The 144179-nt window shown below is 34.1% G+C and overlaps 2 long non-coding RNA genes and 2 pseudogenes across 4 annotated transcripts in view; 3 read left to right on the top strand and 1 right to left on the bottom strand.

The window, feature by feature from the left end:
- Nucleotides 1-2300, top strand: part of LOC120178773 — a 3453-nt gene extending 1153 nt beyond the window's left edge. The window contains exons 3-9 of one of the 3 annotated variants that reach the window (XR_005521540.1): nucleotides 105-174; nucleotides 279-499; nucleotides 920-1055; nucleotides 1139-1229; nucleotides 1423-1621; nucleotides 1779-1850; nucleotides 2088-2300. This is a non-coding gene — a long non-coding RNA (uncharacterized LOC120178773). The remainder of the gene's footprint in view (nucleotides 1-104; nucleotides 175-278; nucleotides 500-919; nucleotides 1056-1138; nucleotides 1230-1422; nucleotides 1622-1778; nucleotides 1851-2087) is intronic. The other 2 variants (XR_005521539.1, XR_005521538.1) reach the window with 2 other exon arrangements.
- Nucleotides 2301-46762: 44462 nt separating this feature from the next.
- LOC120178799 lies at nucleotides 46763-68649 on the top strand. Its single transcript, XR_005521544.1, has 4 exons — nucleotides 46763-46820; nucleotides 46914-47038; nucleotides 60682-60688; nucleotides 68637-68649. It is a non-coding gene; the product is annotated as an uncharacterized LOC120178799 (long non-coding RNA).
- A 9284-nt stretch (nucleotides 68650-77933) lies between these two features.
- On the bottom strand, nucleotides 77934-81840 carry LOC120178785 (annotated as a pseudogene).
- A 52682-nt stretch (nucleotides 81841-134522) lies between these two features.
- On the top strand, nucleotides 134523-143137 carry LOC120178796 (annotated as a pseudogene).
- Nucleotides 143138-144179: the final 1042 nt, after the last annotated feature.

The following is a 144179-nucleotide window of genomic DNA, read 5'->3' as shown; positions in this document are numbered from 1 at the left end:
TTTAAATTTAATAATAGTTTTCTCTTTTGTTGTAGTTCTTTTATTCCATATTAAATTCTTTATGTTACATAAGGAAGTGGATGACTTTTTTCTTTAATGATCAGGAGAACGTGAAGACAAAGCATCCTCAATTGTTATATGAATCGAAGTTATACAGAATCCTGCAGGGAGGAAGTAATGATACTTACAGTTTCTTTTTTCTTCTTAGACAATATAGCTCTTGTTTCAACCTTTATTCGTTCTTTGTATTTCATATCACTTATCCTTTTTCTTGGCAGCCAGGATTCTAAATATAAGATGGTTTGGAGTAGAGGGAGATTATAATGTTATGGTTATGGATTTGCTTGGACCTTACACTGTAAATATTGTGGCATCATTTCAGACTAGCTGTTACATATCAGGAATTGCTCTTTTTGGTGATTCTTTGGTTGTTCTAGCCTATATTCTTGGTGAAGAAGATGGAGAAAAGGAATTTAGTTGCACAATACCTTCAAGACAGGTATGCGTCCTTTACAGTTCTGAAAAGCTAACTTCCTTGTCATGGTGTACACCCCCTATTTTGAGGCTTTTGTGCTATCATTAGTGCATTATCTGTTTCTGTTCCTGCAAGTTTACCAATTTATCTTTATGATGTGACTCCATTCTTGACAGAAGCCACGACAATGGTTACTGTAACTACTCTACATTGTTGCTCTGCTTTGAACTTTTAGGTTGTACTTATATTAAGAAATCTAATTTGGAATTCTTTTTCAATAGGCTGCTTATGCTTCTATATACGTTCTATTGATCCTGAGTTTAATAGTTGGTGGAGTGGATTGTAGAATCGAATGCATTAGCTAATAATGTTTTCTCAGGAGTTTGATAAACCGCTGTTGTTATAAACTTATAATTCTCATTGCCTATGCATAATCTACTGTAGCAGGGAAATGCACAGAGACCAGAGGTTCGCATTGTGTCTTGGAACAATGATGAATTAGAAACTGATGCCCTACCAGTACATGGCTTTGAGCACTATAAAGCAATGGATTATTCATTGGCACATGCTCCCTTCTCAGGTTGATATCTCCGTTCTTGAAGTTATTGGTTATTAGACAGAATTTCAGTGAAAAGTTATAGTGCTCTTCTCATATGAATGTAGGCAGCAGTTATGCCGGTGGATAGTGGGCTGCCGGTGATGAACCAATATACTATATTGTATCACCAAAGGATGTTGTCATAGCGAAACCTAGGTTACTTCCGATTCTTTATATTTTTCTTTCTTCTTGAAGATTAACTTGTCTTTCATTGAGAAAATAGTAGAGTAGGAAAAGATATCTCCGTTGCTTGTTGTCTGAACCTATTCAGGATGATGCCTTAAATTTTCGTTTATTTACTTTATTAACAATGAATTTTAATACCAGAAATACTATGTGTATGGTGCAGGTTGTCCCGTTGATGATTGTAGATTGTAAACAAGCAAATAATTTGTTGCTTCAAAATCGGGAGTTAATTACACCATCTGAAGTTGTTTCACAGCTTCTGAATACTAGAAAAAGTGTGATACGACAGCCTTTTCTTAGGAACATACCCAACAGTGCACGCAAAGCTTGTTGATTTTCAAAAAGAACTTGTAAACTTGCAGGTCCTGAAATAATTAACCTTCTATTTTCCTTATGAAGTTAACTTCTTTGTATGGTACTAACACAGTTCTAGAGTTTATGCTTGTGAGTTGTTTGACTGATTTGTAATCTTTTGTATTCATCTAAGATGGTGTTATTTAATCAGTTTATTGAATGTAGGTTGTGGAGAATAATCCCAAATACTGGGAAGTTATGTCATCAACACTTGTTGTGGGTTGGCTAGATATTGTGGTATGTGTCTGACAGACTAATGTGGTTTTATAGCTTAATAAAATTATGAAAGCTTGGATGTTTCTGGACAATTATTAAGATCTATCTCTATATTTTGCTTATCATCATGAAGGTTGCCCATGCCATAGAGTTGTTGACTGCTGGGACTGATCATGCAGAAATGTGTTGTTAACTTTTTTAACGTAAGATATAATGGATTTTCATATAAACTGATGATTTATTTGGATATGAAACTAGAGATCGGGTTTGCATTGCCATGGATGAGGCCTTTTCAAGTGGCATGCCAATTGGAGTAAGACCTCATGAAGCAAAATATCTGTGCAAGAAATGACAGGACGATACTAGCTCTACATCATTGTTTTCCCATATAAACTGGATTTATCTCTTTGAATTTAAGCGCCTCATTGTGACGAAGAGTTTTGAAGAATGTGTAAGATTAGAAACAAAATATCTTAGATATTATTGTTTATTATAGTTAATAATGTTGAACTACATTATATTTTACGTTAATGTAAACTTTGATTTATTATTATGGATTTCATTTTTCTTGTTATGGATTTTAAGTTTGTTGTTATGGATGTCAAGTTTATTGGAAAATGCTATAGGTTAAATTTGGGTAATAAAAGAGTAGAAAACAACATTTAACAAATTAGTTTTAATTTGCAAAATCAATTTCTTATATAGAGGTAATTAGCGGCGTTTGTATCTTAAAACGCCGCTATAGATATGACATTTTGCGGCGTTTGTTATAAAAAACGTCGCTATATACCAGATCTTTTACGGTGTTTGTGGGAAAAACGCCGCTAAATCTCAAGACCTATTGCGGCGTTTGTGGGAAAAACGCCGCTAAATCTCAAAATCTATTGCGGCATTTGTGGGAAAAACGCCGCTAAATCTCAAAACCTATTGCGGCATTTGTGGGAAAAATGCCGCTAAATATCAACACTTATTGCGGCGTTTGTTGGAAAAATACTGCAAATATCAACACCTATTGCGGCGTTTTTGTTACCAAACGCCGCGAACTTTAGCGACGCTATTTGCAGCGGCGCTTTTTGCGGCGTTTGTCATAGCGCCGCAGGTTTTTTTGCGGCGCTTAAAAACGCTGCTATAGGTAAAAAAAAACGCCGCAAATGTATAGTTTTACTGTAGTGTGCATTGCTTTCGAGTTTAATATCTTTCGCTGTGAAGTTGAAATTGACTCTGAATGAAACTGGTTTTTCATTGTTGTGTCATAGATGACTCCTTCGTCGTGAAGTTGGGTCAATATTTTGCGTATGATATCCTTCGTCGTGAAGTTGAAATCGTGGATGGCTCATTCGCTGTGAAGTTGAGTTTTGAGTCAGATATCCTCCTTTGTGAAGTTGAAATCCAATCTCGAGTTGCAGTGCTTCGCCAAAATAGCTTTGGGTTGGATATCCTTCGTTATGAAGTTGAAATCCAATCTTGTATAAGTTGCGTCGTTTCGAGTTTGATATCTTTCGTTGTGAATTTGAAATGTAGCTTGAACTCTAAACTGGAAAGTTGTTTGTTGACAAACAACTTTTCTCGACTTAAGTTGTGCTATAAATTTCCTCTAAATGAAGGATGGCCCCCCTTCGCGGGTCTAAGCCGATCATAATTCTTTAAATGACTCCCCTTCACGGGAAGTCCAAGTGGTAAATTCTGTCAGCCGGATATCATTCGTCGTGGAGTTGAAGTCTGACTTGAAGATGTTAACTGAAAGCTAGCCACTTGTCGTTGAGTTAAGCTGAACTGAATACGTTCTAAATTGGCTCTCGAACCCGTCTGAAGTTGATTCTAAGATATGTCGATCTTTCAATTGGTCAAATTGGTTGAGGTGTAGCTCCTCATTGTTGAGTTAAGAAACCACCATCAATCTTTTTTTGAAGGTGCTTTTGAATCAAGTATATTTCATCTTGAAGTTGAAACTTGACTCTAAATCTGCAAAAAAATTATGTATACGAAAAATGATAAATGTGATGCTCTTAAGTATGTCTAAGATGTATGCAACATGAATTAGTTCTATTTTATCTCCTGGGTGGAGCCTTATTTTTGTCTGCTGGTCTTGTCCTTGGAATCGACAATGCCCTATTTTGTTCTCGGGTTGTTGTCACAAGTTGATCACTTGGACTATTTGCTTTCAAGAATGTGAAATGTCCCATTATTCTGGCATCATTTACTCTTTCTTTAATAGAGGCAAAATGAGCCTCAACAGCTTCAATGACCTTTCACATTTGAGACTGTCCTGTTTGAAATTTTTTCTCATTTCTTTTATTTTAGGAAAAAAAGAATATAAGAAAATGAGAATTTTGTAAAACATTTCCCCTTAATTCAGGCTCACAATCAAATCAAATCATAAACATGGGTTCATAGAAAATCAAAAGAATCAATAGCTCTTTAATGCTTTTAGAGTTATAGCTCTTTGAGAAATATCCAAATTGGTGAGTTGGCTTCAATTTGGCCTCCTATTTTCTAAGGTTTCGGCCACCAATATGTCATTTTTTCTCGGTCCTGTTGAACATTGTAACATGCCCCTCTTGCTTGGCTTGGTATTTTAATCGGATGCGGACAAAATGACGCAACTAGCATAATCAACTACTAGATCTTCTATTACGGTTCTCTGAAATCTTCCATTTGTTCAAGCTTCGTAGACTCCTCTAATAAAGGCAGTGTAGAAATATCGGTCTAAAAATGAAATTTCTGAGTGCTCGTGTGAAATTGACTATAACTGGTGTTCCTTAACTTCCTTAGTGCATCTTTACCGAAACTCCTTATTTAAATAAATTTGATTTAATTTTCCATTGTTTGGCTAGCTGAAACTTATCCATAAAGCTGGGACATTTAACCAATTGCTCTAGAGGGACCGCTCAAGATTATAATCACCTTTATCAGGCTAGTTGAATCTTATCCCTAAAGCCGGGGTACTTAACTAATTGCTCTAGAGGGATAACTCAAGCTTTATTGTATAGATATTATAATCACCTTTATCAGGCTAACTGAATCTTATCCATAAAGCTGGGCGTTTAACCAATTTCTCTAGAGGGACAACTCAAGCTTTATTGTATACATATAATATTATAATCTGGGTATACGGATCCATTTTCTTAAGTTTGTCAAGAAGTATCTGTTATAATCCAGGTGTTGTTGAAAGTCAAGCAATCTCATCTTTAGAGTTCAATTTCCAAGCAACTGACCTAAACTAGATTCACCTACTCGACTATTACATTTTTGAAGATCATCATCATCATTGAACGTCCTCAACAAAAGTATAGTAATGTCATACACAAGATATGCCCCTTGTTGTCTGCTCCTATGCATACCTAATACCAAGCCTATTGTTTATTCCCTTTGAAAGGAGAAGGCTATATCGGTCCCTGCAAGAGAAAGGTATGTTGTTCAAGTGTGTCTTATGGGGTAAAATCAAGGGTTATTATTTTACCAATTTTTAATCATGTTGCTTTGTCAAAGATCTATAACTTCGATCATTTACAAAGTTTTTTAATTCAGTTGATATTCAAAGAATTTAAATTTGATTCGATGCTCAACATAAATTCATTTAAATATCCTTGCAAAAACAAATATGAGAAAGTTCAAAAAACAAGTTACAAAAAGATACATGAGAAAGTTCAAAAAACAAGTTCGAACAGGATGCTGCAAAATGGAATAAAGCCTCATTAGGATGCCCCATTGTTTCTAGAATGTTGAGTGTCTAATTGGATTAGGACCTTTATCTACACTTTCTACCCATTTCTCAATCGCTTCACTTGCCAGGGCTCTTTTTGATGTACCCTCAAACGCACAAATTTATCCTTCCTCTTGAGCAGCTTCTTGGTAAAATCCCACTTCCATAATATTCATCAGCTTTTCCTTTCCTAGTTGGAAATTGGGCCCAAATTTAGATCCAAAACGATGTTCCTTGGTGGTGATAGTTTTGGTCGGATCCTGAACGCATATTACAGCTGTGATTGTCGTAATATTTGTTAGGCCTTATAAGCTACCCAAAACCCCCTTGCCTTCAAGAAATCTGATATAGGTGTTTAAGGTGTCTTCAAGGCTACATCTGCCTCATTCATTCTTAAACTAACGGGCCTACCTCGGATTACATTCATGGAAGCTCTTTTTCTTGGATTTCATTTCCTATCCTCTTGCACCTTATGTTCTTCACAGGAATTGCCTATATTAATCTCTAGTGAAGCAACGACTTCCAAGTTTTAGACCTTAACCCCTTTCTCTTATACTTTGCACCCTTGAATTGCTTGCTCTAGAGGATCCTGAAGGTTGCTAAGAACCTTAATTGAACAATATGAGGTTTCATTCTGGTTTATCCAAGGAATCTCATTATAGGTCAACTTCTCATTCAGAGACCACTGTGGATGGACATATCCCGATGTAACAAATCCGACTGTGAGCATTTTTTAATGTAGTTTTTCAAGCGAAACATGGAAGGGAGGGAACCGAAAACCCTGCACTTTCTTTTTCTTCTCATCTAATCCCCATAACGAGAGACTACTTGATGATGGCTTTATAGATAAAAACTTGATTGTCTTTATTGTATGATTGTAAAGGGTTAGGACCTCTAATCATGAGAGATTGATCCTACTTATCTTTCTTGGTCAACATTTGGTCCTCTTCTATGCACCTCTTCTTTGAGTAAAGCTTATCTCTCACAATGGAAACTTTGTCCCTCATTAGTTCTCTATTCATTGTAGGCCTAGTGGAACCTTCTACAACCACAGTTGATTTTTGGAGCTGGCCTGAAATATCCGGCTCCTTAACAGGTCCTCGATTTTCAGTTTCAACACTAGCATTCATAGACTCATCTAAAACGGGATCCACTAGTGGCTTATCTCTATGGATCACAACATTTACCATGTCTATTAATTTGGTCATTTGTTCTCTTGATTCATTCTGAAACCTTTTTTCTTGATCAATCATCTCTTGTTGGGTCTTTACGAGTTGCTCTTGACTTTTCTCAATCCTACCAACACGCGCTAGTATCTCATTCATTGATTTGGATCGTTTTACAGACACGCTTCAGGTAACTTCAATTTGCTTTCAAAGCTTCTCTTTTAATTGCATTTTCTTTGAACGAGTGTGTTCAATGCTCAGTATGTCCAATGCTCGGTGTGTCCAGTGTTTATTCCTTTTTTATGAGACATCTCTTGTTAGTTAATGTGGATGTAATGAAATAATAATAATGCGAAGTATGCATGAATGCATGAAGTTTCGAGGCACTGATCCAAAAACATGTATGTTGGGTTTAAATGTATATTATAACTAAGTCTTCTAGACCTTGAACGACTTCTAACAGGTTGACTAGTCTTCTGTCTTCCTCTGTCGTCGACTAAACACCTTGCCGGGCCACTCTGGCTTCTTTCGCCAAGTCTTGCAGGTGTTGAACTGCTCGAATGACCGCATTTCTAGCTTTCAATCTCCGCTGAGCCTGCTCCCAATGAAAGCGCCATGGGAAACCTCCATCAAAGGGAACTATCTGAAGCTCACTTGCTTGCCTCTTGAATTCGTCAACAATGGCCTCCAATTTCAACTATTGTTTTATCATATTGTTCTTGTTGTCTTTGAAGGAACTCTCCAGGTCAGTAACCTTTTTCTCGTCTTGCCCCTACAACCTCTGCCAACCCATTTTTGAAAACTTGACTTTTGATGTACTTGATTGTAGGCACCGATGTCTTATTGATTGAATGTGACACATAGTTTCCTTGCAGATTGTCCTCCTTTTCTTTCTGAGTATTTTCTGACCATAGCTGGAGCATTTTTCATCTCTTGTATTATAACCTCTTTGTCCATTAATGCAAACTATTTACATATAACGAACACGTTTTTATGGATCAACATATCTTTTGAATAATGTAAATGATAAAATATAAAATAAAAGAGAACAAAAATGAAAGGAAATATTTAGTGAGGTAAGGATAATAATCAAAATGATAATGAAAATAAAAAAGTCCTACCCCACATGATATCTACCCAACATGCTTTAATTCTTACCCATACATGTTTTCTACCCTGCATGCTAATTTTAAGCAAATCCTAATCGCATATTTGTCTAGTTCACATGCTTTGAACAGAAAGTAAAATAGGAGATAATTCAAGCATCCTAGGTTTTGAAATAGAGTTTCGGGTGGGCTCTAATTCCCTGCAATCTCCCGGTTTAGGTTCTAAAGAAGGTACCCGAGTTCTCCTCACCGGTGCCCCCTTGGGCTTGCCAGACCCTTAGTTCTAAGCCCATTACAAGCTTATGTGGACTAAGTTAAACTCGAGAGGATACATTCCCTTATGTCCACACGGAGAATAAATTCACATGAGGACATAAGGTATATAAATTCCGAAGTTTACTTGCTAGGCCCGTATGGAGAATAAATTCTCACGAAGGCGTCGCTTTCACCCCCACTTAAAAAGGGTTCGGAGCACGAGTATAGAGCCAGAGATGAAAACTTTTCCAAAACTGTGAAATCATTGAAAAACGTCAGTACAACTATTTACTTGAAAATAATCAAAGGTAAGTAATAATGATCGAAAATTTATCTTAAAATTTAACTTACAATTTTTATTTAAAAAAAGACAACTGTAAATTAGCTTTAGTCTGACTCACTTACCTGGTCCCTAGCAGAGTCGCCAAGCTGTCGCAATCGTCTTTCGGGTGGGCTCAGAACTAGGCTTCGACTTGAAAAAACGTTAGAGCCGCTATCAATCATTTAAAAACAATATTTAGGTTGATCGGACACCATCTTACATGGTCTGCGTTTAACCAGAAATATGTCAGATTCGGGAGTCGGTTACAGTCAATGAAGGATTAGCACCCTTGAACTGCCATCTTGGTACAATTTTAATTTGTCGGTTGTCTTAAATACGAAAATTAAAATTTAAAAACTCAATTCAAACTAATTACCTTTGATCGATTGAAAGTATCCCTAAAAATTAAATTAATGTTAAAAGATAAATTAAAATAAAACAAACAACAAAGATGTAAAAAAATAGATTTATTAAAAGGGATAATAAAATAATAATGAAAACAAAATAAAATAAAGAGTAAAAAAATCCGAATGAAATGATTAAATTGAAATGAACTAAACATAAAAGGCTAAATTGACATTAATTATGGGTTGCAAGAAGAAAAATAAGAAGTTAAAAGGTTAATTTGCAAAATATAAAAAAAAAATTAACAGGGATGAAATTGAATAAATTCAAAATTCAAGGGTAAATTCACAACAACTGACCAAAACGAATTACATTTCAAACTTACAGGGACTGCAGAAATAATTTAACTATTGGGTAATTACACAGTGGTCTTTCAGTTATAAATACCCCAAACCCAAAAAAATAACATTTTCAACCATTTCCAAAAAAAAATCCCAAAAACCTCTTAAACACTCTTCATTCCCCTCAACCACCCGGTGGCCGGAAAAACCAAACTACCTTAAAACGTTCTCCCCGAACCAATGATTACAAATCCAAAGCCTGATCATCCTAAATCACACTGAATTGGCATAATTATAAACCAAAAGGTTTCAAGTTTTACCTTTTCGTCGTTTCTTCACCGTTTCCCGATTACCGTTAGTTTGGTTGTTTCCTTATGGTTGTGTGTTTTTTTTAAGCTTTCTTGCTTTGTATTTTCAATAGTTTTGCTTGATCTTTTCTGGTGACTTTCATGCGCTTGTTGTGTTGTTTTTTTAGTATATTGTTTGAGTATTTTGGCTCCGATTGCTTGTTGATGTCTCCCTTGTGGTTTGATCTTGTGTTTTCGGCTGCTTGATGTTTACCGATCGTTGGTTCTCTTGCTTGGCCTCACGGGGGGCTTTTTATAGCCCCTATTTTGGCCATTTTGGGTCCCAAACGGGACATGATTCGTGGGCTATTTGTGTGGTTGTGGGTTAACCGAAAACCCCGGGATGGTGCAATCCCGGGTTCTTCGGTCGAATGTCTCGGTTGGTCGTTTCGTGAAATGTTTTAAAAACTATATATTATATATTTTCAAAAATGTTTTCAAAACTATATATTATATATTTTTTTCAAAAATGTTTTCAAAACTATATATTATATAAGTTTCCAAAATGTTTTCAAAAACTATATATTATATAAGTTTTCAGAAATGATTTCAAAACTATATATTATATATGTGTTCAAAAACTATATATTATATATTTTCAAAATGTTTTCAAAAACTATATATATTATATATATATATATATATATTCAAAAAATTTCAAAAACTATATGTTATATATGTTTTTAAAATGTTTTCAAAAACTATATATTATATATATATTTCAAAAACCAATTTTGTTTCAGAAAAAACTATATGTTTTAAAAAAATAAAATAAAAAATCTTTTAAAAACTATACGATATTATTATTTATATAAAAAAAGCTCCGGACGAAAATGAGTGTGTACAGTTTTTTTATTAAAGCATTTTGATTATTTTACGTTTTATTTCGCGGGGGGAGACTCATTTTGAAGTATTAACCGTTTATTAATTAACGAGTCCATGCATGGAGAGATCTTTTTGCCTAAAAATAAAACGTTGATGGCCAATATGCTTAAAAATAAATATGAGTCAAAATGACTATTTGATCAATTTTTAAGAATTTTTTTATCATTTATAAAGTTCAGGATCGATTAACTTAGGCTTACCTATTTTCAAAAATCGGAGCAGAGCAAAGTATAGGGGATGATGAATACTTTCAGCCATTCATATTTATATGTGCCTAACTATGTAGCATATATCTTAATCCTATTCTCAGTAAACTTCTAAAAATACCTATGTAAAACTTTATGAGCAAAATAGGTCTAATTCAACTTATATTAGGAGATAGATAAGGTTTATGATTATGCATCTATAGGTTAGAAGCATGAATCCAATATTTTAACACCCCACACCCATGCACATTAGCTATGAATCATATACAAACAACACAAATAACATGGACAAATTTTCTCATCTAGGGTAGTGGAAAAAGATTTTCCCGTATAAGGCTTCCATTGCATTATTTTCTGAACTAGGGTAATTGCTACAGTTTTAAAGGGAAGACGCCAAGAACATCAAGTGATTTCAATTAAGTAGAAGACGCATGGACCACAATGTGTCTTTCCCATTGTCAACCATTTTGTATTTACTCTACATTTTCATGCATATTGTTTGGGAAAGGTGAAGGGTGAAGAGTGAAGACGCATGACAATCCATGCATCTTCCATCAAAAAATTGAAGTCGTATGGTGTTCATGACGTCTTCCATTTGACAGTGTAACAATAACTCTAGATCAAAAAAACAATATGGTGAGCAGTGACAAAACCAGAAAAAATTCAATAGCAGGGCCAAAATAAATATTTACCTAACATAACTCGTGGATTATATTATTATTGGGTTAACTGGACTGATGATCCCTTTTCTTTTGGCATATCTTATTTTGGTCAACGAATTTGAAAAAGCTACATTTTGGTCACCTACATTATCGATTTGTTATATTATGGTAATTGGTCGTTAACTCTCGTTAGTTTTCTTATGTGATATGTTAGTAAAAATGATTTAATTTTAATTTTTCCTTATATTTTAGATTAATACTAATTGAACCTAAAATTTAGATAACATATTAATTTAATCCCTAAACTATAGATAAAATATTTTATATATAATTTATGGGTTATATTAATATTTTATCTAAATTTTTGGGTTAAACTAGTATTTTATCTAAAAGTTAAGGGTTAAATTAAAATTTAACCATTTTTACTAACATGTCATATAGTAAACTAACCAGAATCAACACTCCAATGATTAAAATAAGATAGATAAAAACGTCAGTTACTATAATATAACTTTTTAAAATCACTAACCAAATTCAAACAGTCCAAAAACTAAAGGGACCACTACTATTATTTACTCTTTTTTATTTTAATTATATCTAACTTTTTGGGGGCATAGATTGGGCCATGGCCTAGGTTTTCCCACTGTCCAATGGTGAGAGCCTTATACGAGAAAATCTTTTTCCCATTGTCATACATGAGCAATTTAAAAAAAAAAACAGTCGTTGGATTTTATTATTATTAAACATCATACGTTACAAAAACAAGGCATTAAAACAGCCAGAAAGAAATTCCAATGGCAAATACCAAAATGGAAAAACAATCGGGGAAACATAATAGAGGAGAAAAACACAGGAACCTCTGAAACTACCCATAAACAAGAAACAAAACCCAGAAACGAAATGGTGATGAATCCTTTCTCCATCAGATCGTTGCATGCAACAATAAAAGTGAGCAAAAGAGAGAAATAAGGTACTCCAAAAGATGACGAAATTACCCTTCTCAAAAAAATTTCCAAACAAATAAATTTCCTTAAGGTGGATCCAAATACCGACGATCAATCGCTGCTAATTTGACGATATACAATGGGGCTTCTTCCACCCAAAAATGGTCAGTAGTCTCACTTACCCCCTTCTTAGCCAGTGAATAAGCAACTTGATTTGCTTGCCTTAGGGTATAATGGGCGAGGCATATTTCAAAAGCCTTCATTTTTTTCTTTTATGTTAAAGATGAAAGGTTGAAGCTCAGAGAGATTAGGTGTAACACCCATCTCTCGTATACCTTTTCAGTACACGAGATACATATATCACATCACTTTAAAAGCATTTCCTTATTTGAATATCTGTAAAATTTTGTTTCTTTTGTTTATAAAACATTTTAATTTAGTGTTAATAAACATTCATTAAACTTACGTAGGTAAATAAAAAGTATGTTCAAACATTTCATCATTCTCCATCATGGTAAATCAAATACTTTTCAGAGCGTTTTTGCTAAGTCTATTACATGCCAACTAATTACATTAAAAGTAGACATGGATGTCGTATAGTTACTAATGAGGCGACCCTTGCTTGGTGATGTCAGATTATCCCCTTACTCCGCTTCTATAATAACCTACGCGTGAAATAAACACACGTTAAGTATTTACTTAGTGAGGCAGAAATACTAGTACAATGATATCAATACATCATTATTTCATATCGATCAAATACTAATTCATTACTTTCAAGTCATTATATTTTCGTTAAGATGTACACGTGGTGCCAATACGGTCATTCATAAACATATTATGAATTTTGTGGGTTGCAAACACAGTGCCTAAATGATTGTTCATCAACATATGATGAATTCTGTGGGTTGCAAACATAGTGCCAAAACGGTTGTTCGTCAACTTATGATGAATTCCATGGGTTGCACACATAGTGCCAAAACGGTTGTTCATCAGTTATGATGAATTACGTCGGTTGCACACATAGTGCAAAAACGATTGTTCATAAACTTATGATGAATTTCGTGCGTTGCACATATAATGGCTAAAGTATACAAAGTATTAATATATAATTGTAACATATACTTTTAACACAAATATTTATAACTTTTACTGTACATAATAAATGCACTAACCTGGTATGCCTTGTTCGTATGCTTTAAGGATGTTCAACTATTTAGCAAATTTGTCTTTGCCCTTGTTATGGCTTAACTCTGGAGCTTGGTTACGATCTACACAAGCATCCATTAAAGAAACATATCATAGCAAATGTTAGAATATTCCCTAACATTTATAGTTAAACAATACTCACATGTACTATTATTAAATTTTCTATAACAATCTCAACATATCTCAAAATTTCTGGTTCAATAGTATCGATACCCCTACCATGGTATCGATACTTCTATATTGTGGTACCGATACTCCCCTTCAGTATCGATACCATTTCTACATTCTGAATCCATGGTATCAGTATCTGCCTTTAGTACCAATACTTCTATATTATGGTACTAATACTCTATTACGATATCGATACCATTTCTGCATTATGTAAATCAATGGTATCGATGCCTTCCTTATGGTATCGATACCCACCTAAGTATCGATACTGATTGAATCAGTATCCATACTTTTCAGTTGATTTCTTCCAATTTAAGCCTATATTATCGATACTGTTCTTCCAGTACCGATACCCTTACCTAAATTTTCCATTTTCAGCCCGATATTTACCTACATTTGGCCAATTTCCTTTATTTTTACCTCCAACAATACTATCAAACTCTTTTTTACTTATCCCAACTAACTTTACTTCATTTAGCTATAACATCTACAATCTCTAAGGAACTCTTCAATCCAAGAATCATACCACTTTTTCTAACATCCCATCCAATGCTTATATTTTATTATTTACTTTATTGACAAGTCAAATATACTAGTAAACATCAATAAAAACTCATATCTTAACAAATCATTCAAAAACCCATTTTCCTAAATCTCAAATATTTCATCCATCTCTTAGTTTTAATCTTGTTTAACCCTTCCTTAAGTCTCTATATTACTCCATGATTCAAAAACTAACCAAAAACAAAAAGAAAAACTAGCCAAATGAAACCTTACCTTTGGCTGTGGAGGAGAGCTCTTCCACAGGAAAGAAGAAGAAAAAATATAGCTTTTGGTTAAATTACTTTCCCCCTTTTTCCTTTACATTAAAACCTTATTAAAATTTAATTTTAAATTCATTTCCCCTTAAAGGACCAAAATGCCCTCTTTATTCATCTATTGTTACAATTTAATCTAAAACACTATTCTAAATCATTTTCTCATTCTTGTCATATTTGAAATAAATCCTCAAATTCTTAAATATTTTCAATAAATTCCCTGACAACATATTTTGGGGTATTATAATTCTCCCCCTTAAGAGAATTCGTCACCGAATTTAAAGTAGTATCTAAAACGAAGAGGTGTGGAAATTATTTCCTCATGTCATCCTCTCTTTCCCAAGTGGCTTCTTCTACCTTATGATTCTGTCAGAGCACTTTAACTACTGGAATACTCTTGTTATGCAATTCATTGTTTTCTTTTTTCCAAGATACGAATTGGTTCTTCCTATAAGATAAATCTGGTCGAAGTTCTATCTCTTCAGGAGTGATAACATGAGATGATCTGATATGTACCTTCTAAGCATCGATACGTGAAATACATTGTGAATCTTGTCCATATCCGGAGGCTAAGCTAATTGATAAGCTACGGGTCCAACCCTTTTTAAGATCTTATAAGGTCTAATGTATCTCAGACTCAACTTTCCTTTACGTCCAAATCTTATAACTTTCTTCCAATGCGACACTTTTAGAAATACTTTTCCTCCCACTTGAATTTCAATTTCTTTTCTTTTTAAATCTGTATAAGACTTCTAGCGATCGGAGGCTATCTTTAGATTGCTCTGAATAATTTCACTTTTTCCTTCATTGCTTTTATCAAATCTGGGCCAACTAGGTCTCGATCTTTTAGTTCAAACCAATTTAATGGTGTTCGATATTTCCTTCCATACAAAGCTTCATACGGGGCTATCTTAATACTCAATTGGTAGCTATTGTTATAAGCAAATTTCGCTAAAGGCAAATACCTTTCCCATGATCCTGTAAATTCAATCACTCAGGCCCTTAGCATATCCTCTAATATCTGAATAGTTCATTCTGACATGCCATCTGTATGCAGATAAAAAACTTTGTTAAAGTTTAATCGAGTACCCAATGCATCATGAAAATACTTCTAGAATCTTGAAGTAAACCTTGGGTCTCGATCGGACACTATAGATATAGGTACTCCATGAAGTCTAACTATCTCTTTTATATACAACTCCGCAAACTTATCCATCGAGTAATCTACTCGAACTGGGATAAAATGAGTCGTCTTGGTCAATCTATCCACAATTACCCATATTGAGTCCTTTTTACCTGGTGACAATGGTAGCCTCAAAACAAAATCGATTGTAACTCGCTCCCACTTCCACTCGGGAATGGATATAGTTTGTAGTAATCCATAAGACACTTGGTGTGTCAGCTTTCACTTGCTAACATGCCAAACATTTTGCAACAAACTCTTATACAACTCTTTTCATACCAGGCCACCAATAACGACTCTTTAAATCGTGGTACATCTTATTCTCACCTGGATGCATCGTAAAAGGACTATAGTGTACCTCGTAAATAATATCTTTCTTCAATTCATCATTATCAGGAATGCAAAGTCTTCCACGATAATATAAACATCCATCGACCCTCATTTTAAAGTCTTTGGCATCATCTTTTTCGACTTGCGCCATTCTCGCCAAGCATTTCTCATCTAGACCTTGCAGCTCTTTTACCCGATCCAATAGCATCGACTTTCACATTAGTTCAGCAATCAAGGCACCATCTTCTTTTAAGGATATACGCGCATCTAAAGCCCGTAGCGCTGCAAAAGTCTTTCGAATAAGTGCATCAGCTACTACATTAGCTTTTCCTGGATGATACTTGATGATCAAATCATAATCTTTTAAAAGCTCAATCCATATTCTCTGTCTCAAATTTAGCTATTTTTAAGTCAACAAGTACTTTAGACTCTTGTGATCCGTGTAAACATGGAAATGCTCACCGTACAGATAATGGCGCCAATTTTTCAAAGCAAACACTACAACTGCCAATTCCAAATCACATGTCGGGTAATTTCTCTAATGATTCTTCAGTTGTCTTGAGGCATAAGCCACAACTTTCCTTTCTTACATCAGCACACATCCCAGTCCATTATGGGATGCATCACTGAAAATGACAAAATCTTTGCCTGACTCAAGTTGCACAAGAACTGGGTCCTTTGTTACTATTCTCTTTAGCATTTCAAAACTTTCTTGGTATTTTACCGTCCAAACAAAAGGCATATCTTTTCATAACAACATAGTTAGCGAAAAAGCTAACATTGAGAAGTTCTTCACAAACCACCTATAATAACCAACAAGCCCCAAGAAACTCTGAACCTTCGTAACATTCTTTGGGGGTTACCAATCTACTAAGGTTTGTATCTTTTTGGGATCTACTCTTATGCCTTCCACAGAGACTATATGACCAAGGAAAGCAATCTCAGTTAACCAAAATTCTCATTTGGACAGTTTCATATATAACTTCTTTTCACGCAGTATCTGAAGAACCACTCGAAGATGAGCATCATGTTCCTTTCTGGACTTGGAGTACACTAATATATCATCTATAAATACCACCATGAATTGATCCAAGTAAGGTTGGAATACTCTCTTCATTAAGTCCATAAATGTTACCGGAGCGTTAGTCAACCCAAATGGCATTACCACGAATTCGTAGTGTATGTATCGAGTCTGAAAAGCCATCTTCAAAATATCATCCTTCTCGATCTTTAATTGATGGTACCCTGACCTCAAATATATCTTAGAGAACACTGATGCACCTTTCGATTGATCAAACAAGTCATCAATCATCGGAAGGGAATACTTTTTCTTTATCGTTACTTTATTTAATTTACGATAGTCAATACATAACTGCATATACACGCCATTCTTTTTCACAAATAGAATAGGTGCTCCCCAAGGAGAAACACTGGTTCTGATAAATCCTTTATCAAGTAGCTCTTGCAAATAGGCTTTTAATTCCCTTAACTCCATTGGAGCCATTCGATATGGAGCCATAGAAACTGGTTTGGTACCTGAATAAACCTCAATCCTTAATTCCACTTCACGGTATGGAGGTAAACCTGGTATTTCCTTCAAAAAAACCTTTGGAAACTCCTTAACCGTTGGAATATCGTTTAATCTCACTCCAACCACTCTAGTGTCTATCACATTAGCTAGAAAAGCTATGCATAACTTTGACATCACTTTCTTTGCAGTTATGGTCGATATCACATTGAATGATGATTTCGCTTTTTCACCTATCACTATTATTTCGGAACCTTCCGCATCCTTTAAGAATAATCGCTTCTTGCAACAATCTACCCATCCATTATGTGGAGACAACGAATCCATGCCCAAAATGATTACGAATTCATCAAAAGGTAACTCCATCAAGTTTGCCGAGAACACCACCCCTTGAATCTTAATTGGACATTTTCTATATACCTGAGATACGCTTGCACTATGACCCATAGGGTTTACCGTAATCATTTCACTAGAACTTGGTTATAAAGGAATTCCTCTAGTTCTAACCAACTTTGTACTAATATAAGAGTGCGTAGAAACAGGGTCAACTAGAACGAAGACATGCTCATCAAAAAAATGGAATGTACTTGTTATGATATTCGAATCATCCCAATCCTCACTACTCTTTATATTATAAATCTGGGCCACTCCTCGAGTCTCATGTCATTGACTGACCTTAGATTGACCGCTTGATCTCCCTCTTCCTCTGCTTCTACTAGGTGTTGCTACTGATATCTCAGTTTGCACTGATCTATCTTCGGATCTCTGTGGACAGTTCTGAGTATAGTGACCCGTTTCTCCACAAAGAAAACAAGCGCCAGAGAGCACTCTACATACTCCTCAGTGAAATTTACCACATGTCTGACATGGATTACTTCTTTCTCCATAAGCTCTACCCGAGCTAGCATTAACATATTGTGATTGTTTAAATTTCTGAGAAGCGATAGTAGAACTATCTCTGTCAGTATATCGGGAACTCGAGCCCTTACCTCTCTTAGCATGATGGGAAGTTGAAGGCATTCCACTCTTTTTCCAGTCTGCATATTCTGCTCCGCGGCTAAAGTATTCTCTTGAGCTCTTTCAATAGCCTTAGCTCGGTGTATAACTTCCTACAGGCTAGGCAAGTTTAATGTCAACATAATTTCTTTTAACTTAGGCCTTAAACCCTCAATGAGCCAATCAAGTCAGGCTTTATCATTAGGAACTACCTCTGTAGCATAACGACTAAGCTTGTTGTATTCAGTCTCATACTCATGAACTGCTCTATCTCCTTGTTTCAAATTAAGAAACATCAGCAGCATTGATCTCATAAACTTCTCCCCGATGTGTTCTTCAACTCATCTTTAAATAATTGCCAGTTCACTAGTTCAGGTGATGTATACATCGTCGTATTTGACCACCACACCTGAGCTGATCCTCGAGTAATGATACAGCTACGTCCAACTTTTCATTATTTGAGCATTGTAGACTTTCCAACATCACCATAACATTGTTTAACCATAAGTCAGCGTCAATCGGACATTCACCTTCTTCTTCCCGAATTTAGGAGCTCCCAAACTTCGTAACTCTTTTGGGATTAACATTCTCGGTGCTGGAGGAGCAGGGGAGGTGGAGGAGGTTGGAACCATCTCAAGATAGCATCGAGAGCTTGCATAAAAGCTCCAAACTCCAGAACATGCATACCCTGAGGTGTCGATGCGTTGGCATTCTCGGATGGAATTGGATGTTCACTATTCTCTTCGTAGCTTTTATCACCCGATCCATTACTATTCTCTTCCTTGGCTTCTCTTCTCGAATTTGTAGAATTCGACATCTAATATAATATACATAAAAAATAATACTGACATTAGTAAGGAGAGACATCGATCATATTCTATTTATACCCTATCAGTAACCTTGACATCTTAGTGGCATGTAAACCCTTTTTACATTAAAATATACTTGGTTTCAAACGAGAATCGGCTAAACCTGTAGCTCTGATACCAATAAATGTAACACACATCTCTTGTATATCTTTCCGTACATGAGATACAAATGTTACGTCAATTTAAAAGCATTTCCTTATTTGAATATCTGTAAAATTTGTTTTTTTTATAAAACATTTTAATTTAGTGTTAATAAAACATTCATTAAACTTTCGTAGGTAAATAAAAAGTAATGTTCAAACATTTCATCATTTTACATCATGGTAAATTAAATACTTTTCAAAGCATTCTTGCTAAGTCTATTACATGCCAACTAATTACATCAAAAGAAGACATGGATGTCGTACAGTTACTAATGAGGCAACCCTTGCTTAGTGATATCAGATTATCTCCTTACTCTGCTTGTATAATGACATATGCGTGAAATAAACACACGTTAAGTATTTACATAGTGAGGCAAGAATGCTCGTACAATGATATCAATACACCATTATTTCATATCGATCAAATACTAATTCATTACTTTCAAGTCATTACTTTTTGTTAAGATGCACACTGGTGCCAATACGGTCATTCATAAACATATTATGATTTATGTGGGTTGCACACATAGTGGCTAAATGGTTTTCATCAATATATGATGAATTTCATGGGTTGCACACATAGTGCCAAAACGGTTGTTCATCAACTTATGATGAATTCTGTGGGTTGCACATATAGTGACAAAATGGTTGTTCATCACTTATGATGAATTTCGTGGGTTTCACACATAGTACCAAAACTGTTGTTCAGCAATTTATGATGAATTCCGTGGGTTGCACACATAGTGCCAAAACAGTTGTTCATCAACTTATGATGAATTCCGTGGGTTGCACATATAGTGGCTAAAATATACATATTACTGATATACAATTGTAACATATACTTTTAACACAGACATTTATAACTCTTATTGTACATAATAAATGCACTCACCTGGTATGCCTCATTCATATGCTTTAAGGATGTTCAACTATTTAGCAACTTTGTCTTTTCCCTTGTTTGGCTTGACTCTGGAGCTTGGTTACGATCTACACAAGCATCCATTAAAGACACATACCATACAAAATGTTAGTATATTCCCTAACATTTATACTTAAATAATACTCACAAGTACTATTATTATATTTTCTATAACAATCTCAGCCTATCTTAAAATTTCTGGCTTAATAGTATCGATACTTATACCATGGTATCGATACTTCTATAATATGGTACCGATACTCCCCTTTAGTATCGATTCCATTTCTACATTCTGAATCCATGGTATCGGTATCTATCTCTTAGTATCGATACTTCTAAACTATGGTACTCATACTCTATTACGGTATCGATACCATTTCTACATTCTGTAAATCAATAGTATCGATACCTTCCTCATGGTATTGATACCCACCTAAGTATCGACACTGATGCAATCAGTATCGATATTATTCAACTGATTTCTTCCAATTTAATCATATAGTATCGATACTGTTCTTCCAGTACCGATACCTTACCCAGATTTTCCATTTTTAGCCCGATATTTACCCATATTTGGCCAATTTCCCTTATTTTTACCTCCAACAATACTATCAAACTCTTCTTTACTTATCCTAACTAACTTTACTTCATTTAGCTACTTATAACATCTACAATCTCTAAGGAACTCTTCAATCCAAGAATCATACCACTTTTTCTAACATCTCATCCAATGCTTCTATTCTCTTATTTACTTCATTGACAAGTCAAATATACTTGTAAACATCAATAAAAACCCATATCTTAACAAATCATTCAAAAACCCATTTTCCTAAATCTCAAATATTTCATCAATCTCTTAGTTTTATTCTTGTTTAACCCTTCCTTAAGCCTCTATATTACTCCATGATTCAAAAACCAACCAAAAACGAAAGGAAAAACTAGCTAAATGAAACCTTACCTTTGACTATGGAGGAGAGCTAACTTACTTTCCTTTTTTTTCCCTTTACTTTAATACCTTATTAAAATTGAATTTTCAATTCATTTCCCCTTAAAGGACCAAAATGCCCTCTTTATTCATCTATTGTTACAATTTAGTCTAAAACACTATTCCAAATCATTTTCTCATTCTTTTGTCGTATTTCAAATAAATCCTCAAATCCTTAAATCTTTTCAATAAAGTCCCTGACCTGATATTTGGGGTATTACATTAGGACCCGATGAATTGATGCTCTTGACTAAGGATAAGGCACCTCCATCAACCAAGACCCGATGAAAACCCAATTCAACGACAAACTTGATGCCATGCAGGAATGCCAAATCTTCTGCAGCGAACGTTGAGCTAACTATGTAAGAAACTCTGCAGCTTGCTCTCATAATTTGACCCTATGCATCCCGAATCACACTACTAGTACAAACTTTTTCTAATTGGTGCATGAAACTTGCATCAACATTTACCTTCACAAGCTCTACTAGTGGGGGAGTCCAAACAACATCCTTCGACGGGGGCTGATGAAGGAGAGGGTCGAACAAAGAATTCAGCTCAGAAATATAGCCAATGATGAAGGTAAATTAATATATTCCTAGAATGCCATATCGCCAAAATGCCAATTGTGAATTGTCATTTTTTGGTATTGTTTACATGTTGCATGACCCATATAAACTAGTCTACAAAACGTACATGTTCCCCAACACTTTGTAAAGTAAAACCCAATCCATTCCAAACTTGACGAGCATAAAGACAATCACAGCATGTGTGAAGTATAGTTTCAATCACTTGGGGGCATCTGGGGTAGAATTTATTCTGAGCAATTCGTTTGGTATTAAGATTTTAAACATATGCACATAGTTATGAAAACATTTCCATAATAATATGCGTACCTTGCTAGGGCAATCTAAACCCCATAGTTGATAAAGCACCTGTTTCGAATCTTGATCCAAAACCATTGTTATGTTGCTTAACATTTTGTAGCCACTTCTCATAGTATATAAGCATGTATTTTCGCCACTCCAAACACGATCACTAGTAGTCACAGAGGAAAGATGGGTCCGTAAGATATTAATCATATCCTTAGTGTTAAAAACATATTCCAATAGTCTAATCTTTCACGATTTGTCACCCGATTTATCAAATCAGCCGCCACTGACAAACCATCCACCGGTTCAATAATTATTTTTTCTTTTGACTTTGACAAGGAAGTCAGAAATTGTTCCAAATGGACACCATATTACCAGTCCCGATTCTCCAGCAGGATCCATCTCTAACAAACCCCTTGAACTCCAAATGCTTCTCTAAATCAACGAAGGATTATTCCTCAAATTTACTTGGGAAAAACATAGTGGATGGATAGTATTTAGAGCAAAAGGTCCTTTTTAAAGAGTCGGGATTCTGAGAAAGCCACCACCCTTGTTTAGCAAGTAAAGCTATATTAAACTTTCCCATGTCTCGGAACCCCATCCCTCCCTCGTCTTTCGTATTGCAAAAACTTGACTAAGTACACCAATGAATCCCCCGCTTTGAGTTATTATGAAACCACCTAAAATAGGCCATCAAGGCTTCTAATTTCTTACAAAATGATATAGGGAGAAGGAAACACAAAATAGCAAAAAGAGGAAGGACTAAAGAATTGACTTGATGAATACCTCATTTCCTCCCATGGAGGGACACCTCGTGCACCAATTGTTAATCTTTACCTCGAATCTATCAATGAGACTAGAAAAAGCCTACCTCTTGTTTCTTCCCACTATAGCAGGATACCCAAATATTTTTCATAACAATTTTATTGCTCCCCAGGATTTGGCAAACATCCCTTCTGTTGTAGTCAAGCACGTTTGAGCTAAAGAAGATCCCATATTTCTCATAATTAATAATTTTCCTAGAGCAGTTCGCGTACCATGCCAAAATATTTTTGATAGTCGAGTCCCCATTAGCTGTTGCTTCTTCGAAGATGAGACAATCATCTGCAAAAAGGAGGTGCGTAAGGCAGGGACAGCACGAGTAATGCAGATGCCTCTCAAAATGGAATTAAACACTGCACTATGCAAAAGAGTTGATAAGCCTTCTATACAGATAAGGAACATATATGGGCTAAGGGGGTCGCCTTGTCTCAAACCCCGAGTCGGCTTAAAACTTTCACTAGGTCTACCATTAATTCCAATTGCATAAGTAGCTGAATTCAGACAGATCATCATCCAATTAATCCAAGTATGAAAAAAGCCCATATGTTGTAGCATGTCTTTAAGGAAATGTCACTCAACACGGTCATATACTTTACTTATATCGAGTTTTAAAGCAAACGAACCCACACGGCCATGGCGGCGATTCTTGAAAGAATGTAAAACTTCATAAGCTAGAATAATGTTGTCTGAAATCAGCCTCCCCAGAAAAAACACTTTGTGCCTCATCGATGCAAGAATGAAGAATCGACTGCAGCCTGTTAGCTAGAAATTTCGAAAGAATTTTATAATGGACATTACATAGGCTTATAGGTCGGAACTGAGACATACTGTTGAGATTGTTCACCTTTGGAATAAGCATAATATGAGTAGTGTTCACCATGTCTAGATGAGCTTCTCTCTTTAAGACTTTGGCATAAAAATCAGTAACCTCACCCCCTTTGATATGCCAGAACGTTTGATAAAAAACAGCCCCAAGGCCATCAGGTCCACTAGCTTGAGCAAATTTCTCAAATAACATGGGTACATGATCAAACATTGTTGACACAACGATTTACATAAATATCTTTTGATGAATACGTTACAAACCAAATATTTATTCTGTTAAATCATACCGAAAAAGAGTAGTAAATCTATCACAAATCTAGTTAATAAATTCCTAAAACTTTGGGTGCCTTTTGATGATGAAAGTGAAAGAAGTCCTTAAAACTTCAAACCCCTTAAGGCAAAGCACATCATAAGAAAGAAGCTACGCATTGTTTCAGGATCAGAGATAGATATTTTTGTAATCACCTTAGTTTAATAAAAAAAATATTGTATTTTGAACACATAAAATGATAAAAATTTAATGAAATCTTTTTAAAGAAATAAAAAATTATAAGTTAACTAAATGATAAATTATATTTCAAATTATATTTTAACCTCTGTACTAAAAATAGCAAATTGATTCATGTACATTTTGAAAAGAGTATAATGATTTTTCTATTGAAAGTTTCATCCATTTTTACCATTGATTGTTTATATGACAATTCAAAAAAAAAGTAAAAATAACATTTTAGTTCTCTACATTTATAATTTTTTTAATCAATTAGAACTTAACCATTAAAACAGCATAAAAATTAAATAAATAAATTTTTTATTAAAAAAATATAAAAAGTAATTACAACTTGATCTAACATCAATGACTTTAATATATTTTTAAACTACTTTATATTTAAAAATAACTATAATTTGGAGTAACAATTTAGTTCGATTATTTATATACAAATTCAGTAGTATTATTTCTATTTTTAAAATTATATATATATATATATATAGGGGAAATGAGAAGATATTTGTTGGAAAAAAATAAAGAGTTAATATCAACCTTTTGATTTCATCTCATCCAACGATCTTAAAAAATGTAAAACTAAAAGAATTTTACACAATACAAATGGATCTTAACCCATATAAATATATATTACATTTTAAATACTAACAAAAATTAAACTAAATATAATAAATAATAAAATCTATCCAAGCCCAATATTTAACTTATCCGAATAATTGACATTTTTAATAAAAATACTGTTACATAATACTTTAAATTGGTTTGCAATAATTCAAAAGTAAATGTTTATTCATAAATTACAAAAGAGTTAAATAATATTTTAAATTTAATATAAATATAAATATGATCGAAATCAAAACTAACACAAATGTATTTTATTCTATTCAATTAAAGTAAACTTATATGTAACTAAACGTTGCAATTAATATAAATGCAATATATTTATGCACAAAAATATAAAATGAACATGGATATTGTTGCTTGGGTAAGTTTACTATATTATGATATGCAAAGTGGGCAAGTATACATGTCGAACAAGTAATAAAGTGATGCGTGAGATCGTCTCCATAGGGATTGAAGGGAAATTAAGTAAATGCACCTAAATAATGTATATAAATGGTATGAACAAGGTGAGATGAATGTTGTAACCAAATAAGAAGAATGAGAAATGTTGTAACAAAAAGGTAAAGTAAAAGAATGTTGTGGCAAAATTGTGTTGAGAACTGGGTTATTAGATAAGATTACGATACGAAATTTCACACGTGCAAAACTCTCAAGAAGGATAAAAGGTTGGGTTTATTGTGGACTCCTATGTTTTTTCTTCAAGAAATGGCTACCACCTTTTAGTAATGCGTTACTCGACGGAGTTTACTAAGGTGTTTTTAAGCTATTTCTAGTAAGAAATTGATAGTGGAAATACGGAAGCAATATATCTCTATGTAAACCCTAGCAATTTACTATATATGAATCTCTACTCCTTTTAGTCATTGAGACTCTATCCTTATCTCTAAGGCAAGTTAGGCTTTTTCTTCTCAACTCAACCCTATTGCTCACATAGATTTAACCTTAACTCTCTCTCGACCATTAAGCATCATACAAAGATTAAGACTATCTCTCGAAAGATCTTGCAAATCTAAACAATGAAACAATGAACAAGGCAAGTATTTAAAAATGGAAAACACTAAATCATTCATTCAAACAAAAACATCATTATCCACAATAAACCCAAGCCAAATAAAGTTATTTCATGGTTGGATAATTATCATCCAACATCATTCGTTTCATTAGAACCCAACAAATATGATAAAGAGTTAAAGAGAAACTAAAAGAGGAAGAAAACTCCCCGTAAGCTGTCATGAACGCCTCTAGCTCACTAGCTTCTCTCAAAAGGCCTAGCTTGTTATCCCCTTGGAGCTTTAGAAATGGAGGACACCACGAAGAAAGAGAGAAGAAGGAAGCATAAGGAGTGGTTACCTTTCCCTTTTCTCTTTTTTATCTCACACTTTACATTCTACCTTTAATGTGGGTGTCCTTAGCTTTATATAGTGGGGCTTCTAGGGTTTTGTGCCCTAATTTCTTGTATGTAATAGGGAAAAGATTCCTTTCACGTGTAGGGTACAACTGGCCTTGTGGGGGTTCACATGAATAGCAATAATAAATATCTTCTTTTGTTCTTTTGTGTGCCTGGGAATGCTGTCAAAAATGCTCCAACATTTTTCCAGTTTTCCTCCTTTTCTCTAAACATGCACAAGTCATCTCCAAAACATCTTTTTTCCCTCACCATTAATTAAAAAAATTAAGCACAAATAAGAAAACTCCACCACATGTATGAATTATATATCTAAATGCAACTAAATGAACTTGAGAACGAATAATAACTTAAGTAAAAAGGTATGAAATAAACTCTTTTGTAGGGTTTACACCCCCAAACTTAAGCTATTGGTTGTTCTCAAGAAATGAATAATAATTAACAGTAATAATGCTATGAAGAAGTTTAACATACATACAGACTATGGCAAAGTTTCAGTCCTCAGAAATAATTGGATTCAACATGCTAGACATATCGAGACTTTAAGAACTTTTCCGTAGGATTAAGTTCTTTGTATGTATGTGAATAATTACACCCAATCTATGTTTAACAAAGTTAGAAAAATTCTAAACATCTTCTCTATTCTACCTTAATAATTGTTTAACCTTTAAGCACAAGTTTACTCCCATTACCTTAAAAATTCACTACTACGAGAGAGGAGTTAACCTATCACACCTACTTTCATAAACTTGAAAATGAAGTGGAGCAAACACCCCATCCCATAGCCTATTGAGCATAGTCATCCCGTGATTATTTTTATTCATTCATATATTATTTCTGCCATTTATTCAAGGGATTTTCCAGGCAAACAATGTAAAACGGAGTGTCCCTCTACAGTTTATGCCGCAACATTTATTTATAATTTAAAATATTCAATAAACTCAAGGAAGTTTAAATTAAGCCTTTTATGCTTTCATTTATCAATTATGTTCAAATATCAATTCATACTAAGGCATGCAAGAGTTCTTTCATAAAAGGTTTTTAAAATTCTTAAGCATAGAAACATGTAATCATATATAAATTAATCACAAAGAATCAAGTCCTAAAGTCAATTCTACTAATCCCAATATTCATGCACATTCAATCACAATCATAAAAATTTTCATCATCGGACATCATCAACTTATTCAATAAATTGTCTTTAAATTAAACAAATACTATAACAAAATTTTGTTAACAATTAGAAATGCAAATGACAACTATGAACACTACCTCCCCAAACTTGGAGAAGGAATTGTCCTCAATGCATGAAAAAAACTAAACTAAATGCAATGAAATACAATGCAAGTTACATTTGCTAAGTCTACTTTGGTTGTAGTGGTGTTGTGTTGTGCGCCATATCCTTTACACGTTTCTTTCTTAACGAACAATAGGCTAGTCAGTATTGGCTGTAATAGGTGGTGGTGGTTATAGGACTCCTCGGGTAGAGAAGTCCAAATGTGACCGACAATCTTCTTCAAACGATGCCTGGTCAATGGTGTGGAGATTTATTGTGGCATTTTTACGGGTGGGGGAACATCATCAATAGTCTCATCATTCTCTATCTCAACAATAAGGGTTTCTTGCTCTTACTCTTGCTCTTGACTCGACGGTGCTTCCATCGGTGTGTTTCCCTTAACAGACTTCGATGGAGGGTAACTAGCAACAGATTCAGCATGGATAGGTTTCGTGAGGGGAAAATCGTTCGATGTCTGGGGTAACATTTCCTTGAAGAAAAAGGATAAAATCGTATCCCTCTCATTCACATAGGTGAAGAAGGTACTCACGTTGTTTTTCAGCTCCTCAAGTTATGCCTTCTTTCGTCAAGAGGAAGTGAGCATAGAGGCCAACCTTGCTGCAATAATTGTCCTTGCACCGCCTTCGAGCATTTCTTAAGGGGCATCTTCGTCGAATCCCATCGACTCTGTGATTTTATCCTTAGTCATACTGCTTTTCCCCGAGACTATTTCATCAAATGTATCCTTATAAATATTTGTTTTTACAAAGGACAGTGATTAAGTTTTAGAAGTTCAAAAGACATAACTTCCTTTTGAGGTACACGTAAACCTCATCAACTATTATCTTCCCAACATCTATTGGTCGACTCATGATTATAGAGTAAAGTAATAGCATGTGATTAAGGGAGACAATTGTGTGATGGGAAGTGGGCATCAATCTCATCTTCGGGAAGTGATTCCATAACTTGGCGTTAAGTTTAAGGAACTCCTTTTCTACAATCATTTTACTAGTGGTAGAATTGTCCAACTTAGATCCCTTGAAGCAAAGATATTGAAGTATTTCTTGGTAGGTCTGGGCATCGACAATCACAATGAATGAGGTGTATTAATCAACAACATTATTCAAATTGAATAACTTGTTGCTGGAAGCAGTAGTGAACTTAATCTATTCTCCTCACACAAAAACTCCAGATTGTGTAGGGCTAGTGAGATGGACATAGAACTCTCTCACCAATGTTACAGTAGCTGGTCCAAGATGCTCCACAAATTTCCTCCATTTTTTCTAAATTACCACTTCCATAACATCTTTTTTAAAACTTTTTTATCGTCGAGGGAAATATGAGGCCTTGTTCCCAATAAACTCATCGACCTTTGATGTGCTGGAATCATTCCCTTGCTGCCTTATTTTGTAAATTTTCTATTGGAATCTATTGGGGCCCTTGTGAAGAAGAAGTGCCACTGGTAACATTCATACATCGGTAACTTTTCTCAAGAGATTGAGGAAGAAGAAAGAGATGGTTTTTCAATGATAATAAAATAAAAAAAATGAGATAAAATGGTTTTGAGATTTAAAGGAAATAAAGTAAATAAAATAAAGGGGAAAACTAAACAGTAACTAGACTAATTAATGGGCTGACAGTTATGGCGTTTTGGGGAATAGTGGGATGTGATGAGAGTTAATGTAAAAAAAGTTTGAAAAGTGTAATGGTTGTGTGGGGTTTGAAATTTAAAAGCCTTTTTTTTCCTTTTCCAAGCCGCCCAAAATTTTGGGATTTGTGGGGTACCTTTTCCTCTTCCTTAATTTAAGTAAAAACAAAACCCTAAGCCAAAAAAGGAATATTTTCTTTCCTTGGAAACTTTTCCAGGTAGCACAAGATAAATAAAGATAAAATAAGGAAAAAAATTAAACACAAGGTAATAAACTAAAAGACAAAAGAAATTAAATATAATAAAAATAATTATTTATATAAACAGTAAAACATAAAAATGCTATAGTAAAAAGAAAATAAGCTAAAGGGATTCAAACTCTTATGCATCTTGAAGAAGTAGGGATGACTTGTCTTGAATGAATGGAGCACTAATGTTAGCCTTCAATCTCTAGCCGTTGACCTTAAAGGTTGTTCCATCATCAATATTCTTGATTTCCACAACTTCATGGTGGTAAACTTTGTGCACTTGGAAATAGCCAGACCACCTTGATTTGAGCTTCCTGGGAATCACTTGAGCTTTAATTGTAAAGGAGAATTGTTGGCCTTCATGAAAGTATTATGGCAAAAATCATTTGTCATGCCACCTCTTTGTTTTCTCCTTATATAACCTTGATTTCTCATAAGAATGGGCCTTGAATTTCTCCATCTTATTCAGTTCTAAAAATTTTCTCTCACCAGCTAACTAAGCATCCATGTTGAGTTTTTATGGCCCAATATGTCTTGTGTTCGAGCTCGACCGAGAGGTGACACGCCTTGTCATAAACAAGCTTGAAAGGTGACATTCCAAGGGGTGTCTTGAAAGTTATTCTATATGCACATCAAGATTCATCTAGACTTGGTGATCAGTCATTCCTCTTAGGGTTGACCACCTTCTCATATATTTGTTTAAACTCATGATTGGAGATCTCAACTTGGCCATTTGTCTAGGGGTGATATGTTGTGGTAATCTTGTGCCTTACCCCATATCTCTGAAGTGCTTTAGTAATTAATTTGTTGTCAAAGTGGGTTCTTTAATCACTTATGATGGATCTTAGGGCTCTAAATCTTATGAATATGTTCTTGTGGAGAAACATTATGATGGTCTTAGAGTCATTTCTAGGTGTGGCCACTGCTTTGACCCATTTGATACGTAGTCCACTGCATACAAAATATAAAGATCTCCAAATGATGAAGGAAATAGACCCATGAAGTTAATCCCCCATACATCGAAGAGATCCACCTCTAAGATGTTTTGTAATGGCATTTCATGCCTTTGAGAGATATTCACTGTTCAGTGGCATCAATTGCAAGACTTGTAAAAGTATTGAGCATTCTTAAAGAGTATAGGCCAATAAAACCCAGATTATAGGACATTTACAGTAGTCCTTGAACCTCTAAAGTGGCCTCTACATGAAGTTGAATATTAATAGAATAAGATCTCTTTTTGTTCCTCTTCAGGGACGCACCTTTGACTCATCTGATATGCACATTTCTTAAATAGGTAAGGTTCATCCCAATAGTAGAAATGGTCATCATGTTTGGATTTCTTCCTTCCTTGGCTATTTAAATCAGGAGGCAAAATACCACTAAAAAGAAAATTTACAATGTCAATATACCACGTAATTGTAGCAGCAAATAATAATTTCTCATCAGAGAATTCCATATTAATATTTATTGCCTCATCTTGTTCAACATTGTTCTATAGCCTAGAAAGATGGTCAATAACTTGACTTTTGGTGCCCTTTCTATCCTTAACCTCTAATTCAACTCTTATAAAAGAAGTATCCACCTAATAAGTCTAGGTTTCACATATTTTTTAGTCATTAAGTACTTAATATCTAAGTGATCGTTATGTATAATGACCTTTATACCTATCAAGAATGCTTTAAACTTATCAAATGAAAATACTATAACCGTCAATTCTTTTTCAGTGGTTGTGTGATTGATTTGTGCATTATTTAAAGTATGACTAGCATAGTAAATGACATGAAAGATTTTACCTAGTCCTACCGATGTACTACTTCCATAACGTAGTATCTTGCACCACACATAAGCTCAAATGATGATGTCCAATCAGGGATAACAATTGGTTTTTAGATAAGCTGATCCTTTAAGTACTTGAATACACTATAGCACTTTCATCAAATACAAAAAGTTGATTTTTCTGTAGCAAAATGTACAAGGGCTTTGAGATTTTGGAGAAGTCTTTTATAAATCTCCTATAGAAGCTTACATGTCCCAAGAAGCTTCGAATACCCTTTATTGTAGTGGGGGAAGGTAGCTTCTCAATCAACTCGACCTTTACTCAATATACCTTTATTCCTTATTGAGATATCTTATGTTCTAGAACAGTCCCCTCGGTTACCATGAGGTGATATTTTTCCCAGTTCAGTACCAAGTCTACCTTTTCACATCTCTTCAGCACTTTTTCCAGATTATCAAGGCATAAATCGAAGTCATCTTCAAAGACTTAAAAATTGTCCATGAAGATCTCTAAGAACTCTTCAACCAAGTATGAAAAGATGTCTAACATACATCTCTGAAATATAGCTGGAGCATTGCAAAATCAAAAAGGCATACTTCTAAAGACATAGGTACCATAGGGCCATGTGAAGGTTGTCTTTTCTTGGTACTCCAGTGCTATAGCAATCTGGTTGTATCCCGAGTATCTATCGAGGAAGTATTAAAAGGATTTTTCTGCCATTCGATTTAGTATTTGATAGATAAAAGAGAGTGGAAAATTGTTCTTTCTGGTAGCTTTGTTAAGCTTCCTATATTCTATGTAAATTCTTCCCCTGTGACGGTCCTTGTTGGTAAGAGTTCATGTCCTCGTTGTATACCACGATCACATATCCTTTCTTTATAACATAATGCACCAGGCTGACCCATAAGCTATGGAGACTTGGTAAATAATGCTAGTATCGAGCCACTTGATTATCTCTTTCATTGCCACTTTTTCTATGATTGGGTTGAGTACCTTTTGGGGTTCAATAGAATTATTGTGATATTCATCAAGTAAAATTTTATGTATGTAAATAGTAGGGCTTATTCTCCTCAAGTTAGCAACAATTTAACCTAAAACTTTCTTATGTTTACCTAAGATATGTATCAAGCTCCTCTCTTGTTCAGGTTTAGGACTAGATGAATTTATCACATGCAAAGTCTCATCACAACCCAAATAAACACATTTAAAGTGAGATGACAAGGGCTTTAATTCTAATGTGGGTGGGTTCTCAAGTGAGGATTTGGGGGGAATAAGTTCATCAAAATCTAGGGGTTCAAATTTCATACCTAGTCTAGCCACGAGCAAGCTAGACTATTGCACTTCTCTAGAAAATTCCTCGAGCTCCTTATTAACGTCTTCATCATGTTTCAAGTAATCTCCATTTGTAAAAAATTACTACAGTAAAATTATGTAGCTTTCTTATCTACCGTGGAGTCCACATATTGAAGGTATTGACATTAGGGATGGCAGATAGATACAATTTCATGGATTTCGCATTCCACCCACCCCAATTGGGGCAAGGATAAATATAAGTTTAGTGGGTAGTGGACGCATGTGGATGTAACCCATAGTGGGTAGTGGGTAGTGATGGGTTTAAGACCTTACCTGCTCCAGAACTGCCCGTCCACATCCACTCGCCCACTAATTACCGACATATAAATTTTGGACCATTATGAATTTAGGTATAATTTCATAAACAATTCTCTAAATCTTAAGATTTTATAGGACATGACTTATAATTTAACCAAATATTAAGGTATAAACTCAATTAATCCTTGGTTTATTTTATTATGCTTCTTAATGGATGTATTTATTTCATATTTTGTTGCTTATGTAATCTATGAGGTTTTAACTAGGCGGGTATGGGATGGATGATGGGAATCAAATTAGGTAGTGAATGTGGGGGTGGATTTGAGAATCTACCCGTGTGAGAGGGTATGGATTTAACAATTTTACCCGTCGTGGGTGGTGGGTAGGTGATAGATACGAAAATATTATGTAGGTATGGGGATGATGAATGAGGTATCCAAACTCATATTGCCTATTTTCCATCTCTAATTGAAAATCTTCATAATTATCAACATATTTAAGGGTGTTGAAGATATTAATGGTCACTCTCTGATTAGCCACTCGCATAGTAAATTTATATTCTTTTATATTTGATTATAATTCGGTTGGTGGCTAGAAACGTTAGCCCCAAATGATGGGTGTATTATTCTCAGCTTCACAATCAAAAATAAGAAAATCGACTGGGAATACGAACTTATCCCCTTTCACTACAACATCTTTGATCCTCCCTTTGGGACGAACGTGGGATTGATCGACTAATTGCAAGATAATTGTGGTAGGTTTCACATCTCTCATACCAAGCTTCACAAATATTAATTTAGCCATTAAATTCACACTTGCACTAAGATCTCAAAGTGCTTTCCCCACATATTTTTCACCGATAGAGCATGGGATAATAAAGCCACTTGGATCCTTTCTTTTAGATGGCAAATTGTTTAGAACAACAAAGCATTCAGTTACTATGGAAATAGTTTCAAGCTCTCCAACCTTTATTTTATTGGTGACAATATCTTTTAAGAACTTCGTATATGTAGACATTTGATCAATGGCTTCCAGAAATGAGACATTAATGTACTACTGATTTAAAACATCCACGAACTTTTTAAACTGAAGGTCTTGATTTTACTTCTTCAATCTCTTAAGGTATGGTGATGGGGGCTTGATCTCCTCTTTTGTTGGTGGGGGTTTATCTTTTGCTACAGAAATATTATGACTGTCTTCATTTGGTGCACTCATCGAACCCTTACCCTTGTTCTTCATCGAATGTGAGTCTTCTTGTACCAGAATCTTCGTACACAGTTTCAAGGCTGAGATCATCAAGTTTTTCCCCTAAAATTATTTTCTTTATTTAAATTGGCTCCACTCCTCAAGGTGGGTTCACTACACTGCTCCTAGGTACGAGTTTCAGTGACTTCAGTGTCACTAGGTAAATTGCCTTGTGGTCGACATATAAAACTTGGGCAATTTAACCCACTTATGTTTCCAAGGCTCTTAAAGAGGCATTGTGGATTTACAACAATTCTCATTGGATTTTAATAGATGTTGCATGGTCTTGAAATAGAGCCTTTGTGGTCATCATAAAGTCTTGAAAAGAAGTTTCTAAAGAGTTGGAGTTTGAAGAAGATGTTGAACCATTGTTCTTATTTTTCCACAACAAATTTTGCTGAAAACTTAGGGGTTCAATTATATTTTGTTGTCGATTCGATTTGCTTGCATTTTTTGCTCCTTGATTCCCCCAAGACAAATTAGAATGTTCTAGTAGGTGTTATTGTTGCTCATATTGAAGTTCCCCGTGTAGTGGCTAGACTCATGGGTTTCGGGGGAATTCCCTCACATGGTGATTTCCATTGCAAAAAAGACAAGAAGAGCTTAAAACCTTAACTTCCTTCACTTCACTAGGGCATTAAAGATTCTTTAACATGTTGTTATAGCCAATAATTAAGATGAAACAGAATTTTTAGTGTCCAACTCAAACATCTCTAATTATGGAATCCATGGTTCGTACACTTACAAAGGAGTCACTTGTATCTATCCCAACATTCGTACAAAGACTCCTCATCAGCTTAATGAAAGGAAGCAAAGCAATTTCAAAGTTGGGTGTTTATATTGGGTGGATCATACCACAATAAAAAGCTTTTGCATATGTCTATCCATGATTCCATTAAGCTAGAGGGTACTACACTAAGACACGATCTCACAAAGAGCATGGAAATAGCTTGAGCTTCAAACCTTGTTGTCGAAATGAGTCACAAATCTAAAAGAACTAAAAAATACTCCTTTGCATCCTCATGAGGTGCACTACCAAACTGTTAAATGGAATTCAACATGTTGATCACTGGTTTGAGCTCAAAGTGGGATGCCTGAATCTCGAGAGCTACAATCTTATGGTTTAGATCATCCAAGATGGGATATAAGTGATCTATAATAGCATGTGGATGAGGTATAACTCTTTTATTACGGATTGCTGCAGCATTTGGATCTACGAGATCTTCCACTTGATTTTAAACTCCGTACTTTATTATTTAAGCATTTCTTCTTTAACGAAAAAAGTCTTTAAATCTTAGGTTCAAAAGGTAATAATGGTTCTTCTGGTTTTCTTCGGATCATGCAACAACAAAACACCAAAAAAGATGAAAAAATAAAAAATAAATATATACAAAAAGAAGAAATAAAATAGTGTAATAACTAAACTTAAAGTCACCAATTGCCAATCCCCAATAACAGCGCCAAAAACTAGTTACATATGTAATGTGATTCGCAAACTGTGCAAGTATACAAATCAAACAAGTCATAAAGTGATGAGTAAGATCGTTCCACAGGGATTGGAGGGAAATTCAATTGAGTAAATGCACCTAAATTATGTACATAAATGGTATGAACAATGTGAGATGAATATTGTAACAAAATAAGAAAAGTGAGAAATTTTGCAACAAAAAGGTAAAATCAAAGAATTTTATGCCAAAATTATGCTGAGAACTAGGTTATAAGATCAAACTACGATACGAAACCTCAAGCGTGCAAAACTCTTAAGAAGGATAAAAGGCTAGGTCTATTGTGGACTCTTATGTCCGGTCTTCAAGAAATAGCTACCATCTTCCAATAATATGTTGCTCGATGGAGTTTACTAAAGTGTTTCTAAGTTATCTCTAGTAAGAAACTGATAGTGAAAATGCTAAACCAATACATCTATGTATAAATCCAAGCAAGTTACTATTTATGAAACTCTACTCCTTTTAGTCGTTAAAACTCTACTCTTATTTTTAAGGCGAGTTAGGGTTTTACTTCTCAGCTTAACCCCATTGTTCACGTAGATCTAAGCTTAACTCTCTCAACCATTAAGCAACACATAAAGATTAAAGTTATCTCTGAAAAGCTCTTACAAATCTAAACAATAAAAAGTGAACAAAACAAGTATTTAAAAAAGGAAAATGCTAAATCATTCATTAAAAAATCATCATCTATAATAAACCCAATCCAAATAAAGTTAGTTAATGGTTGGATAAATATCGCCCAACATTATTCATTTCATTACAACTCAACAAATATGATAAAAACGTAAAGAGTAACTAAATGAGTAAGAAAACTCTCAAGCCGTGAGTTGTTGTAAACTGCCTCTAGCTCGTTGGCTTCTCTAAAAGGCCTAGCTTGCTATCCCTTTAGAGCTTCGAAAATGCAGGACTCCATTAAGAATGGGAGAAGAAGGAAGAAGAAAAGTGATTGTGTTTTATTTTTCTCACTTTTATGTCACACTTTCCATTTGACCTATAATGTGGGTGTCCTTAGCTTTATATAATAGGGGCTTCAAGGATTTTGTGCCCTAATTCTTTGTGTGCCATAGGAAAAATATTCCATTCACGTGTGGGGTACAACTGGTCTTATGGGGATTCATGTAAACAGCAAAAAAAAATATTTTTTGTCCTTTTTTGCACCTGAGAGTGATGTCCAAAATGTTGCAACATTTTTGCATTTCTCCTCATTCACTCCAAACCTGCACTGATATGATCCCATTCAACAAAGACCCAAAAAATGCCCAAGTTAGCCTATTACACGTGCAAGGTCTAAGAAGTTCCAAGTTATCATGGAAAGACTGATTATTTCAAGCTTGGGACATGAAGAAGAAGAACCAAGGGAATAACACTTTACATTGCTTATGCATGAATTTGCATGAGAAATTAAAGTTTGCATAACATTCATTGCATGTAATAAAGCATGATGTTCATTTAAGCATGCATTGCATATAAGCATCTAGTTCATTTAAGGAAGTAGTTCATTTATGCATCTAGTTCATTAAATAAACTACTTCATTCATGCATTTAGTTCATTAATTAAACTAGTCCAATCATTAAACTAGTGCATTAATCAAACTAACTTTTAATTATCCCATGCATATTTACATGTTAAGATTGAATAAAGGTTACCTTTGTGTCTAGGTGCATTCACTTGGAAGGAAAGTTTAAACCAAGGAGGAGACCTTTCATATTCATCCTTGAGACAAACAATTGAAGTCTACTTTAATGCCTCAATTCAAAGCAATTCAATGTTGAATTCTTATCAACTTTTATGCTTGGTCGAATTCTACATGATGACAAGCTTTGAAGGACATCTTTAAGCACACATTCATCATAATTCAAGGCTAAAATTATCATTCATTTACAAGGGTTGTTCATATTCTACCTTGAAGCATTGTAATTAAGGCTAAATTTATCATCTTTGAAAACTATCCATGAGCTATCAATAGACAAGCATTGAAGGATGATTTAATTCACAAATTATCACATTCAAGTGTATAAATCAGCAAGGAATATGAAGAGACCAAGCTGATATGCATGGCAAGGATGTCTACAAGCATTCAAGCCCACATTCATTCACTCTTTTCATTCATATGAAGCAAGCTATGGAAGATGAAGAGTCACATTTCCTTTTGGATGAAATTAAGGCTAGATACATTCAAAATTTAGTCTAAATTCATCCAAATATAAGCTATATGGTTGGCCACACAAAGGAAGAAGAAGGATTACTCATTCAAGTGCATTTAGGAGATTGTTTCCATTTAATGGTTAAAACCTTATGTTCATTTGTAGATACAAAATTTGATTTATAAAAATAATTTGAGAGTTTTCTTTAATTCTAGTTCTTTTGATAGAACTCTATCAGCTTCAAGTCAATCTTGTAGTCTTCATCCATTCCACTTGCAAATAGTGTTGAATCCTAGTTCCTTTAACTAGTGGGTCACGTTCCATACATGACCATTTCGATTCCATCTTTTTATATTATTTTAACCTTACAATACTTGTCACGACATCACCACTTGCCACGGCAACGTCATTCATACTTCACCATATACTTTTATTATCATTAAACCACAACAACCATCAGTCTTCCATCACCTTCAAAAAACTTCATCAATCTTTTCATTATATTTTTTCAATTATTATTTCATATCATTTCATTTTTATGTTTATATTTACAAATGAAAATGTCCTAATCGGAGTGCTACAAAACCTACAGGCATCTCTAAAGTTGTCTCCATTCATAAACCAAGAGAAAAAATCAACGTAGAGGCAATTAAACAAGTTAACTCGAGAAAAAAAGAGAACAAAGTTACAACCGACATAGATTCGAGAAACGAGATCTCTTTAGAGACATGTAAGTTCGAAATTCCTTTACTTTGCACCACTGATGTAAAAATTATTCCTAGTGAAATAAAAGGTGGAAATGATTTTATATTCGAGAAAGAATCCAAAGGTAGAGTCCATACCCTAGTAATTTGTAAGGACATTGTCAAAACCAGCAGAAAAGATGGCTCGACAATTCATAAAGACATTGTCCAAACCAGTAAGTGCAATGCCTAACAATTCCAAATCATTCCCGAGATGATGGAGATGATGGAGAAATTGAGATGGATCAAGAAAAAATGAGAATGAATATGTTTCCATTATAGAAGAAGAAGAAGAAGAGTTAGAGCATGTTGGGGAAGGAGAGGCTCTCATCATCAAAAGGAGTCTAAGCATGCATTTTAATGATGGAAATGAACAACACGAGAATATCTTTGACACCCGCTACACAATAAGAGGAAAGGTATGCTTTTTCATTATAGACGGTGAAATTTGTACTAATGTTACTAGTACTCTAATGGTAGATAAGCTCGGATTAGCAACAACAAATCATCTACATTCCTACAAGTTGTAATGGTTCAATGATGGAGGTGAAATCAAGGTTACCAAGTACATCCTTGTTGCTTTCTCTATTGGAAAGTATAAGGATAAAGTTCTTTACAATGTTGTTATGATATACGTTGGCCATTTATTACTTTTGAGGCCATGGTAATTCGATAGGCGTGTTGTGCATGACGGATATACTAATCAGTATACATTTACCCATGTGGCGAAAAAGATCACCCTAGCCCCACTTTTACCGAAACAAGTTCACAAAGACCAAATTCATTTAAGAGAGAGTTTTGAAAGAACCAGAGAGAGAGAGACCAAAATTAAAGTAAAAGAAAAAGAGAGTGACAAAATTAAGCCAAAAAAGAGTGATCAAAATGAGGGGAAGAAAATCAACGTCTTTTCAAAAAAAAGAGTTGAGAAAGAGTATATTATTGAGAAAGGAAGCCCTTGTGCTTATGTACAAGGATAATTTCTTAAACACTAACCACCCTAATCAAGATTTGCCTTCTTTTGTTGTTTTTTATTACAGGAATTCAAAGAATTGTTTTTGGAGGATATTCAATTTGCATTGACATTCCTTAGGATCATCAAACATCCTCCATGGTTTGATGTCCCTATGAATTTTGTAATAAGCTTTTCTAAAGCTAACGTTGGCTTGATTTTTAGGGAAGTGGTTAGGCAATTTTTGGTTCCGAGGACAATCATAATGGGTTATAATGCCAAGTCCCTTAGTCATCTTTGAGAAGCTCAAAGGAGAAAATGAGGAACCAAATGATTGACGTACCACCTACAAACAGACTACTAAACTAGACATGTGAATCAAGGGATATCCATAAGATTAAAGAAATCATTCAGAAGCATCTAAACATGTGGGAATATTGCATGAATCAAATTGAGGTTTTTTGCAAGCAAACAATGTCATATGCAACTTAGCATTCCCTTTTTAGAGACATCAAATGTCGACCACCCGAAAAAAGATTTCGACATCATTTGTAGTTTGATATTTCTTTAAATTTTGTGATTACACTTTCAAAAGCTAACATGGATTTTATTTTCAGGGAAGATGTACAATCTCATAAAGAAAAGAGAAATCTTGTTTCACACCCAATTACCACATCATTATCACTTGTTTTGCATAGGAAAATGCGATGCAACAAGGAAAAGTTTGTGGGGAAGCCCCAACGAAATGTTCAAGGAAACATTGAAAAAGGACAATCCATTTTCCAAAACAAGAATGTATTTGGATTCATTTGAAAGAAAAGAAATTTATCGTTAAAAGAAAGTCAAGACTATTCCTTTCTATTAAGTTTTGATTTAGGGACAAATCACTTTAAAGATGAAGGGAATGATATGATCTTATTCAACAAAGACTAAGAAAAATGCCCAAGTGAGCCCATTACACATGCAAGGTCTAAGATGTTCCAAGCTGTCATGGAAAGTTTGATTATTTCAAGCTTGGGATGTGAAGAATAAGAACCAATGGAGGAACAATTTACTTTGCTTATGCATGAATTTGCATGAGAATTTAAAGTTTCCATAACATTAATTGCATGCAATAAAGCATGATATTCATTTAAGCATGCATTGCATTTAAGAACCTAGTTCATTTTGGGAAGTAGTTCATTTATGCATCTAGTTCATTAAATAAACTACTTCATTCATGCATTTAGTTCATTAATAAAGTTGGTTCATTAATTAAACTAGTTCAATCATTAAACTAATGCATTAATCAAACTAACTCTTAATTATCCCATGCATATTTACATGTTACCTTTGTGTCTAGGTCCATTCACGAGGAAGGGAAGCTTGAACCAAGGAAGAGACCTTTCATCTTCATCCATGAGACAAGCAATTGAAGTCTACCTTAATACCTCCATTCAAAGCAATTCAATGTTGAATTATTATCATCTCTTGAGGGTGGTCGAATTCTACATGATGACAAGCTTTGGACATCTTTAATTACACATTCATGAGAATTCAAGGCTGAAATTATCATTCATTTGCAAGGGATGTTCATATTCTACCTTGAAGCATTGCAATTAAGGTTAAATTTATCATCTTTGAAAACTATCTATGAGCTACCAATATACAAGCATTGAAGGCTGATTTAATCACAAATTATCACATTCAAGTGTATAAATCAGCAAGGAATATGAAGAGACCAAGCTGATTTGGACAACAAGGGTGTCTACATGCATTCAAGTCCACACTCATTCTTTCTTTTCATTCATATGAAGCAAGCTATGGAAGATGAATAGGCATCTTTCTTTTTGGACGAAATTAAGGCTAGATACATTGAAAATTTAGTCTAAATTCATCCAAATATAAGATGTATGGTCGGCCACACAAAGAAAGAAGAAAGGACAACTCATTCAAGTGCATTTAGGAGATTGTTTCCATTTAATGGTTAAAACCTTTCATATGGCCCCTATCACACTATAAATAGGCACCTTATGTTCATTTGTAGATACAAAATATGATTTATAAAAATATTTTGAGAGTTTTCTTTCATTCTAGTTCTTTTGATAGTACTCTATCGGCTTCAAGTCAATCTTGTAGCCTCCATCCATTCCACTTGCAAATATTGCTGGTTCCTAGTTCCTTTAACTAGTGGGTCATGTTCCATACCCTACCATTTCGATTCCATCTTTTATATTGTTGGTTCTTAGCTTCAAATAGATAATAGGTCACAATCTGTTTTAACCTTACAATACTTTCCACGACATCACCACTTGCCACGACAACGTCATTCATACTTCACCATTTACTTTCATTATCATTAAACCGCAACAACCATTACTCTTCCATCACCTTCAAAAAACTTACTCAATCTTTTCATTCCATCATTTCAATTATTATTTCATATCATTTCCTTCTTATGCTTATATTTATGTCATTTCAGAGTTTAAGTTATCACTACGAGGTTTCTTACTACAATCACGATCGGGCAACTATGTATATGGCTCGGGGCATCAAACCGGGATCATATTATGCAAAAATCATCACCAAAACACCTCATTTCCTTAATAGCAACACCATTAATTAAACAAATTAATCACAAACAAGAAAACTCCACCACATGCATGGATTATATATCTAAATGCAACTAAATGAACTTGAGAACGAATAATAAACTAAGTAAAAAGATATGAAATATACCATTTTTACAGGGTTAACAAATTTTATGCTAATAGTAATAAAAAAATAAAAAAAAAATTGTTCAACAGTTTAGTGTGTTTCGACTTCTAAGTTAAATCTACATCTACTAACATGGTATCTTCCAAAGAGTTTCTTAAAAACACTAGATTTACTAATCTTTAAAGACAATGTATAACCTTATAATAATTATCTATATTTACATTCCAAAACCTTGATTACATTCTTTCCAAAGAAGACATACAAACTTAACAAACAAAGAAAATCTTATTAGAAAAATATGTTTGCACAATTAAACACTCACCCAAAAATAATACTTTAGAAAAATAGACAATTAAACCTCACAAGTGTTTCCGCAAAGAAAGTATGACAAATAAAGCATTCTACAACTCTTTGATATTAATATTTAATTTCAGTCATATTTCTTGTTGTTCTTAAGATGCTTTGAGCTTACCATGCATATGCTCTCTTATGCTCTCTTGGTTGAATGTTATGAATTCTCTTGCATCCACCGGTGTAAGTACTCTGTGCAAAATCTTATGTTTTATAAGTACAAACAATAACTGATTTTAAATCTTCTATATAACTTAAATCATCTATTTAAAGGGGTTATGGTCCTCGAGAAATAGACACTCTCGTATTTACTCTTATCTCCGTCAGAGAGTTTAGGGAACTCTATCTTCTTGGAAGATTACAACCAAAGAAAGATTCAATGATTTTAACTTATCAATTAATTTAGGTACGCTTCTGCTAATCTAATATATATTTTATTCTTGATGGTTTGACATAATTAGATTATGATTTGATTCTACCATTAATGTCAGAATTGAATGGAATAACAAGACAATTCAATATTTCTACCGTAAGATTCATACATTAATTATTCATCAAATATTTTACCTTTCATGAATGAAGAACACAATACAAGCCATCACGTACTTTCATCTTTTTTTTCTGCTAGTCCTCTATATTCTTTTCTAATGATGTTTGAGGATTTTAATAATTTAAATATCAAGACATAAGGCCACTTTTACCATATAGTAGACTCAATTTATCATTTTCATCTTTATGATATTTTTGCATCAATTTAGTCATCAAAGTTACTCAATTAGATTAATGTTTAAAATATTTACTATTGTTTAGGGTTTTAAGTTAAGATGTAGGTATAGATGATGCAACTAAACAACTTTAAAGGCTAAATTGATGCAAAAATACAATAATAACGAAAATAATAAATTGTTTATATTACAGATACATAAGTGATCCTTAAACTTAAATATTAATAAAATTAATTACTAATCGTTAATATCGCCGTCGGAGTTTAAATATTTAATATCTTTTAAAAAATTATTTTGATACTATTAGATATTCTGATTTTATTCCTGTGAGGAAGGGAAGTGAAATGGATAAATTATCAAAAGAGAAACAAGATACGATCCAGCCATAATTATTTTTAATTTTGTTTGGTTTGGTTACGTAATAGGTATTAGGTAGTGAGAGTTAATAGGCCAATGCTTTAAAGGGGCCATGGAACCCACATGGTCTGCTCTCATTGTCAAATTATACACCCTTAAGATACTACTATGCCTAATAAAAATATTTTATGAATTTTTATACAAATAATTTTAATTTAACATTGAGAGTTTAAATTATTAAAAGAAAATATATCATAAAGACAATTTGGTAAATTTTATTTTTAAATAATTTTATATTCTTCACCCAACCACTATAATTTTATGTCGCTACCAAATAAATCAAATAGAATAATATAATATTTTCAACAATATACCAAGAAATACTACATTCTGATGATCATATTGTAATTATATAATTGGTAATAGCAGTGGAATAGCTAGGGATATTTAAAAGTCTACATGCATCAACCTTTTCAAAAGACACTACCTCTAAAAGCCTATCGCCATATAAAAACCCTTTAGCATCATCTAAACTAATACTCAATTGACTTACAGTTGCATATATTTACTACATAAATTATTAATTTTACACTATTTTTATATATAAACTTTTAAGTTTTTCAAAAACATACTTAACATTTTATTTTCATTTCATTTTCATACACTGTCCTTGACAACTTAACATGTTTAATACTTAAATTATCAGTTTTGGTTCATTTTAGTACATAAACTTTCGGTTTTTTTAAAATTTAACGTTAAATTTTGAACAGGTACTAAAATAAAATAAAAATTAAAGTTTTTAACAATGAGGTACTAAAATGAAATAAAAACTAAATTTAGGTATGATTTTGAAAAAAATTGAAAGTTTAGATGTTAAAACGGACCAAAAGTGATAATTTAGATACTAAACACGTAATTTACCATATATTTTATCACACAATACTACTTTTACGTTAAATTTTGAACGGATACTAAAATGAAATAAAAACTAAAGTTTTTAACGGCGAGGTATTAAAATGAAACAAAAACTAAACTTTAGGTATGATTTTGAAAATTTTAAAAGTTTAGTTACTAAAACGGGTTAAAACTGATAGTTTAGATATTACACGTATAATTTACCCTATATTTTATCATACAACGCTACTTTTATGTTACATTTTGAACATAATTATTAAAATAAAACAAAAACTATAGTTTTTAAAGGCAAAGTACTAAAATAAAAAAAACTAAATTTTATATATGATTTTAAAAAATTAAAAATTTAGATACTAAAACGGATAATTTATATATTAAACACGTAATTTACCTTATATTTTATCATACAACACTACTTTTAAAATCAAAATCTACTTCCACTTTTTTTTAACACAATCAAAGTAAAATGATTGTTTTTGGGATTATTCTTCTACGCTCGACGAGCAGTAATGAGCAATACTGACGAACACCATTAATTTAATTAATAAAATTTTAAATTCTAAAAGACTCGACGTATAATTATTACTTAATTAAAAATGTAAAGATAAATTTTTTAAAATAAAGTGTAAACTATACTAGTGACCACCTAACTATTACCTCTTTTCGTTTTGAACAATATTTTTAAAAAATTTCAATAAGGTCATTCAACTATTTAAATGTATTCAATTAAATCACTTTTCGTTAATATTTAATGGAGACACTGATGTGGCATTTAAAATATTTGATATAATTACACTTTTGGTCAATATTACTTTTATACTCTATCAATTTGGTCCTAATTTTAATAAATTAAAATAAACTTAATTCGACTCTTTAGTAGTTGAAACTCAAACTAATTTGGATAATAAATTGAAACTCATGCAATAAAAAATGTCAGGTTAGAGGGAAAATACAAATAAGAAGTTGGGGTCGTTATATGTTCAACTCAGCCACTTGCAGTTATAATAAACGATTTTAATCAATTTTTTTTGGATTTGCAAAAATAACCAACGAATTCACAACTCGAATTCGGATTCGCAACACAGTTTCCGAATCTGTAACTCAAATTTGGAATTCGCAAGACAGAAGTAGAATTCGCAACTCGAAAATGGAAATTTTCACAACGCGAATTTCGTTTTCGCAACTCGAATTCGCCAATTTCGCAACTCAATTACCGATATAGGTAAACACGGTAAAACAAATTTGGTAAAAAATTCGAATTCGCTAATTTGAAAACTGAGTTGCGAATTTGGCAAATTCGTGTTGCGAAATGTAAAATTTCGCCTCTTAAAGACAAATCTCAGTTGCTAAGTCCACGTATGAATCACTCAGCTAAACCTATGCCTGTAAATGAATTGAATAAACACGAACGAGTGTATGTTCATGTTCGTTCGTTCGTTTAACTTTAACCAAACAAACGAACCGTCGAAACGATTTTTTCTTTAAGAGGTGAGATTTTACATTTCGCAGCACGAATTTGCCAAATTCGAAACTCAGTTTTCAAATTGGTGAATTTGGATTTTTTATCGGATTTTTCTACCGTGTTTACCTATATCGGTAATTAAGTTGCGAAATTGGTCAGATTCGCAACTGAGTTTTCAAATGGGCGAATTTGGATTTTTTACCCGATTTTTTTTACCGTGTTTACCTATATTGATAATTGAGTTGCGAAATTGACAGATTCGAGTTGCGAAATTGGAAATTCGAGTTGTGAAAATTTCTATGTTCGAGTTATGAATTCTACTTCTGTGTTGCGAATTCCAAATTTGAGTTGCGAATTCCAAATTTGAGTTGCGAATTCGGAAACTGTGTTACGAAATTGAATTTCGAGTTACGAATCCGAATTCAAGTTGCGAATTCGTTGGTTATTTTTGTAAATCCAAAAAAAGTTGGTTAAAATCGTATATTATAAGGTATTTTCAGTCACTGAAGTTATTTTATGTTAAAGGAAAAAAAAAGCTGGAAACCTGGGCGGTGACTGAAGATCATGTGTTCATATTGTTTGCTCATGGCAATCAAATGAACACATTCTTTCCAAAATTTTAATTTCTTAGTCTTTCGATTGAGAATTTTAGTTAATCAGCCTCTTCTCCACCGCCACACTTCCTTTTATCTGCACGTGAAGTAATGATAATGTTCTTTTTTATCAAATGAAATCATTTGATTAACGCTCCACTAATTGTTCTTGCTTTACTATGGATTTTCACCACTACTGCTGCTAGCTTTGCTACGGATCTGCTGCTTGCTTACTGTTTCGCGAGATTTCTTCACTGTTAACTGGTAATTATCCTTTCGCTTTTGCTATTCTATTATTTCCTTCTTTTCACGGTTTTTGAGTGTTTGTTCTCTCTCTCTCTCTCTCGTTGTTCTCAGGCTTTGTAGGAAATAAGGTTGAAGAGTGTGGCTGTACAAAGGAACGGGAGTTCTGGATCTCCATTGCCTATTGCCATTCTTGTATTCTTCTCAGTTCTCGCGCCACTTGTTTTCTTTTTCGGTCCGTTATTCTTCCTAGGATGTTTCGGTTTTAACTAAACTTGTTGCTCTAAATGAACTAGCATGTCCGGTATAATTGAAGCTTTAAGCTAAAACCCTACTGATTTTTGTTAGGTGGTCACTGGTATAATTGAGTGACCTGATTGAAAAAAATTTAAAAAAATTGGTCAAAATGAAAAGGGATAATAATTAGGTTGTCATTGATATAATTTATCATTTATTTTAAATAATTTATCTTTAAATTTTTAACTTATTTATAATATATGTTCAATATTTTAAAATTTAAATTTTTATAAATTAAATTAATAATACTCGTCATTAGTGATACTTGTCTAGCGTCGTAGAATTTTCTTTGTTTTTGGAGTTTCGGCTCAAACACATTAATTTGAACCTAAACTCTGACCTCCCTAATTCATATATAACCTTTACAATAATTAGCAGTTTAAATAGTTATCGATCATATTCATGGTCAGGGGACCTTGACAGCTAACAGAATTTCTCCATTCCCCTTATTTTTATGGGTAGTTATGTCATACGACAATTTAATATAAGATTTATGAACAATAGTAAATAAGCGTAACCAAAAATATTATTAAAAATATAAAATTTTATACTAGACGCAATTAAAATATTAATTTTTTTAATATTTTCGGTCGAACCAAAATTTTTATAAAGAATATAACATTTTCCCCATTCCCATTTTTATGGGTAATTCTGTCATAGAACAATTTAATTTAAGACTTATGAACAACAGGAAATAAGCGAGGAAATAAGCGTAACCGAAAATGTTATAAAATATATATAAAATTTTCGGCTAGACGCAACTTAAAATGTTAATTTTTTTAATATTTTCTATTGAACCAAAAATTTTATAAAAATATAACATTTTTAGTTGTCAATCGAATATATTATAAAAAAATTTAACATTTTTAGTTCAATAAAAAATATTAAAAAAAGCTAACATTTTAATTGCACTTAACCAAAAATATTATATCTTTTTATAATATTTTCGGTTATGTATTTCGTTAACCTTAAATTAAACTATCTTTTCTTATACTCTTTCAATTTTTTTATTAATAAATAAAGGACGGCAAATAATGGCTTTCCCTTGTAATCTGCAAGGCAATACTAACATTATCTATAAAAGGTACGAATTGTTATCTATAAAATGTACGAATTGTTCTTTTGGTTCACTCCTACTTGCTTGTCTCTATTTATAACTTTTTAGCTTCCCTTGGTAGTTAGGGAAGGCAACAAAGAGAGACCGAAACGGCGCGAGCATCGATTGCTTCCTATAATTTTTAAATTTTTATATAATTTAATTATATTTTATAGTTTTTATTAATAATTTTTCTCTTATAGTTTCATAATTACATGTTTTAAATGGGTAAAGTATAGTAATGGTCACTGAAATTTTCTAAAACTTTCATTTAGGTCCCCCAACTTTTAAAACTTACAATACAATCCCTCAACATTTATTTCGTTTGTAAAATGGTCCCCCAACATTTAGTCTGTTTGCAATATGATTCCCGACCGTTTGACGCCATTACACTGCCGTTAGTACGTTTGCAATATAGTCACTGAACTTTTCAGGCACTTGCATTTAGGTCCCCAACTTTTAAAACTTACAACACAGTCCTAAATTTCATTCTAAACCCCAAATTCCTGTTCGATCTCAAATTTCATTTTTTGATTCTCTCTTCTCATTTCCAGCGTAACTTTTCAGTCGATGATACATGGGAAATTCTAATGTAACTTTGAATTATGTGGAGGTGTTGACTTGAATAAGGGTCCATTGAGAGAAGACCCGACCAAGGGACTATCGGGACCATCAACAATTCAAGGTGTAATGTTAGATTCACGTCATCTCAAGTGAAGAATAGATGTTCGATGAAATGCTTGTGAGAAAAAAATGGGGTTAGAAATGCAGAGTTGACAAATACTACTAAGATGAACTAAGTATCATTGTTGATAGTCACCAACAAAGTTGGAATTATTTTGTATAAATTACATATAATAATTTCTTCGTTTAATCCTTGTACTTAAAGATTTTCCAACAGATGATCAAATTTAATGAAATCCCAAACAGCGCATTCACCTCTCGTTTGGTTTTTGTTCTTCAATTTTCCGCCATATAAAATTGTAAAACCAAGCAGTGCTATGTCTTTCAGCTTTTTATTTATAAAGAAAAAATGGAGGAAGAATTGCTTGAACGCAATACCGATTGCGTTTATTTCTTAGTCTTTCCCCTCACTTGCAAGAAGGTATTTATTTTCTCTTTTAGGCTATCCGGAAGTAAGTTTTTCCTCTTTCATACTTTCCCATTTTCAGCTCGCATTGTGTGTTTTATGTTGAAATTGTTCTGTTTCTGGAACTGCATGTCAATGATATGGATATTCAGTGTTACTTTTGAACCAAAACCATCTAATTTTCTTTCTTTCTTCTTAATCAAAACTTTTAGTACTCCTTGTGAAAGATATTCAGTCCATCAGAATAGAAGTGAAATAGGGTCCTAGGCAAAAAAATTTGATCTTCTTGTTTGGTTTTTCTTTAAATCAGGGAATTAGTTGTGAGTATCGACATAGTGAAATTGCCAGACTCAATCTGAGAGACTGTTAGTACTAGTTTACTGGAATTTTATTGATCGACATGTGGTTTTCAGCGTCATGTGAGCTCGTATTCTTTTTAATAAGTTCATGTTGATTATGGACTGATTTATCGTGAACGAATTAAATTTTTTACATGTTTTGGAAATTTTATAGTTGAATTGTATTGAATTATAGCTTTAGAAGGCAATTCTGCATGCACATAACACGAAAGGCATCATGACAGCGTAGTATATTTGGAGCAGCTACTTGACCTTGTCATGATGCCTTTTGAGTTACGAAAGAGACTGAGAGGTGAATGCGCTGTTTGGGATTTCATTATATTTGATCATCTGTTAGAAAATCTTTAAGCACAAGGATTAAACAAAGAAATTATTATATGTCATTATATAAAATAATTCAGCTTTGTTGGTGACTTTCAACAATGATACTTACTTCATATTAGTAGTATTTGTCAACTCTGCATTTCTAACCCCATTTTTTTTCTCACAAGCATTTCATCGAACATATATGCTTCACTTGAGATTACTTGTATCTAACATTACACCTTGAATCGTTGATGGTCCCGATAGTCCCTTGGTCGGGTCTTCTCTCAATTAATGGACCCTTATTCTAGTAAACACGTCCACATAATTCAAAGTTAGATTAGAATTTCCCATGCATCCCCGACTGAAAAGTTAAGCTAGAAATGAGAAGAGAGAAGCGAAAAAGGAAATTCAAGATCGAAAAGGAATTTAGAGTTTAAAATGAAATTTAGGATTGTGTTGCAAGTTTTAAAATTGGGGGACCTAAATGCAAGTGCCTGAAAAGTTCAGTGACCATATTGCAAACGTACTAACGGTAGTGTAACGGCGTCAAACGGTCGAGGACCATATTGCAAACAGACTAAATGTTGGGGGATCATATTGTAAATGGACTAAATGTTGGGGGACTGTATTGCAAGTTTTAAAAGCTAGGGGACCTAAATGAAAGCTTTAAAAAAGTTCAGTGACCATTAGTATACTTTACCCTAAATTTATAATATATATTAAATAAAAAATTCATTTCTAATATAAAATCTTGTGCCTGTCCTGATAAACAATCGGGTTATAATAATGCATACATCTTAACGATTTGTATTACCTTCCATCAGTGGAGGAAACTTTAATGTAAAGAAATACAATAAGAGTGCATCAAGATTTGTTTATTGTTCTTACAGTTCTTGTAATCAAGTATTTAAGAGGGAAATGCTTAAGGAAAAATAACTTAAATAATTATATGAAGAATATTTGTTTTAATGATTCTCAATCATTTTACAATAAACATTTAAACTTGCCGTTATTGGTGCTTAAACCCGAGATCTTTAGAAATTACAATCATCCCTTTAATCACTAAATTAACTTGGTTCATCATATTTTGATATATATATATATATATATATGATAGGATCATGTTACACAATGAAAAAATCTTTTAATTTTACATAGATTTAGGATCGTTGGATGAGTTAAATCAGATGGTTGAGATTAAAAGTAAGAAATGTGAAGATATTTACTGGGGAAAACAACGAGTCAATCTTAGTCATCTATTTTCACTCATCGAACGGTCTTAAATATGTGTACAACTAAAGAGTTTTACATTGTGTAAGTATATCTTAACCTTATATATATTCATTTCGTTATTTTTATTGATTCACGCTTTAAGTTTTATGTAACTTTATTACGTTTTAATTTATCTCTTATCTGGTATGATTTATTATAACCATGGGTATAATTCTAAATTTGATAATCATTTGATGTGCATATTGTTCTAATATCAAAATAATTATCGACAAATAAATAAACAAGATTGACAAAGAAAAATAAAGAACACCAAGATTTACGTGGAAAACTCAAAAGAGAAAAATCACAGACATATGAGAAGAATTTCACTAATATGAAGTAAGAAAATACAAGAGGATATTGGAGAAAGAAAATCTTGAAATCTAACCCTTTACTCTTAGCATCTATTTATAGGAATAAATATTTTATTACAAAGTAAAACTAATATAAATATACTTTAATATATATTTTAATCAAACTATGATTCTTACTTTTCCAAACTTAAATATTAATTAGATTGTGCCACTTTGAATTCGAGTCGAATTCTAAAAATTCTATACCTTGACGCGAATTCTGAAAGTGCAAAGGTTTTGAGACAAAATAATCAAATTCAATGAGACACTCAAACTCAACAAAAACAATTCTTCACTTCAATGAACAAGTGTTTTAGACTAACTTGTAACAATAGATGAATTAATAGGGCATTTTGGTCCTTTAAGGGGAATGAATTTAAAAATTATTTCCTTATTAGGGATTTTCAATAGGAGAAAAGAGGAATGTTAAGTCAAAAGCTATCTCTTCTTCTTCTTCTTTCCCATATAAAGGCTCTTCTCTATAGCCAAAGGTAATGTTTCATTTGGCTAGTTTTTCCTTTCGTTTTTTGTTGGTTTTTGAATCATTGAGTATTATAGAGGCTTAAGGAAGGGTTAAATAAGATTAAAACTAATAGATTGATGAAATATTTTAGATTTAAGAAAATGGGTTTTTGAATTATTTGTTAATGTTGAGTTAATCGATCGATGAAATCAGCCAAAAGGGGGTGAATTGGCAATTAAAATTTTGGTGGAAGCTTTTGCAGAAAATTGAAAGTAATTGCACAACGATTTAGAGTGGTTCGACTTTCTTAACCAAAGTCTACGTCCACTACCTTAGCTATCCACACTAAGGATTTTTCAAAAATTCACTAATTTGTTCTTTCTTTTGAGGCCAAAGAGATAACCTTACAACTCCCTCAAGAATATACCCCAATTCTTGAGAACACTCTTTCTCAAAGAGAAGATTACAAATTCTCAAACTTAATGAAAAACCTCACAAAGTAAATGTGTTTGCACAATTCTAGAACAAATAAAAAACACTCAAAAATGAATACAATTGAGTACAAGTAGTGTTATTGAAAGCAAAATGAATATTGAATGAAAAATAGGCTTGAAATGCTCAAACTTGAGGTTTGATGTTTTCTCTTTGATTCTCTCTTGATTCTTGTTGATTGTTATTTCTTGTTGTTGATCAATGGCTTCTAAGCTTGTTTAAATACTACTTCAATTGATTCTGAACGTTGGGGATGATTAGTGGAGTCAATAGAGCCATTTAAGTGTGAAAACAATTAATAAAACAGTTGGGAGTTTGGTGCATCAATGCATAAGGCTAGTGCATCGGTACACTATGTGTCAAATTCAAATATTTCGACTGTTGGACCCTTAGTGCATAGGTTCACTAAGAGTGCACTAAGAGTGCATTGATGTATGAAGTGCATTCGATGTTTCAAAAAAGCCCGAGTGCATCGATGCATGTCTGTGCATCGATGCATAAAATGCATTCGATGCTTTCATAAAACCTGAGTGCATCGATGCATGGTATGTGCATCGATGCATGGATTGGTGCATCGATACACTCTTTTGAAAATTTGATTTTAGGCTCGTTTTTAGTTCAAAATACTTTGTGAAAATTATTTCAAAAATATTTTAAGATTAAAACACAATTTTACATTTTATTAAGGATTGAAATTGATCTTTGAAAGACTTGGAGTAATATTTTGATATTCGAGTAATTAAATCGAATATACTAAGAAAATCATTTGTAAAATCTTAAAATTCATTTATACTTAATTTGTTATATTGAAAAATTAAAATCTTTTCAACAATCTCCCCCTTTTTGATATAACAAAACATTTTAGTAATTTTAAGATTTTGAAATCAAGTTTTGAAAAATTACTCCCCTTACTATAACACTTCTCCCTATAACACTTCTCCCCCTTTTTGTTAAATCAAAAAGACTCTAAACTTTTTTAAATAAGGTTTTCAAAAAATTAGCCAATTGATTTATTAATTTAAATATTAAGCTGCTAAGATCACAATCAAAAGAGATATTAGCCATTAGTCCCATCAATATTCATAATAAAAATGTGAAATGGTAAAAATTGGTCATAATGCAACTAATATGTAAATGATGCAAAAATTAATAATCATTAAGCTCAAAAAGAAGACCAAATCAAATATATATATAATAAGTTCAAATATCCAAAGCAACCAAAATATAAATCCAAACAAATTCAAACATCCAACAAACAAAATAAAACAATCCAAAACCATTCAAAATGTTTTAACAAGTAAAATTCTAAGTTGATCCAAAACAAAAACAAAGCAAGGTCTACTCGTCCATAGAAGGATCGGGAGGAGGAGGAAATCGTGCTTGCATCTCAAGAGTAAGAGCATCCATACATTAAAGCATCTCCCTTTGAGACTCCATTTGTTGAGCTTCCAAAGTGTTTAAGCGATGATTCACCGCTTCATTGTTTGCAGTTAAATGAGATTTGATGGAAGCAAACCGTAGATTAAATGTCTCCAAAAAGGAACGGAAATATGGAGGCACTTGATCCTCTTGTTGTGCCGGTGCATTGTCGGGATTGTCAATATCTTGAAATATCCCTTGAAGCTTGGGATCATCGTCTGCAGCTGGTGCCGGTGGAGGTTGAGTATGAGAGGAGCTAGGAGCAGGAGGTGCTCGTGAAGAACTCGCTCCCGAAGTTTTCTTATAGGGTCGATAAACCCATTGACCAGTTTCCTCATCCTGTTTCCAATCAGCTTTCTTCAAGGAGGTGAGATTGATTTGGTTTTGAAGAGGAATGGGATTGTCAAAGAGACGTTAAGACCGAGTTTGATAAAAAGATTACTAAGTAGACACACATAAACTAAAGTTTCGACATGTTTAGAAGGAACAACATTTATGGTATCTACTAGTTCACTGAAAATGATTTGTGACAAATTGATTTTTCTATTATGTTGGATACAATACATCCACCATAAATCCCTAATACGAAGAGTGGAGTACCTACCTCCAGATGGTCTAAACCACCAAGAGATCATCAAATGGAGAAATCGATCGTGATGAGATCGTAGAGTACTAACACTAGCGTTAGGAAGATAGGGATATGCCACAGTTTCTTTTTCATTGTATAGACCATTATCATCTAGCCCAAATTGCCTAGCAATAGACTCGGAGTCAATATGAATATATTTCCTAAAAGGTAGGATCTAATTCCTATAGTCCCATATTGAGTCTGGTTTTGAATACATACCGCATTAGAGTAGAAAATGCGGACTAACTGATGATAGACGATTGGTTTTAGGTGAAACAATTTATCAAACTTCCAGGATTTAGAGTTGGAAGGTATTCGAAGTTAATATCTATCATGGCTTGAACAGAAGGAATAAGCTCTTCCCAGATTTTGTAAGATTGGAAAGAATTTATGTACCTATGGTAGAGTTCGTCTCTACGAAGTTTAGGCATATTAAAACAGGAACTTATAATGGTCATATCGGGATTGTTTGGATTTGAAGGTTGAGGAGGAATGGGAGGTCGGTTTGAAGACTCGATGAAGTCCTAGGGTGTTTAGGGTTTAACATGGTTTAAGGAATCGGAATTAGGAATGTAACTTGTAATTATAAAACACATGTATGCAAATAATCAATCCCAAAACTCAATTGAGTCCATAATAATTCAAGGTTCTCTAAACCGAATCCTAATGGGAAAAGTTTTTGAAAATAACATTTAGAAATATCATAATTCATATAGTTTTCATGAAACCAATACAATTAAATCAAAAACAATAATTTTCGAAAATAACATTTTTTTATTTCGAAAATTCAATGTCAATGTTGAAAAATTGTTTGCCTTTGACGAAATTGATTGTAAAATCTAGTTTAGAATCATAAAATAATCAATGCCTGATATAATGTTCATCCTAGAACTAATCAAAACTAGTTCTAAGTTTAAAAATCAATAAAATAGAGGTTTTGAAATATTACCTTGAAAATTTCAGATTGAGAGGAATGTGATGTTGTTTTGCACGATTTGATGATGAAAGCAGGATTAGGAGTTGAAGAATGAAAGATTTCCGATCAAAAACTAAGGATTTGGAGCAATTTTGAGAGTGAAGAGAGTGAGAGGAGAGGCGACAGTGAGAGTGTTTTAAGAGAGTTTTGAGAAAATGAAGAAGAAATAGGGTCTTTATCCAAAAACCCGATGGATGCATCGATGCACATTCAAGGGGATGTATCGATGCACTATTCAGTGTATTGATGCATTATGCACAAAAATGTCAAAAATCGTTTTAAACACTCAACATGCTAAATTAATTAGCTCTAATGGTATTGCCAACTCATATATTGAAAATTAATCATGTTCAATCAATCAATTTAATTCTTAAACTACATTTGAACATAAAATTATTTTTACCAAAGAACATAAACTCCCTCTAACTAATAGCAAAGAATGCAATTAAAAATTATTATTATAAGCTTTTTTCATTTATTTTTAAAAGTGCTAAAATTATTTTAAACACTAAGTGAAGATAGGTCAGTTAAACCTAATTCTCTTCTAAGTGTCCAAAATCTTTCTTTGTCTAAAGATTTTGTAAAGATGTCCGCTAATTGATGCAAAGTATCAACAAATTCTAGAACTACATCTTCCTTAGCGACATGGTCTCTAATAAAGTGATGTCTAATTTCAATATGCTTAGTTCTAGAGTGTTGGATGGGATTTTTAGTGAGACAAATAGCACTAGTATTATCACACTTGATAGGAATGGTACCTACTTCAATTCCATAATCAAAAAGTTGTTGTTTCATCCATAAAACTTGTGCACAACAACTACCAGCTGAAATGTATTCTGCTTCAGTGGTAGATAATGCAACACAATTTTGTTTCTTTGAAAACCAAAAAATCAGCATATTTCCAAGGAATTGACAAGTAACAGAGATACTTTTCCTATCTAATTTGCATCCTCCATAATCCGCATCAGAGAAGGCATGCAAGCTAAACCTAGAGTCTCTAGGATACAAAAGCCCTAAACTAGGAGTGTCCTTAAGGTATCTAAAGATTCTCTTAACAGCTAGTAAATGTGATTCCTTAGGACATGATTGAAATCTAGCACATAAGCAAACACTAAACATAATGTCCGGTCTACTTGCAGTTAGATAAAGCAAAGATCCAATCATTGACCTATATAATTTAACATCCACACATTTACCTCCTTCATCTATGAACTCATTGGAGTGTCATGAGGTTTCCCATTTTCCAGTCCAAACTTCTTGAGCATATATTTGACGTACTTAGCTTGATTGATAAAGATGCTATCTTTTCTTTGCTTGATTTGGAGTCCCAAGAAAAATGAGAGCTCCCACATTATGCTCATCTCGAATTCACTTTGCATTAGCTTAGAAAATTCTTGGCAAAAAACATCATTAGTAGAACCAAAAATTATATCATCAACATAAATTTGAACTACTAATAAATATTTACCTTTATGCTTTAAAAACAATGTACTGTCAACCTTCCCTTTTGAAAAATCTTTTTCGATTAAAAATTTGACAATCTTTCATACCAAGCTCTAGGAGCTTTTTTTAAACCATAAAGCGCTTTTGTCAATTTAAGAACATGATTTGGAAATTTTGAATCTTCAAAATCAGGAGGTTGTTCCACATACACTTCTTTTATAAAACCATTTAAAAATGCACTTTTAACATCCATTTGATATAATTTAAATTCATGAAAACATGCAAATGCTAATAACATTCTAATTGCTTCCATAGTAGCTACGGGAGCGTATGTTTCATCATAGTCTATGCCCTCTTCTTGAGTATACCCTTGAGCAACAAGTCTAGCCTTTTTCTCACTATATTACCACTTTCATTAAGCTTATTCCTAAATACCCATCTAGTACCTACAATAGATTTATTACTAGGCCTTTCAACTAATGTACATACTTTACTTCTCTCAAATTGATTTAACTCTTCTTGTATAGCCATAATCCAATGTTCATCTTTTAATTCTTCTTTAATATTCTAAGGCTCTATGCATGAAATAAATGCAACATAATTAAAAATATTTCTAAGAGAAGATCGAGTAGTTACTCATTTTGATGGATAACCTATAATTTCACCATCCTTGACATAGTTGTACTCTCTTGGATAAGATAATTCCCTTTCTTCAATGGTTGGATTCTTGAGAGGATCATGAGTTTCCTCATCTTTTGTTTCTTCTTTTGATGATAATTCTCCAACGCCATGTCTAACGTCATTTGCTTGTATAATACCTACATCATCATCAACACAAGAATCCTTCCTCAGAAGGGGATTATCATTGAAAACAACATGTATAGACTCTTCTACAACTAAAGTTCTTTTATTAAATACTCGATAAGCATTAGAATTTAAGGAATACCCAGAAAAATTTCTTCATCACTTTTAGCATCAAATTTGCCAAGGTTTTCTTTACCGTTGTTTAAAATAAAACATTTTCATCCAAAAGGATGAAAATAGCTAATGTTAGGCATTTTATTTTTGAAAATTTCATATGGATTTTTCTTTAAAATTGGCCTAATCATTACTCGATTTACAACATAACAATCGGTATTTGTGGTTTCTGCCCAAAAATATTTTGGCAAATTATTTTCACAAAGCATGGTTATAGCCATTTCCTCTAAAGTTTGATTTTTCCTCTCAACAACTCCATTTTGTTGAGGGGTTCTAGGTGCTGAAATATTATGGCTAATACCATTAGAATTACAAAACTCAGTAAATCCAAGATTTTCAAATTCAGTTCCATGATCACTCCTAACACTAGTGATAGAGTAACCTTTTTCGTTTTGGATTAATTTTGAAAATATGATGAAATGTTCTAATGCTTCATCTTTAGTACTTAAAAATAGAACCCAAGTATATCTAGAATAATCATCTACCAAGACAAATGCATATTGTTTTCCACCCAACTAGTAGTTCTAGTTGGCCCAAAAAGATCTATATGGATCAATTTTAGTACTCTACTAGTTGATACGTCATTAATGGATTTAAAAGAAACTCGCTTTTGTTTTCCTTTAGCACAAGCATCACATATTTTATCATTATCAAATTTTAGTTTAGGCAACCCTCTTACTAAATCTCCTTGAATTAACCGTTGCAAAACACTCATACTAGCATGTCCTAGTCTCCTATGCCATAACCAACTATCATGTTCATCCTTAGCAACTAGGCATATATTAGTCATAACAATAGAGTCTAAATACACCATGTATATGTTTCCTATTCTATGACTAACAAGCATAATCGATTAGATGCAATGTCAATGACTTTACAACCATTAATATCAAACATGAATTGAATCCCTTATCACACAATTGGCTAATACTCAATAGATTATGCTTTAATCCATTCACATATAAAATATTCTTAATTTGTATGGAAGAGGTATTACCTATAGTACCTATACCTTCAAGGTGACCTTTTGAATCATCACCAAAAGTAACTTCTCCTCCATTTTTAGCGTTAAGCTCAATGAACCGGCTTTTGTCTCCAGTCATGTGTCTCGAGCATCCACTATCAAGGTACCATGAATTTGGATTTGTTTCTCATGCCTTGTAGCAATGCTCCTTTTCCTACAAACATAGATTAATTTCTAATTTTTGGTACATAAATTCTTTTGGGTCCATATTCATTAATTTCTAAAATCCTAGTCCCCTTAGGTATCCATTTGTGTAGGATATCCTTATCTTTAGTAGTAATGAGTTCTTTAGGAACCCATATACTTCTAACAATTTTTCCATTTAAGGTTCGTTGAGGACCTCTATGATTGTAGTTTCTAAAACTTTTTCTAACAAAGTTGGGTTTTGAATTTTCTCCTTTTTCAAAACTTTTTGACCTAACTTTATCAAAAGAAGCTTTAAAATCATCAATTTTCTTTTGATGATCATCATTGACCTTTGAAAGTAAATTATGCAAATTAGAATTTTTCTTTTCAAACTCTTCTAGTTTGATTTGCAAATTTTTTATTTTACTTTCAAGATCATTGCTGGTCTTGGATATGAGATTATTTTCATTTTTCAATTTTGAAATATCATTTTTATATTTTAAAAACAATTTCTCATAATCCGAAGCCAACCCAATATATTCCTCTAATAACTCATCATAAGATAAATCATCTAAATCAAATGAGTTATAGGTTACCTTAGAATCTTCCCCGAATGCCATCAAGCACAAGTTTGCTACTTCTTGTTCCTCTTCATTAGAACCTTCTTCATCGCTCCATTTCTTTGATTTACCCTTTCTTTCAATTGTAGGAAATCATATTTGACATGCCCCGGCTTTTTGCATTGATAGCAATGATCGGGTCCTTCTCTTTTTTGTTCATTTTTGAAGCCTTCATTTCATTTGAATTTTCTTCCTCGGTAAGGTCTCATCATTTTTCTGAACCGTTTGGCAAACAATGTCATTTCCTCGACGTCGTTATCTTCATCCGAATCACTCTCATCTTTTGTGGATTTGAGAGCAACTCCAATGTTTTTCTTCTTCTCTTTCTCCTTTGGTGTCTTGTCAATCTTATCGAGGTCCACCTCATCTTCAAGAATCATTTCATGAGTGAGGAGAGAATCGACTAGTTCTTCAAGAGTTAAGGACTTTAGGTTCTTAGCCTAGGTGATTGTCGTCTTCTTTGATTGCCACAATTTTGGAAGTGAGTAAACTAACTTCCTTACAAACTTTTCGTTTGAAATGATCTCTACATATGATTTGAGACTATTGACAATTGTTGAAAATCTATCCGTCATACCTTTGATATCTTCATTTGGTTTCATCCTGAAATTTTTATAGTTATGTGTTAGAAGACTAATTTTAGATTCTTTTACCTCGTCGGTGCCTTCATGAGTGACTTGTAGTTTATCCCATATTTCTTTGGCGGTTGTACAAGATGAAACTCTTCCATATTCATCTGGTCTAAGAGCATAAAATATGATATGTATGGCTTTGGAGTTGAGCTGGAATATTCTTGTCTCTCCTTCACTCCACAATCTTGGATGAGTAAGAGGCTTGATATATCCGTCTTCTACAATATTCCATGCTCTCATGTCACTTGCTTGAATAAAATACATCATCCTATTCTTCCAATATGCATAGTTAACTCCATTGAAGAAAGAAGGCTTGTTGACGGGCATCGAATCGAGACTGGAGTCGATATTTGAAGTAGAGGCCATTGATGACTTGATAATCGATGTAACTCTTCTCAAATCGACTAAAGAGGTGATTAAACCTTTAAATGAGTGAGGATCTGATACCAATTGTTGAGTTAATCGATCGATGGAATATCGGCCAAGAGGGAGTGAATTGTCAATTAAAATTTCGGTGGAAGCTTTTATAGAAAATTAAAAGTAATTGCACAACGATTTAGAGTGGTTTGAATTTCTTAACCAAAGTCTACGTCCACTACCTTAGCTATCCACACTAAGGATTTTTCAATAAATTCACTAATTTATTATTTCTTTTGAGGCCAAAGAGATAACCTTACAACTCCCTCAAGAATATACCCCCAATTCTTGAGAACACTCTTTCTCAAAGAGAAGATTACAAATTCGCAAACTTAATGAAAAACCTCACAAGGCAAATATGTTTGTACAATTCTAGAACAAAGAAAAGAACACTAAAAAATGAATACAATTGAGTACAAGTTGTGTTCTTGAAAGTAAAATGAATATTGAATGAAAAATAGGCTTGAAATGCTCAAACTTGAGGTTTGATGCTTTCTCTTTGATTCTCTCTTGATTCTTGTTGATTGTTATTTCTTGTTGTTGATCAATGGCTTCTAAGCTTGTTTAAATACTCCTTCAATTGATTCTGAACGTTTTGGATGATTAGTGGAGTCAATAGAGCCGTTTAAGTGTGAAAACAATTAATAAAATAGTTGGGAGCGTCTGGTGCATCAATGCATAAGGCTAGTGCATCGGTACACTATGTGTCAAATTCAAATATTTCGACCGTTGGACCCTTAGTGCATCGATGCACTAAGAGTGCATCGATGCATGAAGTGCATTCGATGTTTCAAATAAGCCCGAGTGCATCGATGCATGGTCTGTGCATCGATGCATAAAATGCATTCGATGTTTTCATAAAACCTGAGTGCATCGATGCATGGTATGTGCATCGATGCATAAAATGCATTCGATGTTTAATTTATTCAATGGTGCATCGGTGCATGGATTGGTGCATCAGTACACTCTTTTGAAAAATTGATTTTAGGCTTGTTTTTGGTTCGAAATACTTTGTGAAAATTATTTCAAAAAATATTTTAAGATTAAAACACAATTTTACACTTTAGTAAGGATTGACATTGATCTTTGAAAGACTTGGAGTAATATTTGATATTCGAGTAATTAAATCGAATATACTAAGAAAATCATTTGTAAAATTGTAAAATTCATTTATACTTAATTTGTCATATCGAAACATCAAAATATTTTCAACAGTTAAGATATGAGTTTTTATTGATGTTTACTAGTATATTTGACTTGTCAAATAAGTAAATAAGAGATTAGAAACATTGGATGGGTTTAAAAACATGTTAGAAAAAGTGGATTGATTATTAGATTAAAATATTCTTTGGAGATTGTAGATGTTAAAGTAGTTAAATGGAGGAAAGTTAGTCGAGATAAGCAAAGAAGAGTTTGATAGTATTGTTGGAGGTAAAAATAATGGAAATTGGCAAAATATGGGTAAAAAATCGGGCTAAAATGGAAAATTTGGGTAAGGGCATCGGTACTGGAAGAACAGTACTGATACTATAGGCTTAAATTTGGAAGAAATCAGATGAACAATATTGATACTGATGCAATTAGTATCAATATTGATGGGGTATCGATACTATGAGAAAGGTATCAATACCATTGATTCCAGAATGCATAAATGGTATCGATATTGTAATGGAATATCGGTACCGTAGTATAGAAATATCAGTACTAGGATAAAGGTATCGATACCATGGATTCCAGAATGCCGAAATGGTATCGATATTGAAAGGGAGTATCGGTACCATAGTATAGAAGTATTAATATCATGGTATGGGTACCGATACAATTAAGCCAAGAATTATAAGATAGGTTGAAATTGTTATAGAAATTTAAAAAATAATACTTTTGAGTATTATTAAAATATAAATGTTAGATAATAAACTAACATTTGTATGAAATGTGTACTAAATGGGTGCTTGTGTAGATCATGACCAAGCTTCCGAGTCAAGCAAGAAAAAGAGCAAGGATAAAGTTGTCGAGTAGTAGGACATCACTACAACAGAGTAAGGAAGCATATCAGGTGAGTGTATATATTGTAATTATATGGGTTGAGGGAGACTCACAATAAGTCCACCCCAAATGTTTAAATTAATGTATGTTTTTCCTTATATGATATATGTTAATAATGTGTGTGGAATTGATATTATGAATAATTTTTATGGTAAGGACTATTTTTTTAAAATAAAAGATTAATTGCCTAGCTATGCATTTGGCAGAAAAGTGCCAATATTGCAAGTTAGATAAAAGGCTAAATGTCTTTAAGTAAAAGATTAATTGCCTAGTCGTGCATTTGGCAGGAAAGTGCCAATATTGCAAGTTAGATGAAAGGCTAAAAGCCTTTGAGTAAAAGATTAATTCCCTAGTTGTGCATTTGGCAGAAAAGTGCCAATATTGCAAGTTAGATGAAAGGCTAAATGCCTTTGAGTAAAAGATTAATTTCCTAGTTGTGATTGGCAGAAAGGTGCCAATATTACAAGTTAGATGAAAGGCTAAATGCCTTTGAGTAAAAGATTAATTGCCTAGTTGTGCATTTAGAAGAAAGGTGTCAATATTGCAAGTTAGATGAAAGGTTAAATGACCGTGAGTAAAAGATTAAATGCTTAACAGAGTATTTTGACATAAATGGTGTCATTTATTGATTTAATTTAAAAGATCATAAAGAAGGTTCACGAAGTAGACAATTATTATGGTTTTTATAGTTAGAAATCTTATGAATAAAATTATAGTTTCTTTACAAGATTATACATCACTAAGTAAATACTTAATGTGTGTTGATTTCACGCATAGGTAAAAATCAAAGATTTGCATAGTAAGGAGTGCAGTAACAACAATCATCATCAATTAAAGGTTGACTCGTCAGTAACATTGGGACAATCATACTCATTTTGAAACTTAGCTAGCATGTAATTGAACTTAAGAAAATATTTTGTAATTTATTTAAAGTGATAGTTTTAGTAATATGTTTCAATGAATATTTAATCATTGTGTTAAATTATGTGGTTTTAAAATTTGAAACAAAATTATACAGGTTTTCATTTGAGTAAATGTTTTAAAAGTGATGTGACATTTGTATCTCGTGTACGGAAAGGTACACAGGAGATGGGTGTTACAAAAGTAAATATTAAAGTAAAAAAAGAGTATCGATACTTTCAGCAACATAATCCATTTTATTATCGATATTTTCCAAGTGTATCCAAACTTACCCTAGAGTATCGATACTATAGCTAGAGTATCGATACTACACACTCAAAATGTTCATATTCGAACCAATTAAAGTTTGTAAGAGCTTGGGGTGGTTTGTAAGAATAAGACTTAGTCCGTGGGGGACGTAAATGGCTAAAGGGGCCCAGAGACACTTGTGAAAGTAGGTTACAGCCAGAGTAACCACAGTAACAATAACACATCCAAGCATCTTTAGTGATCATGTATCAGATAGATATGGTTGTAGGACCAGTGCGCAGGCTGTACCGACGAGAGGTACGAATAGGTAATCAGACTGTGAGACAATAGTATCGTATATCGCAAAAGTGACCGAGAATGTTGGACGTTCAAATATTCTTTAATTCGAGGGTGAATTAAGGAGAAACATAGGATTATCGATTAGAGCATCACTACCCAGAAATGAACCCGAGTCAGATATCGAGCCAATTAGAACCCTAGCCAATAAGTAGTAAAAGCAGCAATTGTCTTAAAGTCTCGAATCGCGTAGAGACTTCCCTAGAGTCATATAATCACTAAATATCCTCTTTTAGTGGATGTTAGTCACTATATATAATCAGTTAGGAATGTTATAAACCTAGCCTTTGTGTGACACTCGGGAAACAACCAGGACACCCAAGTTACTCTAGTAATAGGGCGAGAGTCTTGTTTGCCAGTCAGTGGATCCACGTCAGTGCTACGGTACTTCATTGTCGACTGGGTGCCAGATGCCCCAAGGCTCAACGGAGTAAGTTGGCGGGTGTACATTTTCAATACAAAATTTTCGGATCTCACCCAGGAGTACCCGATGGTGCTTCGATAGTGCTTGAGGGGTACGTGAGCTTCGAGATATAGAATCCCTCAGCCGCACCATGATACCAGCCACATACTACTATTTTTTTGTGTTATATCATATGTTAGTATATGTATAGTATAACTAGTAATGCATTCAAATAATGCATACCAGAGTTAATCTTACATTCAAATAATGCATACCAGAGTTAGTCCTGCATTCAGAAATGCCCAGTAGTTTAAGTATCGTATTTAGGTAATGCACAGCAGAATAAGCATAGCTTTCAGATAATGTATAACAAATACAATCATTATGGTTAGAAACCCATACTTCAGAAAAAGAACAGCTAAGCCTTAAGTAGATAGCACTTGACTAGATCATGCATGTACCTACTACTTAATAACATATCCTCAACATGCTTGGGTTTATTAATTCTTATGCTGCTCTATATTAGCGATTATATTATTAGTCTATGTAAGCTCAGCCTTCGGATGTTTTTCGTTGGCATGTTAGTAGCATGAGCAGTTCGAGGAGCACCGTCTTAGTAGGACTTCCAATATCTCCTTTAGAGTATCGTATCATAGATTAGTGGGCATATGTATTCATATTTTCTTACTTATGTATTTAGTTCATTTAACTAAGAGTTTTATTATTTGATTTTAAATTATGTCACTGAGCTACGATTTGTAAAATGATTTTATACAATATTTTTGTTTTATATATGATACTATTCAGTATGTTTTAAGAAACTAAATGAATAGATTTTGAGAATCATGGGTTGCCTTGGTAGCCCAATGTGGCTCTTTAAGCCCATTTAGGTTTAGGGTTTTTATATTTAATGATATCAACGCGTTAGGTTGAGTCAATCTTAGGATCTAGTGGTCAGTATTAGTAAGGTGTAAGTGAATACATACCCCTAGGTACTGAAAGTACTTGTGTAAGTCTGGAATCCTGATGGTGTTTCTTTCCTTAGCCTAAGTTTCATAATTTGCGATAGCATACAGAGTTGAACGTAATTCATGGAATCAGATAGAGAGGTGAACCTCTCACCCCAGAACAGTTAGTAAAAGAATTCTACCAAGCCAGCTAGTTTGATATCCCGTCAGGAATGGGCATAGTAGAGGCAACCTTCTTTAGAGGTTTAACTTTCACTCTCAGAGAGGTAGTGGACATTACTCCTAGAGCACAGACAGTTCAGTTAACCACCTACGGTGCGTTAGTGCCAGAAGAATCCCCAATAGAGAGGATAAGGAAATATCAGACATTTAACTTCTTTGGTTCAGGCGATAAGGATTTGAGATTAGTCGATCAACGATTGTGAGAGACCATTGGACTTCAAGGCAGTTTTGCCTTACTAGAGGGTAAGTTAGAGTGCATCACCATTTTTCTCGAGGTGATACTATTTATCAATGGGTTACTGTAGGAATGTCTCTACAACCAAAGGTACCATGCGGAATCAGTTCCCGGGTGAGTTTAGAATAAGTATAGCAATGAGACGCCTATGGATGATTAGAGAGTGGAGTTCTCTCAACTAGTCTAAGGAGATCATTTAGTGTTCATATTTAAGAGATTACCTTCTTAGGTTGAGTTGTTGTGCTCTAGAGTTGGTTGTGGCCAAGTCTTTGAAGTTCAAAAAATCTCTCGAGGGAATTCATTTGGATATCGGTATTCAGTTAACGGTAGAGCCACTTAGAGTGCTTCAGAGCAGAGATTTGCATTTCAGTATGTCTATCTCAGTTAGTAATAGGAAGGACTAGAGTTTGGCATGAGCAGAGAAGAGTGATGTCAACTCTGTCACTCTAGCCGAGTCAGAGGTCAGTTGTAGAGTCTCGTGGGAAGTCGTTAGCTCCATTATCAGTGCTGAGCTTTAGAGGCTCCAGTAGAGTCTTGGATTATCTAGAGTGTGACCACTGACATAAGAATCAATGATGAATATGCTTTAACGTTTCAAGGAAGTGTTATGGATGTAGATCCTTAACGCATATGGTGAAGGTTACCCTAGTTCTAGTAATAATGTCTCAGCTCGATCGAGGAAAGCGATCTCAGTAGTTTAGCTTGATTAGAAACCTTCTCTGGTAGGTGTCAGTTGTGTTCAGACAAGAGAGTAGTGAAGCATATCGACCAATTTTTAATTCAGCTTAACATATCAAAGAGATACAGAGACAAGGTGTTAATGGTGTAAATGAGATGTTAGATAAGGAATCAAAGGATATGGATCCAAGTGGCTAGAAAGTAGAGCTTAGTGGATTAGATAATATTACCTTAGCAAGTCATTGAGGGCTTAGAACCAGACTCGATCATCGACCTAAAGACAATTATTGGCTTGGAGTATTTTCCAATGTAGTAGTTCCGGAATTTTACCCCCAGATTGTAAGTGTACTAGAGGTGTCATAGTGAGATTGAGAGTCGAGGTGTTGTAAACCCTAAATATCACAGGATGTCTTATTACTTAAGTAGTGATCATCTAGGTGATTCGAGCCTCCTCAGTGGTGCATTCGTGTTGGTATATGAGCACGATCTATATCCAACACATAGCAGTAATTAGCATTGCGTAGTACCGAGAATTTTAATATTTTATATAAAATAAATTTAAGTTTGTTAAGTGTCGGACGACCAACGACAGTCTTCATCGAATAGCTCAGTAATGGTAGAAATATTGAATGACATACAGAATATCAAAAACCTTAACCAGAGTGTGGTTGCGACAGATCTTTGTCTTGTGAGGCGTGTTCTCCATGAGAGTCAGATGTTGTTAGATTCGCTTGGTAAGGGGTCGATTACAGATTCGCTCGGTAATCAGGTAGCATGGTTGTTTATTAAATCATAGTGAAACAGTAGAAGCATAAAGATCGACGTTAGTCATGAATTTTTAGCATGTCTTCAACAGTGGTATCGAGACAGTGTAGTAAGTGCTATAAGATCTTCAGGTTGGTACGACGAATTACCAATGTTTAATGGGTAAAAGGTTTATCGGGTTATGCAGTGAATTAACTCAATTGAGTAAGGTTAGCCAGAGATGGATTCAATGATAGAATTGATTTTGGAGTAAAGTTATCCAAAGAAAAATACTTTGAGCATGCAGTATCAGTCTATCAGATAGCCAGAACGTAATTCACTTAGTTTATTGATCTTCCAAAGTTTTCACTTAAAGTTCAGTGTGGATCGCGCCCTAAGAAAATCGTAGACAAATTTTGCGAGTCCCAAACAGTATGTCATATTAGGAGGACTTCTTCCTTGGGAATCAGTTTCTATAAGGTTAAGCGCTTCTAGATTTCTCAGTTTTGACATAGGAGAGGTCGTTCGAATCAAGTAAATTTCGAGGACGAAATTTTTTTTAAGGATGGGAGAGTTGTAACAGCCCAAATTCCAAGTTAGTAGTTTTGGGTCTACCTGAGAGGTAAGTGAACCCTGAAGAATTTATAATTCAAGTTGTTGTGCTTAATTGGACTAGACATGTGCCCAATTAAGCATAAAAAGAAGATTTTGAATTTCTTAAATATGAGGAATAACCTTTAGTGTAATTTCCCTATTTTGGAAAGATTGAGACTTTTTATCTTTTCCATCTCAATTTTCTCTTTATTTTCCTATCTTCTCATTTTCTATTCCTCCATTATCTACAAGTTTCTTAGGAAATGTAAGCTTTCGAGTCCATTTCAAGTTTTATTTTCAATCTTAACCCCTCAAGCAACATGGATTTAACTATTCAAGCCATGGGTTCTTTATTTACAAGAGGAAGTTAAGGGTTTCATCATCCAAGTCTTGGTGGGGGATTATTTCTAGCTAGAGGAGCTCAATTTCAGGAATCAATCATCAAGGTAGTGTATTTCTAATCCTTTGGAGTAATTAGATTCCATAAATTACAAGTTTTTGCTAAGATTTGAGTAATTGAGCATTTTATGGTTCATCTTTGATTTCTCAGTTAATTCACATTTTAGATGTTAAAAATATGTTTTTAAGACACTTAAGACCCTAAATAACTTACTAGAACTTCAAAATCAATTTAGAACTCAAACAAAGTCATTTGAGGTGAATTTTTAAGTGTTTCTCGAGCCTAAAATACTCATTTATGGGCAAGAGTATCGATAATGGGATGAACAATATTGATACTGGGTGAATTGGGGAAAATTTAGGGATTTCAGACCAAGAGTATTGATACTTTAGCTCAGAGTATTGATACTTTCCAAGAGTATTTATACTTTTAGCAACAGAATCCATTTTAGTATCGATACTTTCCAAGAGTACCGAAACTTACCCTAGAGTATCGATATTACTACTAGGTAATCGATTCTACACACTTAAAATGATCAGATTCGAATCGATTAAGGTTTGTAAGAGCTTCAGGTGGTCCGTAAGGATAAGACTTAGTCCGTGAGAGACGTAAATGGCCAAAAGGACAAGAGACACTCGAAGAGTGGGTTACAGCCAGAGAAACCACAATAAGCATAACTCATCCAAGCAACTTTAGTGATCACGTATCAAACATATATAGTTGAAGGACTAGTGCGTAGGTTGTACCGATAATAGGTATGAATAGGTAATCAAACTGTGAGACAATAGTGTCGTATACTGCAAGAGTGACCGAGAATGTTGGACATTCAGATAATCTTTTAATTCAATGAAGCATTAAGGGGAAGCGTAAGATTAGTGATAAGAGCATCGCTACCTAGAAATGAAATCGAGTCAGATACCGGGCCAATCAAAACCCTATCCAGTAAGCAGTAAAAGTAGTAATCGTCTTTAATTCTCGAATTACGTAGAGACTTCACTAGAGTTAGATAATGACTAAAACAACCTATATTAGTATATAACCAGATTAGTATAGATAATCAGTAATAACTCAATAATAGAAATAGAACCAGTAATAGTAACAACTAAAATAGTAACAGTTAGGGATGTCATAAAATTAGCCTTTATGTGACACTCGAAAAACAGTCAGGACACCCAAGTTACTCTAGTAATAGGATGATTGTCTTGTTTTCCAATCAGTGGATCCAAGTCAGTGCTACAACACTTCATTACGACTGGGTTCCAGATGCCCCAAGGCTCGACAGAGTAAGTCGATGGGTTTATGTTTTTGATGCAAAATTCTAGATCTCACCCAAGAGTACCCGATGGTGCTTCAACAATGCTAGATGGGTGCGTGAGCTCCGAGATGCAGAATCCCTCAGCCGCACCATGATGCTAGCCACATATTATTTTTGTTGTGTTGTATCATATATTAGTATATGCATAGTAGAACTAGTGATACATTCAGATAATGCATACCAGAGTTAGTCTTGTATTCAAACAATGTCAGTAGTTTCGGTATCGCTTTCAGGTAATGCACAGCAGAATAAGCATCGCTTTCAGATAATGTATAACAAATATAGACATTCGGGTTAGAAACCCATACTTCAGAAACAGAACAACTGAGCCTTAAATAGGTAGCACTTTACTAGACCATGCATGTACCTACTACTTAATACCATATCCTCAGCATGCTATGGTTTATGAATTCTTATGTTGCTCTATATTAGCGATTATATTGTTGTGCTTTGTAATCTTAACCTTTGAATATTTTCCATTAGCAGGTTAGTAGCATGGGCAGTTCATGGAGAACTGTCGCAGTAGGACTTCCAGTATCTACTTCAGAGTACTGTATCATAGCTTAGTGGACATATGTATTCATAGTTCCTTACTTATATTTAGTTTATTTAACTCAAAGTATTATTATTTGATTTAAAATTATGTCACAAACCTTTGGTTTGTAAAATGATTTTATACAATATTTGTTTTATTTATGATATCATTCAGTATGTTTTAAGAAAATAAAAGAATATATTTTGAGAATTAAGGGTTACCTCAGTAGCCTAATGTGGTAATTTAGGCCCATTTGGGTTTAGGGTGTTACATTTAGTGGTATCAGAGCGTTAAGTTGAGTCGATCCTAGGACCCAGTAGTCAGTATTAGTAAGGTGTCAGTGAATACATGTCCCTAGGTATTCAAAGTACTTGTGTAAGTCTAGAATCCTGATGGTGTTTCCTTCCTTAGCTTAAGTTTCAGAATTTACGATAGCAGATAGAGTTGAACATAATTCAGGGAATCAAATAGAGAGGCAATTCTCTCACCCCAGTAAAGTCAATAAAGGAATTTTGCCAAGGCAACAATTTTGGTGTCCCGTCAGGAACGAGCGTCGTAGAGGCGACCTTCTTTAGAGGTTAAACTTCCATTCTTATAGAGGTAGTGGACGTTACTCATAGATCACAGATAGTTCAGTTAACTACCTAGGGTGAGTTGGTGCCAGCAGAATCCCCAGTAGAGAGGATAAAGAAATATCAGACAGTCAACTTCTTTGGTTCGGCGATAAGGATTTGAGATCAGTCGATCAACGATTGTGAGAAAACATTAGACTTCTAGGCAGTTTTGCCTAACCCCCGGAGGGTAAGTTAGTGTGTGTCACATTGTGCTCAAGGTGATACTATCTATCAGTGGGAGATTGTAGGAATGGCCTTACAAGCAAAGGTACCTCGCTGAATCAGTTATCGAGCGAGTTTAGAATAAGTATATTAATGAGGTACCTATGGATGATTAGAGAGTGTAGTTTTGTCAGGTAGTCCAGGGAGATCATTCAGTGTTTGAATTTGAGAGGTAACCTTCTTAGGTTGAGTTGTTATGCTCCAGAGTTGGTTATGACCAAGTCCTTGTAGTTCAAGAAGTCCCTTGAAGGAATTCATTTGGATATCAGTATTCAATTAACGATAGAGTTGCTTAGAGTGCTTCAGAGTATAGCGTGAGGATAAGTTTGTTGGGTGAGTCAAGCACCTGATTGTAAAGACTTGCGTATCAATATCTCTATCTCAGCCATTAGTAGGAATGACCAGAGTTCAGTGTGAGAAGAGAAGAGTGACGCCAACTCGGTTACTCAAGATGAATCAGAGGTCAATTGTAGGGTCTCGTGGGAGATTGTTAGCTCTATCATTAGTGTTGAGCTTTAGAATCTCTGATAGAGTCTTGGATTACCTAGAGTACAAGCACTAACGTAAGAATCAACAATGAATGTGCTTTAAAGTTTCAAGGAAGTGTTGTGGATATAGATCCTTAACGCCTATGTTGAAGGTTGCCCTAGTTCTAGTAACAATATCTCAGCTCGATCGAGGAAAGCAATCTCAGTAGTTTCAGCTTGATTAGGAACCTTCTCTGGAAGGTGTCAGTTGTGTTCAGACATGAGAGTAGTGAAGTGGATCGAGCAGTTTTCGATTCAGCTTGGCAAACCAGAGAGATAAAGAGACAAGGTGTTAATGGTGTAGATGAGATGTTAGATAAGGAATCAAATGGTATATATCCAAGTGGCTAGCAAGTATAACTTATTGGATTAAACAAGGTTACCTTAGAAAGCCGTTGAGGGCTTGGATCCAGACTCGATCGTCGACCTAAAGGTAGTTGTTGGCTCGATGTATTTTCCAATGCAGTAGTTCCGAAATTTTACCCCGGATTCTAAGTGTACTATATATGTCATAATGAGATTGAGTGTTGAGGTATAGCGAACCCTAAGTGTCACTAGGATGTCTTGTTACTTAAGTAGTTAGTGAATCAGTTAGGTGAGTTGAGCCTCATTAGTGGTGTCTTCGTGTTGGTATATGAGCGCAAGCTATATCCAACACATTGTAGTAGTTAGCATAACGTAGCACCAAGAATTTTAGTTCTTTAGATAAAAGGAATTTAAGTTTGTTAAGCACCGAACAACTAGCGATAGTTGTCATTGAATAGCTCAGTAATGGTAGATAATATTGAGTGTCAGACAGAATCTCAGAATCCTTAGTCTGAGTGCAATTGCGATAAATCTCCGTCTTATGAGGCATGCTCTTCGGGAGAGTTGAATGTTGTCAGATTTGCTTGGTAAGAGGTCGATTTCTCGTTTTTAGTGCCTTAGATACTGGATCAGGTGAGTAGGGTGTATGTAAGTTGCAAGGTAATAAGAAACAGTCAGGTAGCATAGTTGTTTATTAGATCATAGTGGAACAACAGAAGCATAGAGATCGATGTTAGTCGAGAATTTTCAGCATGTCTTCAATAGGGGTATTGAGACAGTGTTGGCAAGTGTCGTAGGATCTTCAAGTTATCACGATAATTACCTATGTTTAGCAGGTAAAAGGGTTATCGGGTTATGCAGTGAATTAACTTGATTGAGTAAGGTTAGCCAGATATGGATTCAATGATATCAGTGATTTTAGAGTAACGTTATCCATAAGAAAACGCTTTATGCATTCAATATCAATTTATCAGATAGCCAGAACGTAATTCCCTTAGATTATTGATCTTCCAAAGTTTTCTCTTAAAGTTCAGTGTGGATGACGCTTTAAGAAAATCGTAGACAGATTTTGCAAGTCCCAAACAGCATGTTAGATTGGGAGAACTTCTTCTTTGAGAATTAGTTTCTATAAGGTTAAGCGCTTCCAGATTTCTCAGTGTTGACCTAAGGAGGGGTCGTTCGAATCAAGTCAATTTTGATGACGGAATTTCTTTTAAGGAGGGGTGAGTTGTAACGCCCCAAATTTCAGGCTAGTAGTTTTGGGTCTACCCAAGAGGTAAGTGGACCCTACATAATTTATAATTCAATTTGTTTAGCTTAATTGGATTAGAATTGAGCCCAATTAAGCATAAAAAGGAGATTTGTGAATTTCATAAATATGAGGAATGACCTTAGTGTAATTTTTCCATTTTGGAAAGATAAAGAGTTTTTATCTTTTTCATCTCCATTTTTTCTTTATTTTCATATCTTCTCATTTTCTCTTCATCCTTTCTCTCCAAGTTTCTTAGCAAAGGTAAGCTCTTGAGCCAATTTCAAGTTTTAGTTTCGTTCATAACCCCTCAAGCAACATGGATTTAACCATTCAAGCCATGGGTTCTTTGTTTGTAATAGGAAGTTTAGGGTTTTACCATCCAAGTCTTGGTGGGGATGATTTCTAGCTAAAGGAGCTCAATTTCGGGATTCAATCATCAAGGTAATTATTTATAATCCTTTGGAGTATTTAGATTCCATAAACTACAAGTTTTTGCTAAGATTTAAGTAGTTGAACATTTTAGGGTTCATCTTTGATTTCTCAGCTAAATCACATTTTAAGTGTTAAAAATATGTTTTTAAGACACCTAAGAACCCTAAATTACTTTTTAGAATTTTATAATCAATTTAAAACTCAAACAAAGTCATTTGAGGTGAATTTCAAGTGTTTCCCGAGCCTAAAATACCTATTTATGGGCAAGAGTATCGATACAGGGATGAACACTATCGATATTGGGTGAATTAGAGCAAAATTTAGGGATTTCAGGCCAAGCGTATTGATGCTTTTCAAGAGTATCGATACTTTACCTCAGAGTATCTATACTTTCCAAGAGTATCGATACTTTCATTAGCAAAATCCATTTTAGTATCGATACTTTCCAAAAGTATCGAAACTTACCCTAGAGTATCGATATTACAGCTAGAGTATCGATAATACGCACTTAAAATGATCAGATTCGGACCGATTAAGGTCTATAAGAGCTTGGGGTGGTCCATAAGGATAAGAGTTAGTCCGTGAGGGATGTAAATGGCCAAATGGGCCAAGAGACACTCGTTTGAATGGGTTACATCCAAAGTAACCAAAGTAAGTACAACGTGTCTAAGCATCTTCAGTGATCACGTATCAAACAAATATGGTTGAAGGACTAGTGCACATGTTGTAATGATGAGAGGTACGAATAATTTATTAGACTATGTGACAGTAGTGTTGTATATCGCAAGAGTGACCGAGAATGTAGGACGTTCATATATTCCTTTAATTTGATGGTGAATTAAGGGGAAGCGTCAGATTAGCAATTAGAGCATCGCTACCCAGAAATGAACCTAAGTCAGATACCGAGCCAATTAGAACCCTAGCCAGTAAGCGGTAAAAGTAGTAATCATCTTGAAGTCTCGAATCGCATAGAGACTTCCCTAGAGTCAGATAATGTCTAAAATATCCTCTATTAGTGTATAACCATATCAGTATACATAATCAGTAATAACTCAGTAACAGAAACACAATCAGTAATAGTAACAACTAAAATAGTAAGAGTTAGGAATGTCATAAAACTAGCCTTTGTATGACAATCAAGAAACATCCAGGACACCCAAGTTACTCTAGTAATAGGGCGATTGTCTTGTTTGCCAGTCAGTTGATCCAAGTCAATGCTACGACACTTCATTGCCAACTAGATGTCAAACGCCCCAAGACTCAACGAAGTAAGTCGATGGGTGTACGTTTTTTATGCAGAATTTCGGATCTCGCCCATGAGTACTCGTACTTCAGATAATGTATAACAAATACATACATTCAGGTTAAAAACTCATACTTCATAAATAGAACAACTAAGCCTTAAGTAGGTAGCACTTAACTATATCATGCATGTACCTATTGCTTAATACCAGATCCTTAGTATGCTTGGGTTTATGAATTCTTGTGCTTCTCTAGATTAGTTATTGTACTGTTAGGCTTTGTAAGCTCAGCCTTCAAATTTTTTCCGTTGGCAGGTTAGTCGCCCACAAAGAAGCAGGAATTTTTTCTTTCAACACATCCTGCAAAATTTGATTAAAAAGTGTAAACGAATCTGAGAAAGGGCTTTACGATCCTTATGTTTTTCCTCATTCGTCCATCATGTTGTCGGATTCTCGTCAAATTCTTCTATTGCATCGTCGAGATCTAACTGTTAAAATACTTCCCAAATTTTCACCTAATATAGAGAGAACTTGACCTTCAAAAATATATAGCGAGAACCTGGTGTTTCGATCCAACGATAAAATATTATATTTTAATGTTGTCATAATATTGAACATGAACCTTTGATATCAATTTGTTATAATATTATAATGATTATTGGCAAACAAATAATAACAAAGAACACCAAGATTTACATGGAAAATCCAAAAGGAAAAAACCACAGGCATAATATAAGAATTTCACTAATATAAATAAAGAACATACAAGAGATATTGGAGAAAGAAAAACTTGATATTTAACCATTTACCCTTAATATCTATTTATAGGGAATATAATCTTGATTAAAAAGTAAAACCAAATAAAGTAGAAATCTACTTTAATAAAGTTATCTATTTTAATTAAACTCAATTCTTATTTTTCTAAATTTAAATATTAATTAATTTTATCACTTTAAATTCGAGTTGAACTCTAACACATTAATATTTTTTTAACTCCACAAGAAAATTAAAATATTATCTTACGTCCTTAATTGTTATTATAAAAATATTTAAACGACTCTTTAACTCTGCTTAAGGCGTAAAATAATTTTCCATCGATATATTAAATAATAATTTTCTAAATTTGTTTAAAGAAAATATTAAATATTTGAATAAGAATTCTTCATTTTTAAAAATAGAGTTGATTGGCACGAATCAATTTATCTCAGTGATTAAAGAAATTATTGTTGTTCTTAGAGATCACAGGTTCGAATGTTAACGACTACAACAAGATGATTGAACGTTCATTACCAAATGATTGAAAGTATTTAGAACATATATTATTTTATAATCACCTTAACTTAATAAAAAAATATAATTATTGTAAATTACAATAAAATAATACTACATCGATAGTCAAATATTGAGCAAATCTTCCCAATAAACATCCAATAGTACCATAGGATGGAAAAATTTTGTGAAACGTTACTTTTATACAGAGGTGTGAAAGGTTTTTTTTAACCCAATAGGGCAGTCCAAAAAAAATTATAAAATAAGTCATACATATTTTTATTTTCGGATCTACAATATTTTCTACAGTTTATGGAACTTATCAATTTGAGGTGACGTATTTCAATAAAAAAATATTTTTAATCAAACTTTTTTACCTCGATGATAATTTTTTAATAAAAAAATATATTTTATTAGAACTTGTTATCTTGAGGTGATGAATTTGAAAAAATATTATTGGAACTCGTCACCTTGATGTGATGAGTTCCATGAGCACTGTAGAAAATATCGTATATCCCAAAATAAAAATACAGGTACCCTAATAGGTTAAATAAAAAAAACCCGAATACCCTAATGGCCCTTAAAAATCATGTGAAAGGCACTAGTAGTATGACCAGTTTGGGCCTAGATTTGGGTTTAGATTTTATCCGTTGGTCGAACCAACTAATATTTATATGATTTTATACTTAAAGTTCAAAGAATATATCGACACCAAAAGAATTGTGATGACTCTTAATGATTCATTTTTTTTTTTTTTTTTGAGCGAAGAGTCACAATCGATAAATAATCAATCACGAGGAAGTACAAGAGAAAAGAGTTAGATGAGACAATTTATTAAGGTTACATTCCATCTCTTAGTCATACGCAAGAGATTATATAAAGACTCGCTAGCGTGTATGTCAGTTGTAAGACAATGGTTATCCGTAGACTTGCTGTTCACATGAATATTGTCAAACGATGATATATTTGATTCTGGTGCATCATGTAGATCTGTCAAATGTCATTTCAATGAGTTATAGTTTTTTGAGATTTAAATCATCTAGATATTTCTTTCGGAGCTCTCAAGGAATGTTGGGTGATTGAGATTTCCTCATATGAAGATGTTATTCTAGACTTATTTGTTGCGAGGTTGCTCCCTAAAGGTGGTACAACAATTTTCACCATTGATCGAAAGAATGTCATAGAACGAATAGAAAGACTGAGGTAGATAGATATAACTTCTGATAATTGCAATATTGTTATTTTACACTTCATTCTCATAATATAGACCCAAGAGTTATTTATACCTAATATATATATTAAAGAAAGCACATTGTGTATGTACATTGTACATGTGAGCGGTTGTGTAGACACATCTTTTTGGCTGCTGAAGGAAGAAGAGTAAAAAGAAAGACCAGTGCAACTGCAAACAATCAACGAGAAACCTGAGAAGATTTAAAAAATGAAATGACCATATTTTCTCCTGTATATGCCAAGTCATTTGGTGTCCATTTTAACGTGAAAAATGCATGCGGATGGAACATGATGATGATCATGATTCTGTGAAGGAACCAATGCCATGGAGCTCATCACTCTCATAGTACTAAATTGCAGCTGCAACGCACGTAACGCTCGCATCGCAACGTTTTTTAAGGTTATCGCGACGTAATATCGGCGCAACGCGAAAAGGGAACCGCATCACGATTGTTGCGGTCAAAAACCATTACGTAACACTGCAACACGCTATACATTACATAGATGAATTACATAGATGAATTACATAGATGAATTGTTCTAATTTAATTCTTAAAACTGGATTATAAATATATATCATTAATAATATCATAATAGTTAAGTTTAAAATTAGTTACTTAAATTTGAATTAATTAATTAAATTATTTATTAACGTTATTTTAAAATTAAATTAATTTAAATTTAAATTGAATTTTTCTCATATCTAAAATTGACTTGATTAATTTTAAATTAAATTTTTATATTAACATTAAATATCATAATTATATGTTTATTTATTATTATATAAATTTTGTATAAGAGAGGAATTCACTTTATAATACTATAATAGTATATGTATTTTATCTATTTACTATGAAACTAAAAATTTTATCTAATCTATTTACTATAAAATTTTATCATACAATATGTTTCTTACCAATGATGCATCTTATGATGCACATAATGTGATGTCTTTTTCACATGAAATAAGAAGGAATCAAAACCAAGAAGACAATGACAAAAATGGAAATGCTTTAGATCTGTCACGCCATTCATTTTAGTGGTGAACTGTAAGATATAGAATTTTTATATTTGTAGTTATGTATATTTTTTTAATTATGTAAAATGAATATTTTTATGTTATAATATAAAAATTTGATATGATTTTAGTGATATTGTCTACATGTTATTCATTAACATTATAATTGTTATTACCCATCATCCAGTATGATAACATTTGTTTATATTTGTTTTTAATAAATTTTTATCTATGAAATTAGATTTTTATTTTCAAAATAAAATATTAAAAGAGTATATTAATATTAGTATATAAAGATAACCGTAAAATGTATAAATATAATATTTTAGACGTATTATGATTTTTGAGAAATAGATCATGTCCGCGACAGCCATAACACGCAACGTAACGTCCATAGCATCCATAACCGCGACACCGCAATAAAATCCGTAATTTAATACTATGATGACTCTCCAATACTCTCCTTTCCTTTTCTTCTCACTCCGTAAACCCATTTCTCTTTATCTTCTCTTTTGATTTGATCGGTCCCATTCCCACCACCTTCCGATGAATTTCTAATCGAAGCATTCCTCATGTTGCACCACATCCTTATCATGATGTAAATCATCACCAGACATATAACTATGGAAGTGAAAACAATGGCCATTATGATGCAAATGACTGCAGTGCTAGACAGCGGGTAGACTTCGCGACCGAGTCTGTGCACGATGTTAATGGTGGGCCGCATAGCTTGTCATTACCCGAGAAAGATGGTGGTGGGAACCCTTTAAAGGCAGGAGGGAGTTGTCCTTGAAGATGATTGTTTGACAGGTTTAACATTACCAGGCTGGTCAGTTGTCCTAGTGAAGATGGAACTTCTCCTCCTAGTAGGTTGGATGAGAGATTTAGTCTTTCCAACTTCAAAAGATCTCCTAGAGATGATGGAATCTCACCTGAAAATTTACTTTTGCTGAGGTCTAATATCACTTGTAGTTCGGTTAGACTTCCTAGCTCGGACGGTATCGAACCGGAGAGGAAGTTTTCTGGAAGTCTCAGCTCATACAGCTTCTTGCATTGCTGGATTGTGGTTGGAATCGGACCGGAAAGATTGTTTATTTGCAGATTTAGGACATTGAGTGAAGTGAGTTGTCCAATCTGTTGTGGGATTTGGCCTGAGAGATTGTTTGGTATGGAGAGAAAGCTTTAGTAGTCTCGAGCAGTTTCCGAGCTCGGCCGGAATATGTCCATGGAAATTATTGGAAGAAAGGTGAAGCTCTCCCAGGTCTTGTAGGCTCCCCAACCAACTAGGCATACTGCCTGTGAGTTGGTTATTGTTGAGTAGAAGGTGCTGAAGCTTTTGACAAGAAGAGAGTTGAGATGGCACTTCCCCTCAAATTGTTGAAGGACAAATCCAAATAGTTTATCTCCTTGAGTTGGCCTAATTCTAAAGGAATCCTGCCACTGAGTTGATTATTTGCTAGACGGAGACGGCAGAGATTTATCGAATTGGCCAGCCGAGAAGGAATGCTACCGGAGAAGCTGTTGTTGGTTAAATCCAAGGCAGTCAGAACTTGACCCTGTAAGGGGAAGCATTGTACCACTGAACTTATTGTGAGAAAAGTAGATTATTCTGATGTTCCTGAGAGAGTAGAGTGAGTCAGGCGTAGGACCTACGAACGAGTTGTTGTAGAGAGTAACGGTGCTGAGTAGAGAAAGGAATCGGAAAGTTGCAGGCAAGACATCTGAGAGTTTATTATCAGCTAAAGCCAACTGCTGCAACTTCTTGCAGTAGCCCAAACTCAGCGGGATCGGACCGGACAAGTCATTCTGCCTAAGCTGAAGCAAAACCAGATTTTTGAGCTTTCCAATTGTCTCAGGAATGGAACCACTGAAGTGATTGCCGAAGAAATCGATAGCAGTTAAGCTTGTGCAATTGGTTTAACTCCACTCGTTATCGTAGAGGTAGATGGTGCTCATCCTCTGCAGCTTTCCGATCTCCAATGGAATTGAGCCAGTGATCATGTTGTCAAACAGATAAAGATTCTTCAAGTTACTCGTGGTTCCAATTTCTGGAGGAATGCTTCCACTGAAGCTATTGTTTTTGAGCAGCAGATCTATAAGCTTCTCTAATTTGTCGATCGAGGGCGGTAACTCTCCTTCGAATTCGTTGTTCGACAGATCCAGTTGTTGCAGTGAGGTACAGTTCAATAGGTCCAACGGGAACCCTCCAGATAGCTTGTTTTGTGCTAGAAACAGATGTTGAAGACTCGAATTCGTAAGGCAAAAGTTACTCGGAATGCTACCGGTCATCATGTCGGACAAAGCTACAAGCTCAAGGTTCTGCAAATGGACATTAAGCAGGTTTATGATACCAGATAGATTGTTACTGGACAAGTAAATCTCCTGGAGCTTAACCAAATGGTTGAGCTCCCATGGGATTTCACCATTCAGCCTGTTCCCTTCCAAATTCAAGTACTTCAAATCGGATAAGCCACTTATCTCGGTCAGGATAGATCCGAAAAGGCTATTATTAGCCTAGTTCAAAATCTGCAGCCATTTAAGCTTCCCGATTGATTCAGGAATCTCCCCATCAAGCCTGTTGTTCGAGGCTACAAAATTTTGCAGCCCTTCACCGTCACAAATCTGTGTAGGAACGAGTCCACTGAAACTATTGTGCTGCAAATCAAGAGTTATCAGATTCTTCAAGCTATCAATCTCAGCAGGAAAAATTCCATTTAATTGGCAATATCCAAGGCCAAGCACTCTCAACTCAGTCAAATTAGCAATACTCGTTGGGACTAGACCAGTCAACATGTCATCTCCTATTCTGAGAACTTGCAACTTCCTCAAAAGGCCAATCTCTGTAGGAATTTCACCAGAGAGATTGTTCGAGTATAGGAGCAGTGCCGTTAGATTCTGAAGCTGTCGAATCGGAGGGGGTTGAGCCAGTGAGATAATTGAGAGACAAGTAGAGTGTCTGAAGAGAAACAAGGTTGAAGAGCTCGTTTGGAATGGAGCCAGACAAGCTTGAACCAGACAGGTTCAAGGCAATGACAAAGGCTTCATCATGTGAACACATGACGCCATGCCAGCTGCATATATGAGCACCGAGAGACCAGCTTTCAAGAACACCTGCAGGATCAACTAGCTTTGATTTAACTCTGAGAAGCCAGTAGGCATCCATTGAACTCGAATCGTCCCCGAAGGCGATCGCCGGTATACAAGTAAAGACTGTGAAGAAGAAGATAAAACGTGACAAGTGAATGCTATCCATTTTCAAATGGTTCCAACTTGGAAACTAAAGCATCAGATATTCCCATGTTTAAAACAAAAATACCAGAAGAAAAACGGAGAGTTCAATTGAATAAAGGTGTCATAAGGAAAAAAGAAGAGCTGTACGACGATATGTGACTGGACAATGGAAGATGGAGTTTAAATAGTCATTTGGTGCTTAATCAGTGTGAACAGTTGAACAAATACCCATTATTAAAGAGTAATTAAGCCACCAATTCATGGAATCATAGGTCACGTTTGGTTTGCTGGAATGTTTTTAAGGAAATTGGAATTTGTCAGGAATTGAAATCTAATTATATATTATGTTTGGTTGGCAGAAAATTGAATTGGAATTCAATTCCATATTCTGTTTGGTTGGCAGAAAATTGAATTGGAATCCAATTCTATATTATGTTTGGTTCACAAATATGTCAGATGAATTTGATTTCAGTAATGTGAAATGACAGGATTGCCCTTCTTATTTTTTTTACTTAATTTTAGTTTGTTTTATAAATTACATGTAGCAATATATAATAAAAATTTAAAAAATATTAAATTTTAATTTTATTGATTGATTATTCATTTCAATAAATTATAAAAATAATTCTAATAAACATCATAAGTTAAAATCATTTTAATTAGGGATGACCATGGGTCGGGTTTTTTGTCTACCATACCCAACCCGAGAACAATGGAACCTCCATCCGAGACCCGACCCGACCAAAATAAAATTTCACCCGACCCGACCCGAATATATGAATTAGAAACTTGACCCAACCCGAAATAATAAAAAATTTTATTTTTATTCAATAAAAATAGTGACTTAATTGAAAAAAAAATTATATATATAGAGGGGTATTATTATAATTATTCCTAAATATACAAGGTAAAATTTTATATTTTTTGGGTCGGGTCGGGTATTTTGCACCTTAAACCCGACCCCGACCCGACCCGAAAATTAAAATTTAAAAAAAAACCGACCCAACCTGACCAAAATAAAGTTTCACCCGACCCGACCCGAATATATGAATTAGAAACCCGACCCGAAATAATAAAAAAATTATTTTTATTCAATAAAAACAATGACTTAATTGAAAAAAATTATATATGGAGGGGTATTATTGTAATTATTACTAAATATATAAGGTAAAATTATATATATTTTCGGGGTCGGGTATTTTTCACCCTAAACCCGAACTTGACCTGACCCGAATATCACACTTAAAAAAATCGACCCGACCAGACCAAAATAAAGTTTCACTCGACCCGAATATATGAATTAGAAACCCGACCCGACCTGACCCGACCCGACCCGAAATAATAAAAAAATATTTTTATTCAATATATGAATAAGTTATCAAAAGATTGATGAGGGTAGTATGGTCAAATTTCAATTCCCTTGTTTCAATTCCCTCTAACAAGGGAATTGAATTTCATCATAGAATGAATGGAATTCACTTTTCCTCATTCGATGGAAAGTTTAAGTCATGAGGGATTTCAATTCCCTTTGAAAACTTGAATCAAACATGTAAAAGTGTTGGAATTAGATTTCAATTCCCCCTAATTTCAAAAGATTCATGCAAACCAAACGCCACTTCAAGAACGATTTGTTATAGGAAAAGGGTATTTGTATTCATAAACAAAACATAACGCAAAAGGGGATGAGAAGATGGAGTAGTGATGGGTATGCTGAAGAAGGGAAAGGGTGGTGGGGCTGTATCGAAGGGATGCAAAATTTTATGTTATAGATAAATTTAAATTTTAAAAAATTAAAATATATTTTAAATAAAAATACATAAAAAATCTTAAATTTTATAGACGAAACGACTATCCCACCATGGGAAGTTTTACAGTTTGATACTTTAAAATACAACTAAAAAAAGAAATTATCGATTTTATTATTATTTAAATAATAAAATCGATAAAAAAATTATATAAATATTATTATTTTTATTTAAAATATTAATATTTTTTAATATTTTCAATAAAGTGTCTAATAATAATAATTCGATAGAAAAAATAACAAAATCAGTAAAACATCCAAAATAACAAAATTGATAAAAATAATAATATTTTTGATATCTTTTTATCGATTTTATTATTTAAATAATAATAAAACTAATAAGACTTTTTTTAATTGTATATTAACACTGCACGTGATCATCCCACCACCCACAAAATCACCATAGCAGATCGCAGGAGGTAGTAGCTACTATAGATGTATCCTAAAGTATTTTGTTGTCTGACTCAGATTAGAGAAGACAAATAAAAACAATATACGTCAAGTGACAAAACAAAATGATGGTATACATGTCACCATCAATCATATGCCTGCCGTGTGGATGAGTGGGATTATTTTTTTTTCTTTTTTCTTTTATGAAAGACTGAATCACTAGGATTATCTTCTCTTATTTAGATCATTTAAATACTAAATAGGCATGTAAATGAACTAAACGTTCAGCGAATTGTTCATAAATCGTACGGTGAGAAGTTTGTTTATATTCGTTTATTTATTAAATGAACGAATATGAACAAAATTTTACGTTCTTTTAATTAAATGAACGAACATGAACAAAGGGCTCGTTCGTTCATTTACGCTCGTGAACGTTCGATTATATGTTCGTTTATATTCGTTCATTTACGTTCATTTATGTTCGTTCATTTATGTTCGAACAGAGGACAAGTTAAATATGTTACGAAGATTATTGAAGTTGTTTGGATTTTAAGAAGATTGTTTTGTTGAACAAATTAACTTTAAGACTTTATTATGTTCATATAATTTATTTATGATTTATATATGTTTGTCGTATTCGAACAAATTAACTTTAAAGTTACAGGTTATATTAATGAATTTTAAGTTGTTATTCTCGTTGTTTACTTTTTTTTACATTTGTTTGTTGTGTTCGAATATTTTTTTTTGTGTTGTTCGTTTATGTTCGCTCATTCATGTTCGTTTATGTTCGTTTATCTATTAAATGAACGAACATGAACAAGCTATATTCCTTGATGAATGAACATGAACAAAAAAAATTTATTCGTTTATGTTCGTGTTCGTTTATTTATTAAATGAACGAACATGAATATACATTCGTTCGTGTGCGTTCGGTTTGTTTACAGGCCTAATACTAAATGCAAGTTTTAGTCTATTGTAATATTAACTTTTTAATAGTGTATGGTGATTAAAAATTAGTATTTATTTATAATTTTTTTAGTCATTGTCAATGTACACACATCATATAAGAGCATTTATTCAAACCTAAATCTAACAGATTTTGACTTGATCTGACTCCTTTTTACCATTAAAATTACTTAATGAGTTATTTTGTACTATAATTTTTTTTTAATATTCTTGGTGATTATAAGTAGAGATGGCATAAGACACGAATCCAAAAGGTCCTGACTTGACCTAATTTTATTGAGTTGGATTTTTTATTAAAAAAATAGATTTTGGCGGGGACATATTCAGATTTAGGGTGAAAAATACTTGATTTGAAAAAAATATAATTCTACCATATATATTTAGGGATAATTGCAATAATATTCTTCTATATATTATTTTTTTTCAATTAAATCTCTATTTATATTGAATAAAATTAATATTTTTTAATAAATATATTTGTTTTGAGTCATATTCGAGTTTATCTCAAAAAGACTGATCAGATTTAGGTCGGGTGAAGTCATCTTAAACTCTGGTCATATAAGATTTTGGGTGAATGGTGTATTTTTTTCGGTTCAGGTTGAGTTGTCCAGAAATCCGACCTAACATGACTCATACCCATCTTTAACTATAAGATAATATTTATTCAGAATTTTTTTAACTTATTAATAACGCACAAACATCCTACAAATATAATTGCTATGACTCATTACTCCTAACAAGAAAACATTTCTTTTATTACTAGGTTGAGTGGTTCTTAATGCGATCTATTTGTTGTTGTTTATAAAATAAAGAGAAATGTTAATCAATAGCTAGTAACGTTGATTAAGGTGATAAGCATAGAAAAACACAAGGAATTAGTCATAACCAAAACCACCAAATCCCAACTTAAAATACAAGTAGCAAACAGAAGAGAATAACAACCATGTAGAGTTTTACAGTAGAGACAAGTTTCATTGTTCATAATTGAAGCCAAAGATGGGGTTTTGTTTACAATATTGAAGCCAAAGATGGGGTTTTGTTTACAATATTAAATCCAAAGATGCCTACTTTCAAAGGATTCTTCCAAATGACCAATCAAAGCTTCAATGTTTTCTGCAATGAATAAACGGGATTCTGTCGAAGAAGAAACAAATGGAACACGACAACAATAGTTCGCCAACTGAAGTGAGAGTGGTGCTTCTAGTTTGGCATAATACAAAAATTACCCACTTATATTTATCATGATCATTTTCTCTATTTTTTTTTTTTGAAGTATTTTAACTCTAACATTTTATTTTAAGACAAAAATTTCATTAATATTTAATAAAATAATCACTGTCTTTTATTTTTTTTAAGCATTCTAATCATCAACGTTTTATTTTAGGTTAGAAATGGATCGCAATTGTCTGAAGCTTCTTGGGAGGCCTAGAGTTGAAGGAAGGAAATCGGAGATTCTCGTTTCAGCTAAGCCTAACATCACCAAATTAGTGCAGTTCCCTATTCCTGATGGAAGAGGGCCCTCGAGGTTCTTGTTCCCACCAGCTATAATCACCTCAAGACACTTCAAATTCCCTATGGAGCTTGGGATTTCACCGATCAGCTGATTATCATACAGGAATAACGATTCCAAACTCGATGGGTATAGATCATTTGATCTTGTTGGAGTTGAGATAGAGTTGTTGAAGCTTATCCAATTTGCAGAGCTCACTCGGGATTTCTCCACTCAACACATTCTCACTCAAATCCAGGTGAGTCAATTGGGTGAGAGTGCTAATCTCTTTAGGAATTGAACCAGTGAGGTTTGCTCCAGAAAGAACAAGCTTATTCAAAGTTAGCAAAGAGGTGAAATTAGAGGGAACTTGGCCAAACAAATCGACATACCCCGATTCGAGTTCCACAAATTCATTGTTGAAGTTGCAGACGATACCAAACCAGTTGCAGGGAGTGTCATCTCCGGCATTCCAATTGGTTAAGGCCTCGAGTGATCCATTGAAGCTTGCTTTCCAAGAAAGAAGAGCCTGGCCTTGTTGGTTAACTGCGAGAGCAGTGTAAATAGAGAAAGAGAGGAGGAGAAAGAGAAGGGAGCATGGTGGATGAAGAGGCCTTAGAACAACAACAACGATGGTGTTTGGTGCAAACTCCGATGAGAGGAATAGGTGAAGGGTAGGGAAGGAGGATAGGGAGAGAAGAACCCAAATCATGGCGCTACTGCTGGTGGGCAGCTGGTGTGTTTTTATTTATTTATTTATTTTTAACAAAAGGAGGGGAGGGTGTATTATGTATAAACTAATGAAAAAGACCCAGAATCTCTTAATTCAAAAGAAACATTTAGTAGGTATTTGGTTCAAGGATTGTGGGATTCTCATGGGATGAGAATTTTACATTCCTATATTTGGTTAGCCGGGAATCTCATTTCCGGTAATATTTTATTACCAATAGTAGATTTTTTTGAGTATATTACCAGAAATGTCATTACCTCCCTTCCTTTAGGTATTGTAACATTACCGGCGTTTTGGACTAAAATGCCCTTAAATTTTTATTTTTTTTCAAAAATATCATTCTTCTGTCATTGAATAATAAAACTTCTACGAAGGTTAAATTATAAATTTATCCTTAAATTATTTTAGATTTACAAAAAAAAAATCTATAATTAAAATTAGATGAAGTTCAGGGGTTAAAATTTTTTTACCATTTCATTAAATTTTTTTATATTTTTAATTTTGTAAAAAAATTATATAAATATTATGAATTTAATTTTTTTAAAGAAAATATATAAATATTTTACAATTTGTAATATTATACAAATATACAATAAGGACAATTTGGTCAAATATACATTACAATAATCTTTTATTCCTTTAACCAAACACAGTAATCTTACATTCATGCTAAACCAACCAAACACAAAATACAACATTCCCAGTAATCCTATTCTCTAGTAATCTTTTATTCCCACTGGTAATTTTTTTTATTCCCACTGATAATCTTACATTTCGTGAACCAAACGCACTCTTAGACCATGATGTTTGTGCAGGGAATGGTGGGTGGGTGGCTTTTGTCTGCAAGCTTTTCTGGTGTTTTCAAAATTGATTTTCTGGTGTTTTCAAAATTGCTACCTTTTCTTATTTTTTTTTTGGCCTTTTTGCACCTACGAAAATTACGATATGTATAAAGAAAGATAGTAATAGAAATGTTTCTTTCATTTTAACATTTCTATAGAACCGAAAACGTTAAAAAGATTATCATTTTAAATAGTATTCTATCAAAAATATTAAAAAAATATTAAAAAAATATTAATATTTACGATTGCATATTTCCTTATATTAAGTTATACTACAACAAAACCTTCCGAAAATCACCCATCCCCACCTCTTTTATTCTCTTCTCTCCTCTCTATATAACAAACCACATTATACTTGGGTGGTGATTCAATCCATAATTGATTAACTTATTCACTTCAATAGGTGATGGGTCAACTAGGATTGGCCACCTAATATCACTTATAGGCCAAATTGGGCAAATAGGGAACTCGGGTAAATTATTTGGCCCAATAGGACACCCAAACATTTAATTTGGGATCTACAATAATTGTAACAGTCCCCACGGCGTGACGAGTTCCTTGAGATAAAAATTTTTAATGGGTTGTGTCAGGTGGGCCCTATAGTCGAAATAAACCTAATATATCTTTAGGGACTCGTCACTCCCATTAAAAAAATATTTTTTTTTATTTTGAAATTTTTTAAAAGAAAATAAAAAATAATATTTTAATAGACAACGGGTATAATTTTGACTTTTCTGACCGTTAGCTTAACTGTTGTTCAATGGTAGAATTTTCTTTTAAATTTCAATAGAACTCGTCACGTCAGTGTGATGAGTTCTGACGATAAAAAATATGTATTCCCTTTAAGTTGTGCACATCATCTTCAATCTATTACATAACACACTCATTTCTGAATTTAATCTCTTACACAAAAAACTCCTTTCATCTAACCAAAAATAGTTCAAACAATGAGCAACAAATTTTTTTTACAGTTGTCCATTATAATAGCGAAATTCTACAAACTGATGTTGGTGTTGTGTTTAAGTCAGACAAGTCGATCAATATGATGTTCCCTGTAGATGTATCTCATCGTCAAATGAAGCAAAAAATTGAGAGAAAACTTAGAGCTTCTGTTTCATGAAGTTATCGACACCTGATCTCCTCAAATCCAATGACATATAGAAAAGTTAAGCTTGATGATGATGACGATGTTGTTGTTATGGTTGGACTTCATCAATCATAAGATAATAATATGGTAGATATGTACGTCGAAATGATGAATGCAATTGATATTATGGCTTCATTAGTATCAGCTCGAAGAGCACAAGAAGCAGGACCCTCTCAACCAAATGCAAGTTATTGTGATGAGAACCTTGTTGGGCGGTTCGGTGAAAGCCTTGTTGAATTTAGCGAGGATGACGAATATATTATTTCGTTGGTAGACGATGACGATACAACATTAGTTGATGAGCCTGATTTTTTTTAGGCTGCTTCAGAAGGACAAGGTTTGGATGTTGAGGCGAATGTATAGGAGGCAACTGTTTCACGATGTCAAGGATTGCAGAATGTTCCAAATGTTTGAGTAAGGACAGACCCTCAACCTAAAATCAATCACCATAATTTACCTCGGTATCATCATGCAGTTGCAATGCATGACATTAACTACGATGCTATACGGAATCCTGAAATATTTGATATGCCAGAGTTATGTGTTGCCCACTGGGGTTCTTCAGACGAGCGATCATCTGAGTTGGCTATTGGATCTCAGTTTGAAACCAAAAAAGAGGCACAACTAGCAATTAAGGAGTATTGTATCAAATATCATCTTCAATTCTATGTCGCAGAGTCGGATCAAAAAACTTATTTCGTAAGGTGTATACACCATGATGTTGGCTGTAAATGGAGGATACGAGTATCATACCTACAACGGAAGATGTTGTGAGAAGTCACAAAGTTCAATGCAGAGCACGCATGTACAATGACATCCTTGACGCAAGACCACATATATTTAGATTCGGATGTCATATGCTCTTATGTGAAGCTGTTGGTGGAAAAAATCCAAGAGTGTCTGTTTTGTGTTAGTGGCATCTATTCGGAATATATTTGGTTATATTCTGACTTATTACAAGGCATGGATGGCTAAACGAAAAGCAATGACCTTGTTGTATGGTGATTGGGATCAGTCATATAATGAGCTACCACGTCTGTTGCTTGCAATGGAATTTTTCATCATTGAAATCATTGTTAGGTATTATATTCATTCTGTAGTCACACTTGAGGGAGATGTTATCCCCAGGAAGAGAATATTTGGTGGCTTTTCCTGGGCATTTAAGCCAACTATCAAAGGGTTTAGATTTTGCAAACAAATGATTCAAGTCGATGGCACTTTTCTGTATGGGCTCTACAGACACGTCTTGATGATAGCCATTGCACAAGATGGAGACAAAAATATTTTCCCCATTGCCTTCGCCATTGTTAAAAATGAATCAGATTTAACTTGGAATTTCTTTCTCTCCAACTTGCGTTCCCATGTTGTCACTCAAGAAGGGGTTTGCATGATCTCATATCAGTCGTCTGGGTTGCAAACAAATCGGGTTGTTGAGTACACAGGCATGATGAGTTCCATGTCGTTTTTTTTCAAATTTGTTAAAAATTTCATATTATTTTTAACTTCGAAATTTTAAAAAATTTAATATTTTTTCAAATTTATTAAAATTTCTAAAGTTTCATATTATTTTTAACTTCAAATTTTTTTATATTTTTAATATTTTTCAAATTTTTTAATTACACTAAATATCAATGAAATTTAAAAAAAATCTATTTTTTTATAATTTTATAAAAGTACACTTTATTTAATTATAATTTAAATAATTAAACAAATTTATTACTTAAAAATGAATTTTTGATATAATTAAATATTGACTACAAAAACTAAATAAACAAATTTATTACTTATATTTGCGCAATTCTTGCCGATATCGAGGCGTGGTAGAATGGTAATCACGTGATGCTCGTCGATTTCGTCGTGGTCGTCCACCTTCTTCATTTTCCTCTTCTTCCGGTTCAGGTGTTTCGATCATTACTCCACTACTTTGATATACATATTCGGGTAAAAATGATGGAGTACTCAAAGTATTTGACGCCATCCTTGACGTCATCGCCTCAAATTGAGATTGTCCGTGATGAAGAAGATGATCTCATGGATCTCTTGCTTTCGATTCTAAGGTAAATTGTTGTGAAGGTGGCACTTGATCCTACCCACTTCATTCCCACGTCGCTCGACTCTCCATCAATGGTTGATATGCATCATATCCACCATAGTTTTCTTGCGATAGATAATAATTGGCGGAAGTATAAGATGAATATATTGAGGAAGATGATGATTTTTATTTTTCCTTTATTATTTCCCACTCTGACCGCTCCTCCGGCGTTGTTAATTATGGTTTCCCATTTTCTTCATAATTTTTGAGGTAGGGAGAAACATTGAAATCAAAATCTTCAGGTTGTATCTCGGAACGATTAGGCAATCATAAATGTCTATTTTGCCATTGATATATGAATGTAGCATGATTCCTCGGCCAATCTTTGGTATGCTTTCCACGCGTATCTACTTTATGCAAATCGTCAATGTTATATACTGACATTTCTATCGGTTGGTGAAACCCAAATTGTCGCAAAACTCTATCGGTGGCATGGATCTTAACAATTGCAAAATGGAGCAATGGTGTTATGGCACACCATGTGTTCGCTCTTTTAAAGAACATTAGCGGTATACACCGTTGGATATCCGACTCATAATAAGGCATCCAATTAAACTGTCAAAAGTATTATGTTAGTATAATTAAACAATTAATATTACAATTTCAAATTTAATGCAAAAAATACAAAAAATTACCTCATGTCTACCGGCGATATCAATCATCATCCAAATATCTACATTGGTTGCACCCGACAACTTTGTATCGATTATTCGGTGTTGCCATCTAAAAAAATTACGCTACTTATTATCATTTTCAAAATATTTAAATAAATATTATAAAATATCAAAACTTTAAATATATGAATTTACCTTGCGGCGAGAGAAAACTCCATAGGAGCGGATGTAATTGGCGTAATAAATGGGACACGATACCACACCCATGATTGGAGCAAAACTAAATAACCCGCTACATCCGTTTTTTTCCTCTAACGATTACGGTCGCCTTACATAGTTCACGGTACAAAAATGCCAAAATTGTATAACCCCGACTATATTGGCGACATACAACGAATTCCTCAATTACCGAAAGATATTGGGTGTGCACCAAATTGCCCGATTTATCCGGAAACAAGATCCCTCCAATCAATGTCATAAGATATGCTCGAGCGGCATATATTACCTCTTGCTCCGTTGATTGTTCATCTACTCTAAATTCTCTTTCCAACCACGTCATCCGTACCCGCAACCCATCAATGACGTCGGTTGGAACCGCATTTCCTAATAAATTTGAAATAACATTTTTTACCTTATAAGTGTTGCGAAGCACCAATGGCATATCATTAATCGGAACGCTAAGTTGATACGCGGCATCTTCCAAAGTTATCGTCATTTAACCACAAGATAAATGAAACGTATGCGTTTTAGACCTCCAACGCTCAATCAACGCCGATATCAGTATCGACATCACCTTAAATCCGTGAAGAAACATCGCTCCATATAATCCGGATTATGAATGATATATCACCATCCGCTCATATGGTTCTTCATTCGTCATTCATCGATGACGAATGGTTCGTTCTTCTCGCTACAATTTGAAAATAAATTATTTAATATAATTACATAAATAATTATTATTAATACTATAATTTTTTCAAAATTAAAATGAAATAAAACAAATTAAACTTACCGTTGTCAACTCGATAGACGAAATATGAACATCATCAAGATGTAACATTTCTTCTCTTGAGGTCATTTCATCGCAAATTCTTCAACACAAAAGTTTTTTATCTAAGTAGAATGTTTGATTACAAGTGAAAAATCAATCCAACCAAAACCTCTATTTATATTATTCTACCCAACGGCTAGTTTTTTCAAACTGAAAATAGTCCTTGGAACTCGTCACACCGGCGTGACGAGTTCCATTTAAATTAAAAAAAACAATCAACCGTTGAACAACAGTCAAGCTAACGGTCAGAAAAGTCAAAATTATACTTGTTGGAACTCGTCACACCGGCGTTACGAGTTATATGGCCATTAAATTATTATTTTTTTATTTTCTTTTAAAAAAATTGAAATAAAAAAATATATTTAATATATATTAGATTTATTCTGGCAATGGAGCCCACCTAACACGACCCATTAAAAATTATATCCCAAGGAACTCGTCACGCCGACGTGACGAGTTCAATGGGGACTGTTGCAATTATCGTAAATCCCAAATTAAATGTTTGGGTGCTCTATTGGGCCAAATAATTTACCCGAGTTCCCTATTTACCCAATTTGGCCTCACTTATAACTGAATAAAAAATGTGGAGAATGAAATTTAAAAAATTCCCATTGCTTTAATTTTGTAATCTTTTTAATGTTAAAATACACAAATGGTCCTCTAACTATAGGATACTATTTTGTTAAGACACTCGACTATTAAAAATTATAAAATGATCATCCGAATATAGAATGTTACTTTATTAAGTTCATCGACTATTAGAAGTTATAGAATGGCCAACCGACTATTTATTATGTTCTAAACTCGTCCTTTTCAAAAATTGACCGTTTTGTAAGCTGGACGTTAATATGATGACTAAGATATGATAGCCATTTGAGATTTTGAGATCATATTTTATTATATCACAATCAATAGGTTGACGTTCAGCTCAAAATATCGTCAATTTTTTAACGAAAAAGGACGAGTTTGGAACATAATGAATAGTCAAGTGATCATTTTGTAACTTTTAATAGTCGAATGACTCAAAAAAGCAAGACATTATTGTCAAATAATCATTTTATAACTTTTAATAACCGAGAGACTTAATATAGCAATACCCTATAGTTGGGGGACCATTTGTGTATTTAACCCTATTTTTAATATATAAAGAAGACGCAACTTTGGCTTTCTAAAATCAAATCACAAAATGAAAATCTAAACTGAATCGAACCATATAATTTGTTTTAAAATACTGAATTGTGGTGTATTCTTATCGGATTGCAACTAGATTGGGAGCATCGCTTTGACTGAATTAATTATGAATAACATCGACTCTGTCAAATTTCTCTTGATGCCTTCTCTTCGAAGCCCATGTGCTCAAGTAAGATTCATTGTATGAGTGAGTGATTTTATCTTTGCGGGAGGCAAATGGATGGATGTGAAGTAGGAGGCTGTATGTGTGATTTCATTTGCCTTCTGTGACACTATAAAACAAGCGTTTCTTGGAAGGATCTAATCATCTTAAAGGCGTCCCGTAAGAAAACGAGACTAGTTAGCGGCGATCTTAACGACATAAGATCTTGTTATGAAAGAAAGGCTGCAATAAGGAATCTTTGGTCATGAACATTTTTAATGGTTTCTTTGATTGTTGCGAATTAATGGAAGTTCATATGAGAGGTAGAAAATTTTCATGGATTGGGCCGAATAACAAAAGAAGTAAGTTGGTTAGGACTTTTGTCCATGTTTCGTGGATCATTTCTCAGGTGGATGTTGTGGTAATTAGGTTCTCACGTTGATTTCGGATCAGGTCCCGGTCTGATTACAAGCTGTCTAGTGGTGGATTGGGGTCTTAGTCTCTCTAAATGTTTTCGCCTGCTTGTCCATCAAAGTCTTTTAAAGAAGGTTATCGAGGTATTGGAAAACAAGGGTACATGTGAGGAAATTTTCAAGTCAAGTTCGGAAGGGTAAAGTCAGTGATAAATAAACGGTCTTGGTATTTAGAGGTGGCACTGAACGATAGAATAAAAGCCTTGAAAATTGAAGTCCGCATTTGGGAGGTGGGATGGTGCAGCAGGTCTCCATATCTGATGATTCGGACGGTTAGATGATTCTAATCTTGATAGCTTCTCCGCGTTTGAGTTCTTGCAAATGGGGGTATTTATTAGAGGAATAGAGAAACCTTTCGTCGATCAAATTTGTTCATGTTTCAAGGATGCAAATCAAATTGCAAAAGAATGGAACTTTTTAAAGCGTGGTGGTTAGCAAATTGCTACGAGTCAGTGCTTTGCTTCTGGTTGGTGATGTGTAATGGGGTGTTCTCTTGCTTTAAGTATTCTTTGCTACGAGGTTTTGTCTCTTCTTGTTTGTTTCGTATTGTGGCCTGCATGTGGGAGATGGGCTAGTTTATGCTATCTGTTTGGTTGAGTCTTTGGTTGCGCAGGGGAGAGTTGATGATTCGAGTTGTTTTTTTCTTGTCAGTTGATGAGTACTCTTTTTCTTCGTCTGCGTTTAGAAGATTTTTAACGAGGCTCTCAACTCAGGCCTTTATTATTAATAAATAATTTTATTACCGAAAAAAAATGAGTGATTGATTTTGTTCATATCTGTCGAGAAACCAACACGGCTGTCGATTTCGGTACAAAACTTGGAAAGTATTCCAGTTGATCAGTTATGTCATATATGTCTTTACTGAATAATCTATTGATATGACGTGAGTAATTTATTACAACATGATTAACTTGGTTCTCTGTGTTCCTCTAAAAAATTATTAATGTAATGACTATGATCTCATTCACAATTAAATAAAATAGTTAACCAGGATGCGAAATGAACTTTATATAATTGTTCATAATTATTTATTAATAAAATCATAAATATAATTATAAAGGATATTTTCACACTTTTTTCAGTAATTGAAGTTTAAATTTTTTCAACTTGATTATTCAACATTTAAATTATTTTCACTTTAGTTACTCTTCCCATGACATGATATATTTTATTAATATTTTTATCATGTAGGATTTAAAACAAAAAAATAAAATCTTTGATCTCCTATATCTATAAACCTCAAACCTTCAACTTCACACTCGTTGACTGTACTCTCACCTAACCGCGAGACATGAAGGTTACGGGGTACGACATAAGGTTCAAGTGTTTTAGGATTCAATTAAAGTTTTATTTTTTATGCTTTAATTTAAGGTTAAAGTAAGGTGATTGTATAAGAAGTTGTAAATTTGAGATGGTAAGGGCGTTGGAGTGTACCAATTACCACGCGGGCTAGGGTGGGCTGATGGTGTCGTAGATCATACGGCATTAAGTTAATCGGCAAGACAACTGGTGCTAGGTAAGGAAGCAGGGAAGCACAGCCAAAGTATGGTGTTGGGTAGATCGACATGTGTTGGGAGCATTGGTGTGAGAGAGAGGCCCTCAAGCGAGGCCAGAAGGATTTGGAATTTAGGGGTTACAGTCTGCAGATGGAGGACTCTAGAGGCGCAACACCCATGAACGAAGGGTGGTCGAAAAAGAAAAGGGCATCGACTTGAATGTTAGGGAAAGTCTAGGATTTCATGACTTTCTTCTAATTTGAGGTTTGCGATTTAAAGGGATTGCACACGAAAGATTAGGGAGACACAATGCTAGTGAATAAAGAGTGACTAGAAAGGAAAGATAAGCCACCAATATCCATCTATCTATGGTTACAAAAAAGTGACTTGAGGCATCGATGGTGTGAGGTGGGGTGGTTATAGTTTGGGGTTAGTGGCTATTATTTTTGGGGCGAGACCATGAACGAGCCGTCGTTCACTGGTGTGAAGGTGAAACCATCGAGGATGAAGGTGAGGTGAAGGTTTCAATTTGAGGTCCAAGCTTTTATGTTTTAGATGGGATTGTCTCAGGAAAGGCGGTTAATATACGGTTAATATACGGCGTTACGGATACTTAAAAGATATTTAATAAATTCGGTTTAGCGCTACCAGAAATGTTGACTAATAATAATGTAGTAGGTCTAAGTCATGAAGAATATTAAAAAATTGTGCAATCGGCAAACTTAACTTGTCGGTCGTGTCGATCCAAATTAAAAATGTGTCGATCCAAAATGATATAACAAGTAAAACTATGACAAAACCGGTATTGAAATGATAAAACCGGTAAAGCGCTACCAGATACATTTAAAGTGTCGATACTTTAATATAAGGATCGACACTTCGTGAATTTAAAAGAGAAGAAGTTTTAAATCCTATAAAGTGTCGATACTTTTAAAAAATGTTCGATCCAAAACGATATACCAGGTAAAAATATGATAACACCGTAACAAAATGATAAAACCGAAAACGTTACGGTATATTGAAAGTGTCGATACTTTATATAAGGATCGACACTTTGTGAATTTAAAAGAGAAGCAGTTTTAGCGCCTATAATGTATCGATACTTTAAAAATATATCGATCCACACGATATACATGTAAAAATATGATAAAACCGGTATCAAAATGATAAAACCGTAAAATGATACCGGATATTTGAAAGTGTCGATACTTTCGTAAGTACGTGTAATAAATTATCGACACTTTCAAAAAATAGGTAATTATCCTTTCGAAAGTATCGCACCTGACATAAAAGTATCGACACTTTGTATTTGTATCGATTAAATATAAATAACATATCTGATGAAAATAAAGTCATAGCTAAATATCCTCTGAAAATAGATAGAACGGACAATTTTTTGAAATCGAAGCGTAATTGTTGCTGCATTTCAGAAGGCGTTTCTAAAGCGAAGTTTGTTTGTTTTTGCTGCAGTCGAATCGAAAAGTATGTTGTCGAAACCCTAATTTTTATTATTACAGTATCGCGATAGGGTTTTTATGTGTTGTTTGGGTTTTGGAGTAAAGATGCATTTGGGACCGATTGCATGTAGAAAGTGATATTCAAGGAAAAATATAAATGTCGATACTTTATTAAATATTATAGGTAGAAAATGATATTATAGGTTGTATAAATGTGCCGACACATTTTGGTGTGGCCATTCAAATTCTTTTGAAGAAAACCGTTTTACCACAAGAGTAGTTATCTATATTTGTATATTGAATAAGTGTATGTAACAAAATTTGATTTACGTAAACTGATAAATGAAGGAAAATGGAGTCATGGGTTGGAAAATGTTGGTGGAGCAGATGACTTTGAAATTAAGGCCGAGACTCGAAAGCAACCAAAGGGTGAATATGTACTTCTAGTAAGTATCAATGTCTTTTTGTTATTATTGTTGAAATGGTAATTGGATTAAAGTATCGATAAACTTTAAATTGATTACAAATTTTAAATGTTGACAGTATGGCCGAATGCAAAAGGATGAAGGAAGATGGCACACAGAGCGGTTCGGTATGTAAAATGAAATTGACATTGAGTAGTATTTAGTGTTAATGTATTGGTTAAGAAACTTTATGTTTAATATTAGGTGACAAAAGATGTGAGGTCCAAATGGAATTCAATGAGTGATGCTGAAAATGAACCTTACATTACACAGTTAAGGAACGATAGTAAAGAATACAAAGAACGGAGGAAAGCACATGAAAATAAGGTATTCATTAAACTTGTAAATACGTTGATACAAAATATATAAGAACTATAACATTATATATTGTTAAAAATGTAGGAAGTGTCGACAAGATGCAGCATTAAAAGGGTGAATTCATTAATTAAACACCTTAAGGAGAAGGGTCAGTTGAATGTGCTGGGAGAAATAGGTTTTGGATCGTTGGTAGGAGTAAGGGATCGACCTATTCGGAGGGAATTGTGTCGATCCTTGATGGCGTAATTTGATGTCAGACAATGTATTGCTAAGTATGGTGATTTTCATTTCCTCTCGGGATCCCATGTGCTGCAGCCGTATTGGGGGTAGAAAGTGAAGGCAAAAGTGTTGTAGAAGTCTGTAAAGTAAGGACTGGAAAGCACTTGCCTCCAAATATGGTTTGAAGCAGAAGGTGACATATGCTGAAATTGAAGAGGAAATAAAAGTGGATCTTACGTTGGCGATGAGCTGAAGGCCAGAGTTCTATTATACCTTGTCGGTATCTTTCTTTGTCCAACGGGTAGTACGTCAACGAACAAAGAACATATGAAGCTCATTTGCGATGAAGATTGAGGGTGAATTCAATTGGGCTGAATATATCCATTCGAGATTGATTGAATCAATAATCACCTTTAAAAAGGGCAGCCAGAGATACCTCAAAGGGTGCATAGCAATCTTAGAGGTAATGAGTTGAAGAACTTTTTTGTGTTTTTATATAAAAATATAAATTTTATTATAAATGCAGGTTGCACTGTTCGATTTTTGGTCGGGCTGTGAGGCAGTGCTGGCTTATGAAAGAACCGAGTGGCACGCATCCGTGCATGGGGGAAGGAAGAGGTGGTTAGAGTGATGGTGAAGTTGAAGTTGGATAGAGCGAAGAAGCAAGAAAGGGTAATAAATGTAATTAATAATATTAAGAATATAATCAATGTCTTAATATTGTAATTTAATTTTGAAGGTTATTGGCAAGGATGTAGAGGAGGCAGAGGTGAAGAAAGGAGAGATGGTTGTATTGGGGGATGACGGTGAGGGAAAACATAGTAACTTTGACATTTTGATGTCTGAATTGGCTGATATCAAAAAAATCCAATTTGATATCATGCAAAGACAATCAAGAGTCGAAGAGAAACTTGATATAGTCGAAGAGAAACTTGAGAGAGTCGAAGATACACTTGAGAGGCATAAGGGGGTAGTGGAAGGAAAATAGATGGAGTGGTGAAGAAGTAGAGGTGTTGAGGGTGAAGTGTAAAAGAAGTTGGGGTGTTAAGGGTGATATTAAGATGGTGACGGGTGAAAAATTTGAGGGAGTGGGAAGGAGGTTGTGGAATTGAGGAGTGAACTTACGGGGGTGAAGGGGGTGGTTGATAAATACTTGATGAATGAGATCAATTGAAGGGTGAAATAAAAGAGATGAAGAACTATGTAGAAAAAAATACGATGAATTGAAAAAATATGAAGAAGAAAAGAGGGAGGAGGAAGAATAAGAGATGGAAGAAATGAGGAGGAAGGAAGTCGATGTCATTTATACACCGGAGAGTGTTATAGCACAGATTTGGATTCGGAATGTCCTGCACCCCAGAAGAAGAAGCTAAGGTAAGTTGAATAAAAGAAAACTTAATTTGATTTTTATTATGTTGTTGTGACAAAAATTTGTATGCAAAATTATAGGTTGAAAAGCGGATATTCCAAGCGGAATTGATGACATCGAAGCTGCAATTTGTGATTATTTATGGAATAGTGAGTTAGAATCGGAGAAAGTGAAATATATTGCTTTGTGAGTTATATTTAAATATTTCATGACAACATATTAATCCTAATGATTCATACAGATATTCTGTAATCTCAATGGGAAATCAATTCGCTAGTGTATACGACGTTGCAACGTTGAAGCCTACGGAATGGGTTGGCGTGTGGTAAGTAGAAAGTAGAAAGTGTTAAAACTTATTGATATGTTCTGATTGTGTAATTTTGTTAGGTTATTGATTTACTCGCCTGGATAGTATGCTACGATTCTCAGAAGTCACTCCGGAGGATTGGCTACCTTCCATACCACTTAGCGGTGAGCTAAATTAATAAATGGAGATAAGTAGTGTTATAGACGGTAAATTAATAATGTTTGTTGCGTAATTGCAGCAGCAGGCATTGGATGCCAACAGCAAAGAAATTTTTGAGAGTATTGCTACCTTCTGGGGTCCCATACTGAATAACTATGTGAAATTCACCGACTGTGAGAAGGTAAGACACCATACCAATTGCAAATGATGTTTTCGGATATAGAATGTTGAATTTTGTCAAATTGGGTGTGAAATTTGTTGCAGATCATGATCACAATAAACTACCATAATTCACATTGGTATCTGTTGGTGTTGGATATGGTAGATCGTGTTGCAACAATATATGATAGTATGCTTACAACTGAAGTAGCTAAATAGAGAGTGAAGGATGCTAAGAGATTGGTATGTATGTATGTATGAAAGGACATTATGTAAATTATAATGCATAATTTTTTTGGATCATAACTTCTTCTATTTTAATGCAGATTAAAATATTAGATTCTTATAATAAGAAACGCATTTGGGTTGAATCCTGTGGATCTCTAGGAAAGTATCCCTTGAAAAATTTCAAATTTGTGGAGCATAAGAAGAATAAGCAATTGAATGGTATGATGTTATCACAATAGAAAGCTTTTATGCAGTATTCATCATAATTGACATGTGTGGTTTTCAAATTTTGTAACAGACATGATTGTGGCATGTATGTGATGATGTGGATGGAATCGATCGGTTCTACATGGGCAACTGGTGATTTTGTAAGTGGAAAGAAAAATTTGTTTGTGGTAAAATTGTTAAAAGTCGTAGATTGAATGCTGTAGTTTACAATACTTAACGTTCCGACAATTTGAATATAGGTTGTTAGAGAGTGGGATCGATCGCGAATATTAAACGATCTCGTAAGCCACAATCAAAATCAACGAAGAATGGAGATAACAAAAGCTGCCATGATACATAAGAATAACAAAAGGATGCAATGATGTAAATGTAGGGCTAATTTTGTATAAGATTTATAATTTTGTATACGATTTATAATTTGTATGTGAATATAATTATGAATGAGATGAGAAAAGTTAGCAGTATGTTGTTGTACATGTTTCTTATACACATTAAGGGTCATGTTGATACTTTAAAGTAAAAGGCAAATTTACAATATGGCAAACAAGGTGTAACCATAAAGTGTCGATCCATATATAAAAAGTGTCGATCCCAAAAACATAGAAAACCAAAAGTATAATGTAATATGTAATTTTTCAATCTAACCGGTACAAGTATACCGATTTTATGAGAGAATAGGTCTAAATAATGTGTCGACACTTTTGTAGTTTGTGTCGATATTTTTGGTCCAGATTGAATGGTAAACAGGGTGCAACCGTAAAGTGTCGATCCATATATAAAAAGTGTCGATCCCATAAACATCGAAACCCAAAAGTATAATGTAATATGTAATTTTCCAATCTAACCGGTACAAGTATACCGGTTTTATGAGAGAATAGGTCTAAATAATGTGTCGACACTTTTGTAGTTTGTGTCGATATTTTAGGTCCAGAATGAATGGCAAACAGGGTGTAACCGTAAAGTGTCGATCCATATATAAAAAGTGTCGATCCCATAAACATCGAAACCCAAAAGTATAATGTAATATGTAATTTTTCAATCTAACCGGTACAAGTATACCGGTTTTATGAGATAATAGGTCTAAATAATGTGTCGACACTTTTTTTAGTTTGTGTCGATATTTTTGGTCCAGAATGAATGGCAAACAGGGTGCAACAATAAAGTGTCGATCCATATATAAAAAGTGTCGATCCCATAAACATCAAAACCCATAAGTATAATGTAATAGGTAATTTTTCAATATAACCGGTACAAGTATACCGGTTTTATGAGAGAATTGGTATATAATATGTATCGACACTGTTTAATATTTTGTCGATACTAATTTAAATATCAAGTGTTTTTCCACCGTTCACTATATATAGTACTCTAAATTGAAAAACCCTAAACATAAAGGCAAACATACAGAAGATAACTCTTCCTCTCCGAAGAATACTAACGTTATCATAACAGTGACGATCAGATATTCAGGTAAATTTATCGATATTTTATGGGTTTGATTGATTTCTATATTGGAGTTTTTTTCCTGAATGTGTTTGTGTTCCATTGTAATAGCATCCAACCAAAATGGCTCCAAAACGTCAGCGTCAGAAGCGCGGTCTTTCTTAAAGCTCTTCTCAACCCAGTTCTTCTCAACCACAACCTCCTTCTGTAACAAACGATTCTTCTGAGGAAATCAGGTCCTTCGAAACTCTGAACTTTAGATCCGATATGGAGAAACAAAGATGGCAGACGAGTTTTAAAGTAAGGAAGATTCGTCCCGAACGTGTCATTGACCTGGGTTTCTTGTTTGATGATAAATATGCATTTAGTTTTAAATCCACATTTACATCTTGGGGTTGGCTTGAATTCCTTGGTGTAGAACCAAGATATTATCCAAACCTAGTTAGAGTCTTCTACAACAATGCTTCCTTACAGCACGAGCCTAATAAGACTAATATAATAGGAATTAATACACATGTCATGGGGAAGGATATATATATATCTCCGAAAACTATTGCGGAGGGTTTAGGTGCAGCGAATAAAGGAGATTCAGATGAAAATGGTGTAGATTGGTCTACAATTAAACGGGTTGCTAGAAATAACCCAATTCACCTCGATGTAGAGTCGAGAGTGTTTCACAAAATGCTCACATGGTATATCCGGCCTAGTGGGGGAAAACATTCAACGCTTCGAGACAGCGATTATTGGTGGATAGCAAAGTATAAATCCAAATCCAAAACGGCTCCAAACATTGCAAAACTCATATTTAATACAATTGTATATATGGTTACAAAGGGAGCAACAATTTCAACTACACTACCATATGGATGTGTCATCACCCATATGTTGAAGAAGAAGAAAGTTGATTTTTCGCATGACGCCCCTGTTCGATTAACCCGCAAGATTGACATTGTATTTATTAAAAAGCGGGATATGATTTTGTTGAAAACTCGGTTGGAAGAGTGTTAAGAAGGTCGGATTAGATCAAGAGAGGGAGGAAATGGACCCCGTTGGCAATGAAGAAGAGCAACCAAGTGGAGACGCAATGATGGAAGAAGCTCCAGTTGCAGAGGATGTCACAATTAAGACCGTGATGGAATACATGGTCAATTTTCGGGAGCATATTGATTCCCTTGTGAGTGGAATGTGATCCGATATTTCATCATTGCAACATGAAGTCTCCATGTTGCGTGACGAATTACGTCAACGACATCAAACGAGTTAGGTAATTCATTATTTATGTTTCTAAACATTTACACGTTCTGAACTGTATTTTATTTTCTTTTAACAGATGTGGACAACCAAGCGGTCAATGAAGATGAAGCTGACGATGAAGATGACGATGAAGATGACGATGATGATGATGATGATGATGAAGCTGACGATGAAGATGACGATGAAGATGATGACGACGATGATGATGATGATGATGATCCAAACAAGTATATCGTGTCTGCAACACCGCCTTCAAGAAAACTTTTAATTTTTTATCTCAATGGTGTCCTTGCCTACATCCCAAGACTGCCTGCAGGTTTTAATTCTATTCTTTTGTATCCATTATTTTAACATATAAGCGTAGAACTTTAATCTCATTTTCTTCATGTTGTAGATGTTGTCCTCAGAAGAGGATTATTTGAATTTATGCAATTTTGTGTCGACAATTTTGTTGTTTCCCTTTGGTATTCAAAGATGAGGTTAGAACATGTTTGGAGCAATTTAATTACTGTAGTCAAAATCGTTAATATACATTTGAATGTTAACATTCAAACTTGATTACAATCTCAGGCATAACGTCGACCGTGTACATGAGAAACTACCTTTATTTTCTGAGCATTTTCTATTCGTGTGGGTAAGATGAATGTCATTACAGTTTGCTGACTTTTCGTTGTCTATGATTTCTATGCAGTTGAACAGGTGTTCAGACATTGATTATTTTAACAACTTATGTGTTTATATAGAAATACAATTACATATGTCCACATACCTTTGACGCTGCTTCCCATTCGAACGACAATGCTCTAGGTATGACACAAATTTATTCATGCTTATGCGAATTTAGTTTATTGTTAGTAAAATTGCACCTCATTAGTTTGATAATTGAAATTATTTATGTATGTCCTCAGAAAAAGGCGGAAACATACGAGAGTATTTGGAAAATTTGTTGAAGGCCTCTAATGTTTCGGACTTCGTTAGAAATAACCCTTTTTCATCGGATTAATTTCGTTTGTCGGTACATTATTTGAACATTCTTGTGTATTTATATTTTGGTGTGATTATATTGTGTGTATATTTTCATTAATTATTCCATATTTTCTTCTCTGTATACATATACATTTGAGGATTGTTGAAATATCAATACTAGTTATTAATGTATTTTACATCTGCTTGCAAATGTATCGAAACACATTACTATATCATTATTTTCCATGATATCCACAACAAAGTTTTCACACTTTTTAATATTGTGTCTGTACTTTATGTCCAGAATGGAAGAAAAATGTGTCGATACATTGTTAAAAAGTGTCGAAATTTACACATCGGAACCCATAATTATAATGTAATAGATAATTTTGTAATATAACCGGTATAAATATACCGGTTTTATGAGCGAATAGGTCTACAACCTATATCGACACTTTTTAATATTGTGTCGGTACTTTATGTCCAAATTGGAAGAAAAATGTGTCGATACCTTGTCAAAAAGTGTCAACATTTACACATCGGAACCTAGAATTATAATGCAATAGATAATTTTGTAATATAACCGGTATAAATATACCGATTTTATGAGCGAATAGGTCTACAACCTATATCGACACTTTTTAATATTGTGTCGGTACTTTATGTCCAGATTGGAAGAAAAATGTATCGATACCTTGTCAAAAAGTGTCGACATTTACACATCGGAACCCAGAATTATAATGTAATAGATAATTTTGTAATATAACTGATATAAATATACCAGTTTTATGAGCGAATAGGTCTACAACCTATATCGACACTTTTTAATATTGTGTTGGTACTTTATGTCCAGATTGGAAGAAAAATGTGTCGATACCTTGTCAAAAAGTGTCGACATTTACACATCGGAACCCAGAATTATAATGTAATAGATAATTTTGTAATATAACCGGTATAAATATACCGGTTTTATGAGCGAATAGGTCTACAACCTATATCGACACTTTTTAATATTGTGTCGGTACTTTATGTCCAGATTGGAAGAAAAATGTGTCGATACTTTGTCAAAAAGTGTCGACATTTACACATCGGAACCCAGAATTATAATGTAATAGATAATTTTGTAATATAACCGGTATAAATATACCGGTTTTATGAGCGAATAGGTCTACAACCTATATCGACACTTTTTAATATTGTGTTGGTACTTTACAATAGGAGTCATGTTGATACTTACGATATTTGGAGATCGTTGTCATTCCATTCCATCTTCGAAAAAATCAGTTGATGTAGGCTGTGTGCTTGTACTCAAACTGAGCTTGACTTGAGGACATGCTAGTTTGTTATGTCCCTCACCGTTGCAGTACCCACATCACCTAATTTTCTTCTCGACCTTGTTCTTCGGCACTTCTTTTTGCTTGCGTTGTTTTCGTTGAGGGTCACGAACATTGTTTACTACAATGCTCTGGTTGACTGAATAATTCAAACCAAACGAGTTTTCTAATTCTTCTATTAGTTTTTTCATCTCATCTCTTGCGGTTTTGAAAGACTCGTCTGTCTTTGATGCAATGTAGCATAACCTACTTGACATTGAACGTAGAGCAGTGAACCTTGCCATTTGCATCACTTCTGGAGACACATTCAAATCAACATAGCTGGGTGCAGAAGCCTTCGCATCATTAGTCCACCTACTTTGAATCAAAGTCCCGGGAAAATATGTGTAGTCCAAGTGCTTCAAAATGTGAAGTTGACGGTGACACGGAAGTCCAACGGTCTCGAATTTTTTGCAGGAGCAAATTAGAGTTTTCGTACGAGAATCAAAACTAATTTCAAATTTCCTATTTTTTTCTGCGTACTTTGACAAAATATAATGTTAACATTCATCTGATAAGGACTTAATCTCTGCCTCAATCCGGTACAATGTCTCCCGTATAAGTTCATCTTGGAACACACGAAAAGATTCGCGGGTAAAAATCGCAGCGGTATGGCTTTCAAGGTCGACCAGTTTTGTGATCTGGAAGGGCTTCGTATGGGAACTTAAGTAATCCGCTTTCAACTCGTTCATACGCATTCTACTAATTCCATCTTCAATTGCACGAACAACATCTAAATATGTCTTCTTGTGTTTCAGTGCAATAGCTAGTGAAGCATTCATAGACTCGCACCTTTGTGTTGAGCGAATATTGGCAAAGAAATAACCGGTTAGATATGCTTGTGCCCATAAGTGTCATGTATTTCCCTTCTCAATCACCCATGGATGCTTTTGGACGTTGAATTCTGAAACAACCGAACGCCATTGAATATCAAATTCCTTGGTTGTCCACCAGGAAGCCATGCATTTTGAGAATGCTGCTGTAAACTTTGGGTCACCAATGTTAGCTTGTGCATTGCGAGAAATATGCCAAGAACATAATCTGTGCTTAGCATAAGGGATAACAGATTTGATAGCCCTCTGCATTGCCCTATCCCCATTGGTGACAACTGAAATAGGTGATTTATTCATCATGGCTTCTAAAAAATTCTGTAGCACCCACTCGAAAGATTGAGACGTCTCGTCAGCGATTATGGCAGTGGCAAACACAATTGTGTTATGGTGATGATTGACACCAACAATAGGCATAATTGGTCGACCATACAAATTATCTTTGTACGTTGTGTCGAATGCAATTACATCACCGAAGCATGTGTAATCCGATCTCGATGTAGAATCCGACCAAATAAGATTATACAATGCCCCCGATTCGTCTACCGAGTATGTCATAAAAAACTCGGGATCATCATGTTTCTTATAATCAAGTAGGCAATAAGCGCATTCACATCCCCATCGACGATTTCCTTTGCTTTACCTCTTTGAAGTGCATTGTAGAGGTCTTTATGTGTAAATCCAACATTATGATAGCCCCCTGCCTGCTACGTTAAATAGTTCATTACTTGTGACGTGCCAACACCGACCTCTTTCAATGTTGTTGCCTCATCGATATCAGCCTTACTTACAGCTCTATTAGAACGCATAAATGGTGTCATAGCAGGTGTGCACAATGCATGATTATGTTTCTGATCAGACTTACTTATAACCCACTGATCGTTTGTATTTGTTGCTGTAACTACGACTCTAGCCTTACATCCTGTTCTTGTGACTGGCATATGAGCATGTTGACGATCAACAGTATTGACTTTTGATACTCGAAACCCTTCTTTGGAACAACAAAATTCTTGTGTCTTCACATTCCCTTCCACATCAAGCCGTGTTGTTCCCTTACGTGCACTAAACCCATGTTCCCGTACGAATCCTTTGTAAAAGTACCAAGCTTGATCACGTGAACAGAAGAGCTGACCAACCAATCTGTCAGATTCATCAACATTATGTACTTCATGGCATTCCTCGGTTGGCTTAACATTGTCTACATCAGTATTATCCATGGCAAAAATTTTTGTTGTGCAAGTTCAGTGGTCCAGGAGTTGATGGAGATGTAAGCAAAGGTTCATTTGAACATGTTTCGGTCGTGCTGCTTTCAATAGGATGTGGTATTGGTAGTGGTAGTTAAAGGGTGGGTACAACATTAAATTCGCAGTACATATTTAGGTATGTACAATAACTACAAGTATATTATCATTAAATTTAGGTATGTACAATAACTACATATTTAGGTATGTACATCTTTTGAGTGAGTTTTAAGATATTAATTTAGTAATTATAGGCGTCTAATGATTTATTTTTTACGTTACGATATATATTATTATTAAATTAAAAACAATAAACATATATATTACATATTTATTATTATCTTTGGTTAATATTGTTAAATTTAAATTCTAAATATTATTTTATAAAATATCAAAACAATCAAATAATTTTTTGTGCAAATGAAATTATTAAATTAATATTGTTGGTGGAAACATGAAACACTATTAAAAAAATTGAAACATAAATTACATAACTTTAAAAAAAGTATCGATCCTTTTTATAAAAAGTATGGACACTTTCAATATAATAGGTAAAAATATGATGTAATAGGTAGCGCTTATATAATGTAATAGATAGCGTTTATATAATGTAATAGGTAGTGTTTATATTGTAAAGTATATATCATTTTTATAAAAGTGTCCATACTTTTTTCACTGTGGAAAACATTAATTTAAGGTTATCTTTTGATTGAGTTTTAAGATATTAATTTAATAAATTAAAAACAATAAACATATATATTACATATTTATTATTATCTTTGGTTAATATTGTTAAATTTAAATTCTAAATATTATTTTATAAAATATCAAAACAATCAAATAATTTTTTATGTAAATGAAATTATTAAATTAATATTGTAGGTGGAAAACATGAAACACTATTAAAAAAATTGAAACATAAATTACATAACTTTAAAAAAGTATCGATCCTTTTTATAAAAAGTATGAACACTTTCAATATAATAGGTAAAAATATGATGTAATAGGTAGCACTTATATAATGTAATAGGTAGCGTTTATATAATGTAATATGTAGTGCTTATATTGTAAAGTATCTATCATTTTTATAAAAGTGTCCATACTTATTTCACTGTGGAAAATATTAATTTAAGGTTATCTTTTGAGTGAGTTTAAGATATCAATTTAGTAATTATATGTATCTAATGATTTATTTTTTATGTTACGGTATATATTATCATTAAATTAAAAACAATAAACATATATATTACATATTTATTATTATCTTTGGTTAATATTGTTAAATTTAAATTCTAAATATTATTTTATAAAATATCAAAATAATCAAATAATTTTTTGTGCAAATGAAATTATTAAATTAATATTGTAGGCGGAAAACATGAAACACTATTAAAAAATTGAAACATAAATTACATAACTTTAAAAAAAGTATCGATCTTTTTTATAAAAAAGTATAGACACTTTCAACATATTATAATGTAATAGGTAAATTTGCAATGCTATCGGTATAAATATACCGGTTTACTTATAAAATAGGTCAATATAAGCGCTACCTATTACATTATATAAGCGCTACCTAGTATGTTATTGTACTTTATAATATTTCCGGTTAAATAATATAACATAACCGGTCTAAATTTTAACCGGTCACTTGTTTAACCGGTCACGCCGTATATTAGCCGTGTTTTAGGCGCCGCACCACAGAACTACCCGTTTTAGATGTATGAGTTTAAGGTTTAGGATTTAGATACGCTATTTGAGGTGATTGAAATGACCCATGAAGTTTTAGAATTATAATGTTGAGGGTGATACCAATAGAGACTATGGATTGCATTGCGATTGCGAACTTGGGTTTAAGATTAAGATTTAGGGATTAATATTAGAGATTTTAATTATTTTTATTTTAAATCTTATTTACAATTAAATGTTAATAAATTTATTATGTCATAATAATAAAATAATTTATATCATTCGAGAATGACCAAAACAATAACACTTCAAATGTTTAGTGATTCAATTAAAAAAATTAAAATTTATTAATCAAAATAAGAATAAAAAAATAATTGAACGATGTAATTTATATTTAAACTTTAGAGACAATATTAGTCTATTTGATAGCAGTAAAATGATCTTCAGTAGTTTGTTTTGGCATTTTTCCCGAAAAATCACAGGTGATCGGTATATTTACTGATCTAACACCGGTCATACTATATTTCCCGATCTAACACCCTTAGCAGTAAAGCGTGCCCCCTGCACCGCGCTATATGATGATTTGGTGCCACGTGGGGTAAGGCGCACCCCCTGAAGCGCGCCTTACGCTGACATGGATATACGTGGATAAAGCACGGCCCCTGGGGCGTGCCTTATGCCACGTAGGGGTATAGCGCGGGAAAAGGGCGCGCCTTACCTTTAATTTTTATTTATATATAGCGCGGGACAGGGGCCGCACCATACCTTTAACTGATATAATTATATAAGGCGCGGTGCAGGTACCGCTCCTTGTAACTTTTCCCGGCTATAAATTCCCTTCTCTCCGATTAAGTTCCTCACATCTCTCCTCTCAATTTATAAATTAATACAACAATTCCGTCAACGAGTCAATAATTCTGACAATTTTCTCATATTTTATTCAGAAGTTTGTTCGATTCTTCGTTATAAGGTAATTTTGTGATAAATTTTTTTATTATATTTATTATTTATTAGGATTATTTGAAAAAATATTATACTAATTGTTGTCAATTAATTTATGTGTTTGTAAAATTAGAAAGCGGGAATATACGTCGAAATAGTTTTGTTGTACATGTAATAATATAAAATTATATTATTTAAATTATTTACGTTTATGTGTAAAAATTTTATTCTGTTATATTTTCGTTCATATATTATTTATTTAATCAATATTGTTTCAGTTATTTTTTTACAGATATAATATTGCCGCACTTTTAAACTCAAAGAATGGCGCGAATTTCAGCTATTGTTTATTATGATGGTGAAATTCGAGAAGATGAAACTAGCGTTGTTTTCGTATCAAATGAGCATGCTAAAATATCATTGAAGAGAAACATAACTCTTGAGGAGCTGATAACGAAGATTTCGAGGAAGATTCATGTTGGGTAGTAGAAGAATACTGTTATTGTAATACATATTTCCAACATCATTGTTGCCATTAACTTATACAACGTTCGAACTTTTGAACAATGATGATGTTGAAATGATGGTTGAAGCTCAAAGTAATTATTCAGACGGCGATATTAAGATGTATGCAAATTTTATTCAAGTGTATATCGTTCGGGGTCAATCATTAAGCTCCCACTATGGGCTGGCTGAACAAGTTGATAGCCCGACGACAGTAATGTGTAATGATTTTAATGCCATAATGGGGAGACATTCATCCGCAACTCCTTACGATATGTACCGAGGTGTGTCGACGAACAATCTGTATGGCAACATCGCGTCCAGTTCAAGGGGAAGGCATTTATCTACAAATACGTTTGACCTTAATATGGAGATGCCATCGATGCAATCATCTGTGTAGTTTCCATTTGACACGATGGCTTTAAGCTCTAGAGGGAGGCATTCGACTGCGAGCTTTTTCGATCTCAATGTCGATATAGTAGGTTATTTGACCTAAATGTGGAGCGCATGGAGGAACCATCATCTCCACCAGTAAAACCGCTTCGTGAGCCTAGTGCGGATGGTGCTGAGATTGGACTATTCATTCACCCAGAATCACCGTAATTCAACTCCGATGATGATGAAGTTCCAGGAAATGTAGCACAAACTGACTCTCTTGCACACACGTATGAAGCTGATTATGGTGCAATGTACGGGTCAGAATTTGCGGATATGCCTCATCTCAGTGACTATGGATATTACTCATCAATAAATATTGGTGAGTTATCTTTAGGAATGGAGTTTTCAAGCAAAGAAGAAGCGGTGATGGCTATAAAAAATTACAATATCCGTAATTATGTTCAGTCCAGAGTCAACCGATCCACAACCAAAAAATATGTATGCTACTGTGCCCGACGCTAAAACGGATGCAATTGGATGGTTCGCTTATCGAAAAGAAAGGGGAAAAACAACATATGGGAACTAACAATATACAATGGTCCTCACACATGTTGTGCTGGAGGGGTCAACCAGGATCATCCCAACTTGGACTCTGAAGTGATATGCCAAGCCATCATGCCCATGGTAAAAGCAAGCTCTCATATAGCTGTTGCTGTGTTGATTTCAGTTATACAATTACAGTATGGGTACACTGTCTCCTATAAAAAAGCTTGGTTCGCAAAATAAAATGCCATTGTCAAACTTCATGGCGAATGGGATGCATCTTACAACGAACTTCCAGGCTGGTTTAGGCTGGTGCGGAGGTTGAATCCTGGGACAATTGTGGACTTCGAAACCTCCTATGCATACCATAATGATCGAGTTCTCCGCGATCGATGCCAATTCTACCGGGTTTTTTGGACTTACCCAAAGTGCGTTAATGCTGTCAAATACTACAAGCCTGTGGTCTAGATCGACGGGACTTTCTTGTATGGAAAATAAAAGAAAGTTTTATTATTGGCAGTTGCCCAAGATAGCAATCGCAACATTCTTCCAGTTGCTTTTGCTCTTGTCGAAGGAGAATATACAAATTCTTGGGCTTTTTTCCTCTGAAATTTACGTGCCCATGTTATCACGAGGGAAAACATCTGTGTCATTTCAGATCGCATAGCTGGGATCAAAGCAGCAATGGAGTCTTTGGGTCCAATGTGGCAACCACCCTTTGTCCAACATAGGTATTGTCTCCGACACATTACTGTGAACTACCATGGAAGGTACAAGAAGAGCGTCAATTAATTGTGCGCATGGGTAAGTGAAACTAATGTAGTATGTTTTCTTTTCGATCGTTTTAATTTTGCAAAGAAAGCAAGTTAGTAAGTTATACATTTTTTGATCAGGTTACGAACTACTTCCTCGAACGTTTGAATCAAAGCTTCAAGATTTACGGGTGAAGAACGATGAAGGATACGATTACATTAGCCTTATCGATAAATAAATGTGGACGAACGCATATAATGGTGGATATCGATATGGACACATGACGACCAACTTGGCAGAGGCAATCAATTTGATCTTAAAGGGTGCACGTCACTTACCAATAGAGACTTTGGTAAAGACTATATATTTTTGTTTGGGGGCGCTTTTTACGAAGCTCAGGGGACAAGCTCAAATCTGGATGCAAGACGGTCATGTCTATCACCCTATATTAGTTGTAGATATACAGAAAAAATTTCTACATCAAATGGAATGTCTGTAACAAGCTTCTCTAGAAGGCATGAAATGTTTCGTGTCACAGAGTTGTCGCGACCTCTTCAAGGGATTGAAGCTTTTTTGTTAAGAGTAAATCTAAGGGATAGAACGTGCGACTGCGGTTTTTTTCAAGCTCTGAAGTATCCATGCTCTCATGTGATAGCAACTTGCTCGCATACACGTCAAGAATATAACCATTTTGTGGATCCTGTATACCTATTATCTGAAGTTTTTAAGGTATACAAATTTGAGTTTCCCCCATAGGTAATGACAAAGACCCTGATGAGGTTCAAGATTAGCTTCTGATTGTACCAAATCCGAGTTTATTGAGGGAGCGTGGTCGTCTAAAATCCAATCGAATTCATTGCGATATGGATATTCGAGAAAGATCTAGACAATACAGAAGATGTGGGCATTGTAGAAACCCATGACACACTAGAAAAACAAGTCCACTTCTGTTGCAATCAAGTAACAATTGATGAGGAAATGATGTATTTGTTTATCAAATAATAATTCTTGTACTTCAATTTGCATTTACTTTAAGTTAATGTCATTCGATAATCGCTGATGAAGATTAAAAAAATGATACAATAATACGAGATTGAACGTTTGCGTTATATGTTATTATAATAAAAGAGATAATAAGTGACAAACTTAAAAAAGTTATCGAACACAATCATTAAATTTTATCAAACTGATAACAATTTGGTATTTCAAAATAATTTTAAATACAACAAACTTACAATAAGTATTAAATAGTAAATGATAACCAAATTACAATAACTGATATTAAATGATAATAAACAAAATTAACTGAAATACATTAAAAAAAGTCCAACAAATTTAACAAAATAAAGTAAGTATTAAATGAGAAATAATAAAAAATTACAATTAAAAAGTCCAATAAACTAAATGAAAATATAATAAAAAACAAAATCTATCGATGCCTGCGACGCGAATGTGTTCCGCAGGGCGGTGGCTGTCGGTCTCGAGGAGGATTTCTTCGTATCACTGGTTGTGACTCCTTGCTGTCATCATCATCACCATCATCGTCGTCGTCGTCGTCGTCGTCGTCTTGAGTAGGTACATGAGGAGCTGATGACGATGAAGCACCTCCATAGAATAAGGACCCTGGAGGTGTATGACTGACTATCCCACCGACCTGCAAAAACTGGAAAACCCATAAAACCCAGACATCGCTGAATGTGAAAACTATATAGAAGGTGTCTGTGTTGCAGCCATGGGTGATGAGGCTGAACCCGCCAAATATCCAGCATATAAACCCCAAGTCGTATTTGCAAACATAGACCCATAATAGCCTCCAAGAGGGGTCATCTGTGACGGTGGCGATAGCGGGGTCATAAAACCAGGTGATGGTGGCGGCGGCGGCTTCGGGTAAGGGAATGGCGGTGGCAACATCTAGTAATAGAAAGGTAGTAACAGCATCATATATGGCTGCGGTGGCTGTTGTGAAGGTCCTGATGGTGCAGTTAAGGATGAAACGGAAGCACCTGCTCTCCGTCCACGAGTCGGGGGACGATGGTGCTGTGTCGATGAACGTCTCTGTCGACGTCGAGGAAAGGTCTACCCTCGTGCATCCTCGGGAAGCAGAAACGGTTTACCGTTACTGTTGAACCACTCATAATAACATGTAGAAACGATTTTTGAACGGTGGGGGAGCGAGATTTTGAAAAGCCACGTCATTTTTAATTATCCATTTTACGATTGATTTTTAATTAAAACAATATGATTTTAGAAAACCTCTCGTTTCAAATATTTGAGAATTCATTCACGATAAAAACACAGGTTCGAAGAGTCACCACCAATCTTTGATTAGGTGTGATTGGACACCCAAAAATGTTTTGTCATTTTAAATAAAAATTAATTTTAATTAAAACAACAAATTTAGGTTTGCGTTACCAGAAAATGAGTTCGGGAGTCGGTTACGCGTGGGGAAGGATTAGCAGCCCCACAACGTCCTAAATCGATACCTCGTCGATTAATTAATGTATTTGCAATGAAATTTACAAATTCGATTTTAATTTGATTTATGATCCCCAACAAAACAATAACATACTAATTTTACAATATTCAAAAGTACCAAAATAGATTAAATCGAAATTACCAAGCCCTTAGAAAAGATAAAGAATATTCGATTATTTAAAAATATTGAGACGAGAACTTAGATAAGTTCTAACTACCTTTTCTCAAAAAATTTAAATAACCGAATATTTATTTTTCTTTTGTTCCCAAATATTAAAGCATTGAATCGATTTTTAAGTGTCGCTAACGGGATAGACTTTCATTTTAAAATTATCAAAAGTAACTTTCTTATAAGTTAAGACAGTCACTTTATGACATTATTAAAATGCTCGAATATTACCCTTAGTCAATTTATTTCGATTCGAGTCAAGTGATGCTTATAAGGATATCATGCAAATTATTAACTAAAATGATTATCTAATTAATAAACGATATATGAAAAATCATCATGCAATAATATTTTAATACCACAAATTGTATACATTACAACTTATATATTTATATGAAATACACTAATGTGGCTTAAATGCAAAAATAAAAACATAACATACCAAGTTATAAAAAGATTAGCTATACATACTAAACTAATGACTAAATCACATTAGGCATAATTTTACTATCTAAAATGCAAACAAAATAACAATTAAGGCATAAATACAAATATTACCATATTGAGTATATAAAATTATTACAAATGATTAAAATCAGAATAAACCCAATATATGCAGGACTAAAAAGTAACATGCAAAAACCTAAAAGTTTGATTTCTAAAAATAGCAAAAATTAAATACACTAACACTTGGGACCAAAATTAAACGCGCGAAAAATACAGAAACCAAAATTATAAACATACAAACTTCGACCTAGGGACTAAAATACATAAAACCGAAAGTTGAATGGCTTATAGAACGAATAACTCACACGCGAAATGGGAATCCTAATTCTCCTAAACGTTACCGTTTTATGAGTCTTATATGTTTGAAATATAGAGTAAAATGAGACCCTAATCTCATTTGCTAAAAATCCCTTAGTACCGTTCTTTCTCTTTCTCTCATCTCTACTTCTTTTCCATTCGACCGAGCGATTGTCATGGCCACATTCACCACTCTCTACTCTCTGTTGGTCAAAACCCTCACAAATGAGTGCCTAGATAACCGTGAATCAACACTACATACCCATCGACTAAGCTCCGACGAGGAAACTAGACTGAAAGGTAAACAATCTAACTCATCTCCTTTTTATACTATTTTACTGCTCATTTTTTTAATTTCAGACTCAGTTAGTTTAGCAATACTAACCTCAGTCCTTGAATTATAGCAATCAAATCCCGAATGTATGAGATGGAGCCACCAAAAAACCTTAAACCAAATACTGCTGACATATATTTCAATGAAAAGAACTGGCCCCTTCGATTTATTTAATTACACAAAGAAGGAATACATTTTTAAATTCCCACACTTTGGGTTCAATTCGTACTTCCCTTTTGGTTTTCCATTACCCGTTTGCATGTGATAATAAAGCAAGTCCCTTACCTTCACGGAAATCATATTCTACTGAAAGCTTAAGAGGGGTTTCCCTTATTTAATGCACGTGGACTCACTCCCCTGGTAAGTAGTAATTTAGCAAATACGGTTTTACCTCAGAGAATACATCGGTGAAGTGGCGTTTGACCTCTGGAATCAAAATACTTGCTCTTTACTTGCTATTGCTTCTTGAACAATGCTTTGATTTGTGCTGTCCTTCCTCCTTGAATAGTTCGTTGAAATCTCCCTGTTCGAATCGTCTTTTTCTCCTTGCTACCTCCAGATCCTCCCCTTTTTTATTACATGTGTTTGGCTTTTATAGCCCAAAGTTTACATAATTTCAACATGAAAAAATTAATCCTGCGCAAATTTCTGCAGGAGACAAGGATGAAGGGAGCAGGTATTATGGGTGAACTGCCTTTGACTTCTGATTTTGAAAATTGGGGATTATAACATGATTAGCTAAAAACAATGCTGGAAATTGGTTTATTATGGGTATGTATGACATGTCTCCATTATGTGTGAGTGCATAGGTGAGTCATCAAGAATGGGCCGGCTAAAAACAATGCTGGAAATTGTCTTCCATGTGCTGCTCCCCCTCTCTTTGTGTGCTGCTTATGCTTGCTAAATGGATGTCACTTATTGCTCCATCATAAACTGATATCAATGTGTACCATGCTGTTTGCACCTTGTGGTACAGTTTTGTTCCAGCAAATGAATGTTGTCCATGTGCAACAGTTTGGACTTGTTTGTGGAGTGGATTCAAGCTTGTTTGAATGGATTGTCAGTTGTATATGTCTCCCAAGGGTTCCAACAAGTTTTCCCAACGTGATACATGGTCTAATGTGATGTTGCAAGGAAAAACAAAGGTTTTGTTGAACTAAATTCGTAATTCCCGTATTGATTTTCTAGCCTGCATAGTCTGGGCATATCTCGAGCTACCATTATCGGATTAATAAGATTCAAAGTGTGTTAGAAAGATAAGAGGTAGAGGATTAAATGTTAAGAAGACTTCATTATCTAAATATGCTTGTAACATGTTCAAAATTGGTGATCAATATGGATGACGTGCACTATCCACTGGACTGCCGTAATTTACTGCATGGTTTACCTTGGCCTGCAAAATGATAACATAAATAATGTTAACATTATTATTAATAATAATAATATAATAATAATAATATCCCGGACAAAACGGGTATCTACAGCTGCCCCTCTTTGCTCATTCTTGTGTTAACAAGAATAGGACAAAGATAAAAAAGACATTGCGTTTTTGTCCAGTTCCATCTCTGTTTTAAAACTTGATAAGGGATATGCTCCACTCCTTCCCCGGGGTAAGACTTGAAAAATATTCGGAAAACATGTTCACTCCCTATTCCTTCAGAGAGTAGAAACTCGAACAATCTTTTGCTTACGGGTTCGCTCCCTCTTTCTTTAGGGAGTATAGAACTCAAACATTTTCTTCTTACAGGTTCGCTCCCTCTTTCTTTATGGAGTATAGAACTCGAACAGATTCTTCTTACGGGTTCGCTCCCTCTTTCTATAGGGAGTATAAAACTAGAACACATTCTTCTTATGGGTTCGCTCCCTCTTTCTTTAGGGAGTATAGAACTCGAACATCTTTATCAACCGTGTCTGCTCCCTATCACTTCAGAAAGTATATGACTAGAATAATCTTCAACAATCGTGTCTGCTCCCTATTCCTTCAGAGAGTATAAGACTCGAACAACCTTCAATAATTGTGTATGCTCTCTATTCCTTCAGAGAGTATAAGACTCGAACATCTTCATCAAACGGGTTTGCTCCATATTCCTTCAGAGAGTATAAGACTCGAACAACCTTCAACAATCGTGTTTGCTCCCTATTCCTTCAGAGAGTATAAGACTCAAACAATTTTCAACAATCGTGTCTGTTCCCTATTCCTTCAGAGAGTATAAGACTCGAACAATATTCAACAATCGTGTATGCTCTCTATTCTTTCAGAGAGTATAAGACTCGAACAATCTTCAACAATCGTGTCTGCTCCCTATTCCTTCAGAGAGTATAAGACTCGAACAATATTCAACAATCGTGTATGCTCTCTATTGTTTCAGAGAGTATAAGACTCGAACAATCTTCAACAATCGTGTCTGCTCCCTATTCCTTCAGCGAGTATAAGACTCGAACAATCTTCAACAATCGTGTTTGCTCTCTATTCCTTCAGAGAGTATAAGACTCGAACATCTTCTTCAAACGGGTTCGCTCCCTCTTTCTTTAGGGAGTATAGAATTCGAATAATCTTCCGCAAACGGGTTTACTCCCTCTTTTTTAGGGAGTATAGAACTCGAACATCTTCATTTGCTTCACTATTTTCTTAAGTTTGATTTGCTTCGAAGGTCAAACCTGAAATCAAACATTATCACTCATTAGTGTATGCTTGAAAATTTAAAATCAATATACTCAAAATTTTAGAATTTAAGATAATCTTTTCGAATCCATTTCTCTTGTGAGAGCTTGTCTCGCCACAACTAAATGCGAGAGTCTTCCTTTACTTAGTTGTCATTTGAACCTCTCCCTTCCTAGGACCTTGAATTGGTTGATGACTCCTTGTGCGCATTTTCTTTAAATCAATTGATCATCTTCCTTGTACTCGAGAACTTTTTCGATTTCCTGATGATCTGATGGTTTGCTCCAACACTCTTCCGAGAAGGCTTAAGATTGACTTTGCCCCAATCTCATGTGTGCAAGTCACTTCAATTGATTGATTCCTCTCTTCATACAAGAAAATCTTTGTTTTTCTTCTACATTTGATGGTCTTCACTTCAAAGAAATGCTTCTTCTGTATATTAGACCTCTCTGTTCTTCAGGGTATGCCTCTTTAAATGTAACTCCTTGCATTTGAGGTTTAAAATCTTTCATTTAATCGTTGGGATTTTAACATCCTGCATATTCTCTTTTCACCGGAAGATCTGTCAAAATCATGTGTGTATGCATGAAACACTAATGCAATTAAATGTGTCAGTGTAATGTTTTTTCTTTTATGCAAATGATGTTTTCATGAATGCATAAATGTTGAATCAATCTTCACTTGGCTCTAGAGTGGTGAGCTCGATCTTCTTCTACTTGATTATTCTTTCAAGGCCTACTCAAATATTGATGTAGCAACTCATAATTCCCAACTTGCACTTGTGAAGATCCATCTAATATTCTTCTATTTTCTTGTTGTCTTCGTGTTCTGTCTTCATTTCGGAGAAAACATTTTCTCTCTCAACTTCTTGCTATGGTCAGAAATATGACTATGTTCCCCATTTTTGGAGACTATGCATATGACTAAGCCAAACTCCGTAAAGATCAAAGGGAGTTATGTGTCTATTCTGATTTAACTCTTGCAACATATCACAGGGAGGATCTATCCCAATTTTCATGTCACCACATCTCATCAGATATCAAACAAAGTTCATTTACCGTATCATGTCGAGAGGTTTATCAACAACCCATCATTCAACCTTAGTTGGTTCCACTAGTTTCTTGTTGTTAAAAGTTTATCACCTCTTCCGTGGACAAAAATCTCCATCATTCCTCATTTTTAACCTTGGGGTTGCATAAGATAATCTTCATCCTAGGTAATGGAAACAATCCATAATCGCAACACTAATTCGTCACCATATTCATTGTAAAACATTCGACAATACATTCATCTCTTCATGTGGCTTCTGTTCATATCATTCGACAAGAAAAGTTCTTCACATAGCGTTCGAAGTTTTTGTATGGTATTATAAGGATACCAAAACGCAATGGAAATCACAAAAGTCATGCAACTAATGATTGACGAAATGATCATATACAGTAAACCCCACTATCATTGCTTCTCCATTTTCACTCTTCATACATTCATGTCCCATTGGAACTATTTGTTCAATTCAATGATCATTCCATAGGTCTTCACATGCTTCCAAAGATGCCTCATATTAACACCTCTAGTTGAATCATGCCTTCACTAGTGCCGCAATATTATCTTATACTGGTACGGGCCTTCAAAATGCCCCAACATCTCAGATTGTAAGGCTCACTCTCAATGCCTTCTTGGTCTAAATCTTATCATCTCAATATGATGTGGGTTCAGTCGTGCCCCAACATTGTCTTATACTGGTACGAGCCTTCAAAATGCCCCATCACCTCAAATTGTAAGGCTCATTCTTCATACCTCATTGGTTTGAATCTTGTCATCTCAACATGATGTGGGTTCAGTCGTGCCCGAACATATCACAACTTGAATGTTCTTATTCTGGTGTCACTATACAGTAGTGTTGTCAAATAGTTTGAGGGCTTTTCTTCATACTACTTAAGAAGTGATCAATTCTTCTCTTCATACAATCTAGGATATGTGCCCCTTCTGAATAATGAGGTCATCTTCTTCCTGATGGGTTATTGACAACGTCACAAGGAAATGCTACAAGCTCTTATTCTTCATCCATTCTGATCTCTTTAGACCAACTGCTTCAATATTGTGGAATGCTTTGTGTTTTGGCATTGCTTATTCTTCTTCTCCAATAGAGGCACAATGAGCCTCACCAACTTCAAGGACCTTTTACATTTGAACTGTCCTGTTTGAAAATGTTTTTTTTCTTTCCCTTATTTTAGGGATCAAAGAATGAAAGAATTTTATAAAACATTGCCCCTTAATTCAGGCTCACAATTGAATCAAATCATGAACATGAGTTCACAGAATATCAAAAGAATTAATAGATCTTTAATGTTTTCAGGGTTATAGCTCTTTGACAAATGTCAAAATTGAGGGGTTGGTTTTGGGTTGGCCTTCTATTTTCTAAGGTTTCAACCACCAAAATATCATTTCCTTCTCAGTCATCGTGAACATCGCAACATGCCCTTCTTTATTGGCTTGTTATTTTAATCAAATACAGACAAAATGACACAACTAGCATAATCAATTACTAGACTTTCTAGAACACTTCTATTTCAGTTCTCTGAAATCTTTCATTTGTTCAAGCTTCTTAGACTCACCTAACCAAGGCGTGCAAAAATATCGATCTAAAAATGAAATTTCTAAGTGCTCGTGTGAAATTGACTATAACAGGTGTTCCTTAACTCCCTTAGTTCATCATTACCACAACTCCTTATTTAGATAACTTGATTTAATTTGCCATTGTCTAGCTAGCTGAAATCAGCTTTATTGTAATTTGCCTTTATCGGTCTAGCTGAAGGGTTCATCTCATCACAAAGTCTTTGACTTGACAATCACAGTGGAACATACACCGAATTGCCAGGTATCCAATCATGGTCATGGTTTGAATATAATCTATTCATAAAGCCAGGGCTTTCGAGTTTCCTCTATAACCAATTGCCTTAGCGTAATAGCTCAGCTTTATTGTATACACATATTATATATATTTTGATGGGTATGTGGATTCAATTTCTTAAGCTTGTCAAGGAGAACCTGTCATAGTCTAGGTGTTGTTGAAAGTCAGAAAATCTCATCGTTAGAGTTCAATTTCCAAGCAACTGATATAAATTAGATTCACCTACTCGACTATTCCATCCGTAAAGATCATAATCATCATTGAACTTTCATCAACAAAAGTGTGGTCTATTCAGTTTTGTGATATCATACACAAAAGATACCCCATGTTTTTCGCTCCTATATATACCTGAATACCAAGCCTATGGTTCATTCCTTTATGATAGGAGAAGGCTATATCGATCCCTGCAATAAAAAGATATGGTGTTCGAGTGTATCTTCTAGGGGTAAGGTCCATGGTCCTTGTTTTATCAGATTTCAACCTTGCCATTTTGTCAAACATTTATAACTCTAATCATTAAAGAGCTTTTAATTCAATTGATATTCAAAGAATTTCAAGTCATGAATTTGATTCAATGCTCACCATCCTTAAAGTAACATGAATTCATTTAAATATCTTTACAAAAACTGATGAGAAAGTTCAAAAAACATGTTCAAACAAGATGTTGCAAATGAAAAAAAGTTTCATGATGAACAAAATGATTTATGCGCCATCAGGATACCCCACTATTCTTCTGATGCAGTGATGTTTGATTCGATCAGGTGCTACGCATTGTGCTCTGGTGCCCCACTCGAGCTCGTCATCCATTGTTCCACCAATTATTGTGTCAACGCCCCATTTTCAACAAGTCTCTCTATCTCCTTGAACAACATCCTACAATTCTCCGTAGCATGCCCCAATGCCTCTAAGTGGAAATCACAGACACTATATGGATCGTAATTGTGCGCAGAAGGGTTTGGTGGTAATTTTATTGGCTTCGGTTTGAGGCATTGACATTTAATCAAATGTGGGTAAAAATATGAGATAGGAATTTGGAACACCTTTAAAATATTTTTCGATCGTGGGATCTTCGTTGGACGACTTGAGCACCCATCTGTCCCTTTTCTTTTGCGGCCGTGAGAGCTCTGGACGTGACATTCATTCACCTCATCAACTCTTCCCTCTTGACTTCTCAGGCTTTTGGAAGTGACTTTCAAGTTTTCTTTGCTGATTGCATCTTCAATTGATTCTCCAGCCACCATAAGATCCTTGAAGCCATTTATTGAATTTCCCAACATTAACTCAAAGAAAGGGGCTGAGAGAAAATAATGAAACATACATGATATTTCTTTTTCTAGCAAAGGAGGCTAAACTTGTGCCGCTACTCCTCTCTATCTAAGGGCATATTCTTTAAAGCTCTCAGTAGCTTTCATTCTTATCTTTTGAAGGTGATGACGTTTTGGGGCTAAGCCTTTAACATATTGATATTGCCCCAGAAACGCATCAGCTAGGTTGACCCATGTCTTGATATGCTCTCTGTTCAAATGATTATACCAAAGTACAGCTGGGCCAACAAGACTATCATGGAAGAAATGAATCATCAGATTATCATCATCTAAGTACCCTTCCATCTTTCTGCAAAACATTTTCAGATGAATTAGGGGCAACTGGTGCCATCATATTTCTCAAAATTAGGCACCCTAAATTCACGTGGGATGACCAAATCAGGAACCAAACTGAGTTCTCTGGCTTCTAACTCCTTGTGAGTTGCATTGACAACCTTCATATTTTAAACGGCTTCATTCAACCACCTGAACTTGTCTTCAAATTGCTCAAAATTGACGAGGCCCATCCCTAGGTCTAAGTTAGATGCTCCAGGGCAAATTATCTCTTTTGATGTACCAGCCTGATGAGATTGATGTCCTTTATCAGTGATTTCCTCTCTACCAACAGCCTTGGTTGCCAACACCTGGGTCATTTGATTCGATACACCTTGCAGGGAACACGACGCTTGATTCCTGTTATCTTGTGGTAATCCAGCCAACTGCTTTTGTAACTGATCTTGTGATTTCTCATTAGATTGCTCCATTGCTTCTATTTGTTTGTTCATGATGATGAGGAGTACTATGAAGGAATGATATTGTTATTATTGTCACATAATCTCCCACCAGTTATTTCCATGTTTTCATGAAAAATGCTTAAATAAATACATGCAATGCAAATGCAAATGCTAAATGCAAATGCAAAAGGTGTTAATTCCAAAAGTGACCACCATAGAACAACCTTCATTTAGACAACAAGATTTCATTACACCATTTAGTCAAAATACGATTACGATTCTTCATCTCTCCATTTCCTTGGGTCACACTCTTCATGGAATCTGGCATTGCACCTCCAAAGTAGTCGACGTATTTTATCATCCTTGATGATATCGAACATCTCTAAAATGAATCTTGGGATCTCTATCTTCACTTTCAATGCAAAGTGGTCTTCATGTCTTTTTGAAGGGTCTTCTCGTCCTTGGCATTACTGCATCTATCTCCTAAGGGAACATCTTCGGCCTCCGCTCCTTTGGAAAAAGTCTTCGATCAACTTCAAACTTCATTCATCGGATGTCTTTCTTTATGGATCGATCTTCAATCAGTTTCAGATTTCTTCATTCATCGGATGTCCATCTTTATGAATCGTTCTTTAATCAGGTTCAAATTTCTTCATTCATCAGACGTCATTCTTCATGAATCACTTGAATGTCTTTGGATCTCCCGATTTTTGACTACATGGTTAAGAATTTCTTGCCTCATTATGACCAGCCTTCTTTTTAGTCAATCACTTGCGAATTAACACCTTTGAATGACATGAAGATGCAAGTGCAATAAATCCAAAATAAAAATGGACATAAAACCAAAATGGGTTAGTGCACATAGTATAAACAACAAAATGATGAGTATCATAACAAATAAAACCTACCCTCACATGTTGACTACCCAATCATGCTTAGTAGATCCTACCCAACATGATATCTACCCCCATGCTTTGTTATTCACAAAAAATCCTAACCGCATGATATCTAATTCGCATGCTTGTTCGAGAAAATAAACCTAACCGCATGATTTCTAGTTCGCATGCGTTTATTCAGAAAATGAAATTAAATGACTCAAAAAAGCTTTTCCTTGTGTACCCTCCTCACGGGACTCTTAAGGTTCGGGTTAAGCTCGACTTATATTCAGGCGCTATGTTCACTATATATTGGGTTTGGTTCTAAAGTAATAGGTTCTCGAATTATACTTGTCGGTGCCCCCTTGGGCTACTGAACCCTTAATCCTGGCCCATCACATATTTTAGGTGATCGAGTTCAATTTCGAGGGAACACACCTCCTTATGTCCATGCGGAGGTGAAAACCTCACGAGGATCATAAGGCGTGAGCTCCAGGAGTGATCCACTATCCCATGCGGAGGTGAAAACCACACGAGGGAGTAGTTTCTCATTCCTACTTAAATATGCCAGAGCGGGGTTTTAGCTCATGTTATGCAAATGTAACTGTGCAGTGTGTGAGGAAAAGCAAAAATAAAACAACACATAATCATATAACACTAAAGAAATCAATCATCTTATGCACATAATTAATCTGAAACCATTAGCAAACAAATCAGTACAACTATTTATTTGTTAGTCAAATTATTAACAAAAATATTAAAATCAAACAAGGGATCAAAAACCAAATTAAAACAAATTTATAACTTTCAATTGCAAAGACAATTAATTAATCGACTATCGGTCTGACTCTCTAAAAAAGGTCCCCAGCGGAGTCACAAAGCTGTCGAAACGATTTTTGAACGGTGGGGGAGCGAGATTTTGAAAAGCCACGTCATTTTTAATTATCCATTTTACGATTGATTTTTAATTAAAACAATGTGATTTTAGAAAACCTCTCGTTTCAAATATTTGAGAATTCATTCACGATAAAAACACATGTTCGAAGAGTCGCAACTAATCTTTGATTAGGGTGTGATTGGACACCCAAAAATGTTTTGTCATTTTAAATAAAAATTAATTTTAATTAAAACAACAAATTTAGGTTTGTATTACTAGAAAATGAGTTCGGGAGTTGCTTACGCGTGGGGAAGGATTAGCACCCCCACAACGCCCTAAATCGGTACCTCGTCGATTAATTTATGTCTTTGCAATGAAATTTACAAATTCGATTTTAATTTGATTTATGATCCCCAACAAAACAATAACATACTAATTTTACAATATTCAAAAGCACCAAAATAGATTAAATCGAAATTACCAAGCCCTTAGAAAAGATAAAGAATATTCGATTATTTAAAAATATCGAGACGAGATCTTAGATAAGTTCTAACTACCTTTTCTCAAAAAATTTAAATAACCGAATATTTCTTTTTCTTTTTTCCCAAATATTAAAAAATTGAATCGATTTTAAGTGTCGCTAACGGGATAGACTTTCATTTTAAAATTATCAAAAGTAACTTTCTTATAAGTTAAGACAGTCACTTTACGACAATATTAAAATGCTCGAATACTACCCTTAGTCAATTTATTTGATTCGAGTCAAGTGATGCTTATAAGGATATCATGCAAATTATTTACTAAAATGATTATCTAATTAATAAACAATATATGAAAAATCATTATGCAATAATATTTTAATACCACAAATTGTATACATTACAACTTATATATTTATATGAAATACACTAATGTGGCTTAAATGCAAAAATAAAAACATAACATACCAAGTTATAAAAAGATTAGCTATACATACTAAACTAATGACTAAATCACAATAGGCATAATTTTACTATCTAAAATGCAAACAAAATAACAATTAAGGCATAAATACAAATATTACCATATTGAGTATCTAAAATTATTACAAAGGATTAAAATCAGAATAAACCCAATATATGCAAGACTAAAAAGTAACATGCAAAACCTAAAAGTTTGATGTCTAAAAACAAAAAAATTAAATACACTAACACTTGGGACCAAAATTAAACGCGCGAAAAATACATAAACCAAAATTATAAACATACAAACTTTGACCTAGGGATTAAAATACATAAAACCGAAAGTTGAATGGCTTATAGAACGAATAACTCACACGCGAAATGGGAATCCTAATTCTCCTAAACGTTGCCGTTTTATGAGTCTTATATGTTTGAAATATAGAGTAAAATGAGACCCTAATCTCATTTGCTAAAAATCCCTTAGTACCGTTCTTTCTCTTTCTCTCATCTCTACTTCTTTTCCATTCGACCGAGCGGTTGCCATGGCCACATTCACCACTATCTAGTCAAAACCCTCACAAATGAGTGCCTAGATCACCGTGAATCAACACTACATACCCATTGACTAAGCTCCGATGAGGAAACTAGACTGAAAGGTAAACAATCTAACTCATCTCCTTTTTATACTATTTTACTGCTCGTTTTTTAATTTTAGCCTTAGTTAGTTTAACAATACTAACCTCATTCCTTGAATTATAGCAATCAAATCCCGAATGTATGAGATGGAGCCACCAAAAAACCTTAAACCAAATACTGCTGACATCAATTTCAATGAAAAAGAACCGGCCCCTTCGATTCATTTAATTACACAAAGAAGGAATACATTTTTAAATTCCCACACTTTGGGTTCAATTCGTACTTCCCTTTTGGTTTTCCATTACCCGTTTGCATGTGATAATAAAGCAAGTCCCTTACCTTCACAGAAATCAGATTTTACTGCAAGCTTAAGAAAGGTTTTCCCTTATTTAATGCACGTGGACTCACTCCCCTGGTAAGTAGTAATTTAGCAAATGCGGTTTTACCTCAGAGAATACATCGGTGAAGTGGCGTTTGACCTCTGGAATCAAAATACTTTCTCTTTGCTTGCTATTGCTTCTTGAACAATGCTTTGATTTGTGCTGTCCTCCTTGAATAGTTCATTGAAATCTCCCTGTTCGAATCGTCTTTTTCTCCTTGCTACCTCCAGATCCTCCCCTTTTTGATTACATGTGTTTGGCTTTTATAGCCCAAAGTTTACATAATTTCAACATGAAAAAATTAATCCTTCGTAAATTTCTGCAGGAGACAAGGATGAAGGGAGCATGTATTATGGGTGAACTGCCTTTGACTTCTAATTTTGAAAATTGGGGATTACAACATGTTTAGCTAAAAACAATGCTAGAAATTGGTTTATTATGGGCATGTATGACATGTCTCCATTATGTGTGAGTGCATAGGTGAGTCATCAAGCATGGGCCGGCTAAAAACAATGCTTGAAATTATCTTCCATGTGCTGCTCCCCCTCTCTTTGTGTGCTGCTTATGCTTGCTGAATGGATGTCACTTATTGCTCCATCATAAACTGATATCAATGTGTACCATGCTGTTTGTACCTTGTGGTGCAGTTTTGTTCCAGCAAATGAATGTTGTCCATGTGCAGCAGTTTGGACGTGTTTGTAAAGTGGATCCAAGCTTGTTTGAATGGATGTCAGTTGTATATGTCTCCCAAGGGTTCCAACAAGTTTTCCCAACGTGATTCATGGTCTAATGTGCTGTTGCAAGGAAAAACAAAGGTTTTGTTGAACTGAATTCGTAATTCCCGTATTGATTTTCCAGACTGCACAGTCTGGGCATATCTCAAGCTACCAATATCGGATTAATACGATTCAAAGTGCGTTGGAAAGCTAAGAGATAGAGGATTAAATTTTAAGAAGACTTCATCATCCAAATATGCTTGTAACATGTTCAAAATTGGAGATCAATACGGATGACGTGCACTATCCATTGGACTGCCATAATTTACTGCATGGTTTACCTTGGCCTGCAAAATGATAACATAAATAATGTTAACATTATTATTAATAATATAATAATAATAATAATATCCCGGACAAAACGGGTGTCTACATAACCCTCAGCAACCATCAAGAGGTCATCAAAATTGGGTTCTCTACGGGGAAGGCGCCGATGTCGATCCTCCCACAACACGACCCATGCATGATGTCTCACCAGCCAATCTGTATCTGTCTTACCACATCTATCTGTGCTATGCAACTCGTCCATATTGCGAGGTGTTTTCGGAATTTGTTGAAAACAACAAAATTGCCAGAGCACGCGATCAGTGGAGTGTCACTCGACGGTCGCATAACAGCTCAAGAGGACCATCGCCATCCAAACATCTGATGAGCCCCTCAACTCATGTGGGATCACCGCCCTCACATCATCAGTAGAATATGACACCCATTCAAACTAAAACAAATATATATAATTTTTATCAAAATAATAATCTAATTATATAACTATAATCTAAAATCGATTTTTAAACATTAAAATTCATACATGTGTGCCAGCCTGCTGATCGATGAGCACCCTAATTTTTTCTAAATCATCAAGTAGCTCCTGATGATTTTTCGTATCAGTAGACCACCTATTCGAGGGAAAAAAATTATTATACGTTGAATAAAATGATTAATATACGAAATCAGTTTTACAATTACCTCAATAGTAGTGGAAATACGAATGGGTTATTGATAACGGGACATAAAAAGGGCAATCGATACCATACCCAAGACTGCAGCAGCATGAGACATCCGCCGATAGCATTACGCCTGTAGTCAGTGGCTCGACACATCTCTCTGTACAGGAAAGCCAAAACTGCCGAGCCCCAACTGAGTGATCCGACCAGATGAAAATCGTCAAGGTATCGCAACCACATGCAGTGAACTTGGTTGCGCGATTTGTCCGGCATCAACAACCCTCCTATCAGCTGCAGTATGCATGCCCGTGGATACATTTTAACTTCAACCTCAGACGCGTCCTCACTCAAATCACGAAAATTGGCATCTAACCAATTTAACGGTATCCAACCACCGTTAAAATTTTCCGGGACACGTCCTAGATTATCCCGACACAAGGCAGTCCAGGAACCATACGCGATCCCTGATATCACATCTCCATCCACCGAAAGCCCCAGGTGCATAGAAACATCCTCAAGTGTAATCGTGCACTCTCCGCACGGAAGATGGAATGTGTGGGTCTCCAGCCTCTACCGCTTTACTAAGGCAGAAATCTGGTCTGGCTCTATCTTACAGTGATCCTGATATCTACCTATGTAACTGAATCCAGCTTCTACTAAATACGACAAGACACGACTAGGTATCACTAACTTAAGATTCTTAATAAAAGGATTTAATACACGGTCATTCTCATAAAATTAAATAATTACAAAAATTAATTCTTAATCTAATAATAAATCAACAAATTATTACTAATAATTTAAATTAAATTAAAACGTTAAAATGTTACCGTATCAACAAAGTGTCGAGATATATGATTTGTATCCAAGTGAAGTAAATCGTCTGCCATTTTATATCTGAAAAAAATTAAATAAGTAAAATATTAAATAAATTAAATACTTAAATAAATTAAATACAAAATATTAAAAATATAATAAAATATACCTTAGAAGATATTATAAGAGTATTTGAGAGAAGTTGAGAGAATTTGATGTGATGAAAGTAATTGAGGATGAAGGTATTTATAGGGAGGTTTAAGGGTATTGAAGTCGGGTAGTTGTGTAATTACACTTAAATACTTAAATAAATTAAATACAAAATATTAAAAATATAATAAAATATACCTTAGAAGAGATTATAAGAGTATTTGAGAGAAGTTGAGAGAATTGGTGTGATGAAAGTAATTGAAGATGGAGGTATTTATAGGGAGGTTTGGAGGTATTGAAGTCGGGTAGTTGTGTAATTACACCTAAGATGCGCTGCAAGGGGCGCGCCTTCCTGACGCGTGTGAGATTCACAGGAAAAGCGCGACCCCTGTCCCGCACCTTAGGTATAATTATACACCTACCTCACATTTTATCCACGTGTATATTTATCGATCACCGATAATTTTTCGAAAAAAACACGGGTTGTTTTCCACCTTTTACCGTGTTTGATATAAGTTAAAAGATAAAACAATTGTTTTTCCGGTCAATGTTTTTTCCTTTTACAAACTCGGTAAAATGATTTACCGTTTTATTTTCAGTAAAACACTTTACCTTCTCTCTTCAACTCACATCGTGAGAAATATATCTCTGCTTTTCCTTGCACCACCGACCCCTAAAATCAGTTTGTTTCATTGCGCGTGATTTTTCCTTCTTCCTTACCGACACTAACATCAGTTTTCTTCTATCGGCGACAGTAACAAAGGTTAGAACATCTTCCATTGTTTTAGATTTCTTGCATCATTGACTACTTTCTGTGTTTTACCATTTTCAGGTATTTTTTCTTTTTTTCAGTTGTTAGATAAAACTCTTTAAAATTTATTGCATAATTTGTTTGGGTTCTTGAAATCATCCTTTATTATTTCAAATTTTTACTAAAATCTTGTTAAATATTATAAGAATTTCAAGATTTTCCTCATTTTTGCTTTGGGTATCTTGTTCTGCTTAACCCTAAGAATTTCCAGGTGTCGTTGGTTGCTATTCTATTTAAGATCTACTGATTAAAGATAGATGGAGAGTGGGTGGTTCACACTTCGTTTTTGCATCCAAAAACTAATGAACAAAAAATTCGGCTGCTTATCTAAATGAATAAGAAAATTCGTTGAAAAATTTCAGAGTTGAAAAACATAAACTTTAAGAAACAGAGAGAGAGAGAGAGAGAGAGAGAGAGAGAGGTAGGGCAGAACAGGGAAGTCACATGGCGGTGAAAAATAATGGATCTTGGTCAGGTCTCGGTTTCTATGCTCTATTTTGGGTCCCCTGAGGATTTTGATGTATTTAATGACATGAATGACTTTGGTGAACTAATATGGAGGTAGCATGTTGGGCAAGATTTTTTGGTAAATTAGCTGGATAGTCTTGTTTAAATCTATAAGCATTAAGATTAATGACGGTGATAAGAGAATTAAACCTCTGGTTGTCTTGGTTTCAATGAAATCTATTTTGCTAATTCCGTTATGGTCAGCTTTGTTTTTTCATCAATGACTGATCTTTTTGGCCAATTTCTATTTAACTGTCTGAATTATAAATTTTCAGTTCAAAATATTTGATAACTTGATTCTTACAATCATGTATGGTTACAATTTACAATCAAAAAATTAATTGCAGAATCATATTCTTGATATGGTCGGATCTCTATTATTGTTGTGCCGAAACACCTGTCATTTTATTTTTCTATATATTCAAAGTTGAGAAAGGAAGAGGTTTTGCATAAGCTTTGAACTTATAGTTTATGAATGTTATGGGCTTTGCTTTTGTTTCGTCTGTATGCTTAGTCCTCTTGTAAAATTGTGTTGGTTGATTGCTATCCATAGACGAGTATCAGCTTGGTCTGCTGCTTTTCTTATGTCTGTGAGCTTGGTAATAGTCGGTTGTTTTATGGGCAGCAGTGGCATTTTGTTGATCATGTTGTGATATATATCGGAGGCATTTTGGTAATAGTCATACACGAGTAAGATAAAGATAATTTCTTTCAAGACTTTCAACAGCCTTGTTTTCTCAGTAATTGACTATCAGGATTAAAATAAAATTGATATTGAGAAAGTAGCGTTTAGTGTTCCCATTTTGTATGAAAATGATAATCACTTTATGAAGTTCAATTCTCAATATGCGCCTTCCATTCTTCCTCTTTCGGCAATTTTTTAAGTTGCATGTCTGCTTGTATAATATATCTATGATTCATACTTGTGTGTGATGAACAATGTCATTCTCTCACTGCATCATGCATTTATGTGTAAACAATTTTTTAATCTCGCTAGTTTGATCTTCAGTTCGGTTTGTATTTACTTTTTTACTTGATCACACGTGGTTTTGTTATTATTATTATTATTATTTGTAGATGGATCGTAATTCTATTCATAATGCAATAGTGGGAGTCACTTCTTCGGCATTAGCTTTTTGGGCGCTTTTGATTCAAAGATTAAAATCTAGAAATCAATTAACTCGTTAATGTCACATGAATCGGGATTATGAAAGAAAAATTATATAGACAATATTTTATATTGAGGTGACCGTAATTGTATTAATATAATAAGGATGCGACCAATTGCTTTTTTCAATTTGTGTGATATCCTTGCTAGGAACAACTTGTTACAGTCGGGTAGATCGGTGAATGTTAGAGAGCAAACTGGCAAATAGCTGTGACCGTGTATGCAAACCCAAGCAACAATAGTTTTTTAGTTTTTCAATGATGGCGTTGGACTATGAACCAGAAGGAAGAGATGCAACAATAATAAAATCATGTATTAGTAATTAATGATAGCTCTTCCTCTTCCTCATCCTCGTCCTCTACTCATAACTCTCACTCAGAAACAACAATTACAAAAAACAACAACAGCAATCGATCTTATTGTTCAAGATTTCGATTTCTCTTCCTCGAGGCTCGTCAAAGTTCCTAAGTGTTATTACTTTGTTAATTCTTCCATGGATCATTATGGAGATATTTTTGTTCATATGAAACTGGAAATTACGGAGAATATTTTCATTTAAGGAGAGCTAAATCAGTGCATTGTGTGCTCCGTAATGAATCATTTAGGTGTGCTCTAAAATAGACCAAATTTACCGGTTCAAAAACCTTTTTTTTTTAATTTTCTACCAAAGGAAAAGTTATATGTACAATTTTAAGATATTAATCAAGTTAATATTATAATATTAATTTTAAATTTATTAGATATAATTAAGGTAATCAAATAATATAATAGGTTTTGTTTTACTAAAATTAGATTTTGAAAACTGTTTTCATGAAAACTTATCAAATAACGGAAAATAATTTATACAATATTTAATCACCAGAAAATGATTTTTGGAATTAGTTTTTCAAAAAAATGTAATTCATTTTTTCAGAATTTATCAAAATATCCTAATTTTAAATATAGATTGTAAAATGTACACATATAAATTGTAAAATAAATTAATGTTAAACACATTTCAGTGTTGACGCGGATTAAAATTGGGAAAGAAGAGACAGACGTCAAAGGTGGATTGAATATTTTATTCAAAAGTAAGTTTTGAATTTTTGGCTGAAACGTAACAGTATATTCAAATTTTAAAATTTACGAAGTAACAGTGGAAGAGCCGGCAGGGTGTTTCCCATCACAAAATTTGAAACATATATAATTTAATTAATTAGTCAAATTTCATTTCCAAAACAGCCTAGTCATTTTGTGCCTTGCCAGCTAGGGTTTGAACTTTGACTCTTTGCTCTGACGCATGGTCGTTCATCTTCCTTCTCATATTTTCGATTGAATTGAAAGCTTTGAATTCTCTTCTTTTCGTTTTGTTTTTGTCTGATGAATGATTTTCTGCTTTATTTTTCATTTGATTTGACTCCGAGCTCCCGAGATGTTTTCTTTATTAGCTGCAATCTTCAATATATTCAATTATTATTGTTGTTAAACCTGCTTGTGAATTGAATTCATGATTCTTCACTTTCGCATTATTTTATGGATTTTGCATTCAACACCATCTAAAATTGTGTTGCAATGGAAAGTCCACCCACTATTTAATTACTTGTGCTCTTTGCAAAGGTAATGAAATTGTCAAGTTCCCATGCATATCTTGTGATTCACTTGCTTTTGGTCTGTTTGCTCATTCTCCTTCCTTTCCTTTTTTTCCTTTTTCTTCATGTTTTTTTTTTATAAATATATTCCGTGCTTCTGTTGGATGCAGAAACTACTAGACTTTTAACCCACCCGTTATTCTTCTGACAAGGTGAGTAAATCCATCCTTTTTTTAGAAAAAGTTGAAAATCTTTTGGAGAGTTGTAGTTAAGAGTCCTTTGATGTCGCTCGTGAGTTGCCTACTAATTCTGCTTTGTTGGTTGGACATCTGCTTCTTTTGCAACACATGTCTGTGTTTATTAACTTACGCAATTTACTTTTATGATCTATGAGATTATATTGGCAACACTCTTTGCAATTACCGTCTTTCATTCCGGAAATAAGCTGGTTTATTCTGGAATCTGACTAATTTTTGCCTTGATTAACAGATATAGTAACTCTAAGATATGGGATGTCTGGTTTCAACTCCAAAGGATTCTGGGGGAAATAGGAGGAGGCCAGGAAATATTGGCGAAGTTTCTGTATATGTACCAGGCTTGCGAATTCCCAAGCAAGTGGATTTCTTTCAATCACTTGGTGGTCACTTGTCAAAGACATTAGTGGAACACCTTGCTGCCTTGAGAACTCGTATAGTTGTTATGGCTGGCCAAGAAGCACCTACAATTACAAGGACAAGGAGGAAAACTGCTACACAACATGGTTTGTTGCAGATAAACCCGGTTTCCTTGTAAACAGATTTTAGTAACCAGTTTTATTGATATTTCAGTTGAAAATATTGTCGACAGGGGGTTCAACATTGGCAGATCTTCATCAGGCTCTTGATGACTACTTGCCTGTGCTTTTAGGATTAGTAACAGATGGTAAACATATTACTAAATTTATGTCCTTTAAAGGTTAATGTGCTGTATAAGGCGAAGTCTAACATTGTGGTTCATTGTTATTATTATTCAGGGAGCCAGCTAAAATACAAAGTAGAGTTTATTTGGGTAAATCAGGAGGATGATGCTGAGGTGAGACTGTGGGTTTAGGTTATTGTTGTTAACATGCCTTTTATTTGCATTTTTTGTGTTGTTATTTGGTCACTCTTCTCTTTGAAGAATAAGATTTTATGTGAAGCAATTTTTTTTTTGTCAGGAAACGGCTATGTTTAATGCTTGGTATGAGGTGTTGTCAGTTTTACATTTGATGGCGATGTTATCATTTTCACAAGCCAACTTATTGCTTCTTCCAAGGACTTCTGCTGATGGCTATCAACCAAAAGTATCAGAAGGTAGATTGATATGAAGAGAGAGAAAAGATATTCAATGCTGATTATTCTTTTTGGATGCTATTGTCTTCTGTTTTCATTCTTCTGTGTAACAATTTTGTTTTAAAGTGTGAAAGCGTGATTACTGGAAAATCTGTTGATCTTTCTTCTCACCTTAGATTTTCATTCTGATTTTTGCTACAACAATCATTTCCATGGATCTAATGAGAGAGGACTTCCTTTTCTATCAATAAACAGAAAGCAAGCGAGCCTCTGTTGATATTTTCTTGAAGGCAGCGGGATACTTGGATTGTGCTGTCAGACATGTTCTTCCCCAGTTTCCATCCGAACTTAGGTGTACAAAGATGATATACTTGCAGTTAAAATTTCTTTGATACTTTCACAATCAATCCATCACTTTCCAAATTTAGTAATAATCTGTTGATCTCTACTTTGATTGTAGGAGAAATTTACCAGTAGATCTAGCAGAAGGAGTTCTTCGAGCACTTTGTTTGCAAGCATTAGGACAGGTACAAAATCTCTGAATCGATGCAGGAAAGAATTTTTAGGTTGCTTGAGAATCAAGTTTACAAATGTGGACTTTCAATGTCATTTGGTGAATTTGTTTTTATAATGAGTATAAATGCATTTTTGTGAGTGAAAATCAATTCTTTCACCATTCTTATATTCCTGTAAACACTGTAGTGACATGTCTAAATATTGCTTCACAAAGTCTAGCCTTTTTTATATTTATGTTAATACTTTTAGTTCTTATAATGTGTGGCAATGTGTTAAGAATCAATTGGCATAGACCTAGCATAGGTATTTTTATCGTCTCATTGTTTAATGTTATTTTCTTTTGGTGCAGGGTGTTGATATCCAGCTTGGAATGGCAATTGATAGTACCAAGGCTACGCTAGCCGTGAAACGAAGGCTTGCGTGTGAGATGGTAAAATACTGGCAGCAGGTATGGATGCTCCTTTTGTTTTATCATTTTAAAGGTTTTGACCTGCTAAGCATATAAGGTCTTGAATTCAGCTGTACTCCTAGTTTTTATCAGATTTGCTTTGAATTTGATTTGCATGTTTAGGTGAACCTGTTTAGGGTTACCCATACTGATGCCAAATTAATTAATTGATCAGTTTACCAAAACAATCTAGTTCTAGTTTTTATCAAATTTGCTTTGAATTTGATTTGGATTTTTAGGTGAACCAATAGGTTTAGGCTTACCCATACCAATGCCAATCTAATTAACAGGATCAGTTAACCAAAACAAACTTTACGAATCTCCAAGGTACATCCAGATCTGTGCTTGAATGTATTCTTTATCCTACACGATCTTGAGCATTTCCCTAGTGCTGCCACAAATTTATGTATAAGTCCTAGGGTTCTTGATCCTTCGCATGTGGATGTATGAATGGGTTTGGGTCCACTTGTCCTGATTCATATTCCAAAAGTAGATATTATTATTGTTTAGCTTGTGTGTAGCCCTTGTCTTATGTTGGTGATACTCTATTTCAAATGTAGTATGAATGAGATAAGGGCCCTTGTCTTACACAACATTTTCTTTATCATAGTCCCATAACAATGTTTTTTTTTTAATTTTACTTCTTTAGCAGCAGAAATCATGTTTTCCTTCATTCTTTTCTAAGCCTTTCCTGAGTCATTCTTCATCTTGTTTCAATATATTAATAAAAGTGTAGTTAGTAGTTTTCAAATAGACATTGATATTTATTTCTGTTTCATATTAGGCCCAAGATAATATCATGAATCTTCCATTATCAAATGGATGGGGTGAAAAGCATCGACTTTTATAAAATGGAAATACATCGAAGCTAAGGTACATCATCCTTATTTTGATTCTCTGTTCTTTTTAGGTCATGAGAACAAAAGCATTGTTATGTAAATATTCTCCTATTGACTACTATTTTAAATAGTAGCTTATGTTATTTTGAAGAAGTAATAACATGTACCAAACGTAGCAATATCAATGAAAGGGACATTTGCTAGACTTTCAGGCAGTATGAGCTATATTCCTCTTCTAGTTAAGAAAGAGATTAATCAGAAAATTAGACAGGGCCATCAGCACGATGAATAAAGAGAGTGGTGAATTATTGTGAGAGAATTTTGATGGACATATTTGGACTGAATTAAGTGACTGAAAGAGGAATAGTGGTGAACATGGAAATTGAAATGAATAATAAATAAGAAGAAAGTCATTTTGGGCTACAATAGTGGGAGTAGTGTTTAAATGGAAGGTAGAAAGAATCATCCATATACTGCAATTTGGTTTGCCTGTATAGTTTGAGTCAAATTTTCAATAAATGAGCATCTAAACTTGAAGATGAATAATTCTTTATTGCTTTCTTCTGGTTTAGTGGTGGGCCTCTACATTTTGTTTTGTTTTCAAGACCCAAAAATTAAAATCATTTTGACCTTGCATGGATTAATTACACAACTGATACGGTATTATGAAAAATCTTAACCCTCTAGTAGGGATGGTGAATTTCTGCCCCTTATCCTCTTTTAAGACCCCCTATATCTGTATAGATCACTTGGAGCTACACCTGAGTTTGAGCAAACATAACTATTTAGCTTTGTAATTCTACTGCATGGGGCCTTCTTTGGTATGGTGTCTATCTCTGAGATATTGCAGTGAATATTACTTTTGACTTTTGAGTGTATGATCACTTGTTTCTGTATAAGGGATTGGTGTTGCCAACTTTAACTCCAATGGCTTATCCATTAGCTATTGGGGATGTACCTAATTAGTTTAAATTTGTTATTTGTTATACCAAATTTTTTTTATGTTGCTACTTTTGTGTTACAATAATATGATCTGATGTACATTTTATTTTGGGTGGTGATTATCCTGATAATGAGAAGTCTTCTTCTGTGTTTCTAAATTTTGACTTAAAATGGGCGATTGGGTTTGGAATACTGTTATTCTTTATAAACTCTAGGATGGCACATAGGAAGAAACTCGATGGCAACTGAAAATTTAAAATTTTATATCATAACTTAGTTATAATGAGTAAAATTGGGTGTAGATCCTGAAGTTTGTCTGTAGGATAAGTATTGCTATTTTGTTATTCTATTGTGCTAGTTCTTACCAGGGTTTCAAATCACGGTTCGAAAATGTGATTTCGTCCACGAAATAGCGGTTTCGCCGCTGTCCGAGTTACCTGCTACACCTGCAATAGCGGCCGCGACGGCCGCAATCACGGTAAACCCGAAATGACCGAAAACACGACCGCAACCGCGATTTGAAACCCTGGTTCTTTCCGTCTGATATCTTTGAAATGTGTAATGTTTTATAGAAAGGCAAAGGCTGAATATTCAATATGTGCTTTATGAATTTTTTATCCAATTGATGTGAATGATAAATCCCTCTTTCCTAGTAGTAGTAATTTTTCCCCCTTTTTTAACTTTCTAAAAACTGACAGGAGCAATCTCACTGAGCCCACTTCAGATTCCGCTACTAACTGTAAGATAAATTAGAAATAGATTTTAGGAAAACCCTCTTCTTTTTATTGGAAATTTTCTAGTCAAGTCACAATAGATGGATTATACGTGCCAAACCTCTTCTTTTTTTACTTTTAAAACTGTAGGTTTGAGCTGACCTTGGTGTATGAAACCGACTTGTAAGACACTGATGCATGCACCCAATATGTTTCTTTTGCTACTAGTATACAATGCTTGTAATTATTAGGCTTAATACAAAAATAGGTGTGCAAACTATGCCTTGAAAAACGTTTGTGTCTAAAGAATTTTTCGCTAAAAATAGGTGTCTAATGTTTCCAACGTTATACTTTTAGGTGTTCGGACGTTAATCACTGTTAAATATCCGTTAAGTGACACGTGTCATGTTATGGTAATTTTAAGATTTTTTTAAATTTTAAAAAAAATTAAACAACCCCCACCCTCGCCGGATGCAGCAGCCCCCCTCCCCCCATACACCTTTTTTTCCCTATCCCCTTCTATGCCGGCTGGTCGGCGGTGACCATCACCCATCATCGGCATTGGCGTCGACCCCCGATCAAACCCCTGTTGATCTTTCGTCGTAACATGCCACCGTTTACCGTAGAGAAGCGTTCAAAGGTTTGACGGCTTTTAAGCCACTGTAGCTGTTCTTCGTTGATTCTGGCCGATTTCGACGTCCATAAGCCACACCGCCGTCATCATTCGAACCACCGTGCCATTCCGATCGAAACCCAACCGTTCGATGACGTCGATGTTTGCCGGAGATGGCCAACGATTGTTTGGGTTAAAAAATTAAAATTGGGAATTAGGGATTTGGATATTTTAAATTTAGGGATTTTAGGTCTCGGTAAAGATGATTGATCAAAAGGTGGGTGTCGATGAGTGAGTGATCATTCGACGATGACGATAGTGGCCAGATATGGCCGGCAACGGTATTTAATGGGTTGAAATGAGAGATTTTAGTTTTTTTAGGTTTTTTTAAAGAAAAAAGTTGGGGTTTTCTTGTAAATAAATTAAATTTTTTATTTTTTAATTAAAATAATAATTTTATTATTAAAAAATTAAAAATTAAACGGTAGACACCTAAAAATATAATTGATAAAACGTTAGATATTTTTAACGAAAAATTCTTTAGGAACTAAACATTTTTTGAGGCATAGTTTAGGCACTTTTATTTTTGTATTTAGCCTAATTATTACCATCTCGAGGTTGCATTTCCTGGATCATGGTGGTTATTTAATTACACGTTGAATTATACAAATACAGGCTGCAGCATATTATTATCATGGTTTGATCCTTGACGAGGGAAATACAGAAAAATCTCATGGTATGGCCATAGCTGCTCTGCAAGCTACTGATGAATATTTCAAAGAAAGTAAGAGGGCTTCTGAGGTGTTTAATGCAGCCCATCCTTTATCCAGGTAACTTATATTAGATCATTTCCAGATTTACATTTTTGCTTCCATTCACCCTTCAGCTTTTGGATGCCCAATTGGCCTTTTGTGGTGTGACATTTATCTACTGACAGCATGCTTGTTTCATGTAATAGAATGGGTTAGTTTTGAATAGTTATTATAAATTTTGGTTCATTCCAAAGGGATATTGTAGGAATATTATATTAATATTTTGTTTGGTTAGTTCAACAAATAGGGTTTTAGTGAATGTAAAAGACTAATTTATCCTTGCATAAAATCAATCATAATTTCATAATAAAAATTTCATAAAATTACATTTTATTGCTGCATTTTTTTAAAAGAAATTTCTTGTCCATTTTTTCCTGTTCTTTTTTCATTTAATTGGCCAGCCAAATCTTGTTTCTGGCACCCCATACAACTAGATTGTTCTGTGCTGCGGACTGGTACTTCTGGCAACCTTTGTCACTGACCAGAAAATCTCATCCTCTGGATGTGTTGATGGTTCCAACAGAATTTTCAAATTCTGAGGGTAAAATTTTGAATTTGTTATATGAGGGAAAACGCCCATAAACAGTTTTTCTGCCCTCCACGGTAAATATGATCTTCTTATGTGAGGGTAAAACGTCCATAAGAGAACCTTTTTTTAGTGTCATTGATTTCAATTTGCACCTAAATTACTTTATCTAGATTTCATGTCTAAAATCTTTTCCCTGAGCATTTTGGAGAACTCTGCCTTAGGCCTTCTGAGATTTGGCTGAAGTGAGTTTGCCTAGTGCTTGGAATCTTGGTTTTCCTTGAAAATGTCTGGAAGAGTTCATTGACAGCATGATGGTGCCATCAGATAATAATCTTTGCCGTCTCATTTTCACTGGAAAGTATACAGTTGTTGCAAATTTCCCAATAATGGCAGACGAGATATATGTTTATTTTGCTGCATATGTGACCCCGGTGACGGTGAATTAGTGTTGCCAACATGATTTTTATGTTTCATATATGCTTGCTTTGTTCGGACTGGCCATCTGTTTTGCTTTATACTTGCAAACCTCTCATTTTCTTCTAGTAAGTTGAGGTTTCCCGTTAGTTCATTCCGTCTCTACCAGCAGATCATGGTGGCTTGCAAGTTTATTTGCTAAAAATTCTTGATGCTTGGTGCAGAAACCCACCTCTTTGGGGAACCATGAAGTATCTATCTGAGAAAATTCCGACACACACTTCGAGTAAGGTGCGGATAAACCGAGACCTCTACTCTTATGAAAAGTAAGTGTATGGTTTCTTTTTGGTACAATGCCTATAAACTACTCAGACACCCCAAACCCCTAAATCCGAGGATAAAGAGGGCTAAAACGCGCTTGAAACTACGTCCTCTTGAATGTTGCAATAGCAACCATGCCAACCGAGCTAAGATTCGGTCGGCGTATGTGCATGGTTTCTAATTACAAATTTGACAACGATTCTTTTACTTAATAAACCAAATACAATAACCTGGTTATTATTGGTGTGTGTTATTATTCAGAATCATGGAGACAGCTCCAACTTTGCCAGATTTTGCTTTAGCATTGAAACCTGATGAATATCAGCTACCTCCGGCCGACCCCTCCTGGAATGATAATGTACACTTGAACCTTATTGGGATTAACCAGGTCAATCCTGATGAAAGATGAGATTTGATCGATTATCGTTTTTGTATCAAAGTGATACAGAAACGAGTTCAAGGGGCAAAATACAAGAGATTCAAATTAGATTGATACAGAAACGAGTTCAAGGGGCAAAATACAAGAGATTCAAATTAGATAAGCTGAATGGCAGGTGGACTTGTCCAATTGTTATTGTTTGCGTGGTCGGTGAGGTCCATCTATCTGTTCGTAGCTTTGCTTTTTCTTATTATTTGTATTCCTTAAAAATATCTCTCCCCCCCCCTCCCCCCCGCCCACCACAAATAAAATATATATGCCGAGTGTAATAAGGCCTTCTTCAAGAACATATTGCGTGTAAATTGACGGATTGCTGAAGAGCAATTGTTCTGTCTATGCCCTTGTAAACATTCCCATTTTCTTTTCTTTTTCTTCTTTCTTTTGGGGTAGTTCTGCCTTACAGCAAACAACGGTATAGAATAGGTGTAGCTGAAAATATTTATTAAAAATATGCTGAAATTATTATTAAAAATATAACATTTTTTTGTTAAGTGCAACTTAAAATGTTATTTTTTTAACATTTTGATTGAATTACAAATATTACTAAGAAAATAATATCTTTGGCCATCAATAAAGAATGTAATATTTTCAGTTCGATTAAAAATGTTAAGAAATTATTTAATATTTTGGGTTGTGTTTAACAAAAAAAAAGTCATTTTTTTTACAATATTTTCCATTGTACATTTCTTTAGCCTTAAAATAGGTTGTATTTATTTAGACTTTTTTTTTTACCACCACTTTTTTTTATAACTTTCCTAGTTCTTTTACACGAGTTGCGTGCGTATATACATATTTTTTTTTAGAAAAATAATTTAAAGTTAGTGTGGTATCTACAATGGTAATGATTTAAATTCGGAGAGTTCTCATTTTTGTCATCGATTTTTTAAAGCTTGTATTATAATTATTAAATTTTTAATCTGTTTTCGGCATAGCCATTGTTAAAAAATATTGACATGCATGTTAAGAGGTCTTCTTCAAATAAAACCTTTTTTTTTTAAAAATTGAGTCTTTGTAAAGGTTAGGTTTATGATGAATAAAGTGGGTTTCGATTAATTCTAAAGATGAGAAGGTTTTGTTTGGTCAGAAAATTAATATAAATTGATTGTAAACTGATTAGACAATTAATTCTCACACATTTGAAAGTTTTAGCTTTTATGGGAGATCCATCTTATGTCATTATTTTTGTTATCATTTGCTTATTTGGTTAAAAAGATTATCAAATCACTCTTATTTTTCTCTTTATTTCCTTCGATTTATTCTTGTTGAAAATCTTTCAATCTTTTCAAATTTCAATCAATTACTAAATTTACATTAAAATTTTTTCATTTGTCACTGTCAGTCGTCATATTAATTTGAATTCAAGCTTTGTTAATCTTCTGACCAATTGTTCTTTTAACATCATTGGGAATGAT

This window comes from Hibiscus syriacus, unplaced genomic scaffold, assembly GCF_006381635.1.
Source record: "Hibiscus syriacus cultivar Baekdansim isolate YM2019G1 unplaced genomic scaffold, ASM638163v2 tig00112382_pilon, whole genome shotgun sequence".
NCBI classification, from domain to species: domain Eukaryota; kingdom Viridiplantae; phylum Streptophyta; class Magnoliopsida; order Malvales; family Malvaceae; genus Hibiscus; species Hibiscus syriacus.
Note: the sequence above shows the minus strand (reverse complement) of the source record. Positions and strands in the feature narration are given on the sequence as shown.